Raw genomic sequence first — 140,228 nt, forward strand, 5'->3', positions numbered from 1 at the left:
GAAGTCTGTGATAGTTCAACGCTGGATCCGAAGCCGTGGATTTGACTCCAACAACAAAACTAGACTCTGTTAAAAACTACATTTTAAACTATAAACTCTTTATCTAACTCTTTTTCTACAGCAACTATCTCAAAAGATCAGCAGGTAAAATCATAAAATGAGTTTAAAATAAGAAGCAATGATTCCACATCCTACAGAGAAAAAGAGCCGGTGTCTTTTACTTTGTATAAAAATTAACTGTGAAAAATGAGGAGATGAAAATGAGCTTTGAAAAATATATAAAGGAATTTATATCAAATCAGCTTAGAGTAGGCTACAGATAAAAATATATAAGTTATAAATATAAAATCAATCAGAGAGAATAGATATAAAGAAATAGATATAAAGTTATATATATATACATAAACTATATAATCAGCACAGAGTATGAATGTAAAGATGTAGATATTAAGTTATATATACCCACGTTTTAAAATCAGTAGAGAGATAAAGATAAAAAGTTATATATGCACAAGCTATAAAGTCACTATAGAGTATGGATATACAGATGTATATATATATGAAGTTATATATACACACGTTATAAAACCAGTACAGAGTAAATATAAATAAATATAAAGATTTAGATATGAAGTTATATAAACACACGTTATAAAATCAGCATAGATATAAAGTTATAGATATAAAGTTGTGTATACACAAGTTATAAAACCACTAGAGTATAGATATAAAGATATAGATGCAAAGTTACAAACTTAGAAAAGATCAACTGGTGCAGCGGAGTAAAAAAAAGGTCAGAAGATGCACGTAGAATTTTACGCACGCTTCCCCACACGCAAGAACGTACGCGCACAGACGCACGTACGCACACACACACACACCACACACACACACACACACACACACACACACACTCGCTTCCCCCGGTCTCAACGTGCAAAGGCGGCGGCGGCAGCGGCGCGCGCCCCGCGCTCCTACAGCTCCTCTCACCGGCCAACAGCTCCCCGCGAGCTGCGACACTCGCGCGCAATCACACACACAAACACACACACACACACACACACACACACACACACACACACACACACACACACACACACACACACACACACACACACACACACACACACACACACACACACACGCGCATCTTCCAGCAGAAATATTAAACTCCACAGTCTGTGTCCGTGCGCGCGCTCTCACTCCCTCTCTCTCTCTCTCCTCCTCCACGCACGCTCCCCTCCTTCTTTCTCTCTCTTTTTTTTTTTTATATATGAAATACATCTCGGGAGAAGCGCCATTTTCTCTCTCCAACCCTCAAAAAAAAAAAAAAAAAAAACCCCATGTGCGATGGAAATTACGCACGAGAAAAAAAGTTCCGCGCGACGGCCCGAGCGGAGTCTCGGGGGAAGTTGGAGCCGGAGTCCGGCAGCGGAGCGAGTCCGAGCCCCGGAGCAGCGAACACAGGGAAACACATGGAAACACAGAGAGAGAGAGAAGCGGCGCAGCGGCAGAGTCACGGAGCCGCCGCGGCGGGACGAGCGTTTACCTGTGTCAGGCAGTACGGGGAGTACATGGCGACTTAAAGAGGAGGCTGCTGGCGGAGCGTATTCAAGTTGGATGGAAGCTCGGTATCGTGCTGCATTGCAATCGCTCGCCGTCCTGTTTCTCTCAGTCCATGCTGCTGCAGCTTACTGTAACCCCGCCTAGAAAGTGAAAGCTTGCACAAACTTTCAGGGAAAAAACTTTGTCTCCCTCCCCTTCTCTCCTCTCAGGCGCTTCTACCGCGCTCCTCTCTGCAGCGAAGGCATTTGGGAGGATTTTAAAAAAAAAAAGAAAAGAAGAAGAAGAAACGCACATTCATGGAGGTGTTGCATGAAACAAATTTGTCTTTTGCAATGAGATAAATCTTTTATAATTATTGTTTTTGGGGGGGAGGGGGATGAAATCTCTGCAGAGGGTTTATTTATCCGCGCTTTCTCTGCATCTCCTAATGTTGCCCCCCAGTTGCGTTCACTGACCCGATCTAGAAAACCCCAGTAATTATCAGTGAAGTCGGTCAGTGCGCGTTTTTCCTGCATTTGCAGATCTGAGGAAACACGTAAACGCATCAGCAGAGAACAGCGTCACATTCTCGCCTGTTCTGAACCCTGACACATTTCCTCTGCAGCTTATCTTGACGTGAACAGTCTCTGATCTGACCGACTAAATACTTCATTAATAATGTGCATGTATAAAACCCCCAGAGGTATGTGTGCAGCTGCAGGAGAACTTCCTGCAGCGTGCGAGGATGTGCAGCTCTCCCGTGCACTAAAAGCTTCAAGTACACTCTCAACCCGAGTTTGCAGGCATTTGAATGGCTGCATTATCTCATGGTGGCTCTGGAGCTAAGTCTATTTATTTGCTGAACCATATTTGACCCAGTCTGGAGCCCACAACTGTAGTTGAGAAACCAGTGAAGTGAGTCCAAGCCAAACAGTTTCTGCAGCACTCTCACTATGAAGTAGAAAACTAGCAAACAGTGGAGACAAACGTATAATCACAGCCTCGGAGCAGGATCAGAACACGACAGCACTGGGGGGAACAGAAACGCTCCTTCTTCCTCTCTCTCTCTCTCTCTCACACACGCAAACAGTCGAGAGCGATAAACATATCACATAAATGTCATAAAGACGAAGCCGCTCGGACCAGGTCCTGTGGTACCGGGGGAATTCGGGTGGGAGTGGAGTCATTGTGAAGAAGCATGGGCTGAAGTTTGGGGCCTGACACTGGCGTCCCACAGATTTATGGGGCCTACTGCTTGTGCACTTCCACCACAAAGCCTCCGCAGGCGAAGCACAGAGATCTGGGCTCCGTGTGGCCAATTACTGCACACGGCCGGACGCCCGAGCCAGGGAGGAGAGGGAGAAAGTGTGCGGTCAGGAGTGCACGAGCACCACAAAACCCTAAACCAGTCCTCGCCACCGCACCGGGCTCCAGCGCCAGCATTCCTTTCACTGGATGCGATACATGACTAATGTGAAACACACAGGCACACCCTTGCATTTAGACAGGTGTCCTGACATCATAACCATCGCCCGGCACATTTCAGGGAGTCTCACGTTGGCCTCAGAGTCTTTAAAAGCACCACAAATGCAAAAGGTTACAGGGAGTCGGTTAGCCGGGGAACAAAACCTCCCTCCTTTATGGAGTCGACTTGCAGGCAACACACGCAAGCGCCCCTCTGCCGTGGCTCCTTAAACGAGCCACACATTTAGTGGTCTGTGTGAGTAAATCTCTCATTAAGTAACACATGGTGGAGCCATATGCTTCGGTTGGTGGGTCTGCTGCGGCGCTGCTTTTTCACACGCTTAAAAATATACATATTTACCAAGTCGCTGCAGTGACGGGTGTCGTGGCCACCCGTCACTGCAGCACGGAGACGTACTGTGGCATTAAAGACCGATAGAGGATCGGAGAAGTCCTGTTTGTCTCTGGCTTATCGAGGTCTGCAGAACAGGTTGCTCAAGGAAAGGAACCGCAAATGTGCCCGAGACGCGCACACACATGCACACACGCACACACACACACACGGTATCATACCACAAGCAGTGATGACACCACACCTGACTTTGTGTGGAGAGGTTGGTCAAAGCAGCACAAGGGGAGGCAAGTGAAAGTGTGTTTGTGTCGTCACCTCCAGCGACTCACAGTTCATTGAATCCTTCAGTTTGGCCAAAAACCTGTTTGGTGAGGTCACCGTGACCTTTGACCTTCGCCCACCAAATTCTAATCGGCTCAACTTGTGTCCGAGGGAACGTTCGGACCACGTTCGATCCCCTCGAGGCGTTTCTGAGATATCGTGTTCGTGAGAAAGGGACAAAGAGAGAAAATCTGCCACCACTGAGAATATCTCTGCTTTTTTTTTACGAATATAAATTATACAATAAAATACAGTTTGAAGTAAAATTGCTCCACCAAGGTCCAACAGTCACTTTCAATTAAATCAAGCTTCACCAAATTTCACACACTTTTTTTTTTTTTTTAAATCAAGATCCCTGAATTATTCTTTGGGAAATTCCTGAAATCATCAAACCATCATCTGCCTCACAATTTTAAAGACAATGGAAAAAAAAATCCTGGATTTGCCACAAAATGCAATAAATTCATCTGTGAGCAGAACCACATCCAGAAATCTGTCCAGTAGCTTTTAAATAATCTTAAAAACACAAACACACACAGACGAGTCCTTGTCAGAGGTAAAAAAATATGATCATGATATTTCAGCCAATTGTTTTTCTTTTTCAAGCATAAACACAAACGCATCCAACTCTTTTACATTTGTTATTTAAACATTTGTGAACAAGATAAATAGTGAACGGAACATTTCACAGAATCAACATCAACTTTCTTCATCTGGCTGATGATGAACCGGTTTCTACACGGCCTCAGTCCAAGTTACCATTTTACCAACTGTGATGTTTCTTATCATTTGTTATAAACACAAATAATAATAATAACATATATATAATAATATCATCCTGACTTATTTGTATTTATAGTTTTTATGATTTCATTCTAGATAAAATAAAATCCTTCAAACGAGACGATGTGAGAGGAAACTGCTCAAACTCTAATTCAGGCTCCATTTGAACACATCACCTCAGGCTCCTCATGCGCCCGACGCCCTCAGACTCTGGAGTTTTAGAGCGTTTTATTTTGGACGTAGACGCTCGCAACCACTTGATTGTTTTTTTTTCCATCACGACTTATAGCCTTCATATGATTCGTCAGGCTCCTGTCACATGACCTCCTTCCAGGAGAAAACAACCGACGTCAGCCTCAGCTCCCAGAGCAGAACATCCACCCTGTTGTCTTTAGGTTAAATTCTGTATTTTACAATGATAGTTTACATGTGGAGGAGACGAGTCGTCACGAAATGTGTGTTTTCAGGCGCATTAGTCTGAACAGGGGCTAAAACTACGGAGCCAAAACGCTTGTGTGGTCAGAGATGGTTTTATGTTGATTAAACGTGAAAAGCGTGGTAATATGGACGTAGCCTCACATCCACACTCCATCACAAACTTAACGACTGCACTGACACCACTTCACCAACACTGAGTTCACTTCATGTTTCCATTCCCTCTTCCTCAAAGGGCGGCTGCAGCGTCGTCCTCCTCCGTCAGAGGAGCACTAATGAAGACGGAGGGAGAGGGGAAGCCATGATGCATTTGCCACAACACTAAGCCCCCGGACCTCCTGGGGAGAGGCTGGAGGTGGACTACCCTCCAGTGGATGTTCTTGAACCCGCTGCCCCCGCAATCCAATACAGCTCCAGCGACGCTCCTCCCCACCCGCGCTCTGCGAGAAGCCTCCTCCACCAGCCACGCTGCTCAATTACAGCCATAATGGTTCATTTCTGCACCCCGAGACACACGATACACTGCAGCAACCCAGATTCTCTGCGAGACTTGGCGAAAGTCTTAACTCTGGGAAACAAAGAGCGCAGCCTAGAAAACTGGCTCCCACCTCATTAACAATCACATTTTCAGTCATCCACCGACTCCCACCCCCCCCCCCTCTCTCCCCCGTCCCCACCTCCTGCTTTTTATTACCGTTTTATATCACGTCGATGGCTGTAAATCCACCGTGCGCTCGCTGGGTGGATTCTTTACTTCTTTTAAAAAAGAAAAAGCTGCTCACTTTCTTTAACTTTTTGCTTTATTCCTTTTCATTTTCACACAACTAAGCATGCTGCACATTATCGTTATAATTTTCACTCCCGTGAGGCCACGGCGCTTCGGCGAAGTTGCAAAGGCCCCTTCTTTTTCCTTTTTTTCTTAAAATGTGCCTGTGGAAATAATGATTGTAATGGTTTGCAGCTGAGTAGAGGGAGCTGTGAATGACATTATGATTGTGGTACAATTACCAAGAGCATGAAAACAGACTGTCAGTCACAGTAATGAGTAATGACTCAAATAACACATTTAGGACCAACACATGAAGAAATAAGAAGAAAAATAATAATAATAATAGATGCATACCCTGTATGAATCTGATACTACAAAGCATTCAGGCATCCCAGGACCTCTGGAGGGTTCTTCATTCAAGAGAAAGGTTTCGGTTGCCTGAAATGTAACACAACAGTCATTTATTCATTAGTCCACACTTTCTTTAGGGTTCATGGAATTTAAACACAAACCAAAGAAGATGGCTGCAAAGCTGTAAAAGCAGATTTCTCATGTTAGAATCTCTCTAATCCTGCTTCTTTTCACATTGACCTATATTTAATAATCATCCTCAAGTCCCACCACCAGAGAAACAGTGTTTTTCATTGACATTCTGCACACGAACACACACACACAGACACACACACACACACACACACACACAGTGGATGGTGTGCGCTGCCTGCCGGAGCCCATATGCTGCGCAGGCCTGAGGCCCGGCCCTGCCAGTCACCAGCACTTGAATGGGGAGCGATGCGTTTAGCTGCCGAACCCGAACACAATACTCCGACACAATGGCATTTCCTGTCCCTGCTGTTTCACCTGCATGGTCACTTTTCTGTCAGTGTGCACTGATTCAGCACTAATCATTCACATACTTACACGTGCACGCGCTCGCACATGCAGGGGCCACACGGACAAACGCGGCGGCTCTGCGATGTATTCACTGATAGATGCGGCTAAAGTATTTATTCCAAGTGTTTGTTTCTATTCAGCGCGGTTCATTTGTATGCTGCGGGACGCACCAGCAGAGACTTGGACTCTGAATGAGCATCCATTGCAGTTCAGCTGTCAGTGGAGGCAGCCAGGCCAACATGGACGGGAGGGAACCACAGGCTGTGGATCTGGATCAGGGGCAGTTCAGCCTGACGAGCTCGCCCGTGGCTAACACTCGTTTTAGTACACACTGGTGCAAATTGGTTTTTGCCAGGCTAAATTTGAACGTGTGTTTTGGAAGTCGACTAAACCTGTTAGACGAGGGTTAAAAACCGCCAGATTAATGAAAATAACTCTGAGAGTTAAGGGGGAAGAAAGTTTCACTCACAAAGGGACCAGGAGACTTTTCGACTTTAAGTTGCCGGATAGAGAAGACGAGAGCCAATAATCCTATTTTCCAGAACTTTACGTTCTGATCTCTCAACATAACTTAAGTAGAAACAAACATGGACCCAAAACAGGAACAAACATTGCTCGTCGCCAGCAGCAGAATGTAAAGTTATACTATTTAAACTGGCATGTGAGGTAAACAATTTTTTAGAGGAATTCAAACAGACGTTAAGTTACTTAAGCATTTACATATGCACACAAACACACACACAGACACGCACGCACGGGATTGTACTTGAACAAATACATGCACAGACACATGCATAAACACACAGCTCTATAATAAGGACCAGACTTGGGCTAACCAAGTTGTGGCTGGAGACACAGGCTATTCATATCCTTCAGAATGAGAGGTTGCAGCTCGAGTCGTTTCCCTTCTCCTGTGACACAGGAAGGGCATCACCGAGCCGGGCTTCACCCTCTGCGGCACCGGGTCCCGCCGGCCGGCTGATTAACATAAGATTAACATTGGTTTTGTTGAGCGCCGCCTCTCGTGCTCACAATAAATTTAGCACGGGGCCACATGAAGCGCTCGCTGGGTTAAACAAAGTTAGAACTCAAGTCATCCAAGTGACTAAGAAAACACCACCCGTGGCATTCAGCCCCAGCGTCCAACCTCGGGCCTGTCATCATTAATATGTGGGGAAACACTGGAGGAAAACCATTTCAAACCATTTGTCCCACTAAATGGTGCCCGTGTCAAGCTCCCTGGGCTTCCTGATGAGCCCTTAAACTGCCTGGTACACATGAAGGATATATTTTTCTCCGCTGGTAATCACAGAGCAGCACAGAACGAGGCACGGCGCTCGCTCTAATTACCACTTTCTGACAAGTCGCACTCGTTCATTTACGCTGAGAAATGATTTGCGTCGCTCCGACAGAGGACTTCGGGCTCAGGGCAATAAAACGACGAATAAATGAAAGGATGAAAACACGGGTCAGTTAAAGTTTTGAAGTGTCGCTCTGTCTTCATCTTTCTACCTCGGTAGCTCATCCCCTCCCACCCCTCCTGACTGTTTTTATGGAGCATGGTATCAATTATATATAAATATATATGTATGTATATATATATGTGTGTGTGTGTGTAGTTGCAGAACCTCAAGTAATTAACACTCAGAACGCCGTGGAAAGCGATTGATGTCTGAGGATGTTGACTCTGGGTTGTCAGATTTTATCGACGCAGAGCGGAGGCCGTGTCTTCACGACTGCAAACAATCACAACATGGAGGAGAGGAAGAGAAACTTCTACGGCAGAAGAAAACATCGGTCCTGGTCGATGCCAAGTTTCCAACACAGACATTAGGGGAAAAATCTAAACCCTTCCTTCAGCCATGAGTTACGTCTTCGGTATTTGGAGGTTTTGTGAGGACAGTGAGACATCGATCAAATCCTAGAAAAAGCCTCTGAAGTGTCTATAATCGATACTTTTGGACGAGTTCAAAGACGACGTGGAATGTGGGAGAAGTCACAGACGATTAGTCTCTGATGCATTTCTGCAGTGAGCTAACTGCAGCTCCACATGCAAAGTTAGCAACAAGAGCTAACGCTGGTGAACCTGGTGGAGTAACAGTAAGATAGACAATCCATCAGAAGTCTGTGGAAACCAAACGAGCTAAAGGGTCACAAACAGGCCTCAAATCTGCTGAACGTACAAATCGCTAAAGGTTTAAAAAAATATGTTATAACCCAATAAGCTAAAACTCAATCTCAGAAATGCACTGGAATGTCTCTCAGTTGAGCTCATACGTCCGCCAGGGCCAAACAAATTCAATCAAGCCGCGTACACCTGGTATATTATCATCAAGATCTTTGCATTACTTCTTGAGAAATTCACCAAAATGTTGAAAGACGCCAAATCCCGCATTGTTAAGGAATGTTAAAATAAAATTCCTTGATCCGCCTCTGGATTGTTGAACCCACTGACTGAGGCGCCTACATGTCAGGGGGAAACTTCCACTGGTCCCAGCTCTGAGGGATGACTGTACCGACAACTCCCCCATATACAGTAAAAGTACATGGTGTTAGATGGGATTTCACTTCTGTTAAAGCCCTGTAAATCAAGGTGAAGAGGAAACCAAGACAATCAGTCGGTCAGTAGGTCGGATCCAATGGGGATGCTCAGATCTTTCATGGCACTGGATTAATCAGAGAACTGTATATAGTCCACTGAGCCTTGACTTTCTCTCATTCCTACTCTGCACACAAACCCCCGGGGCCTTGAGGGGCAGGTACTTCCTCCCAATCGCTGCTAAACAACCTTCTGATCCTTCCACGTCCTCGTCGCTCCTCCAGCTCAACACTTTCTGGAGCATCAGAGACTCTTCCTCCCTCTGCTGCGAAAAAACATAAACTGACATCCAACCCAGTCCCACCTCATTCAGCCCTAATTGTATCCTCATTCTTCACCTGGTAACAAGCTAACAAACCTGTGCAGATGTGGGAAGCACATCAAAGAGAGGGAGGGACGGGGGAACTTGTTTGTAGAGGAAAGAAAATGTGTGTGTGAGGGAATATGAATATGAAAGGGGGAATTTACGTTGTGTGAGTCCAAGCCAGAGCCACCTCAGGGAGAAACGCTGGAAAAATGTGATATTTTACACCTGCATCTCAGGAGGTGAGGAATAAGAGACAGGGAGCGGGGGAGGCAGTAATTAGAGCAGCGAGCATGTGTGTGTGTGTGTGTGTGTGTGTGTGTGTGTGTGTGTGTGTGTGTGTGTGTGTGTGTGTGTGTGTGTGTGTGTGTGTGTGTGTGTGTGTGTGTTATAAAGGATTTCTACATGTTTCTGGGGCTTGCCACTGGTTCTTTTTCTGCATTCAATTTGGTGCGATGCATTCCGTGCCAGATTATTAAAAATGCTAAACCTGGTTTACGAATTCTTAAAAAAAAAAAGAGTTGAAAACTTAAACAAATATGCTAATGTTGTTCCAGTGATAAATAGCAGGCGAGCTCTGTTTAATGAATAATGCTATTGGCTCTAATTCCTCATTAAGACCCTAAAGACGAGAGTGAGGAGAGAAAACACATGTATTGTTGTTGGGATTTTTTTCCCCCCCCACCAAATTAAACCGGGAAGGCAGAAGACGAGATACCGACACCTTCCTAAATTAAGTAGATTCCAATGACTCGGTTACACAGCTGCTGTGCTGTCTGGGGCGTCTTGTGAAACCAATTAACGTGAGGGTTAAGTCTCGATAAAGTAACTGCGGCCGGGTTGGAGACGAGATGGAAGAGTTAAGAGTGTTATGTGATCAGTCTGAGCTCCGGGAGACGAGACTTCCTTTACGCTGCAAAAAATACCCGTCCCTGCAAAAGCAAATTAAAGAAACGTGTCAGTGTTGTGTGAGGTGCTTTGTTGTTTCCACAGCAAACTAATCCGACCTGTTCCGGGGTCAAATTGTCCTCATGCACTCGGAGCGGTCGGCTTTAATTCACCACGCGGTCACTTGTTTAAAGAAACTCTGCAGCTGTGCTGGGAACCGGTGGGATGACCTCAGTCCTCTGGTTTTTCATTCACATATTTCGATTGGAGAACTCGACCCCTGCAGCTCTCACCTGCACGATAAGTTGTCTCCCGTCACATGTTCATCACGGAACGTCTGAAATTACTTTCAAAAGTGCACGAAGCAGCCGGGTCTGTTAAAGTGAGGCTGAAAAGAGTCGTTCGGGTTCAAGCTCACAGGCCTGAAGAGTTATTTTGATTCAGGCTCGAGACGCGAAAATATCTGTCAGCGAAGCCTGCGTCACTGTTTAACAGACACGGAGGATTGAATGAGAGATTCTAATGAATCAAATTATGAGGGAAGCAGAATCTGGTGTTTTTAGACTTCCACTCACAGAGAGAACTGAAAGTCAGGATATCTCCGCATCTGCTGCTTCAATTCCGACCACTCTTTCTTTTTTTAAATCTCCCTCTCGTGAGTCTCCCCAACTTTATGGATGTGGAACACTAAATCACTGTCATGCCTCTTTAAGTATTGCTTTTGTGTCTTTAAAATTCCCCTTGGCTTCCTGAAAGAGACAAATACCTCTGCAAACAATTCAAGCCAATTGTCAAAATTGAGGCTCTTTCTAAAACTTTGGATCTTTTGTCACATCCCAGCAGCAGAAGCCATCACACTGGTCCTTCCTCTCGGCCCCGATAGCCTCTGTGCTCACGCTGGAACCGTTACAACAGCTTAAAAACCGATCGACCTGACAAAGCTTATATCTGAGCTCACTATCCTAATATTTACACTGTTTGATTGTGTACCAGAGTTTCCATCTTTGAAACTATACGGCACCAGTCCCGCTGCACATGCACCACACGAGCCATCGCAGCCTGCTCCAAGCCTTATTTATTTTTCCAGGGAAATGTCAAGGCCAGGACAAACATAATAGTATAATATTCTGTATACAGCGAGGGTATGACATCACTGGCAGCTACAGCCAAGAGGCAGATCACACACAAGACTGGAAAACCACTTGTCTGATCGTCATGTGGCAGGCGGCTCAGAAACACACAGGAACACACACAAACACTGTGGGACACACACACACACACTGGATCTGCCTCTCCACACTGTACATGACACATATGGTGACCATGAAGGAGTTACGCTTATTATAGGAATTTGGGAATAAACTTGTCGTCGCTCACATTCCCTCTTCCCCCCCCCGTTTTCAATCAATCATATTAAGAGAAAATCAATAACCCACAGTGCCACAGATATATAGATCATCTCTGGTGTTTGTGTTTCTGAGACGGAGCATAATTCAGCCTCTGGGGGGGCAGCCAACTAAATCCTGACACTGATTGACAGATGCCTCCAGTGTATTCTGACTAAACTAACATGCAACTGAAATATTCTGGCACGAATTCACAATATAGCCTTTCCTTTAAAAAAAAAAAAAAGAGGTGAGTTGCTGCTATAAGTAGGAGAATAACAAGTGGAGATAATCCCATGTGAGGCCTGTCCTGAATTCTGTATCATTTTTACTGATGAGCTTCTTGGGCAGCTGCCATGTCAGCGAGGATGCTCGTAAACAAATAATTATTCATACTAATAATCTTTCATATTCATGTGCAAATAAGTTCCCTTCCCGGTGCCGAGGCAGCTTCAAGGTTGTATGTGGGAGGTTCGCCTAACTATGCCTGACTTGACTCATTTGATGCCAGAAAAAAAGGGAATTTATCTAAAGGTCAAGGACGTGGGAGTTATATATCATAATTCTGTGCAGAGCCGAGCTTTTTATTGCTAATTTTAAAAGCTACGAGCACTGCGATCAAATGCTTGTTCTCACAGGGAACACATGCAGACAAACATCCTATTAAGGGCGAATGTGGATAAAAGTGGAAACAACACATTTTTCTCAGAAGTGCTCAGCCAATTCAATTTCTAAGGAAACTAATGAAATCTCAAATGTTGATGCAATCTTTAAAAAATGCTCAGTGACCATAATAAAAAATAATCACAGACTTGTACTTTGTGATGTCACAGGATTTCCCTAAATTTGAGCAAATCAATAAACTGCGTAATGAGGGAATTGGTCGAAGCCACCGTGCGTAATTACGCACAAATCAAATAGCCACATATCTGAATTTTGGCACAAACAAGACGTTCAGTGCTGTTACAAGCAAAATTGTCCTAAATATAATAAACTAAGTTTGGGTGGGAATCGTTCTCCAGGGGCTCTGACGCATCCAGTAGCTGCTTATAGGCCTATATCGTATCTTACGTGGCTATAAATAGTGCAGAGACAGCACTGAAATGAGAGGAGACGTGTTCTCCACGTGGATAAAACGGCAGAAGGCAGAGGGGGCATCCGGCGGTGACCTGAGAGGGCCGGACACTGATTGGACCAGGAGAGTTGGAGATAAAAACCTGGCAACACGTTAAATATCTATTTAAAAACAAGGAGTTTGTGTTATTCCGACAGCAGCAGCGTTTTAAATGAACATTTATAATTCAACCTTATTGACAAATATCCAGAACATGTGACAGCACAGACACTCAGGTGGGTGGAGGGACTTGGCAAACTCTGTAGTGACTGTTACCCATTAGCTCCCAGTGAATAACTAACACACACACACAGCTCAGCCCACTACACTTTAAAGTTATTTCTGTGTATCATTAAATCTACGTACAACTGCTCGAATGGATCTGAAAGCTGACGGCAGAAATGAGAAAATTATTGGTTTACATAGCACGTACCATTGTGGTGCGGGGAAATGTGCCAACACTCTCAAAGACCCATTTTCCACTCTGAAAAAGTTCGGCTTCCAAAAAAAAAAAGAAAAACAGAAAGTGAGAGTGAGAGAGCGAGCGGCTCGGTGTCTTGTTCTGGGCCTTATACCGGAAGCAGAAGAGCCCTAACACACGGCCTGATGCCCGGGGAACATTTCTCTAGAACCAGGTCTTCTCCGCGCGGAATAATCCAACTCGTCCGCTTCTCGTCTTCTTCATGCAAAGTGTTTATGTTCGCGCTCAACTCGTGACATTTCCATGAAAACCCCGTCGGTGTCAAGGTTGTGCGCTCCTGTCAGTGCGCGCTCTCTCTCTCTCTTTCTCTCCCCCTCTCTCTCTCTCTCTCCCCCCCTCTCTCTCTCTCTCTCCACTCTGTCCCGGTACCGTAAAGTCCGCGGACGCGCCACCGACACAGTCCCCGTCTGAGCCCGAGTGGCAGAGCAGGAGCGCGGCTGCGTGCACCGACAGTAAGTAGCCCTGCGCTCTCCGCTTATTACGCGGTCCCCAGATCAGCTGTTGCTCCTGCAGGAGAGGACGACAACGCGCGCTTTCCCCGCGTGCATGCTCCGGCTCTGCTCGTGTGAAAAGACGCGGAGTTCCTCCTCGGTCCGCGCTGCTCCACCTGCGTAAAGTCACGGAAAAGGGACGTTCGTCTCAGACCAGTGGCAGGGCAGAGCTGGTGCGGGTAAGCGCGGGGGGGACCTCAGTGCCACGCACGCCGGCGGGACTGTTGCAGCCTGTGCGCCTCAGACACAATAACGAGAGGGTGAAACGCACGTCTCCCCCGCTGCGAGCCACCGAGCAGCCGAAACCAAGTAAACACGCGCTGGAGGTGAAAACGCGGCGCGCTCCAGTGAGGACGCGCGGTGTCCTGTGGCCGCGGCCGGAGAAGCGGAGCGCAGGGCTGGTGAATTATTAATAACCAGAGCGGTCCACAGTCTGTCGTGTTCAGTGAGTAACCAGGGCGGCAGCTGGGGGTTTAGAGGAATTAAATACGGGCTCAGAGTAAACCGCGGACGCAGGGGATTAATAGCTCTCACCGGCAACAGTGCAGGGGCAGCTCGGGGCCGGCGAGGAGGGCGGGAGGGAGGTTAGGGAGCCGCGGGGGAGGCGGTGGCGGCGGTGGAGGTAGTTTATGATAAACTCAAACATTTTCTGAGTGTGTGGCATGAAGGGGAGAGAGCAGGCTGTAAAACAGTCATGTCCAAAACACGCAGAGACGCACGGTTGGTCAAATGTGACCTTCAGCTCATGGCTGCAACACAAACTGGATTTACAGGCTAATTACATTCATTGTTTTGTTTTTTTTTTATTAAAAAAAAAATCTAATCGTGTTTTTTCCCCCTCAATGAAAACCGTCACCGAAGTTTTACTGGCCTCCTGCTGCACTCAGATGTGTAAATTCCTCCGAGGAACAGCTCGAGTTAATATATAAATCTCTGACCAGGCTTGATTTTAATTCCAGTAAATCAGAGTGACTGCACAGACCAGTATGTGAAGTCAGGCCTGTGGTGGGAATAAAGTGTGTGATTCATATCTCCCACCTATTCCCCCTGATTTAACGCACCACAGTTTAACCACCGGACAACAGGCCCAATAGTTCACATCCATAAACCACCGAGTCTGTGTTCAGGTGAACTTTGAGTTTGTGGACTCGTGAATAACCAGAACCACCTTCTGGCAGGTGGAGGCTGCTGCAGGAGATTTATCCTCCACAAATATCTAAATTAGCTCCGGAAATTCTGATTCCAGCCCCAAAAAGAAACCGCCTCTGACCTGCTGGTGAATCCAAACCAACTGGTTTCACCTTTTATGGGAAACGCAGGGTGTTACGGAAGTGCGCAGCCGCAGACGTCACAGCAACGAGGATGATGCGCGGTGACAAAGTGGATCCACCTGCGGCCTGTTCCGCGCGCACCGGCTCAACGTCCACGCGTTACAACGAGACCTAATGAGAAGCTGCTGGGGACAGAGACATGCAGAAGACATGTCTCTGTCCCCAGCAGCAGCTTTCATTCGTGTTTCTGCTCCAGAGGTGAAATAATGTCTCATTCTTTTCAGGAGAGACGAGCAGAGACATTATTAAAATCCATTTTCAAAACACTGTTGTATTTATTTAGATTTACTTTGGAATAAAAAGGGAAATATGTCGGAGTCAGGTGATATTTTGTAATTTGAACCGATACAACCAATTAATTGAAATGTGCAAATTTAATATTTTTATTGTGTATCATATTTTATAAAACTCATTTCTTGGCAATAACAGTGATTCAGTTTATCATCTTGACAGGAAGCAGATGAATTTATACCTTATTTTAGCTGTTGTGAATTTATGTGACTTTCATTTTTAATTTATCACATTTAATAACTGAACTCATATTTATTTAAGAACCGAACATTTCAGTTTTTTAAAACGGTTTACACACACACACACACAGTCTACCTGACAAATATAGCTCTTAACAATCAATAGCAATATGATAATCAATATTATAAATTTTATTTGTAATAAAGAAATTGGCTAATATTAAAACAATTCATAATAATGATAATTATAATAATAAAATTGAATGTGAGATCAAATACCAACGTTTAATATGATATATACTATTATAAAATTATAAATAAAATAACATACTTAATTTTAACGTCTGTGTGTGTGTCTGTGTTAGTGAGTGTGTGTGTTTGTGTGTGTGTGTGTGTGTGGCCTGCAGGACAAGGCCTGTGAGTGTGAGCACAATCTTTTCTTACAGTGTTTTATTTCTCATGTCAGTGAAGCTCACATCTTTCCTTCTTCATTTAGTTAAGACTGCAAAAATATTACACACACACACACACACACACACACACACACACACACACACACACACACACACACACACACACACACACACACACACACACACACACACACACACACTCAGTTGACCTGATGTTTGACCTCAACACCTCGGACTCTTCATCTCTGAAACTGTTTTAATAACTAAATGTTTCTTTCAGTTTGTTTGGGACGAACTCTTCCACTTTGTGTGAAAAGGTGAATTAAAGGACGAATCGAATTAAAAACCACTGAACGTGCTGCACGAGGATCAGGCCGTTTAATCAGTGATCACAGAAATAGGCCGCGGAGTCCGACAGCTTCTCCAAAACCTCTCCAGCCGCTTAACTCGCCTCGTTACGCACGAACTCGCGGATCAATCACTGGCTGGTGTCACTGCGCCGGTTGCTCACTGGGATGAATCCACCTTTTCGTTTGAAAAGTCAAAACAGACTCGGGCCTGTTTCCTGTGGAGTTCACACTGGGAATCCCTCTCGGGGCTAAATGTGGCCAGTATCCACACCTTTACGCGCACGTGTGACACCGCACGCACGGATCCATACTCGACCCCCACAGCAGCCCGCGCTCCCGGTCCTTTCTGTGGCCCGTCTCCTCTCTATATACCGTCTCTCCCTGGAGGTTTACACAAACTGGGAAACAAAAGTTCCACTAGGCAACGGCCCGTCGAGGAATGCTGACCTTGGCACGGCCAGTGGAACCGGCCCGATTCTCTGCTTCTCCTTTTTGGTGTAAATTAAGACGCATTTGACCTGCGCCAACTTCCAGGCGGTGCCAGCGCGGATGGATGCGCGCGGGATCTATAGGCTGCGGCGGCGGGTCTGCACCGAGTGACCCGGGGGAGAGAGGAAACACTTCAGCGGGATTCAAACACACATGAGCACCGAGTCGGTTCATATGGAGACACGACACGTGGAGAGGAAGTGGTGATGGAAGACGTGATATTACTCCATCACGACTCAAAGTATTAGCAGCTAAATAAAAGTGTCCTGAATGAACCATGTGCCATAAAGTTATTAATATTAAAATGTCACCCTGTGTGTTTTGTGTGTTTGAGGTGCAGAGATGTTTTACTCTATAAACTGATGTTTAATCTACAATGATGCATTATTTACATATATATCTGCTTATTTGCATATTTTAAAGTCTTTCTCTTCACCTGTCAGATAAATGTAACAGAGCAGAAGAACAGCAGCACAATCTGAAGTGTAAAAGAGTTCAGATATAAATAATTATTCAAGTAAAGCAGTTGAGTAACTGTTCTAAGTGACATTCAACAAGTGAACTCACTAAAAAACCACACAGCTCGAAAGTTAAGAGATGAACTAATTTTGCTGCTTTGCTTTTTTATTCCTGATTTCAAGAGCAAAAGCTTCAGTGAAAGACAAAAGAGAGAAAGAGGCCGAAGCTGGTGAAGTCGGGTTCTGGACTGTGGACGTTACCTCTCACTGGGAAATCCTTCAAAAATGAAACGTGCATATTTATATAGAATCAAATAATAAAGAAGAAAAACATCCTCAGCAGTTGATGGTAAATATTTTCTACATCGATATCAGAAGGATCGTTTGAATCTGAGAAACTGAGGAACTCACCACTGAGAACAATAACACACACACACACACACACACACACACACTTTATTACTGAGTACTATGTGTACTATTCATGTCTTTGCACCATTGTATCTGTCTATCATCTGTATTTATGTATATTATTTGCTGCTATTTATGTTTCCTTTAAATGCACTTCTTGAAAAGCTGCTAAACAGATTTTTGTAGTTTTAAACAAACACAATAAAGATCCATTATATTCTATTCTACTTTGCCGATAAGCACATTAACTATAAACTGTTATTTGAGTCATCTGGTTCTTTTGTCACAGAATTTGATTTATAATATGGATTATTATATATTTATCTCACTTCTTCCAAGTCTAATTTCCAGAACGCCTCAGGGAAAGAGTTGGCTGTCGATATTAAAACGGTTCATTCTATATTTTCCTTTACGGACGCGACTCTTCAAATAAGTTTTGATGTTGAAACAGAGGCGACTGACACTGATTCATCTGGAGGTGAATCCCTGAGGGAACAAGAAACACAGGTGGAGGCTTAATTCAGCCCAAATCACAAACTGGACTTAATTACCTGAAGACTCTGGAGAAAATGCGTCGGCTCTTTGTACATCAAGGTTTAAAAACTGTGTTGAACGGGATTAGACTTGAAGTCACTAACTTCAAATATATAAATGTTTACTGAGCAGAGAACAAAGTCTTTCTTTTCTTCATTGATTAGGTTTTGATTATAGATTTTATAAGCAGGAGAAACGACCTCTTTCTGAATGTGGCCCCGTCTATGATGGACCTTTTTATTTTATTGTTCACCTCTGAACTGTGATCAATTCTCTATCACAGTGCAATTTTCATACGCACCCATGTAGTGTGGTAGCTAACTCACACACACACACACACACAATCCACCTGCAGGCTGAGTGGTGAGATTAACAACACCTGATGGAGAAGGCTGATTGGAGGAGCCTCGGGCCCTGCGAGCTGCTGATTGGCTCAGAGGAGGATCTGGCTAACTGATGCTGAGCAGAGAGTGTGTGTGTGTGTGTGTGTGCATGTGTGTGTATCTCTCAGGGTATCCCACACTCCCCTGCCTTATCAGGCTGCTCCACGGCACTGCTAGAGGAGTGCTGCTCTCAGGAGGGCAGGGCTACCAGCTCACTGCTTATCTTCTACCAGCAAGGAGGGTTTATAGGTCTGATTAACTCTGTGTGTGTGTGTGTGTGTGTGTGTGTGTGTTATGAGGAAAGAAGAGAGAGCGGCAGTGTATTATTGTGTAGTGTACACAAGTGTGTGTGTTTGGGTGTGTGTGTGTTGGCTGGGTAACGGAGATGTGTGTGAAAGAAAGCTGTTCACTCAGTGCAGTGAGTGCTTGGTGAACAACACACACACACACACACACACACACACACACACACACACACACAGACATTGAGCCTAACCTAAACCTAATCTATACTAATTTAACCTTAATCCTAATTTAAATTTAACCCTTAAACTAAAACATGTCTGTATCTTAAGATTTTTATGAATTGCACCAGATTTAGATCCACACAACATGAGTAATACCTGGACCACACACACACACACACACACACACACACACACACACACACACACACACACACACACACACACACACACACACACACACACACACACACACACACACACAGCGTCTCTTCTAAACCACTGAGATGATATTTCAAAAGGTCAAAAACCTGTCAAATCTAAATAAAATTCAATAAACCGTCGGTTGTCATGACGATCGCTCGTCCCAGAGCGGAGCAGCTCAGTGGTACAAGTCGATCGGGTTCGGGTCGAGCCGGCACCACCAGAGAGTGTCATCATCTGAGGGGCTGCAGGAGGGGGAGGGAGGGGAGAAGGAAGAGTGTGGTCGACCCCCAAAACACCCTTCTAACACTGCCCCCCAACCACCAACCCATGGGGGGAGCAGGGCTGCTCTAATCTGTTTTCCTGGCTCTCCATGAAAGAGAGAGGAAGAGCCGCCAGAGCCTCGGTCTGCTTAGATCTGCTGCCCCCCCCACCCCAGCTCTCCCATCTCCTATCTCCTCACTCCTATCTCCTATCTCCTCGCTCCTATCTCCTCTCTTTCGTTTTCTCTGCCTCTCTCTTATTCCTCATCCTTTGCTTTACGTGCTCACCCACAATCCCCCTGTGGTCACACTTCACTGTCGATCTTATTTTACTCGTTGTGGGTCGTCTCTCTCTCTCACTTAGAGGTTCTGCATCCATTGGATTCGTTGATTGACTTTGGCTACATCCACTATGTCGTCCACACAACTCCAGAGTTTTAGAGCCGCTAAAAAACGTAGAAGATTGTAAAGGCTGCTGGTATCGTTTCAGTTTGAAAACTCTGGGGCTGTGTGGACGAGCAGAAACTCAGACGTTTGGACACGATGACATCACAACCTCTTGCTCTTTGGGTATTTTCACAACCTTCGCTGATTCGTCAGACTCCCATCACACGACCCCCTTCCGGAGGAGAACAGCGGGTATTACACTCGGCTCCACGTGTGGGATAATCAACTACAAGTCTTATTAACTCCTCGTCTTTGCCAACAGCTGCTGTTGAATTCCATATTTTACAATGATTGAAGTGTTTACACGTGGAGGAGACAAGATGTTACTTAAGCAAATCCTGTTTACACCGGCAGACGCATGACCTTTGTAAATGTAGAAGTATGAAGCCTGTTTCTCAACATCTTCTGGGTGGATGTGGGAACTGCTCTGATTTTCATTCAGCCCCAACCAGGTTGAGACATTTGCCTTTTATCCCCTGACTTCTTCTCTAGCGCCACCACCAGGTCAAAATGCTCACAATCTAAAACTTGCTTTGCTTTTGGCTGTAATTGCACCACGAGTCTTTTTGATTAATAGATCCATCCTCCTCTTTCTGTCCTCGTCACAGATCCTTGAGGCAGCATGAGATTCTTTAAAGTACAAAATGTTCCGGCCTTTTTTCCCAAATTTTTTCCAATACCCCCTCCTCACTTCCTTCTCTACTTCCTCCCACGCCCTCTTCTTACTGTGCTCCCTCTTTCACACCTCTTGGGGGAGGCAGGGGGAGGGAGGGAGGGGGGGTAATCAATTTATGGATCCCTGCCATTCGGTCTGGTCGCCCTCCCCTGTCTCCGTCTGCCTCCGCTTCCCATACTCTTCCATCAATCTTCCCTTGCTCCCTATCCACCCTCCCTGCTTCCTCTTTCCTTTCCTTTCCTCCTCACCCAGCTGACACCCCCGTTTCAAAGGGGTGGAGCCTGTTCTGTGGTGCCATTTTCTGTTCGGTGGTACATCCAAGAGCACATGAATATTCATGACTAATCCGCTCTGCGCCCTCCACCCCCCAAACCGCCACCACCCTCGCTCGCCCTGCAGTCGGAGGCAACACTTGGTGGTGGCACATGGCGAGACAGCTGTTGCGAACCACGCCAGGCATCTGTGCGGTGGGAGAGTACGAGGAAAAGAGAGAGCGAGGCAGCGAGCGGAGCAAGAGAGAAACAGATGAAAAGGGGACAGAGAGACGTAGAGACAGAGAGGGCGAGAGAGTGAGACACATCCACGGTGCGAGGGGACAGAGGGGACAGAGGGGACAGAGGGGACGCTGAGGGATGGGCAGGGGTTCGAGGGGCATCTGGGTAAAGGAAAAGCCAGACAGACAGAAGGAACGGGGCGGCGGCAGGGTCATCTGGGTGAAAGGAAGGGGGACGAGCCAGACGGAGGGAAATGGGCACTGATGGGAGGGTCTGTCTGGGGACGGGGAGGGAGACAGATTGGAAGAAGATGGGAGAGAGGGAGGGGGAGGCAGGAGCGGACATATGATCATAAGAGAAAACCTGGCAGGAGACAGCGTGAGGGATGTGACACACCTTGACGATAAGGAAACACTCATCTTCTTTTATAGAGCATCGGTTCCCAGCCTGAGGACTGGGACCCAACGTGAGGACCCAACATGAAGCAGAGGGGACACAACGTGAGGGACCCAACATGAAGCAGAGGGGACCCAACGTGAGGGACCCAACATGAAGCAGAGGGGACCCAACGTGAGGGACCCAACATGAGGGACCCAACATGAAGCAGAGGGGACCCAACGTGAGGGACCCAACATGAAGCAGAGGGGACCCAACGTGAGGGACCCAACGTGAAGCAGAGGGGACCCAACGTGAGGGACCCAACGTGAGGGACCCAACGTGAAGCAGAGGGGACCCAGCGTGAGGGACCCAACATGAAGCAGAGGGGACACAACGTGAGGGACCCAACGTGAGGGACCCAACATGAAGCAGAGGGGACACAACGTGAGGGACCCAACGTGAAGCAGAGGGGACACAACATAGAGCTGTAGCCAAGATGTCTCCTGAGGTCATGACCCCAAGTCACAGGATGACCTTTTCACCAGCTATCAATTCAAGTTAATTTGGCTAAAACAGCCCAATATAAACACAGTAAATATCAGAATCAGTGTTAAAAATGTGTAAAAAGTGTTTAATCACATTTATTATCCATCTCTTTATGTCCTTAGATTCACAGAACTATCACCAAGGACATCGGTGCTCCACACTGCAGCTCATAAGATCATTAGAACAATTCATTCTGCCTGATTCTCCTCTGTTCTTTCTCCTTTGTGAAATGTTAAACACTCGCAGCTCATCAGTTCAAATCTCTCAAACGAAACTCGTTGTCTGAAAAACCTGCAACGAGGTGTCGTCAGCTGACGCCTTAATTCTGATCTCATACAGAATCTGTCCACATACACAGACGGACAGACGGACACCTGTCATAGGACTGAACTGTCTCTGAGTTCATTAAAGCTCAAACAGCTCATTGAAAGTGGGTCAAAAACTTTCCCAGAATGTTGTTACTGCACAAGTTTACACACACACACACACACACACACACACACACACACACACACACACACACACACACACACACACACACACACACACACACACACACACACACACACACACACACACACACTACATAGTTCATCTGGTTGCATTATGGGAAATGTAGTATCAGTCAGGATAAAGTTCACCATTTTTAATTAAATCAGTTTCTTGTGAAAAACTACTTCTTATAATAAGCAATACTAATAAATCAGATCATTTTCAGGCCGATGGAAACATTAAGATCTACATCTCAATAACGTGGTTTCACTTCTTCACTTCCAGAACAACAACAACTTGATAAACAAACGAGTTAAATGGAAAAACACTAAACTTCTCTCAGTGATAATCTCAGTGAGTCCTGCCTGACGCCCGCAGGCTTTGAGGCGAATGCTCCTTTCCCAGCCCGAGCCGCTCTCCCTGCCCCCTGCAGCACCCTGCAAACCCCTCAACCCGCCTCCCTGCACCATCTCCAGCATCCCTGCATGGGGCCCCAGTGCTGGCTGCCGTCCCTCCCTCACCCCCGTCCCACTGTCCTCCACCCTCCCCCTTCGCTCCCACCCAGGCGGAGGGTCTCGCTCTGCCCTACATAGCAGCGAGCGCAGCAGGCTGGCGCAGAGAGGAACCCTCGGGTCCACAAACTGTGTCAGGCCTCGAGACGCCTCTGTGATCGACACCGAGCGCCACACGGGGGGGGAGACCGAGGCGACCGCTACCCAGAGATGTGTGTGATTGATGTTGTCAATATGTGAAATCTGGGATAAACGAGCTCTCTGATCCAAACTGTGGATGTTTGAGTCGCAGAGACACACGAAGGTCAAAAGCACAAAAGACAGAAACTGCAGCGACGACAGAGAAAACTTTTCACAACAGCTCCAGTTGAAAACAGTCATTGAAGTGTAACGTTTATAAAACCACTGAATCTGAACCTGAGGCAGAGAGCGGATTAGAAAAAGAAAAGAAATCAGGTGCAGATTAAATGAGAAGTAAAACGTGCTCGTTGCTTGAAAAGTGTAACACGGCCTTAATATGATTCTGACTCTTTCTCTCTGGTGGCACAAACAGGTTTTAATTAAAAACTCTCATCCTTTGGGACGAGTCCCAGATTTCTTTCATGAGTCAATCACTGAAAATCATCTTGTGATTAGTATCTTAAAGAAAATCTCCAACATAAATATTGTGTAATAAATAGATATGTCGCTGTCAGCACTTCACTCAGGTTTACACAAACACAACAAGGTTTTTAGACAAACGCATCGCGATCTCAACAACTTTCAGGTTTGTTGACTCTCCCTTTGGCCTCAGGTACCAAACATCTGGACACCAAACACTTTCTCTCAGACGCACAGTTGCAGAAACATGCAGAAAACCTCGCGTCCCGGCCGCTGTGCAGACGACGTTTCATCCGCGACAAGACACGTTTGTAACTCGAGAGCAAGACAGAGACGAAGGAGACAAGGAGAACAGAAGCAGAGACAGACGAGGGAGGGACAGGGTCTATCCTACCATCCACCATGACCTGGCACAGACGTCATAACACAGCTGCCACCTGAGCCCGGGGTCACTCTGCCTCTCCCACGCCATTCAGCCCTCTGCCACGCCAGAATCCTCTTCTGATGGGAGATATATAATTATATATAAAACACAGTCAGTGAGGGGAGAAACTCGGATGGAGTCACCAATCAGGAGCTGTCGGTTAGCAGGATGCTGCTGCGGTGTGAGTGATGGAGAGAGAGTGTGTGTATGTGTGGGTATATACCGTTTGTGTGCTCCGGTGTGTGCATGTGCATGTGTGTGTGTGTGTGTGTGTGGATGTGTGTGTGTGTGTGGAGGGGACACAGACACAGAAATGCCACGGAGCCCTCTCCAAGCAGCTGTGCCTCTTGCCTCGCCGCTTCCAACTGCTCCTGTTGCCATGAGCCGACTGACTGAGCCACCAGCTCCGCACCAAACACACACACACACACACACACACACACGTGTCGGTGTGCACGTGCGTGGGTCACATCTTTGCAGTATGTATATTCCTAACATTTTTCACGAGTCACATTGTCGGTCAAAAACCATATTTCACACGCGGGCTGTGCTCGGTGCTGATATGAAGGTTCCAGGAGGCCTCGGGCCAAGCTCGGCTGTGGGAGCCAGGGAAGTGAAGGGCTTCCACCGGACGCTCCGCACGCACGGTCACTGCTGGAAACACGTTTTTAATACTTCATCATATATCAGCTCCATTAGTTTGATAACAACGGGAATAAAACACATTAAACTCCAGTGATTTAAAGTAGAAAACACAGCTCTTTGAAATCTGAGCTGTTCTATAAGTGGGTCAAAAACGAATCTGTAGTTTTAATAAATAATTTAGTTCCATGATTTTGGACAAAAAACAATATTGTTGAAGATTTATTTATTATTTGCCATTGTGATCATTTATTGAAAATAAAGAAGGAAAACTTCATGTATCATCATCAGTCTGAAGCCATTTCAGAAACAAATAAAAAGGATGTTTTAAAAACACAATGAATCTTTATTGAATGATAAAAAAACATCAGGATCCGGATCCATACTTAAATTTAACGGGTTCTTCCCTGACGCAGGTTTTGCACTAATCGGCCACAGTAGTATTTATGTGATGCTTCTAACAAACAAGTCTAATTAATACATTTTTACTACATGTATTTCTCAGTGTGTTTCCTGAGGACAAGATCTCCAGCTACATTCACTGTTAGTCGGTCGTCACTTGGACAATGTCTCTGTTCAATGTCTTTATTTCCCTTCTGCCTCTCGGTTGTGTACTTTTTATTCTCTGTCTGGGTTTGTTTGGTTTTTCCTATTTCTGTGTGTGTGTGTGTGTGTGTGTGTGTGTGTGTGTGTGTGTGTGTGTGTGTCTTCCTTTGTTCTTGTGTCTAAAACCCCCCAAAAAATAACTGACATATTTATAAAATGCCTTTTCGGGGCTTAGGGTCTTCACCTTCAACGTTTATTTATAATCTAGCTATTTTAATCAATTTATAATGTTTTATTTCAATTAGTTTTGTCTCTGTTCTCATCTGCTGCAGCTTTACTCTGATATTTCTGCTGTAATGTCTCATTTCTTTTAATTGTTTTCCATTGTTTGGCTTCAATCTTTCATTTGACCTTGTAAAGCATCTTGTTACTGTGTTTTCAGAGGTGTAAATAAAGTTATATATTATCATGAACCATCCAGAAGCTGAGGGACAGGACCCTCCTCGTGCACACCACCGTGCACGCCGCTCCCCGTCTACCCGTCGAGTGCATGCGAACCCGTGAGGGAGGATCTGTTGCTGATGAACAGAATAAAAACAAGCGAAAGTCACTTTCTCCTGTGGTGTAAACAGAGCCGTCATGTTCACATGAGGACGGCATTATTGTGGATTTTATTTAGTCACGCCTGTTATAGAAAATAAAAAGACACGTCTGAGAGTCAGATCGCTTTCGCTCCTTTGTTTGAATTCTGTGCTCAATCCAACGGAACGGCGGATTTTATCTGATGCATTGTATCTATTGGATCAACCCGGCTGCCCGAGCTCTCGCCAACATGTGACGCCGTCTCTTTGCCTTTGTCTCCGTCTCGCTGTGCACGTTGTGTCTGTGTGTGTCCGTGCACGTTGTGTGTGTCCTCGCTGCCTCTGTGAACCTGCCGGCCCACGACTCTCCCTCCTTCAGAGCAGCGATAACATGTGTGTGTATCCCCCAAGTGGAGCTCGGCCTCCTACATGTGTAGATGAGCGTACAGTGGGGGGGTGGAGGAGGAGGAGGAGGTCAGGGATGGGACCAGTGGGAATCACTGGGCCGGTTGTGGTTTGATATCCTGCTCGATGGGCTGCTCTTGGAGTGGATCCCTGTTTTAAAGGGATGTATAAAAAGCACTAGACGTTGCTCTGGTGTCTCCTCCGTCCATCGCTGGCTTCCACTCATGATCCAGGGCCGTCTCAGATCTGGCCGGGGGCCTCAGCGGGGCCTGAGAGCTCCGGGGCCCCCCCGGTGACGTTGAGGTGAAGAGAGCAACTCTTCTCTTCTTCTCAGTCGCTCACTTTACTACACGACAACTTTCCACCGGAGCAGTTTCACCTCAGAACATTTCTGCCAGCAGAGCGGGCTCTCCTCCCCCCCTCCACCTCTGCAGATCGGCCCCTGTTATGTAACTGCACCCGGACCCGCCCGCTCACACCACAGGTCAAGAGCTCACACACTGAATAGCAGCGGATCATTTCCAGTGAAGTGCACTAGAGAAGTGTCAGTGTGGCTGAACATGCACCACACGCCCACATCTGCCGTCTATACATCTACGTATAAATGCATATGTAGATGTTTCTGTACAGACTCGGTGCAAAGTTCTCCTCTGATGAAATTCTCCCAGAGTCTGAGTCGGATTTCTCATCGTCCAGCATCATTTTTCCACTCAGGGCTAAATTTATGCTTCAGAGACAGGATACACTAAAACTCCAGAGTTTACCCTCTCCCCCGCGCTCCCGTCGTAATTTGTCTGCCCACTGGTTTCACTTATTAAGTTTCAAAAGGTTTCTGGGCAACGTGGTTTGAGAGCGAGGGGGGAAAAAAAGGAGCCGTGGCATTTCTTTGGCACGCCGCTCTGCCCGTCCTGCCCAGAACGAGGAGGTTACCATGGCATCAGCGGGCACCTCATAAAGCAGACCATTGTTGGTTTGGTGCTGGTGTGTGTGTGCGAGCTCGTGTGTGTTTGTGTGAGTGTGTGTGTGTTAGTAGCAGGGTTTAGCCATGGCCGTGGGGTCTGAAAACCGGGACACGCTATACTTGTGGGGTCCTGAAGGGGTGTGAGGACCAAAAAAGCTGGACCCCACAAGTGTAATGGATTGTTTGAGGGTTAAGCCTTGAATTGATGGTTAGTTTAGATTAGTTTGGGTTAGTTTGGGTTAGTTTGGGTTAGGATAGGTTAGCGTTAGACATTCAGGTGTGATGGTTAATGTTAAGTTAAGTGGCAACATGCTCATGCACGGGGAATGAAAGCTTCAACACAAACTTTCCTCCGTCTTGACAAACTGTGGATTTCTTCTCAACTTCTAAGTTTCCCATGAGCAACACACACACACAGACACACACACACACACTAAACCAGTACGTCTGTCAACACAGAAAGTGAAACATCTCATAACTTGTGACTTACATCATCATTTCATTTCCCCCCCAAACACCAAAGTTTGATCTTGAGTTTTTCTTTCTGTGCAGTTGTGTGTGAGCAGACTTTCATCAGAGCTCGATCATTACTGAGAAACATGGCAGTTTAAAGAAGACGAAATAATTAGAAAACGAAAAAACACACAATCTCAAACAACCTGAGGGGGACAGAACTGTTTTATATTCTCGTCTTGTCTCATCAGATCCATTAGCGGAGAGAGAGAGAGAGAGAGAGAGGCTCGGCTCTAACGCAGGTTTGTTTGGAAGCGCTTCACTTCCAAATTGCCCCAAAAACACTGAGTTACTATGTGTGAAGATCTGGACACGATTTGTGGTTCTGCTGGAAAAGAAGAGGAACATTAAAAAAAAAAGGAGAAGAAGTGAAAGGAGGGAAGGAAAGGAGCCATTTCCAGTTCCTGAAGGTTTTGGTGCTGACAACAACCTCTGACAGGTGTTTGCTCTCTCGTGCAGCTCAAAGGGAGCAAGGGAATAAAGAGAGGAGACAGCCAGAGGCGACACGTGGCGCACTCTGCTGGTGAGAGGGGAGAACTACACACACACACCAAGGCAGCTCTTCAGTTGATTTGGAGAAAAAGGTGACGAAGAGAATTTTCTTAAAATACGTTATAAACTAATGTCTAATTAATGCATTACTTAGTTAATCATGATTAATTAAAGAAGGAGGTTTCCTGAAATCCTGCTGAATCTTTTTTCAGTTTTTAAATCGTGATATATGGTATTTTTCTGTTTTCTTATTAAGAAATCTGATGTAGAGTCATAATATCTATGAACAGGTCAAATTTGGTGCAAATCCACATAATGATCCAGATTCTGTGAATAAAGAGAAGTATTTTCATTGAGGGTGAACTTACCTGAGTTACTGTGTGGAAGCAAATATTCATTTTAAAATCAGACATTTAGTTTGTTTGATATAAACAGAAAACCTCTGTGAACATTGTTTATGCATCGGATCCTAAAAACATTCAAACTGTCGCTCAGTTACAACAAGATACACATATAAAAATCGGATTATCTGATTCTACTGTTTGTTAGACGCAGGCACCTCAGCTCATTTGTGTAAAATGAATATTCATTCAGACCTGCGCCGCCGTCTGGAAACGTTCTGGAGATCCTCCAGAGGAGCTGAACCCGAGAACTCAGAACATTTTCCAGAACTTTTCCTGCAGCCGCCTTTTGAAATTTCCTGCAAAAGTCACAGAGGGCGAGTTTGTTCCAAAGATCTGCAGGATGAAGAAGAGGAACAAGACGAAGACCTCGACTTTGGAAGTAAACAATATGGTGGTAAAGTCAGTCCAAGGATAAATGAAGTACAAGTGTAAAGTAGCATGAAAATACTCAAGTAGAAGTACTTCTTAATTATATTTAAGTATGAATGTACTACTTTCCACTGTTACTTTTTGTTAAACATGTGTTAAGATCCTGTCCAACACACAGTCATGGATGCAGGAACAACATTGTATTTGATTAGAAAGCTAACAGTGACACTAAAACTTATACACACACACACACACTACAGATCAAATCTCCTTTTTCCTTCAGGTTTTAAAAAAGCTTCTTCATTTCACACAGGTCGAAAATCTTCGACCTGTGTGAATGGAATCGAACATGTGAACCCATCGGTCCGCTCCTCCGAGAGAAGGAGGTTCACACGGATTGTAACTTACACATGCAGCCACCTGGAAGACACTTTCTCACTTGCCAAATACATGCCATGTCTAGCCCGGGCCGGCCTGGCTGTTCTTATAGTGTGTGTGTCTGTGTGTGTGTGTGTGTGTGTGTGTGTGAGACCCTCTGCAGCATGTGGCCCACAGATTAATGCTTTAAATGAGACTCTCCTGTTCTGAATGCCCCCTCTGTTTGCTTACGAGGCGCGGGTGAGACCGAGTGGAAGGATTTGAGAGGGGTTTTGTATCTCCTCCTGTTGGGGGAACGCGACTTGGTCCAAAGGGTTAAAACCGAAGAGTCGTTTTCTGGCATCATAAGCAGAATTGGCTTCTTTTTTTTTTTTTAAAGACATGTGGAAAACAGCTCCAAACAGATTTTTAGTTTAAGACAGGTGCCAGCTCTGCCATCTGGTTTCAGTTTTACCTCCCTCTCTGTCTGCTCTCAGCTGATCCCCTCCTCTCCACACTCCATCCATCCATCCCTCTTTCCACCAATCACACCAGTCCGACTCCCCCCCCCACCAGTACGACTCCCCCCCCCACCACCAGTACGACTCCCTCCCCACCACGAGCTGACACACACCCTTCAGTCACCTGGAGGAAAACTGAAGAGAAATCATATCTAACAGGAATTCACTCACTCACACACGTGTTAGGAACTGTGCAGAAATTAAGACATGATATATAAATGCAATTATTAAAATTATACATTTAAAATTTGAGTTATTGGAATGAGAAAATAAAAACATAAAACAAAATATAAAATTCATTCCAAATGAATACAAATATTATATTTTGTATGGCTCCCCATCAGAGTTACAATAAACAAATGATTAAAGCTTAATGTTATTATTTAATCCCTCTGTTATAAAAGTAGAATAAAACCAATAGAGTCACTTATTAATAATTTGGTCCTGTTTATTTGTTGCATTATATTAAATGGATGGGTTTAAATATTTAGATGGTTTTCTTTGTGTTTTAAATAATACATGCGTGTGTGTGTGTATGTGTGTGTGTGTGTGTGTGTGTGTGTGTCACTGCCCATCAGCAATATGAGGATGGTTGAGGGAATAATAAAAATAAAAAAACACCCTGAGATTCATTAGATTGTCAAACAAAATGCTTTTAATCCTTTAAAATCACTCAGCTACACTCTGTAGATAATATGATCATATTTTATCTTTCCTTTATTTCTGTACCTATTAATTATTTACACTCTCTCTCTCTCTCTCGTGTCTTTTCCTTGATTGATAAAATGGGGAAAGTGATAATGAAGTAAAAACAAAAGACAAACTGCTTCACTGGGTGTAAATATAAGACAGAATTAAAGTTGTGTAGTGTTTTTCACAATCTGGACAAATATGTAACGCTGTGAAATTAGTTCCACGAACACGAGCGCTGCTGTTGTTTAATTCACCAAAAGGCACAAAATGAAAAGTGTGGAAATGGTGCAGAATGTTTGCGGGGAATCGTCCCAGAGGGTCGAGCGGGCTGCAGCTGAACTGTACGTCCACTGATGCCATGGTAAGCTTCTCCTTCTGGAGCGTTCAGATGTCATGGTGCACACAGGCCAGCTGTCCCTGCACACACACACAGACAGACACACACAGACAGACACACACACGACCTCTGCACTGCTGATCCTCGTCCCTTCACCTTTTTAAGTGTCTGTCAGGAAAAGCAGAGAGTTGCCAGATGTGGAAACCTCCTGGACTGTAAAGCGATGTTCCACGGTACGAACCTGCTCCTGCATTAAACGTGAAGCGAGCACGTCGGCTGAACTCGTGTGTGCAGCAGTCGACTGTGCATTAAGGGGGGAGAGGGAATTTAATTTTAGCGCCAGCGTGTTCCTTTCTTGGACAAGATGCAACGTCTTGAGCAAAATATCGTCGATGGAGGCCAAGTAGATGACTTATGAAAATACATAAAAGTGAAAACACATTGTTGGCCACTCCGTCCGCAGCTTCCCCCACGAGACAAAGGGGCCAAGCCTCATTTAAAGCGCGGCGCCGGGGCCGTCGGTTCAGAAATGTGAGGCTCTAACCTGGTGGTTTCTTGCTGGAACGCGGCCGCTGCTAATGAGGCCGTCAGGACAAAGGTGAGCTCCAAACGAGTGGAAAGACAAGTAAACAAGCCAGGTGACAAATTGCACATCAAGCGCACATCAAGTAGCCCGGACGCCGATTCTGTGCACGGCTACAAACTTGCTTCACAAGGAAAACCAGCGAGTGTCGGTGTTGTGAAGAGTTGTTGAGGCCGGAGGGTTTTTGTCTCGGACTCTTATAGCGTGCAGGTGCTCTTTTCAAAGGCAGCGCTCTCCGCCAGGGGCTTGTTGGCCGCGGCTGAATGTTGGGCTCCCAGGGTGTTTGTTTGGGTTCTCTTTTGTCCGCTCAGCGCCGATGCCTGCTTGATACCTCGTCCTCTTCTCCTCGGTTGTTTAAGTGCACATTTCGTAGAGGGCGCTTCTAAAGCTTTACAGAACGTACAGCCTGCTCACAGAGTTCAGGTCAGTTTGTCTATTCACACAAAAGGAAAAGAAACGATGTAAAGAGAAGTTCACAAGCTCCACATATTCAAGTCGAGGTTCAGGACTGTGGATTATTCTGAAACGTGTTCGTGACATCGTAGCTCAACTACTTCTGCTCCACAACCTTGTGGATTCGGATCGTAATTAATTTTTAGTTTCACACAACATTCACTCGGTGTCTGTGGTTCTGGCCTCCGATCGTTCGTCGTGTGTGTGTGAATTCATCAGTGTGTCAGACGGGGCCCGTCGTGCCAGGCAGCCCGGCAGCGGCGGCGGTGCCACTCTGTGTGGTCAGGGCACAGTGTGTCCTCTCAGCTGCTGTTTCCAATTCACAACTAACTTGACAGCAGCAGCATCCTCGCTCATTCACTGCAGCAGATGGCAGCGGGCTTGCTGCTCGCGTGTGCGCGTGTTTGCCCATTTCTTATGGAGAGGCAGCTGTGGGAAGCAAAGCTTTGCCCACTGCTGCGTCCAGCTCCGTGTGCAGGCAACAAAGACGAGGACAATCGGAATAAAAGAATCTCTAACAAACAAAAAAAAAAGAGGATGCTCCCAGCGTGGGCTTGAAAATAATCTCACATATCACTCTGCATCACCGAGGCTGAGGCCAGTTTCATCGGAGAGTAATCCTTGAGATTATATCCCTGCATGGTGGACAATGAGCATATTGTTGTGATCTTGTTGCCGTAATCCAGCTCAGCACCATATGCAATAGACAGCAACTCTCTCCAGAGCTGCAGCTGTGAACAACACACAGTCCCGTCTTAGCACAGGAATCCATCACTAAATATCTCCTCTCGAATCAGAGACGGATTCAGGGAGTTCTCCAGAAACAGAAGCAGAGATATTCCTCAGATTCAGTGAATATTCTCTTGTATCTGCTTCTCCTCACTTTGATTCAGGACGATGCTAAAACGTAGCTGCTGCTGCATGTTGTGCCTTGAAGGGCCACAACATGCAGCAGCAACTCAAACCTCCTGGAGTCTTATATGAACATGATTTCAATTTCGGTCATAACCTCCAGTGCACGGAGCGGAGACAGATTAAAAACGAGGATGGGGTGAAGCCATCTGTTTTGCGGTAGAATCGCAGAGACAGAGGAAGAAATGCGGAGGAGCCGAGGCTCGTAAAGAACCGGCAGGCTCGGGCCAAATCGTCCGTCAGTCAGTAGATGGGATGTCATGCTAGCCAGACATGCGAGACAGCCGGGCGGCGTAGCCCGAGGAGGAATCCTACTATTTAATGTGCCTGTGCGACCCAGCTGATTCACCACTACTCCATCCAGTCTAATGGGCTCGGTTCTGATGAATCACTCCAGGTTTCCTTAATGGAAAAGCCAAACACACGGCTCTAACATTGGGTGACAAGGGCACCTTGGGTTTGCAGATGTTCATGCAGATGACAGATGGCGCCGGCGCAGCTAAGGGAGCGGCGGGAACGATGTCTGCGCCAGGCTGGTGGCACATGTACCCCCCCTTTTAAATTCCCGCTCTGTACTGCAGAGCCCCCGTCCCCAAAAAATCTCCAATATGAGGAGAGTATCTGTGTAAGTGTCACATGTGTGAACGTGGACGTGACCGTGAACAGGCTGTGACTCAGCACCCCCGCAGTCACAGCTCCAGGGACGATCCAGCTGTGACAGGCAGGTGATCCAGGTTCTATCAGGCGGCAGCTGGGACGTCAGTCCGTCACTCCACCGTCTCCATGACGACGCAGACATTATTAATATCATGAGTTACCTGAAATCGACGTCTGCACTTCTTTTCACGTGTTCAGCTGAAAAAGAGTTTGACGGCTTCATGATGTTGGTCTAAAGGACTGAGGGTAGAGCTTCATCTCCCCGGCAACAAACCAGGACCTGCTGCAGCTGATGATTTGATTGGCTGATTTGATGTTTGATCATTTATAATTCAGCCATTGCTGCAACAGTCTGGATATTATCTTATCACAGGATAAACTACAGCAGTGATTTACAACTGGCATCCTGCGGCCAATGATACTGTATCTGTCCCGCCAGATCGTTTTGATTATTTGTATTTCTCCGTATCGGACTCTCAATTTGTCTTCAAAGTAAAACCACAACTTTCAATTCGTTGCTGCAGTGTTTTATATGGAACTGAAAAGTTGTGAGCTTGGGTCTGAAGATTGTGTTGAATAAAATAGCCGACATGCAATAACAGTAGCTCAGTAAATCATTCAAACTTATATAAAAACCAAGCACATGAACATGAATAAAACTAATTCAGTTTGATTTGATGAAAAACATCTTCACTGCAGATAAACCAGGTGGGATGAACACAAAGTTTTCCAACTTCACTGTTTTTAGTAATCTCTGCTCACAAACAATAAAAAGTGACAGAATATCGTAGAAGAGTTTGAGGACGACTCACTAACGACAGAATAATTCTGAAGCTTCAACAGGACAAGAGAACCACGACGTTACAAACGACACTGACTTAGTTTCCAGCAGTTTCCTAAATCACTCAAACTTTAAATGAGCCGCACATGTGAACAATAATAAAGCAAATTCACTTTTTAACTTTGGTCCATGTCCCATGTGCTAACACGGAGGAGGCGGGACCGAGCCTGAGCTCTGATGTTGTTGTTTCTCAGACCTGCCGGCGTTTTTTGGTGAATCTGGAGAATTCCTTAGCGCTGTAGTGGAAAATCTATAATAGTGGTTGTGGAAACTAAATGAAACTCCAGGGCTGTACATGTTTTTGTCATATTGCAGCTCGCCGCCCGATTAGTGGTCACCGCTGCTGTGATTTGGCAGCGAGGAACCAGAGGGTTCCCAGTAACCAACGACATTCTACAACGATCCCAACAGTAACAGCTCTGAAGTGAAGGCAGCGACACTGCTGCTCCGAGTCTGAGGAGAAAGTTGAGATCATTTTGTTCCAACGAGCAAAAATGAGGCGACGGCGAGAGAAACATTCCTGCTGCGTTATTATGATGTGGAATCATCTTTTACTTCAGGTCCATCAATAAAAAAGATTTCATTTAAGCTTCAGCTCTTTGTGCAAACACACGAGGGGACCTGGGAATCCCAGAGAGCCTCAGCGAAGAGGGGGGGGGGAGAGCTGATAATTACCTCCATTCATCTTCTGCTGGACCCCGGCTCTGTTTTACGAAGGCGCATGTGAGTGCACACCCGCGTTTGATGAATCTCCCTTTAAATTAGCAGCCACCGGTGGTTCGAGAGCCTCCATCCCTCCGTATGCTCCCATTCATCATCTCATTAGGACCCTGGACCGGGCCCGAGGACGCCCGAAGAGAACGGAGAAAACTACGGGCTCCGTCACAACCAAACATTTTCGGGGATGTTATCGCGGTTGTTTACAAATCTGTCTAATTGGGCACATACACAGTTTTCATAAGCCGCAATCTGTTCAATTCCCAAGGCTGTGTGATCATTTGTAGGAAAAAAAAAGCCTCTGAATGTATCAGGGGCAGAGAGTGGCACAGTTGTTTACTATCGCGGGAATCCATTGCCATTACCGAGCGGGAACAAATGCCAAGTCCTTATGTAAACCCAGAGCGTGTGTGTGTGTGTTTACAGGACGCGTTTCTCTTCAGGTGTTTACAGGAGGTGTAAAGATTTGTGATGCAAGACAATTTGGTTGGAATGTTACAGCCATTATGTGGCAGGGAAATGCAGTGGGAGTCCGCTCCGCTGCCACTGCACTTTCTGCTGCTCTCTGGTGGCTCCACTCCCCCCCCCCACCCCGTCCCTGCCTCACCCCTCCGCCCAGGTGGATGAATCTCCAGGAGAGGACACAGCCACCCAGGCTTTGAAACGCATCACTAGCTGGGGCCTCCATGTGCTGCATCTATTACCGTAAAATACTCTCGCTATCCTCCTCTGCCCTCACAACACATCAGGCCCTACGACCGCCACCACCACCACCCCCCACCCACCCCCGCTGTAAAACCGCTTACGCTGGCAGTTCTGAATTGGGTTGAGTCCAAGTTTAACATTAGTGGGGGTGGGGGTGGGGGGGGCGGCTGGAGTGTTTAAAAAGCTGCCTGCGGAGAACTGCAAGAGTGATCACAGCCATGACTCAAGCTCCAGTGAAAGGAACTCTGCACCCTCCTTATTACTGTGTTGATGCTCTTTTCTCTTTCAAAACCACAAACTGGAGAAATCACTAATGCAACACAGACGCTGGGAGGAAGCTCAACTTATCTACGGGCCATTTACGTCCACGTAGCCAAGGGCAACATTAGTGACTTTATTAATTTCTATGTTCCTGTAGAAAAGCAGTAATTTATCAGCAGCCTCTGCAGGGACTGGTCTTACCGAGGACCCCCTCTTCTGTTGACCCTCTCCTCTCTCACTTGCTGCAGTGTAGCCTCAGCCTGCTGCAGCGCTGCTGTCATTACCAGGAAATGGAGATATTTTGGGGCTCAGCTCTCTTTTATTTGGATTTCGTCCTCATCCCTTGTTCTGGGGGAAAACGCTGACAAATCTGGTTCTCGGTGCCAGAATCGGAGTAAAACCCCCGTCATTGTTCCCGGCCGACAAAAGACTGGTTCATTTAGACTCAATTTATTATGATTTCTGCTCTGTGTCAACAAATAGTAACACTGGCTCGGCAAATTGCTTCACAGCAAATACAAAACCGTGTGTGTGTGTGTGTGCGTTCTATTATTACAATGGAAACCCCTTGATAATTATAATCCTTTTGATATATGTTAACATGACAAGGAAGTAAAAGTCCCGTGACGTTTCGGTGCGGTCCAGAAAGGGGAAAAGGGGTTAAAGCAGATTTCCACATGGCATCTCCTGCGTAAGAATCCGAGCCACAGCTGCAGGAGGCCGCACTTGTAAAATCATGAAGTGTGATAACAGGATTAAATGGGCGCAGTGAAGCAAAGGTCACTGACATGAGACCGAAGCCGCTGCAATTTGGACATGAATTTTGCATGTGTTTATTAGGATGTGAAGGCCGTTAAAATTTTTATTAGGCGGCCCACACGGACGGCCAGAGGAGACGCTTTCATTTAAAAAGTGAATTTCAAATAGATTATGGGAGGAAATGAACAACTGCATCATGGTTATTATTCCAAATAGTGGAAAAAGAACATCACAGCTCAACCCAGAGCTGAAGGTGAGTTTAGACGTCTTGTTTCACTCAGCGAACAAAGGACAAGACATGATGAAAGCAAATCTTTTCTTCTTGAAAATGTATTTTAACGATTAATAATTGATTATTGAAATGGTCGCTATTAATTTTCTGTCAATACGTTATGAACAGAGGACACAACAATGTCCCATTTCCACTGTCGTCCCCGATGCAGTGAAAGCAAAGAGACGAATGCTCAGCTTCATGTCGAACATCTCCTACGAACATCCAAAAATGAAAATACTAAAAATAAAAATCATGCCGATTGTAGGACAAGAAACTTAAAGATCCCCTCCAGATGTTTTAAGACTCTGTGACTCATCATCTGTGACTAATATGAATTTTCCACAAAAAGAAGTTGAGTTATGAAATTTGAAAAAACTAAAAGCACAAACTTCTTCCCCCTTATTGAAACAATAATAATCTGAAAATATGAAAGTATTATTTATGTGTGTTATTGTAACTGCTGGACGCTTCACTGTGTTTCCACATGTGAAGCATATTTGATCATAACTGAGATTTAACACGGAGAAACTTTCCTCCTTCAGCAGATGTTTGTTTACTCATACTTATGAATAATTATACTGTGTAAACGTGTTACTCTGGTTTTACACTTCTATCGTCTAATGTATGTAGTTTTGATTTTATTTTGAGTTATTTGACTTTATTAAAATGTCTCCCTTCTTCTTGTTTAATATTCTCTCCATCTTAGTGCTGAGCTGACGTTTCCTCGTCCAACACTTTTTATTGCATCATGTGTTAATTAAAATATCAAGAATGTTGAAAACAGCCTCTCGGAGTCACTGTGTCATCCAAGTGAATAAAGAATGAGCAGAACATGGATGTGAATGGACGAGGACGTTAGAAGTGTATTTATTAACACCAGGAAATCCGGAAATCTGTATTTCATATTGTGTATTTCGACGTTTTCACAGATTTATCAGAGATTTATATTCCTGGATCTTGATGGAACCACCACTGACACACGTGTGTGAGGGGACAGTTGGGCCTCGTCGGAGGTCTGCTCTCTACCGAGGGTCATTCTGGTTGTTTCAATGTGCTCAGGTAACGTTTCTCCGGTTCCTCGCAGCACAAAAGGAGCAGCCGCCGGTGTTTGTATTAAACCTCGAGCTGTCATCACGAGTCCCCGCGTCCCTGCGGAGGTGCTCTTTGGTTCAAATTCCACACAACCTTCAAACTACTGCATTTGAATCATCGAGTGCAGATGTGGAGTTACACATCTGACCCACACATGAGGCCAACGTGTCTGAACCACTGCTCCCTACACGCAACACCGGTGGATTTGGATTAACAGTGTATGAACAGAGTCATAATTCAGGTGAGCATGTTCCACACGTATTAGCACAGCACCCATCCCTCCTACTCACTCAGAAATAGACCTGTCACCTTGCCACCATCCCCTTATCGTCTAACTGCTAACAAGCCTATTTGCCTGTGACTGACGTTGATGCGATCCGTAAAGCCCCGGGCTTGGCACCAGATCGCTCCTAAGCCAAATTAAGCCTCTGTCATGCCCACCCCCTCCTCCAGCCCAGTGCTACCCCTGCCATGGGAACCCTAAATCTTTAATGACGATGGAGAGCTCTGCGCGCTCCCACGACACAAAAAAAAAGCGATGACATCTGTCCCTGGAAGTGCGGCACTCCAGAGCAACCCCATTTGTTCTGTGTCCGCGGCTTGAAAAGAAATTAAATATAAAAGTTGAGGGAGGGTGGAGGCTGCTGAAGGAGGAAGGAGGAGGTGGAGCCCAGGAGGTTAAAACAAAGATCCTTTCTTTCTAAAGGTTTATTTCCCTGCACCAGTGGACCCTGAGTGTTCAGAGAAGGTGTTAAAAGAGTCTCGGCTCCGCTGGCGACGACCCACCTGCTCTCAACCGCGTCCAAGTGAACGTCCAGTGAAACACATTGAATCTGAAAATCACCGAAGCTCTGAAAGTGATTCATTTACCAGGAGAAGTTCATTTCTTATGAAGTAACATAAAGTGAAAATGTCTGACACTGACGCACCACAAAGAGAAAGAGCACTTTCATTTAGCCGTATTAGAATATACAGAGTACAATGAGTCGACGAGTAGGAAAGACAAATATAAAGTATTGCAGAATGCAGAATTGAATAATTTAATACATGAATAAATGATTAAAATACATAAAATAATACAGTTTGTAATGTCCTGTGTTCCTCTCAACTTAAAGTGGATTTGATGATGACGCGACTATAACCAATCTGACTATAAACTGATTCAAGACCTAATTAACATATGGACGCGGAAATACCACAAATAAATCAATAACGAATGAGGAAGTGTATAATTAAAGGAATGAATAATTGTGGAAATACATTAATGAATAAATAAACATAGAAATAAATAAGCTAACTTGAAATGTTAAAATAAAATAATGTATTTATATAAAAAGAAATGAATGAATATGTGAAGAAATAAATAAACACAGAAATAAATGTTTGTAGAAATTGCCTTTTTCATCGCAACTGATTGTGTCATTTTTGTTTTTATTAATTTATACTTATGCCATGTTTGTCCTTCATATCCAACCTCTGAGCACCTTTAATCCTGATTATAAATCAATTTAACTATAGTTTAAACTCCATCATGCTGAGGATTCATGTCTCAATCAATCATTAGTCGATGAAATGTCACAAAACGAGTGAAACAACTTTTAAGACACAAGAGAAACGTGTTTAAATGATTTGTCCTTTTGGAGCTAAAATCCAAACACGTGTCTTTTAATTGTGAAAATGAGAGAAAAGTAGAAAATGGACGATGTTTGGTGTTTTGGATTAAAAAAGCAAATATAAATTGATCATTTTATCCGTTAGTTTTTAAACTCGTGGTGTTTTGTGTCATGTCTTTGGAACTTACCATTTAACACTGACACGTGCAGTGGTAATAAAGTTGTTTCCATGGTGATCAAAGAACCAAACTTTTAACTCCAAACATTTCCAGAGCACGCGCAGGACCCGCGGATCTGAGCAGGCGCAGCGGAAGACACCTATCACTTCCTGCTTGGGTCCTTCCTGCGGGTGAACAAAGATGGCGGCCTCCGTGTTGTGCAGGAGGACAGCGGTGTTATGTCGGACTTTCCGGGGGGTTTCACCGCAAGCCGCGGGCTGTCAGTGCGGGACTGTGCTGCAGACCGCGGGCTACAACCCCAAACCGCTGCGGCTGAACCTCCGGGACCCGCACATCCCGGACAAGCGCAGCGACGCGACCCCGGAGTGGCAGAAGACGGCCCGGTACGACGGGAAGCTGTTCGGCCGCTACGGCTCCGCGTCGGGGGTCGACCCCGCGTCGCTGTGGCCGAGCCCCGGGCAGCTGGACGGGATCATCGCGGAGGAGAAGCAGTGGCAGCCTCCGCTGGAGGAGATGCTGCGGAGCATGGAGCTGCAGGAGAAGGAGGAGACCGAGAAGCGACGGGCCAAGTAAGTCAGGGCCATGCGTCAATTATCGGACAGGCTGGTTCACCTGCTCCCTCTAATGTCTGACCCCAGGTCAGTTTGCTCCTCTCAGATTATATCCTCTGTTTGTTTTACAGCAGCAAAGAGGTCAAACTAGACTCATCTGCCGAAGTGTCCTTGTGCAAAGAAACTGAGAGTGCTTTTATAAAATCAAACTTCAACAACTTAACTTAAACACAATGATAGATTCTAATATATAGAAAGTAAACAGATAATACAGTGCAACAGATACAGATTGAAACAGATTATTTCCCTTTAGTTCCTCCTGCATGTCAACACTGTTTAAATCAAAAGTCTAAGATAACAACTCATCTACTGTGAAGTTAAACACGAGGATAAGGTGTGTGTGTGTGTGTGTGTGTGTGTGTGTGTGTGTGTGTGTGTGTGTGTGTGTGTGTGTGTGTGTGTGTGTGTGTGTGTGTGTGTGTGTGTGTGTGTGTGTGTGTGTGTGTGTGTGTGTTACACGATTACACAAGCAGTCTGTATGTCTTTGTACATTATATTTCCATTTCTATCTTATTTTATTTAGGATTCTGGTTCTATTCATTTATTTCTTAGTACATTTTCCTTTTACTGCCACTTTTTTCTCTCACGATAAATGTCAAAAAAGTAGCTGAAGAACTTTGTCCAAATAAACCCAAACATCTAAATTATGTTATTATATTAAAAGCTTTAGACAGATTTTGGCACACGATGAAAAAGTATAAAGTTATTTCAATTCATCCTGAGTGCGGAAAAATCAATCTCTGAACTACAACATGATGATCCATCCAATTGCTGCTGAAACGTTTCACTCAGAAACTAAATCTGTTCTGTTTCCATCGCAGAGAAAGAGTCATCGCAGCGAACATGGCCAAAATGCCCAAGATGATCTCAGACTGGCGTCGGGAAAAGCGTGAAACCAAACAGAGGCTGAAGGAGGACAAGGACCGGCGTGGGAAGTTGCTGAATCAGGCCAGGGAGCGCTTCGGCTACGCGCTGGACCCCCGCAGCCCCAAGTTCGTGGAAATGGTTGCAGAGATCGAAGCGGAAGACAAGAAGAAAAGGAAACTGATGAAACGCAGACAGAAAGAAGAGCAGACGGCGGGAGCTCCGGTCACGTCACCCGCTGCCTCGTCATAGTCTGACGTTAACTGAGCGTGTTTAATGAGAGGAAAAGTACAACACGGCCGAGTGGGACAGTCGTTAAAGTATCTGAAGAACAGTTTGATCCTTATTGATGACATCAGACATCTGACCTGAATCAAACAGAACCTCCTCCATCTTCTTTTCTTCAGTAGAAATGTGTATTTGGATTTGTTTGCCCTGTTCTTTGTGTGGAAACGTTTCTTGACCGATGTATTTAACTGTCACTGAAATAAATTAATCTCTGTGAAGATTGAATTTTGTCTAGAATGTTTTTAAAGGAAAACACATTACAAGATATAGAAAATGCACAACGCTGCTGATTTAGAGGTCAAAGGTCAAGGTCACTGTGACCTCACAAAACATCCTTTCGCCACAACTCAGCAATTAATACATTAAAATATTTAATACATTTTATTAAATTACTTCAGTCTTCTACATATCTTATACATAGTCATGGACTGTTATGTGATGATTTAAGAACAAACAGACTAAATACATTTGAAAGTTGTTGGGACGTGCAGACGCTGATCCAGATGTTTCAGCTGCTGATGTGACTCAACACCGGCTGATGAAATTAATCTTTTAACTAATATCTAAATTAGTTTTCGTGTTGTGAGAAATACCATGAACATCTTACATCTGTTGATGTGACAGAATTATAAGCAGCTCGTGCTAAACAACGTACTTATTACATAATTTATTAGGTCTTGAAATTAAATTACATCTGATATTTAAAGTGACTATCAAATCAATTGTTGATTAAGATTTTAGAGTTCTTAAATTTCTAGTGTAAACAAAAAACATTGACCATAAAATACAAGTGTCAACTTATCAGGGAAGTTCGAGGTCCCTGGTTTTTAAACGTTGATCTCTGACGCCAGAGTGGACCGGACAGCTCCTCCCAAATATTCAGTTTATAAAAGTAGGTGAACCGGCACACGTTAAATACTTCAGTATTCACTTTTTTTGAAAAACGAGGCTGACAACAGTGAGGGACATGGAAGAGCTTGTGTGGGAGGAGCCTCTGCAGTCGTGGAGAAGCGTCGTCTCAGAGGTGAGTGTCGTCGTCTTCCCCTGGATCCGCCTTGAGTTTGGCCAGAGAGGCGTGAATCCTGAACTGGGTGCGAGACTCCATCGAGTAGTCTTTGTAGTTTTGTCTGCAGGGTCAAAGCAGACATGATGAGAAAAGGGTCACAGAGGAGTCTTTACTGTTCGTTAACAGGCAGACAGCGACCTCTAGTGTTCCCTACACGTATGACTAACTAAGTGCACAGCTGAGAATACATCCTGAATGTGTCTCCTGTGATTGGCTGTCACTCCTCCGCTCTATATGCAAAACTTCATGTGTCATTCCTGTTCAACCAAATGATGTTTGGACTATAGATGTGTCAGCGTATGTAAACATGTTAAAAACAGTAGCATCGTACACTAAACTAATTCAGGTTGAGGTTTTAAAACTGGTGGAATAACATCAAACGTACTGGTGAGAGTCAGACTCTGCTCTGTAACATGAAAACAGGAATATGTTTTATGTCTTATTCTGAATAAAGTCAATGGTCAGAAGATTAGTGTTTACTCATCACTAAATAGAAATATCTGTAATATATATTTCAATGTTCTGCTTGGTCCTGCTGCTGGATCTCTGTGGCAGGACGTTTCTGGGAGTGTCTTACTTGGCCTTGTGCAGCAGCTTGATGGCCTCGTCCCTCCTGCCCTGGTCGATGTAGAGCAGACTGAGCTCCACCACAGTGTTGGGCACCAGGTAGTGGTCGAACTTGATCTTCTTCTCACTGGGCGCACACACACAGGAAGTAGGCAGATCACATGACTGTTGTTTAGTTTGACCCACGAGTTGTTGTGTGGTTTACGTTTGGGATAGTGTTTGTTCGATGGAGCTCACCTAGAACACACTTTCTTAAAGCTCTCCTCAGCAGCAGTCAGTTGACCCTGGTTCTTCCAACACAGACCTTTCAGCAGGTGGATCAGACAGCGGTCGTCCACTGAATACTCATTTTCTGCAGAGGAGAGAAAGCGTCGGTTAAAGGAAGCAGAGAGAGGGGGCAGGGGTGTTCCTAGGTTGTGGTTCAGGATACGTTGCATTACCAGGAGACTCCAGCAGGCTGCGCTCTGCCTCTATCAAAGTCTGCATCAGGCCCTCCGTCAGCTCCGGCCGTTTGCTGATCATACTGAAACCATTCCACATGTACATCATCTCCTGTAACGAAGCAGAAAGTGATGTCGCAAGGCTTTGTGTGTCAGACACAGATCCCATTGTGTGTGTGTGTGTGTGTGTGTGTGTCTTTACCAGCACTGGCACCGGTAGCCTGACTGGGCACGACGCCTTGTAGCGTCTGGCTTTACGAATCGCAAACTTCTCAGTCGGGGGAGACTTTCCTGCGATCTTCTGCTTGAAGGTGGGAACTTGTCTGAAGACAGAGGAAAGAAATAAAGACAAATGTGGACAGACATTATTTATTAATGAGAGTAGAATGTTCCAGGTACAGATACAGATCTTCCTGTCTCTGGTGTTGTGGCCTCCTGGCATCCTCCCATGATGTATGTTAAGTTATAAGTGTCAAAATGAACATGTGACCCGGTTCTGGACCAATCAATGGACGGGAAAGGGTGTGTGATCAGAATAATAAATATGTCATCTTTGTTCCATATATTGCACATGATATATTTGACTTGTGTGCGTACTTGTGTTTAGATTTACTGAGAAGTTCAGATCCGTTTCCCGCTCGTGTCTCTTTCAGATACAAAGTGAAGAGTGTCACTTGCGTCTCAGCTGCTTTTACACGTTGGTAAAAAGTAACAGCATTTACCTGAAGAGTTCTACTTCGTCTTCTCCGAACGGCCTGGACTCGTCCTTCGGCAGCATGCTGAGGTACGCAGCCTTCATGTACACGTACATGGCCTGACAGAGGAAAGCACAGGGACAGGAGTCACTCATTGTGCTTCTCCAGACGTTCCACAGGAGTCACAGAAGAACCTCAGCTCTGCACCTTGGACCAGCGGCTCTCCTTGCTCAGCAGGTCGGCGTAGAAGTACGCAATCTTCCACCCTCGTTTGTAGGTGAAGCACCACATCAGCTCCCAGTAGCACATGTGGTGGAACTGCTTCCACGTCTGCTGGGCCTTGCAGCCATCTTCGAAGAGCACCACCGCCTGGCAGCAGCGTGAAACAACACCATGGAGCAGAATAATAGCGTAATGAATAATAGAATAATGTCAGAGCGACACTGGATTAGAGACATGTTGTGTAATATTAACATTGGAGCTGGTACTTTGGAACTCATGCTTCATTTACTCCAAACAAGGTGCTTTTACTTGCTATGAGGTAACACTAGTCCCCATTTAAATCCATGTTATTGACACATTTACTGAAACACACCTCATCAATGTTCCCTTTGATTTCTTCAGTCCTTCCTGCAAAGAAGAGGAATATTGCTCCCTGGACAGAAGAGAGGAAAGAGCACAATGCGTACAATTCAATTTCAGTCTTAAATGTGGACTAACTGTGTTAAATTCTTATCTAATGCAAGAGACCTGCTGCTCAACAATTACACGCAAGTTGTGTTTAACCAAGACACAGTTTGCTCTCAGGGAGGGGCTGGTGTGTGGGCAGAAGGTGGAGTGGAAACAGGGATTGCGAATTCACAAGCGCCTGAGTCAAGCGGAGTGGCCGGAGAGATAGCGCCGAGACGTGCGGCTAAATTTGAAGGAAAGACGGTTCGAGGATTGATGGTGCAGGAGGGACCGTGTGAGCGGAAGGTGGAGTGAGTTTCACAAAGAAGGCAGAGAAACAGAGATACAGGGTGCGTGTGAGGAGGGAGCTGTGTGACAGGGCCGACGATGAAGTGAGAAGAAAGAGAAAAAGAGCGAGAAGAGGTTTAAGTGTCAGAGAAAAAGAGAACAGAGGTTTGAATGAGGAACTACGAACAACACCAACCCACAAAAAGAACAACATGTGGTTCTGGGTCATAACAACGTGCATCTTGTTCCTGTAGTTTTGTTTCTATCAGTTATGATCACATTCGACTACCAGGGGGTCGGTTTGATGAGAGAGTTTCTCCAGAATGATCTGATATTCAGAACAATGTGACTTCATGGAGACGAGATACTAGTGAGAGATGCATTTAAATGATAATCACAACTCACCTGCGGGTAGAGATGCAGAAAAGGTTTCAGCAGCCGTTCAGCTTCAGCCACTTCTCCTTCACCCGTCCCTGAGAGGATCAGAACATATGATATAATACGATTCACTATGATTTATGCTGAATAGTGTGTTGAATGTGGTGAATAATCAGTGACAGTTTGTGAACGTCACATGCACAGAAGGTATGGAGGCGGTACAGAACTACCTAGTATGAACGTGAGAAAGGTGTAGTAGCAGAGCAGGAGCAGAGCACACAGCATGGAGCGCAGGTTCATCCCTGTGGCTCCATCATGCAGCAGGGACAGACCATATTCCTACAACAGCACCACACATGTAGAGAACATGCACACGTGTATATCATGGACATGACATGTTCCTTTAATGAGCAAGTACACGATGAGGAAAGTGACTCTCCATCATACCTTGTCTCCTGAGAAGCCTGCGAACTTCAGGAGCCTGAGTATCCGCGGAGGAAACAGAGAGAGCGTCTGTGAATGAAGGAAACCAGATGAACAGTGGTGCACCAACACGGGATCGTACGAGACGTGCGGTCGACTGGTCGTGTTTAGAGGTTTAAAGTGTTTCGTTACCAGGTTAAAAGCCCCGACTCCAAACGATATCCCCCCCGCTAAGTGCAGGTGGCTGGGTCCTTTGAGGCAGTTGTTGGATTGAATGGAGGCGTGTAGTTCTCTGGATGGTGACAGACAACACGGGTCAGCATCATGAACTAATCCTGTGTGTCTCCTGGATGCTCACACAGCCTGTGATCTCAGTCACGACATTTCACTCTTTTTACAGCATCAACTAAGTGATTAAAACCAAAATGAACACTTGAACAAACATCAGTGTGTTAAAATAACGGAAAACCATCTTTAAGAAAAATGTATTTGACGGGAACTTTTAGTTTGCTCCATGCACTAACATGGAGGAGGCAGGATTTATGATTTTTACTGCAGCCAGCAGCTTTGGCTTCACAGGCTCAGTTTTCTCTTTACTTACTTGTAAATCAAGTAGCTGTTTCGTACTTTCATCCCTCCTTTGATAAAACTCACCATGTCCTCATCCTGCCGAGACATAGAGTGAAACAAAAATAGAATAGTGATGATCTGATAAAAAAACCACATGTAGTCATTTGAAGTGAACATCTGGACGGTGGAGCGCGGTGAGCTGGTGTTGTACCTGCAGGAAGGTGAGAGCAGCTCTTTGGAGTTGACACTCTGCATAACACACTTCTGCGTGAAGCTGCACTGACACACACACACACACACACACACACACATACATACAGACACACACACACACACACACACACACAAACAGATAATTAACAATCATAGTCAACAAGCAATAAATCCTAAAATACAGTTGTTGCAATAACCAGACTTGATCTCCTTCTCTTTTCCTTCGTCTTCTACCTGATAGCGTCACATTTGATTCAGAAGAAAATAATGAAGCTTTATCTTCCAAACCACATCTGAAGCAGAAGTCATCCCATCAATCATCTAAAAAATAAATCTGTCATCTGCTCAAACAGGCATCAAGTGAGGAAATGGTTCATCTGTGAACCTCAACGGAAAAAAGGACGAGAAGAAGTCCACCAACCAATCAATCAATCAATCAATCAATCAACTAATCAATCAATCAATCAATCAATCAATCAATCAATCAATTAATCTTCTTCATTTGCCTTTTTTAGCTTTTCCCACCATCGTCCTGCTTAAATTTAGCCCACTAGCGCCATCTAGGGACGGTCGTGTTTATATCTGTGCAGAATGTTACATTGACCTTTTGAGATACTGTAGATTATATTTTTAAGAATAGAAATATCCCCTCAGTCGTCTGGAGCCTACATATTATTCTCGTGTTTATCTTTTTATTGAATGGATTTTCTGCAGGAGTGAGACATCCGAGCCTTTTACCTTCCGTGAGCGATTCTCCGTCCGACTTGTTCGTCAAACCTGAGGATTTCCGTCGAAACCTGAAACGTCAAACGACATTTCAGCATCAGCCAACTCTCGTCACAGGACGAGACACAGGACGAGACACAGGACGAGACACAGGACGAGACACAGGACGAGACACAGCAGCCAGTGTCCAGTGTCTCTATCATCAGCTGCTTCTCTTGTGACGACTCAGTCAAATGGGTCGTGTGATTAGAGCCGAGCATGTAAATTCAGGAGTTATATAAAAGATGCACGTTTTGAATTCTAATTTGTCAAGTGAGTAATAATCTGAGCTTCTGCTCCAGCGTGTGCATGCGTTGACCTCCTGACCTCTGACAGACCTCCTGGGCACTCTTCATGGTGTGGCCGGCGTTGGTGATGTCATCGTGCTCGAACGTCATCATGGCCTGCATTTCCAGCACCGTGGCGTAGATAAGAGCGTGGTACATGCTGTCGTTCACTCTGCACAGGAGACACGGAGTCGCAGGATCAACACCATGCACATCACGCTGGGAGCAAACACACAGATACTGGGCTACCAACACATTTTCCTGCTGGGAGAAGATAAGAGAAAACACCTTGCTGGTATTATCCTCCTCGGTCTTGTGCACATTGTTTATTCTGCAGAGCTGTCAGTCCTTGGGCGTCAGCTTCAGCAAACACTTAATATCCTGGAGGACCGAAGCTTGACTCTATGCGAGTGCACACTTCCACCCTCAGCTGACAGGAAACACACCACTGCACGGAGGCCAAATACTGATGACATCATGCTACACAGACGCCACAGTGACTGGGCTGAATTCAGTGACACAGCAGGGGAGGCAGACCCTGGGGAGACTAACTGTTACCTTGGCCGCAGCATCTCCAGGCTCTCGTTGAAGTGGTTGTTGAGGAAGAGGTCCAGGGCCTCCATGCACTCGTCCAGGGACTCCTTCAGGGTCATGTGTGAGGATCTGGAGCAGAGACATAAAGAATAAGAGGTGTTAAACTGATACACACACACACACACATGTACAACAACTATTCACACACACTCCCTACTGTTAAAGTTGTTACTTAATTTGCAACGAATGTCTCACTGCACCTTGGAAAGTATTTAGTTTTGTATTTGACTTTTTTTCTAGATCTTTCTACCTTTTATTTGAATGTAACTACCTTCCCTTGTACTGTTGATCCTTTTGTTAACTTGCACATGAGAAATACAAACTTGAAACTGGAACTAAACTGCAGGATTATTGTGTCTCTGGGTTTTAAATGAGAGTCACAGCGGATTTAATGAAATTAGAGCAAATCAAATGAAGTGTCCTCAGTGGAGTTGTGTTCCTCCTGTGTGTTGTTGTGAGGAAGAAAGTCTCCACATCACTGGAAACATGCAACACAACTGGCAACCAGCAGAAAACCAGTTCCCACCGTTTCCTGCTCCTTTGGGGAAGTTGTGTGTTTACTCACTTTCCTGCAGCACTTGCGCCTTTCTCCCTGGACATGATCACTGCCCGGACACCTGTTCACAGCTCAGCGGCGCGCGGAGACGAACCAGGACTCATCCAGGAGCAACACTACAGAAAGAGGAACTTCACAACCGGACCCGAGACTCAGGAGCTGACATCCAGTCACACGAAGTTCCGTGCGCGGCTCGAAGTCCCGTCGAGGTGCCGAGACGCATCCGAGGCTGAAGCTGCTGCTGCTGCTGCGAGTGTGAGCGCAATGGAGTCCGACTCCTCCTCTGGGACACCACTGCCACGCACACACACACACACACACACACACACACACACACACACACACACACATCACACACAGCACACACATCAGTCACAGTACACACATAGCACACACACACGTTACACACATTGCACAAGACGCACACATTACATACATTAACACACATTACACAGGATACACAAAATACAAACATTACACACATCTCACACATTAACACACATTACACTTCCTACTCTGAAGAATGGGATCAGGGGCGAAGTTTTATTAAAGTGTGAAGTGCAGAAGTAGAAGCAATAATAATCATGAATTCATAATTGTATTAATTATTAATACAAATTAATATAGACAATGTAAATTCATTCAAACTAATACTACTAATAACAATAATAACCCGGAACAGCTGTTATCTGTCAGCGATACATGAATGTTGTAGATGAATATTACTTTTAATATAATATAATATAACTTTTGTCTATATCAACAGCTACTATCTATGAGAAAATGTTATTTTATATATATATATTATATTCTCTAAACTCAATATCTGTGAATCAACACGTCTCTCACTTCACGTGTGTTTTCACAACAAAGACACTTGGTGGCGCTGTTGTTGTTTTTGTACTTTAGGCCTTGTTTGACAAAGTTGTTTTGAATTTAATTATATTAAATTAATTGCCAAGACGTTGTGATATAAAATCAGTTTTTTGTTTTATATAAAGACTTCCAATAATATTCATAATAATAATAATAATAACAGTTTCTGTGCTACTGTCCATCAGAAGACTGGAACCGGCCATATTTCCTCTGCTGATGCATTGTGGGTATGTACTGAATAACAAATGACTCAATGTTTATTCACAGTATTAATTATAATCTGTTACATGCATCAGCTCTTTTCCTTTAAATTTAAATTTGAGGTCTCGAATTTTAACTAAAACTTCCAATGGGAGTAATAAAATAATAATAGTAATAATAATAAAAATACATACACTACCGTTCAAAAGTTTGGGGTCACTTAGAAATGTCCTTATTTTTCAAAGAAAAGCACTGTTTTTTTCAATGAAGATAACATTAAATTAATCAGAAATACACTCTACACATTGTTAATGTGGTAAATGACTATTCTAGGTGGAAACGTCTGGTTTTTAATGAAATATCTACATAAGTGTATAGAGGCCCATTTCCAGCAACTATCACTCCAGTGTTCTAATGGTACATTGTGTTTGCTAATCGCCTTAGAAGACTAATGGATGATTAGAAACCCTTGAAAACCCTTGAAAACCCTTGTGCAATGATGTTAGCACAGCTGAAAACTGTTTTGCTGGTGAGAGAAGCTATAGAACTGGCCTTCCTTTGAGCTAGTTGAGTATCTGGAGCATCACATGTGTGGGTTCGATTATACTCTCAAAATGGCCAGAAGAAGAGAACTTTCATGTGAAACTTCCCAGTCTATTCTTGTTCTTAGAAATGAAGGCTATTCCAATGCGAGGAATTGCGAAGAAACTGAAAATTTCCTCCAACGGTGTGTACTACTCCTTCAGAGAACAGCACAAACGGGCTCTAACCAGAGTAGAGAGAGAAGTGGGAGGCCCGGTGCACAACTCAGCAAGAAGACAAGTATATTAGAGTCTCTAGTTTGAGAAATAGACGCCTCACAGGTCCTCAACTGGCAGCTTCTTTAAATGGTACCCGCAAAACGCCAGTGTCAACGTCTACAGTGAAGACGGGAAACTCAGGAAGCGTGGGGTGAAATTTCTACAGATTACCTCAACAAATGAACAGCTAGAATGCCAAAGGTCTGCAATGCTGTAACTGCTGCAAATGGAGCATTCTTTGACGAAAGCAAAGTTTGAAGAACAAAATTAATATTTCAAATAAAAATCATTATTTCTAACCTTGTCAATGTCTTGACTATATTTTCTATTCATTTTACAACTCATTTGATAAATAAAAGTGTGAGTTTTCATGGAAAACACGAAATTGTCTGGGTGACCCCAAACTTTTGAACGGTAGTGTATATGTACATACAGTTGCCCCTTTATGTCCTACTGCCTAAAAGTCTTATCTAATATTCTCCAAGTTACAACAAATAATTTTTTATCAAATTAAATAAACGGTAACAATCAGCTTGATCCTTCTTCAGATAAACAGTTTATGTTTCCTCGTTGACGCTAATCATCAAAAACTCTTGGTGGGAAATTATTTCACGTCCACGAGCTTTTAGAAAAAAAGTGCTTGTTTGCTTAAAGTACAATTTAAAAAAAAAAAGGAAGTAACACAATGTTTTTTTTTCACCTTCTCACTCAAACCGGCACAGAGACTCACACCAGCTTCTACAAATCATCTGCACTTTATTCCAAAATTAATAACCACACAACATACACACAAATAATGTGTCACTTTTGTCGCTTTTTTTTACAAGCGGCACTGCGGCGACACCGTTCAACAGCAGTGGTTCCTGTGTCGGACACAGTGAATATAGTTATAATTTAATTAACCGGCCGTGTGTTACAGGTTGTAGCAGCACTGGGCTTTATAAAGTGTAGTGTAGAAATAGATTTGTTATATACAGCAGCTGTTAGATTCATATGGGGTAAAAAAAAATTGACGGATGGATGGATGATGGAGAGATGATGGATGGATGATGGATGGATGATGGAGAGATGATGGATGTTGTCATTCACTAATCTGATTGCACGTGATCTGACTGAACTGATACGTTTTTGCAGGATAGGGGCGGAGCTCTTCACTCCTCTGGAGGCGGTGCAGGAAGTGGAAAAGGCTCCGGAGATTCAAATATACAAAGATCCCTCTCAGGCGTCTTCCATCGGGCCGTTAGGCGCTCAGGGATTTGATTCTGCAGTAGAGGATCATGGAGACGACCATGGCACATATCTGAGGAGAAAACACACAGACGTTGGAGTCAATGTGCACAGACAGAAGAGATACGGCTTCATTTACAGTCGTGTCGTCGTGTTTCTGCTGCACGAGGGTGAGATGGAGAAGCTCAAACCTCCAGAGCTGCAATCCCCAGGGCCACTCCCACGATAACCAGCGCGTTGATCTCAATCAGATCCTTGATCTTTTGGAAGCAGCCGGGGCTTTTCTGAGGACAATGAAGCACAGAGGTAGAAGAGCGAGTTAGTCTTTCACTTGGGGTTTTGTGTGTGTGTGGACGTTTCTGTTGTTTCTGGTTCGTACCATGCCACTGTCGGCCATCGTCTGGTTACAGGAGGACTTCAGGTCGGGACAACACTGGGGGGGGAATTGCTTGTTGTGCTCCACATAATACGGAGAACCCACAAAGTTGGAGGAGTTGTCAAATCCACAACACTGCAACTAACGTGGAGACACAGAGAGAGTCACAGTTACACAAAGTGAGAGGAGAGTTGTTCAGCAGAAGAGCTGATACGTACCCCGGTCATCGTCGTGTTCCACAGTCCTGTGACGTCCTCGTTCTTCCCGTAGTCTTTCCTGATGTTCTGTACGGCTGCTGTGCGGAGCTTCTGAAGCAGCTCATCTGTCTGAAACACAAACACACATCAATACAGACATGTTCAGGTCCACAGCTATCAAGATACTCTCACACTCACATCCAGAATGCAACCTACCAAGGGTCTGAACACCAAGATCACCACTGCTCCTGCAACCTCCGCGATGAAGACCAGCAGCACGATGATAAAGAACTGTGGAAAAGACCAGAAAGTTGTCCAGTTTATTGGAACGAGATAAAACCCAACATCAAATCAATCGAATCAAATCAAATATACTTTATAGTTCCCACGGAGAGAACGTGTTTACTGTACAGCGAATAAAAGTGACCTTCCCTAAAAACACTTAAAAAGACAAAACACCAAAAGGATAAAACTCATAAAACACGTGCATGCACCAACGTTTTAAAGGAACAGTTAGACGTTTTGAAACTTCTTCTCTTTGACTCCTCTCATGTCCTCAGACCTTTTCCTAACTCGGTTTCTGCAGCGACCTACCAGCAGCAGCATGCACTTGCTCTCTTTCATGGCGCCACAGCAGCCCAGGAAGCCAATGATGAGCAGCACCAACCCGATGGCGATCAGCAGGTAGCCCACGTCCAGCACCTGCTTGAGCTCTGGCGGCGCGTTTTCAATCTTCCCCAGGAAGCCGAGGACGGAGCCGCTGTCCACCTTCACCCAGATCCCGACGCCCAGGATGGCAGCGCCCGCCAGCTGATGGAGGTCGAGGGGGTTTTACATGTGAAGGTCACGGGAGCAGGACTTGTAAAAACTAATGTGGACATGCAGGTGACACGTTTTCATGTTTACTGCATTTTGATACTTCGCCAAGGAGGTTATGTTCTCATCTGTTTGTTAGCAGGATTATGGATTAACTACTGGACAGATTATCACTAAACTTGGTGGAAGGATGCAGAATGGATTAATAAAGAATTCATAACATTTCGGTGCGGATCCGGATCATTGGGGAGATACAGGAGTTTTGTTCCACTGTCTTTAACATCGTGAGATAAGACGTTAACAAACATTCAGTTATTTACTTTGTTAATTAGCTTCTTGTGAAAGAGGAGGCAGATTATATAAATTTCTTCTTTCTGCTCCTTTTCATTCAAGATTTGAGATTTTGTGTTGAGATATTAAATTGTTTTGTTTGGTCGATAAATGGAATAAACGTGTATATATATATATATAAACATTTTCATTGATTTGCTTGATGCATATTTAGGGGACTGATATTCATGAGTGTGGGCAATTTGGTGCAGAACCAAATAAAAATGGGGATCAGGTGAATTTAAAGAGGTTTCACGAGGACACTGTGGAACTCTGCAGTCTGAGCTCCAGTTCTTCTGTGTCACAGTTATTTTTCCCGTGGCCCCTTTTCTTTGCACTTGCTTGTGACAATATTTGAACTATTTCTCGTCAAACATCGGAACTTACAAAGATGATGCCGTTGAACACGAACATTGTGTATTTGAGGAATTCGAAACATCCCATTTTCACTTCTTATTCTTGGACCTGCAGCAGGAGACAAAACGTAGAAAGCACACGATCAGTCAAATTCCCTGTTTGTTTAACGACGCTTTGATCACGTTCAGTCGTTTGCGTACGACGTGAATCATCTGGCTTCTCACTCCGTCAGTCAGGTGACAGTCTAACAGTGGGATTGTCCCTCGCCTGTTCACTGTGACCGGGGGAAACACCTGCCTCTTTCCCAGCTCTTCACCTTTTGCCCTTTGAAAGCTTAATAACTTATCTCCCTCAAACACTCCGCGGACACAGCAGCTTTAATATCCACGTTAACTCCACACGTATGACCTCACAGGGGCCGAGGCTAATGGCTTTGTTTAGTTTGTCATTGACAGGAGCGGAGAAGCAAACAACTACGATAAAGCAGCAAACGAGCAGAGGAACAAAACAAGACGGATGTGGAAATGTTGCTAAATCCAAAGTTTCAGGTTCCTAGAGTAGGAAACTGTCCTGATGGAAGGATTGTGGAGTTAACGTGCAGTATATTAGAGCGACAAAGATACAGTTTGTGTATTTGCATAGGAAACTCTGTGGTCAGCCAACTTCTCCATCACAAACATTACTCTGGTGGAGCAGTCGTTCTGTCACGCACAGGTTCAGTGAAAGGTTTCTAGATTCATCCATTTCAATAAATAAGAGAAAGTTAAGCGTTAAATCAGATGAGCAGATGCTATAAATACAACTCATGTAACACAGTTAGAAAGTTAAAAACAAAGGTTAAAATCTTATAGATAAGAAGTTACAGTATGTGGAAGATTAATGAGAATGTTTTCTGCGTTGTCATTTAAACTTTGGGAGGACGTGAAGTGGCAGAAACTTTAAAGTGATTGTGATATATGACACATTTAAATATTTAAGAACATATCTAGGACATTCCTCTTGTCTTGTTCTTTCACGTATATAAGTAGGACTGTAAAACAAATGGTTTATGTTTGATTATTCCAAAGAACCTGTGGAATATGTTTCCTGGCTGAGAAGAAATTGAGAACCTCCGGGGTAAAGATTCGGCTTTGAGGGCCGACAGAGGAACATTACAACACAACCCAGGAGCTGAAGCGTGTTCACACAGATCCACGACATTTCTCTTCATCGTCTTGACTCATCAAACACAGGCGCAGAAATAACAGCGTCCTGTCTCTGACTCCTCTCCTCCCACCTCCTCCTTTTACAGCCTCACTGTTCCACAGTCACTTCAAGGTTGTCACTTCCAAATGTGTGTGTGTGTGTGTGTGTGTGTGTCTGTGTGTGTGTCTGCCTCCCAGGAGGGGAACAGTGCTCTTTGTGTGCTGTGACAAAACAGACAAATTGTCCTCCCAAACCACAAAGACAGAGCAGGTTCCCATTGTCCGCAGCAACAGGCTGATCTATACATCACAGCATATGTGGTTTTTCAAATTCACCAACATCCTCCTCACACATGTCTCATTGACCATGACAACAGGAAGTGACTCGTCAGTTTATTTTTGGCCGGCCTGCGCTGACACAGTGAAGCTGCTTGTCATCAAGTTAATCATATATTTAGGAGCCCGGACGCCTTGAGAAACGAGCGAGCGAGCGAGCGGTCGCCTTGACTCCCTCAAACTCCCTCTACCCCTTCACTCCTCCGAGCTTCTCCCACCTCCTCATGGTCAATGATTGCACCCGGGCTCTGAGGAGAGAGTCTGGTGATGTATTAACGAGCCCGACTCACATGCAAATCTCAAAAAGCACCCGGCGATGACTGACAGCACCGAGATCTTGTCTTTTTAATCCTGTCCTGCAGCACACGTGAAGAAAAAGGAACAGCTCTTGCTGCAAGGCGACAAACTCAACGCTGAGCACGTGTGAAATGTGCCAGCGGATACGTGGTTTGTATTCGTGGGTGTTAGATCGACGCTGATCTCTCCGTCTCAAAACACAGGCAAAGGCAAATCTCAAAGGACGCCATTCAGCGGAATAATTGCAGGCAGGTCTCAGGAGACAAAGGATCATTGTTGGAAGGATCCTGCCTGCGTTGGAACGGCTCTTAGAAAATAACCAGACATCTCACAGGAAGAAGAAGAAGAAGAAGAAGCAACAGTATGAGTTAAAAACCCAGTGAGATGTTGTTGAGCTCACCTTCCACAGGAGAAATGTCAGGTTCCAGAGTCTGAACCTTCACTGTGGTGATGGACGGTGAGAGAACAGGAGCACAGGAGTGTGTTGTTCTTCTGTCCTCGGAATATGACCCACAATATGCTCTGTGTGTGTCTGTGTGACACTTCCTGTGCCTCTATCACTCCAACGAGCCTCTGAGTGACTTTTCTTTCTGCTTTCTGATGTTATGTTAAGAGTCCTGACTGGTTATAAGTACTGGGGGAGGGAGGAGGAGGAGGGAGCAGGTGGGCGTCTCCGAAGCGGCTGAGTAATAACACACATCACCATGGAGTCAGGCTGCTCGCCTCCTGAGGGAGGGAGGGAGGGAGGGAGGGAGGAGAGAGGGAGAGAGAGAGCTCACCTGTAAGCCTTTGAGTTGCTAATTTGAATTATGAAAAAACAATCAATCAGTATTTACAGCAAAATCTCAAAGCTGCAGGTTATTTTTCCTCCTCAGCATAATTTAAAACGCTGTGTATAAATATGAGAAACACAACATTGGCCAAGTTGGAGAAGAAGCAGTGAACATGACTAAAACAAAAATAAAAACACATGTATAAATAAAAGCAAATGCAATATCCCTGGATGCTCTATCTCTATTGGTACTTCATTTACTCATTGATAAATGCTCCCAATAAAGTTGCATAAAATCATGTTTTTTAACATCAGTAATGGATGACATCACATTCCATCCCTCCCTTCATCCATCCATCATCTTTACCACTTCTCCTTTGAGGGTGGAGAGGTGTGGTTCACCAGCGTATCACACACACGTCATTCCTAACTCCACACAGAAAGGCCAAACCAGGATTCAAACCAAGAACCTTCTTCTTTTATTAATTGCTATTATCCAAAATAATATAAATCTGCAAGTGAATCAAAATTCACCTGCCGCGGACGATAAGAAATACAGAATATAGAAAAAAAGAAAATCGTCAGGAGCCTCAGGATTAATTTGGACTCTGACCCCGAGCTTTGAAAAAAATGAATGACACAACTGCGGCGGTTTCTGTCGCTTGAAAAACAAACACATTAGTGATTCTGTGACTGAACCAAGAGGAACCACTGGAGCATTACTGGTACAGTGCGTTTCTCTCCAGGAAACACAGCGAGACAAAAGAACGTGTTTGCCTTGCTGATGTGCAGGTGCTGGTTTGCACAAACCACAGCCCAGTATAGACTCTGATCATTACCATAACAAATCAGGTTCCAGCTCATTTCAAGTGTGTCCATGCAAATTTGCACACGTTACTCCAAAAGTCAAAGTGCTCTGTTTGACCTCTTTACCTTTTTTATTCTATTCTTTTTAACTTTTATAGTCGTTGGAAATTGTTTTTAACTTTCTGATTATGAATGGATTTTTCATTTTTGTCTCAGTTCAACACCTTGAATCTACCAAATGAAATGTGCTTTATAAATAAAACCACCTTTCAAGGTTCCTTAAAAAATTTAGATGTTGCTCCCTTCATGTCAGACATTTACTTTTGTATAAATACTTCATTGATACACATCTTCATTTATGTTTGACAGTCTTTTCTCATCAATAGTGTAAATATTGCAATTCTGTTGATGTTCTCTGAGGTTTCTTCGGTTACATTTTCCCTTTACTAAGTTTTACTCGGAAGCTTTTCCTCACTCTAGTCGACCTCGTTAAGCCCAATGAGGCAAATTGTGATTTGTGAATACTGGTTTACTCTGAGTTTCACAATCCTGAGAGTGAATCGAATGATCACTCACGACGTGACAATAGAGATGTGACATTTTGAAGAAGCTGATAAGAACAGGTGTGGAATGGGTGTGTGTGAGGAAAACGAATAAATAATGCATCCTCGCAAATTCTATCAAATACCAAACTCAGCTCTTTATCAGGACTTCGCTCAGTTCTCTGGTGAAACTGTTCCAATCACGTTCAAACAAACTAAACTTAACTATTGACACAAACATCCAGAAAGCAGCACTCAGCAGAGTGGGAGAGGGGTCTATGAAGTCATTCAATGACGAGGTGTCAGGACGCTGCTTCTCAGGCCTTTTCTTACTTTCTACACCCCCGCCCGCACTTCATCACCAGCTCTCACAAACACAGAGGAGTGCATTACGTAAGAGACTTTGCATATTACTCCCCGCTTTTGTCACACAAACAGAATTCAAAAGGAAGAATGACAGAATGCAAATGACTCATTTTCATATATTTTAGTGAATCATAAGGGTGAGTGCGTTTAGTCAGGAACTGAAATACAGACAGGAGACAAGATGGCTGAGGTGAATTTTCCTGAGAGACTGTCACATGAAAGTTACAGGATTTATCTCCTGCTCCTGTGAGTCAGGACCAAGATGGAAGATGGAGAAACATGTCCCACACAACAGATGCTCACATTTGAATCACTGAAATGAAAGAGCCGACACTTGTGTCACTACATGCACTGTAAGTAGTAATATCTTCATCCACCACACTGCTCGTCATCAATAATCCGTCTTGGTTGTGTATTAAAGGGTCGAGCAATCATATTCAAATCACGCTTTATCGCTAAAGGACCATTATACTGGTTTTCAAGGCCTACGATTGTTTTTTCCTTAAACGGAAAAAATATTCGCTGTCAAACGTTCAATCGTCTTGGAAACAGTCGATGTTGATTTCAGACAGAGGTAGAAAAGAGCAGGTTTCTCCTCCAAGCTGCTGAGGTGTTCACGGTCCTGTCAAGATTTCAACAGTCCGTCCTTCTGTCTGTCAATTTAGAGTCTCAACCGAACATGTCTTTTGACTGTGGGAGGAAGCTGGAGAAAAGCCACGCAAACACAGGAAGAACATGCCAGCTACCAGCCAACCAGTTAAGCCAAGTCATATCAGCTCCACACGCTCATGTGAGCTCCACACGCAGCTGAGAACACCGTCCTCGGTCAACTGTTTTACCAAAAGGCCACAAAAAGGGTAAAGCAGCAAGTCCCCGGCAAAAAGCCTCATGTGTAAATCGTGGGAATAAAGAAACTGTCTAAATAATCCTGTATCGCAGTTGAGAGCTTCTAGTGTTTAAAGTCTGATAAGGAAATATGCAAGATTAGACTGTTGCTTTGTTCCAACGTGACTTTGCTCAACGTTAGCTGCTCAGCTTACACAGGTGACATTTATATTTTTAGGGTCATGGACAGAAAATGGCTTCATAAGGAGGATTTTAACCCTCAACCATTGGGTTTAAAGAACGTAATGCTACCTCCGATAGGATCAGGCTTTGTCGTGGGACTCTGTCAGACCCAGGAAGGAGCAGGGCAGAGTAGCTAATGATGCCAAACAGTAACTAACTTTTAAATGGTGGATGTGTTGGTAAACCCATGTTGTGTTTGTGACCCCACAACAACGTAGTAAATGCCACCGCCCTGAAACTGGTGAGCCAGCCATGCTAACGTCTGTAGCTTACGTCGGAGCAGACAAACACCCGATGGAATTCTTTCCTTCAATCTTTAGATCTTTTGTGATTTTTTGGTTTTGGAAAAGCTGCAAAAAAAAAAAAAGAGCCCAAAATGTTTCTACCTGGAACAGCATGCGTGTGCCAATGTGCACAGAAAGCATTCGGTTGTTAGGGTCAGTTCGCTCAAAATATACATGTTAGCAGTTGTATCATTGTAGATAAACACAACAGGGTCAGTAACACTTGATTCTCCATGTTGTGTTGTCCTCTGGTCACCGGTTGTTTTCATTCAGAAGGGGGTCATGTGACGGGAGCCTGACGAATCAGCAAAGGCTAAGTTCTGACCATTAAGACCCAATCAGCAAGAGGCTGTGAGCGTCTACGTCAGCGTTTCCAAACTGTCTCTGCCCGTCCGGACTGTTTAAATCAAAACGGGACCAGCAGCGTCTCCACTCCACAGTCGTGTGGACGCCGGGCGTATCTGCAGCAGAGTTAATGTCTTTTCAAATGAAAATCTGTGGCTGTAGCCTCAACACAGTTGTTCCCGTCAAGATGAAGCCAAACCCAACGCTTGACCGAGCTGCCAAGCCTAGTTATGCAACTTGGATTGGATGATCATTTGGTCAGTTATCAACAGTGGATTAAGATTTTCTTTCTTGCCGTTTCCTGCACAGCAGTCAGAGCGGCTCGTCCACCATTTGTGTGTCCACAGGCGATCCTTGACCTCTTGGACGAGAGAAGCAACACAACCACAGCGGAGGAACGTCTCTCTCCTCGCTGGAAGTCGTCCTTTCGGTTCGTGAGGGTTGAACCTGTTCCTGTTCAGCTCCTTGTCAGCGGCGCTCGCTCCAGCGTCTCAGGTCGCCTGCTTGTCGGGGTGGCTCTTTAGCTTGTGGAATTTAACACTGTCCAGCTTCTCGAACCTCTTGTCACAGAACTCACAGGTGAAGTTGTAGTGAGCCTCTGGAGTGTGTTTCTTCATGTGCCAGTTCAGGGATGCACGCTGGCGACACTGGTAGCCGCAGATTTCACATCTGACAGGTGACACGTGGGCGAGGAGACGAGATGGAAGGAACAGGGAAGATAAGAGAGGAGTGATCATGAGCAATGTATTTATAGATGTTTCACATTTGTCCTGGTTCTGATCTGGTCAGTGCAAAACTGTGCATCAATATAAATGTTGTACTTACTGAAGCGGCGTTTCTCCCGTGTGCGTCCGCCTGTGAACCTCCAGGTGATTCTTTCGCTTAAACGATTTTCCACACGTCTCACAGATAAAGTCTCTCACCCCTGTACAAAAAGATCCAGTTACACTTGGAAGGTTTGTAAAGAAAGAGTTTCAGATTCTGAGATTCCAACTGTCGGCCAGCCCACCTGAGTGGATGATCATGTGGCGATGCAGGTGGTTTGACAGGTAGAACTTCTTCCCGCAGCCTGGATGGGGGCAAACCTTGGTTCTCCCTTTCCTGTGCACCAGGTTCACGTGATTCTAAAGCAAATGAAACAAAAAGGCTGATTTTAATCTTCAGCTAAACAAACTGACGCATGAGGCAGGAACGGGAGCTGGTGTTGTACCTGGAAGCTGCTGATCGCTACGTAGACTTGACTGCAGCCCTCGTATGGGCAGTGGAACATCTTGAGCATCCCGTCAGCCTCGATGACCGGGCCTCGTCTGTTTCTCTTTGACCGGACACTGCAAAGAAAAGACACTGTGAAGTTCGCTGGGACAAGAAGACAACAACTGCAGGCGTCCTCGTCCTCAAATCCTGAATCTACCAGAGTCAACCTGCTCTGGATTTCACCCTGTAGAGTAAATACATCACAAACCTGCTCAGATTCCTTTGCAGTTCTCTGTCACCACTGAGTTCCAGAGCATCCGCAGGCTGCAGCAGCTGTTTGTCACTCAGACCTGCAGAAGAACAGTGAGACAATATGACATTACAATATGCAGATATCGTCTGGATCTAAAATGTCCCCTGACATATGGACTGAGGGCTTTTTACTGTAATTTAACATCATCACATTAAGTCAAAGGGAGCCAGGCCAAGAGGGGATATTAAGTGATTCAGGAGATTATCTATGTAAACATGATTCTTACAAAGTGTGGAAGGCAAAGTAGACCTGTGTACTTTCATCTGAAGACATTACATTAGAAGGTAGACATGATATTCACAGCCGAGCGCCCTGCACCCAGGTGTAGCGAACCTGTCATGGAGTCTTCATCCTCTGCTGTTGTAATTTTTGAGTCACAGGAGCACACCTGGTTGTAAGTGACGCCCCCGATGACAGTGCAGGTGACCTCCTCCACGGTTCCTCCGCCCATGTTGAGCTGGATGCCCTCTGACGCCAGGGCCTCGTAGCTGGGGCCAGTGATTATAATTAACTGGGGGGGGGGAGGTGAGAAATAAAAAATGGAACAACCATTATAACTTTTTGAAGGAAGTAGAAGCACATTCCTGAGCGTACACTGCGCACTTCTCTGCTAAACCCTGATTCACCAACCTGCGAGCCCTCCAGAGCCGTTCTCTGGTCAGGGATCTCACAGCTGGTCACCACCGTCTGCAGAGTCTGGGGGGGAAACAGATCACTCTGCTCCTGGACCTGCATGGGAGGACCTGATGGGACTGACAGTTCAACGGGGCTGCTCAAGCTCTGCGACAGCACTGACTCCTCGTCCGTCTTCTCCAGTTTATCAGCCACGGGTGTTGTCATGGCAACACAATCATAATTATGTGGTAGAGTCCTGATGTCTTCTTCTATGAGTTTCTCTCCTTCCTCTCCGTCTCTGCTTTGCCTCAGATCCTCGGCCTCCTCTTCTGAGGAGATGGAGACAAATGCTGCAGGGGGGGACCCCTGCTGTTCCTCCATCTCCATCTCCCACACAGGCTGCCCCATCAGGGGAACCTCCTTGGAGGAAGCCTCGAGACTGGGCTGGTGGTTCAGAGAATCAGCCTCTTTGATCGGGCTCATGGTTGTTTGTTGTTCCTCAGAAACATCCTCATTTTCTCCCACATCTACAGAAAACAGTGAAAATAACGTGTTGATCATGAATTCAGGATTAGGCTGCAGACGACAACAACAAAACCTGAAATGAGACAAAGAATAAAGTTTTCATTCTGCACCTTTGAATAGTTTGAGAGTCTCTTTTCTTCTCCTCCTGCTCACTGCGCTTTTAGCCGAGAGCGAATCTGCTCTGGTCGTGTTCTCCTCCTCCTCATTCATCTCCTCCTCGCGTTCAGAGTCACTTGCCTCCCTCGGTGGTGAGAAGAGGTACTGCACAAAGGAGTGGTTGGCGTCACATTGCCAGACGGCAGAAGTGGAGAAGTTGGGCTGCAGCTCCAGAGTCTTGAGCTGGGGCTCGTGAGGGCAGGAGCGGGAGTGCTCCTGGTACCAGCACACCAGGCTCTGCAGGCTCGACACACAGTGCTTTCTGCCTGGGGAACAGGAAGAGGTCACACATGAGGGAAGGACGTTAGAGTAATAGAGACAAAGAAAAGAAAAGGATGAGAAGTTAGGGCAGAACAAATATAAATACAGATTGTAAATCAGAATTATGAGATATGGAGTCAATTAATGCGAGGAATGTTTTCTTATCCCAACATTTTCATTTTAAAAGTGACTTTAATAAATTCAGCTGTGACACATGTTTAACACCTCTGTGATTGATTTGGGGATATATACCCCCCCCCCACATCTATTAGTGGCACCACTCACCTTTTTTCTGTTTCACTGAGACTTCTGGAACAATCTTCTTCCTGAAAAGTCAGAATCACGTTGTTTAAAAAGAGTCGAAGTAGAAGAAGAGACGCCTGATAAACCACAAAGCTGAAAACATGGTGACAGTGATTGACAGGGAGGAGAGGACGTCCAACAATATGATGAAGACATGCTGTTCCACGTTTACTATCCTATAACTCTGACTCTCACCATAAACAGGTGGATATAAATCCAGCACCTCATATTTGCTTGGACCCTCATTCTCTCCGCCCCTCTCTCTCTTTACATCCTCTCTCTCTCTCTCTCTCTCTCTCTCTCTACATCCTCTCTCTCTCTCTCTCTCTCTCTTACATCCTCTCTCTCTCTCTCTCCCCTCTCTCTTTCCATCTCTCTCTCTCTCTCTCTCTCTCTCTCTCTCTCTCTCTCTCTCTCTCTCTCTCTCTCTCTCTCTCCCCTCCCTCTCCCTCACCCTGTCGTGCTGTGTGAACGCGGCTCGTACCCGCAGTGTGTCTCCTGGTACTTGTCTCCATACGTGGAGTCGAGCAGGATCAGATACTCCGCCAGTCCCGCGTCACTGAGCCGGGTCCGTCTGCGGAGCTCGCTCCACAGCTTGTGGGACTCCCCCAGGTAAACCCTCCGGACGTCGTACTTCTTCCGGGACTCGAGGCGCCTCTGGGCCCGGTCCGTGTCCGTGAGCCTGGGCCTCCCCCTGCAGCGCCGCAGGGCACACTCCCCCGGGTCCCCGGCTCGGTCGGTGTCCAGAGGAACCTCCGGCTCCGTCAGCTTGAGCGCCATCTTGGCCACAACAGCTGATGTTGTGATCGAGCCGGAAGTTGTACGAGACCTAACCGGAAGTAGCGGTAAAGGCGAGTTTCTTCCCACAGCAGGGACCCGTCCACTTTATATACTTTATATATATTTATACATAAACTACTATATATATCTAATGTATAATACTATACTATATATACTTTGCGCGCTGACAACCATGGCGGAACCTTTAATAGACACATCTTTTCCACCCGGACCGCAGCAGGCCGAACACCAGCGTGCCACATGTAAACAACAGCGGGGAAGTTGAAACCATCTTTATCAGAGATGTAGTTAATTAACACGTGTTGTTGACATGACGGACATTTTAAACCTGGTGTTCAGGACCTTTGCTTCCCACGCGGAGCTCAGGGACTCTCCTCCTCCGCCGGTTCCCCGCAGCAGCGCCCTCCTGCTCGGGGAGAACAGCGTCAGCCGCTCGGTGCTGCTGCTGGCGGCCGTGACCGCCGCCTCGCACCCGGGGCTGCGGGTCGTGTTCTTCACCCGGACCCTGATCCGGAGCCTCCCGGCGTCTCTGCAGAAACTGGTCCCGAGTCCGGAGAGTCTGAAGGTACGAGACCAGACCTCCACCATCATAACAAGCAACAACAGCACTGTAAACTATGCACAATGCGTAAAAGTCCAGTGAATAGGAGGCTGTCATCAGTGGTGACCTTGTTGTGTTGAGCTATAAATGACTCAGGTTATAAATAATGTTTTTATTAATTCTTAACAAATCATTTAGCAGCGTTTATGCCATTGACAGCTCCTGGAAACTGAACCCTCCTGCCCAGCAGAGCTAAAACAATCTGTTGGTCTATTTTGATAATCGATATTTTGATTATTTAGTTATTTTCTCTGCAAAACTACAAAAATATTTGAGGTTCGCAGCTTCTGAAATGTGATAATTCATTTACTTTCATTCATGTTCCTTAGCTCAGAGATGTCGATCATTTCTTGACCGTTTTATGACATTTAATAGACTAACAATCGTTTAATAATATAAATACACTTGCTCCAGTTTGGATTGTGTAGTTTTTCTAGCTTCACTCAAATTCTGTCTGTCAATGCACTTTCTATTTTTTTACTTTTTAAAGAAAATCCAGTTCTGCTACCCCAGGACGGTGGAGGAGCTCCTGCAGCAGGTGGCCGCCCTTCACGAGTCCCCCAGCACGTCTCCGCCCTCCCTGATCATCGTGGACGGGCTGGAGGGCTTCCTGTTTGGCTCCAGAGGTGGCAGCCACAGAGAACTTCACCCGGGGGGGCAGTCGTGTGCCGCCCACCTGTCTGCGCTGCTGTGTGACACTGCTGCCTTTCTCACACGCGTCCTGGAGCAGCGGTCCTCCAGCTCCGGCCCCTGTCGCATCATCGCCTCTTTCCAGTCGGAAGTCGACGCCGGACAAGCCAGCAGGGAGCCCTCGGCTTCAGATCCCATCCTCGACATCCTCGATCGCTATTTCCAGGTACGCTGCACTCTGGACCCGGACGGAGGATATGAAGCGGCAGCAGCTGGACTGCAGCAGGTGTGGCACGTTTACCTTTCAGGCAGAGGCGTCACAGAGGCATCCCGTTCTAAAGACGGTGGGGACGGGCCCGCTGTGGCCCGGGAGTGGAAGCTGTGGATTTTCCCCAATGGTTTGATGGAGTTTAAGGTGGTTTGAAACGTCTGTGTCAAGAACTTGAGCAGTTGAGTGATATTAGACATTTGTATTTGTTGACTCAGGGATTGATTCTGCTCAGAGCAAAGGCTAATTTTCAGCATTATTTGGCCTTGGTCACTGTTACACTTCATCTTTAAGTGTTTTTTATTAATTTCATGGAGCATTTCTTGACTGTTATTGCTCATCGGGTTCAATGTAATGTAATATCATATATTATATGTGCTGTTCAACCTTTTTGCATATAATTTAAATGGACCACAATGGTTTGTAGATGTAAAATGTTTAATGAGTTGAAATTTGAAATCATACACAGAAGTAAAAGGTCAAAAATACACTGTATATTCAAATAAACATATATTTTGTATAGTATATCAATGTTTGTTCCCTTAATCAACGCTACTCAAGTCCAGTCTGGTTGGAAACCATTGATTTACAAATTGAGAGGAATTAACAAGAATGAACCACTGAACTAAACTGGGTGATATCACAGTAGAAGTAGTTTACACAGAAGAAAAATACTTATTTAGAAAAATAAACAATGTCACGGCCGAGAGAGAAAAATATTTGAAATGTTTGAGGATTGAAAACATTGAAGGAAGTGGTAGTTAGGAAATTAAGGTTTAAGATTCTAAAATTTCAATTTAAAACCATTAAAATATGAATTTAAAAAAACGAACTATTCTCCATTTGAGAGTGAAAATATACTGGCTGTTGCATATTAGTAAGATTTCAAATAGTAAAGCAAATTAAAAGATAATTATTTTATCATATTTAATAAATCTTGATTTTCTGCATTTCAACTAAAGATATGCATTAACCGGAGACTCTAAATTGACTTTATGAGTGAGCGGTTTGTTTCTCTGTCGACACTGTGATAAACTGAAGAACTGTCCAAGGTGCGAGAACGAAGAAAGATGGAGGAACTGCTGCTGTCAAGGACTTTAACAACTTGGAAGAAAGTGGGTTCACATCTTTAGTTGTCAGTCAGTTGTTAGTCACACTGCTTTTTATTTTTTTACAACATATTAGTCAGAAATGTGTAGAAATATATTCATATACTTTAAGAGCAGTTACAATTTCAGCAACAAAATATTCTCCAAAGCCACAAAAGCAAAGAAGCATAAAAAAAGAAACACGGAAATTATTCAGTTTGATTAAAAAACTTTAAATCTGAATGTTTAGAAACGTCACGTGTGCTTTACTCGTTAGATGGCAGTGTTGACTTAAATTAGGTTTAAATACCATCTGCAGTTACCTGAGAATGAATATTAAAACTTTCCTGCACAGCCTACAGTAGAAGTTGTATTTTATTTGCTCAGGAATATTTTTTTTATAGAGAATAACAACAACTTAAGATTTTGATCACTCTCTGATACAACTGTGATAAAATATAAAAACAAAACATAATGTTATTTACAAATACAGTTTTATCAGGTTTGGAAATGACACTGACTTTGTAGCTGCCGGGTTCAAGTGAAAGCGATTTAGATCTGAGGCTGAAAGTTATTGTCAACAAATCTCACGAATAAAGAAAAACTAACTAGTTCGTCTTTCTGTATTTTCCAAGTTTTTATGAACTGAAACTTAACTTAACTCTTAGGAACCACAGGATGGATTTTAATTTAAATCCTCATTCATGTTCTCCTCTAGACGAGCGTCACCACATCGCACCTATTTGTGCTTAAAGCTAATAACCAAACATGAGCTAATTCATGTGCTAAACTAAGGTGGTAAACATGATAAATAAAACTAGTTTAAACTTATTGTATTTTTATGTTCATACTAATTTCTGTTTCATATTAAGTTATATTTAACCCAATATTAAATATAATTGTTATATATATTATTTATCATGTGTAAATATATTATTATATAAATTTTATACTTATTTAGATCAAATTGGAGGAGAGTGGAACAAAGGAACGAGCTAATGTACGTTCGACTTTGTGGATGAGGATCAGCTGATTTTTGTCTTTTCATGGGATTTGTTGACAAAAATAAAAATAAAACTGAGAAGGGGCAGAAAATGCTTCCATTTCCATTTCCATACGTCTACTCGTAAAAAGCTGTTTGGTTATTTAAGCTTAAAAATAATACGAAACTTATCTCAAACATGAATATTTCCTTGCAGAAGCCACAGCTGCCATTTCCATGTAATGGTGTTGTCCTCTACAGATCGGGGATGACTTGGCAGAAGCAGAAATGTACATCCAGTGGACATGGAGTCCTTCAGCTGGCACTGCGCTGTGAGTCCGCTCCGTGTTTCAGCCAGAGACAGAATCCTGGATTCGCCTTTTAACAGTTGTCGTGAGGCCACGTGGTTTTAGTCTCTGTGCGTTCAGCCGTCATCGAGCACACGGTGATGCCGCGGCAGGAACGGCCTCCTGTGCGAGGGGATCTCGTTATTATACTCGTTGGCGTAGATAACCACTTTCCCAATATCGTCCGCTTTGCTCATGGGGCTGTAATCCATAGAGACCCCGGAATCTGCCACTGCCATGTAGGTGTACCCCAGGCCCTTCAGGGCCCAGGGGTGGTTTGGGTACTCGAAGCTGGACTGGGACGAAAGACCGCCGGAGCTCTGCTGCACTGACCCCAGGTCCGAGTGGGATTCACACAGCGCAGTCTTCCTGGAGGCAAAAAGCACCTCGAGGGGTAAGGTCTCCTCTAGAATATCGTCCAGGTGCTCGCCCTCGCTGTGGTTGTGGTTACTGAGAGTGACGTACGTGTCCTGAGACTCCAGCAGAGAGGACTGGGAGCAGGGCATCGGCTGCTGGTGGAGGGCCCGTAAGCGGTCCATCAGCCAGTGGTCGCATGGCGTTGCTCTCCACCCGTCTGTCGGAGCAGGATTGCCCCTCTCTAATGTCTCTCTCTCATCCGGCCATTTCACGTCCACGTCCTCCTTCCTGTCTGCGGCTGGAGCTCTGGAGACTTTGGGTGGCAGCGGCGGCGAGGGGCAAAAACTGAGCTCCGACAACACCTCCAGAGAAGAGGGGCGTTCCTCTGAGCAGAGGAAAGCTGGAGCCAACCTCAAGCCTCCGTTGGCGTGGCCTAACCACTCCTGTTCACAAACATGAGGATCAAGTTAAACTGAGAGGACACTGAGACGATGCAGCATGCTCACGTTAGCACTTAGCTCAGAGGAACGCCCCTCTCATGTGCCTGAAGTCTCATTCTCACCTGGAAGTCTCCACCGTAAACTGTGAACAGATCCTGGAACTTGCTCTCAGGACTTGGGATAGTCGGCCAAATCTTCTTTGTAAGAAACCTACAAAACACAATCCTCAGATGAAGCAATGTGTTCAAGTGGTGAGAAAATCTGAAATGTGAATGTGTCCGTCTGTGACCGACCTGCGATGGGACCGGAGGACGGTGAGCGACAGCACAACGAGGATGAAGGAGATGATGAGAGTCAGGGACATGATGAGCGGGTCAAATTCTGCAGGAGGCCCAGAATGAAACACGGAAAAAACACGGAACAAAGTGAGAAAAACAAACTAAACCAACGTGAAGTCACCTCCACAGCAGAGAACGTGTGACACGTCTTTGTTTTGCTTGAACAGATGAATTCTCACCTCCCGGCAGTGTTTCTATGAACACCGGTTCACTCCAGGAACTCCAATAGCCGTTGTAACTGAGCTCATCCAGCTTCACACGGACTCGCACCTTGTACTTTGTCCCCGGCTGCAGGTTCCTCAGGATCAGCTCGGACTTCGCTTTCGCCTCCTCGACCTACAAGAGAGTCCTCAACTTATCAAAGGAGTCCAGGATTCAACCTCTAACGTACCAGGCGATTGGATGAACCCTACCTGCCCCGGGTGGCTGTCCGCTGGGGTATAGCTGACCTCGTACATCATGCCGTCGGGCATGTACTTGAAGGGAACAGGCAGCCAGGTGACCCTCAGCTGACCCTGTTTCCCCGTGTTGTTCACCGTCACGTTAGCAGGAGGGTCGAAGAGATCTGCAGAGAGACGTGTTCCTTCATCTCAGACATGTTGGGCACGTGTGTGTGTTGATTACAACATTGTTTAAATCTACAACGACTCAACTTGTGGCCCCACGAGGCAGCAGAAACAAGCTGGAGGTCTTCACTGTAGGCTGCTGCTTCAACTGTTGTGTGTCAGACAAGCAGCTGCTATAGTAGTCATGTGATTTATTGTCAATGTGAAAATATTGAGCATAGCAGCTTTAAATAAACTTTCTCTGAATGTAACTTTGTGGAATACGTCGGCAGCGGCTCCAGAAAACCAACTTACAGACAAGCTCGATGCAGAGGCTGCGGTTGTGGATCCGTTTCGTCTCCCGGTGAACTTGAATGTCCATGAGGACAAACATCTGGGTTTGATTCAGGTGGCAGACGAACAGCAGCTTCCCATCTGCTGCAGGGACGGCTGTCAACGGGCACCGGTTGCTCTTTTCATTTCTGTTCAGGAGAGACACAAACACTATGGCTTCAAATTTGAGAAATCACTAAGAAACCCAACCTGACACTATTCTGGGTGGATCTAGTTCTTCTGTATCTTGACTGATGTGTTTTTTTTATTTGTTACAGAAACATAGAGTAAGAACTGTGGGATATTGTTGTCCACAATGTTGTGACTCACTGGTACGTGTACGTGAAGGAGTACTGATCCACAGAACCGGCCCTTTCCTCATCTTCCTCCCAGAAACACGTGAAGTCGTTCCTGCTCTCAGTAAAGCACTTGGGGTTCAGTGGTTCTTCCTTCAGCATCATAGCCACTAAGAGGGGCACAGTTGGGGGGGAACCGACATTTGTAAGAGCCCATGAGAGCCGGCAGATCAACCAGAAGCTTTTCTAATGACACGAAATACAGTCACCAACTCCGACAACACGATGGAAACAGCTGTTTCTTTTTCTTTTTTAAACGGTTCATCACAATTTACACAATAGATCCACTTGTTTTTACCTAAAATCGACTCTAATCTATTGTATAGAACTGTTACTGTACCTTTCTTGTGGAAATCCCGTGCGCCCTGGGAGAAGGAAGCTGTTCGCACTGCGCAGAGAACAACGCAAAGTGCCAACACTCGGCTCAGGTGCTCACATGTCATCCTTTTGTCTTCTCTGTGGACATAAACACTTTGTCCCTCTGTTGTCCGCCTGCATCACTGAAGAATGACTTCCACAGACGCGTCTGTCGCAGCTCTCGCCGGGGGCTTGTTTTGGTTGAGATACCATGGATAGCGCAGCGCGGTTACGCGCCTGTTGTGGAGCGATAAGACGCGTCGAGCTGAGCTGTTTACTTTCTCCCAAAGTCAGAGGGGGGCAGCTTGCAAAACTTTTCAATGTCCGGATGATGGGCGGGAATCACGTGCTCATTGATGTTTACTACTTGTAGTGACTGAGGAATGTGAGCCAAACGGACCTGTGCCGTGCGTAAAAGCGCACGAAAGTTAATATCGATCACGTAAGTCTTGGCGTTTATGGATCGGAGGAAGTAAAAAACATGTTATTTATTTGTTTTAAAGGAAACGTCTGTGAAGCTGAACCGCTGCATGATGACTCCTCCGCTCCTCGTTGGCTCCGGGCCATTTTAATCCCTGCATGTGTCGAAGTATCGGTGGCCGCAGAGTTTCACACACCTAGACACAGGCCTAAACGGTTTCTTATCTCCTCACTGCACCCACTTGTTTTTCTTCGTTCAGCAGCATTATCAGAGCTGCAGACACCCCTGTCTCTTCACCCATGATAAGTGGCCTGAGGGGGTGTAGCTGCCCATCCCCTCCAATTCAGGGCTTCTTTACATCACTCGAAGGAGAAGAAGACGCTGTGATCCCAGTGAAGAGATGCAAAGACAAGATGTTCTGCATTCACGTGAGGACAATGGCATCTCAGAAGCAGCTGTGTGATGTTCACCCCCCTTTAGACGCAAGTGAAAAACACATCTTCAGAGGGTTTGAGCAGAGGCCCAGCGCAGGAGAGGTATCGGTCTTTCACTCTGTGGTAACAGGAAGAAGAGGATGAGGAAATCTGCATTGTTGTGGAGGACAATGGCAGAGTGTGGTTTCTCTGGTTCTTCAGATAAAAGCTGAAAAATGCCCCGGCCTGAAGCTTTGGGGTTAGGAGGTTGGATTCCAGGTCATAAATTACACTTCAGAGGCTGTGGGACCAACAAAGAGTCGCTCCACAGAGAAGAAGCTTCTGAAAACAGTTCCTCTCCCTTTTGTAATGAATATACTCTTTATTTTCATACACACATTTCAACATGTTCAATTTCATTTTGTTTATTTTCACAAGGCTTCCATCCAACGCATTCAGAACTCACAGATACAGGAATCAAAGATCTCCTCTCCCGTCGTTTAGAAAGCTACCACTCACATGAAAATACCATAAACTTCAGGGAGGAAGCAAAACAGACGGAAAGGAAACACACTGTGAGCAGCTCTGATGCTACAGACCTGTCTGTACAACAGCAGAGTCGTATTCCAGACATGAGCCCAGTGGTGCAACTTCAGCACATTCAATATGTTTTCAAACATGTTGGGAAACTGTCCCAGACCTTGTTCACCCTCTGATTCCATTGAAACACATAACAGCACAGTGCTTCTGCAACAAATGTAGTGTCAGCCGGTGGAGACCTCTGCACCGGAGCTCCCCTCGGTGCAGAGGAGACGATGGAACCAGCGTTCTGAGATCTGTAAAATCTATAAAGTCCTCCGCAGCACACACAGACGGGACAGACACGTGACCACAGGCTAACACAATAGCAGGGAGGGGGCTGACCACCAGTTGTGGCCCAGCCCCCCAGATGTGCGGAGCGACAACGGGCTTTGGCATGGCAACGTGAGGCTGCTATCACGGCGAGAGGTTGTGGTTGATACCAACTGACAGTTAATGGTCAGCAACGTGGCCAGCGATGGTCAAACGGCACCAAACAGGAGAATTAAGGGTCAGAATTAAAACGTTGTGCAGGTTGGTAGGTTTTTCCCATCTTTCCTGATTTGTGTTGCAATTCAAATTTCAATTTGCATGAATCTGGAGACAGGTTTCAACAAAATGTGAAAAACTGGGGAATGCACATTGGTCACTTTAATGAAAAGATTGATTTTACAGTAATTGGATATAATAAGACAATAATAAAAATGGAATAACTTGTGAATCCTCAAGTGATTGAGCATTGTGTGTTTGCCATGTCAACTGTTTTTTCCGTGCAGCAGCAAGGGGAACTATGTGTGTGTGTTTGTGTGTGTGTGTGTGTGTGCAAGACAAAGTGGCACAAGGCGAGAACGTGCCAATCAGCCCACGCGACCGATACCTCCTGCGTCTCCAGTATTAAACGACTTCCTCACGCAAACGTTCACCAATAAAATCCCCCAGCGGCTGAGCCAGTGTCCCTGCGTGAGAAAAGGAGGCAGAGAGCAGCACGTGCCCGATACCGAGATTCAAAATGCTTCGATAAGGTTCATGATGACATCCTGTCGAGCTCCTTTATCACCGTGAGCTCCATCTAGCATCTTTGAAATGATCGACTATGAGATGACTACTCAGAATCTCACACCACACAAATTATCAAGCGGAGGAAGAGGCGACATGAATTCACGTACTTAAATTTCATTTGAGTCACGATTTTTTTTACAGAGCAGGAAACCCGATTGTATCTTTGACATTTACTGGAATCTGATTTCTTTTAAAATAAGTAATTCTACATTTAGGGGATTATTCGCTTTCTTGCAAAGAGTCCAACAGGAATAGTGAGCAGTCGATTAGCTTAGCTTAGCACAAAGACTGGAGACAGGTGTAAACTGTTAGCATGGCTCTTTAAGTTATGTCTCAATTGTTTATCTGAACGAAGCCTTTGTGCTAAGATAAGATAAGCACGTTTACGTTTAACTTTTAATACAAGTGCAGACAAGAAGGTGAAAAAGTGTTTTTCCTAAAAAGTAAAAGATGTTTTTTAAGAACTTAAGGTTGAGACATCAGCTGCTTTCTGCGGACTTTCTCCATCGGGGTCGCCTCGTGTAAAGTCTGCAGAAACTTGGGAGGAGTTGATGCAGGATTCACAGAGAGCGAGTGTGTGTGTGTGTGTGTGTGTGTGTGTGTGTGTGTGTGGGGGGGTGATGATGCAATAGACTCAAAAAACAAAAAGAAAACAAATATCTCAGGATGAGAAAGTGGAGCCGAACACGTAGAAGACGAAGACGTCGAGAGAGCCAGAGAGTGACAAGTCGTTCCAGGGCTGGAAGTTACAAGTTACATTTACTCTAGTTACCGTAACAAAGTTGTTATTGTTTACTTTCACTATAGCTCCAACTCAAGTAGGATTTGAGAGTGTGTGTGTGTGTGTGTGTGTGTGTGTGTGTGCTGATGATTGATTGTGTGATTAAAAGTCAACTGTCCTTTGGTCTGTGCTGCGATGTGCGGGCAAAGCAGAGAGAAGAGACAGGAAGAGGTGCGGCACGTTCCATGGTTGAGGCACAGAGAAGGAGTTGATCTTCATGTAGGAGCATCAGTGTGTGTGTGTGTGTGTGTGTGTGTGTGTGTGTGTGTGTGTGTGTGTGTGTGTGTGTGTGTGTGTGTGTGTGTGTGTGTGTGTGTGTGCGTGTGTGTTTAGCAGGCACAGCCCCCACTGCTCTCTGAAGGCAAGTCTTTGAGGCCCTGGTTCCTGTGGTTGGACACGAGGCTGGCGTCTCCGTCCATGCTCTCGTTCATCTTCTCGCAGATGACGTCCACCAGTCGCTCGAACACCTGCTTCACGTTGATGTTGTCCTTGGCGCTGGCCTCGAAGAACTGGAAGCCTGAAGTCCAGCAGCGGAGAAGAAGTGGTTCAGTCGTTAGATTCACTGCTAACAGGTGGAAAATAACCACAGATGAAACAGTGGGGGGGGGGGGGTTCTTACCCAGCTCCTCTGCTAGTCGCTGGCTGTCCTCTGTGGGAACCAGCCTGTTGTCCTCCAGGTCACACTTGTTACCCACGAGAATCACCTGGGCGTTGTCCCAAGAGTAGGTTTTGATCTGTGTCGCCCTGCAGGTCACAGACACACACACACACACACACAGACACACACACAGATACAGACACACAGGTGTATGGTCTCCATTATTAAAAAGCAGTAAAAACATGATCTGTGAAGCTGATTCTTAGAACCAACAAATAAGATACGATCCTAGATATTCAGTAATTAAACATTTTAATTTACAAATCATCCTGATGTGTTATGTCATACATGTGGTGCAGGTTGGGAGAGATCTGTGGAAATTAACGTTTTGCTCAAGTCAAATTCATAAATTACAAATTGTGGGAAGAAAAAATAGGTTAAAGAATCAACTAATGAGCAATAAATAACCGGCCACACGATGGCGCAATCCAAACAAAAGAGCGTTGACTTCCCCCTGGGTCCTGGTGTTGATGTGAAACGGTTGAAACACGACCGACTCACCAATCCTGCACCGCGTTGAAGGAGTCCTGGTTGGAGACGTCATACATGAGCAGGAAGCCCATGGCTCCTCTGTAGTAAGCTGTGGTGATGGTGCGGTACCGCTCCTGGCCCGCTGTGTCCTGCATTTACACACACACACAGACACACACACACACACAGAGCAGTTGTTGTGTTATGTTGTTGTCTCCATTTGTTTGTTCGTCTGTAAATTAGCAGGATTATGCAAAACCTACTGCACACATGTGAAAGGATGTGATATGAAAATGCTCAAAATGCTCAACATGTTCAGGGGACTGATTTTCATAAGTGTAATTTGGTGCAGATCCTGATTAAAATCCAGATCTGGTGAATTTAAACGTGGCTTCATAAGAGGGATGTTGGGCCTTTCTAGTTCAATGTACAGTTTTAAACCACAAGGTGGCAACATTGTTCAAACCGTGGCCTCTTGGTGCAATATTGAGCCGTCATCTTTTAAATTGAAGGATTTTATATGAGTGTAAAATCTGACAGTAAAATGTTACCACACATTTTAAAGATGAGACATTTCAAACAGTGAACCATAAAAGCAAAATAGCAAATAACACCAAGACTGAGTTGAGAGAATATATCAAATCTCTACAACTTAGAGACACTAGAAAATGTCCAAATGTACTGTGAGACTTTCTGTGTCCCCTTTTTCTTTTCTTGTCTCTCCTGTATATTCATGTTCTCTACAATTCTTTGACAAATTAACTGTTTTCTTTCCTACAGATCATATCCATTACTTCAATATTTGTTTATCCACATGACTCTTTATTTAACTGTACTGTCACTTGAGGTGGATATGGTCGGCGTTGAGCACATATTTGCACAAAGTTTAAATACACTAGACTCCAGTGCCACTGTCTACTGCAGAGACAACTTGCAGAATGCAGACGGACTCTCAGACAGAACTTGTTGTGTAAGATGCGACTGGACTGTGCGAAGCCTTCGTGTGTTTCTGTCCCTTCGCAGCCCTCGGCTCCAAACTGCCACTTGCTCCCGTCAACACCATCCACCAGCAGATGACATTTAGATATGAGCTCCTGCCACAATCGCTCCTCATCAGCCAGGACCTCTGGCTTCCATCAATAACCAGGCGGGCGAGGAGAATCACGCAGATAACAGACGTGCGAGCGTGACGCAGGCGGAGGACGCTGCGGCGCTGGAACCCGCAGCCTCAGCCAGGGACCTGTTTATCGGAAGCAATCTTCTAATTAAACGGAGGCTGTGTTTGATTTCACAGTCGAGGTGGACGCTGGAAACACAAAGATCAAGGCAGTCAGGGTCCTTCATTTGCATCGTGTGTGTGTGTGTGTGTGGTGTGTGTGTGTGTGTGTGTGTGTGTGTGTGTGTGTGTGTGTGTGTGTGTGTGTGTGTGTGTGTTTATCTGATGTTTTCCTCTCAGGGAAAAGGAGGGGGGGGGAGTGGGTTGTCCAGGTAACCAGAGGCCATTGAAGGTTATGAATGTTCCATTACAGCCTGGACCGCTCTGGGTGATCGGCCTAAATGATCCGTCTCACTTTACAGCACAGACACAGAGTCAGGGGGTGGGGTGGGGGGCTGCACACTTTATCATCTGATTCTCCCACAATGCAACAGTCAGCATCTGCTTCCTGTCTCGGCTGCTTTTGTTTAAGCAAAGTGTGAAATATTCCAGGTCCGTCTTCATCTCATCCAGGCAGAGAGGATCAAATATTTGACATTCAACCAGATAGAGAATTCTCTGGAATCAACCTGGCCAGTAAACAGGAGCTGCCCCCCCTCATGTGTTTATGTATGATGATGGTTTAAATCAGACGTGTGCACGGACACAGACTCTGACGTCGCCGGGACGATGATCTTTAAACGTGCGTCACCTGTGTTTACATTAGCTGCCGACACAAAGCAGGAGATTCACAACAACACAGAAACCTCTGGAGTGTTGAGGATGTGACGTTTTTGTTTTCAGCACATGGACACAGGCGTCGCCTCGTATCACTAAAAGATCTCCTGTGCACGGTCCTGAGATATGTCTCATGTCAGAAATGTGAGTGATGGTTAAGGTTTTATTGAAGTTGTCCACAATGAATGGAAGTCAATGCAAAGTCCACATAAGGATCCCTGTGTAAACCTGCGTGTGTGTGTGTTTGCACAAAGATTAAAAAAGATATTTCCATGGCACAAGAGCAGGGATGTAAACAGTGGGTAAACAACACGGTGAGAACACACGGAGTTCTGTGTAATCACCGAGCCGGGGCCATGTGGCGTCTTATCAGGCTCGTCTGCTCCAGTGAAACACAAAGGGAGGCGACAGCAGCTGGAACAGGATCGTCCACAAGAACCTCCGACAAATGTCTAACGGGAGCGAACGTGAATTCTACAGGTTGATTATTAACGCCACGCACACCGAGACATGCCCCTCTGCTCCCACACCCAGTAAACACACTGCTCCACCAGCTCCACCAGCTCCACCAGCTCCACCAGCTCCACCAGCTCCACCAGCTCCACAGCCCGTCGTCATCACGGCTCTGTGAGATGGCGATAGGGAACTTCCTCTGCTTCCTGACCCGAGGAAACAACACGTCTCCTGGTCATTCAACGACGCCATCAGCAGTCGAGTCGAGAGGTCGGCACAAACACGTCCAGCCGACACACATTTTACAGCCACTACACCACCAACATGTCATCCATCAGAGACACGTTGGCGGAGGTAGGAGAGAGAGAGTGTGTGTTTTGGTGTGTGCTGCTCTGCTGCTGCTGCTGATTCACCTCAGCCGACGTTTGTGGATCACACAGTCACTCGCACGTTGTTGGTTCAAATGAATCATCTGTTTGAACAGCCTTAACAATATCAATAGGATTTGTAGCGGGGGATGTGAGGTGTGGGTGTGACTGCCTGTTTGTTTCTGTGTGCTGGTCCTGCGATGAGCCGGCGACCTGTCCAGGATGGAACCCCGATCAAAACCCTTTCCTCCACTCACCCAGATCTGGAGCTTGATCCTCTTGTCGTTGCGGAAGACGGTCTTGACCTTGAAGTCGATGCCCACGGTGCTGACGAAGGCCGACGTGAAGGAGTCGTCAGCGTAGCGGAACAGGAAGGAGGTTTTTCCCACGCTGCTGTTGCCGATGATCAGCAGCTTGAACATGTAGTCGAAGTTCTGGTCGGCCGCGTCCTTCTGAGCGGGCGGCAGCTGCATCCGCGACTCATTCGACGCCATCTGGAGAGAGAGAGGAAATAAAATCAAGATCTAAATATCAGTCATACCTGGGATTACTCTGGTTTAGACTCTGTTCTGGTCTCATGGCTCTGAAGCTGCTGAAGGAACCAAAAGAATCAGGTTATGTAGGTGGAAAACAAAACAACGAGCTGATGGACACGTTAGAGCCGAGAGGTTCAACAGACGTTTTCTGTTTCCTGTGGATTTGTAGAAATAATGATTAATTTATAACTGTGGAGGATTTTGTTCCTTAACTTATCATTTCAGCTTCAATCAGCCAAACTCAGATAAGAATATTACACAAGTCACAACGTGTGGAACCGATGTATCTGCCGTTGAATCAAAGAAATGTCAGAGATAGATCTGTGATCGCTGGAAATCCTGTCACAACACTTTTAATAGGTTTTTTTATTAAAGTGAAAACGACGACATAAAGTTTAGAGCAGCTAACGAGGCTGTTAAATTAAAAGGAGGCTCCACCATCTGCTTCACTGGGACCAGTCGTGTCAGGGAAATCTCTCCTGGGGGCAGGTATGAGATCACCTGTCATTAAGCCTTTTAGTGTCACTCATCCACACAGTGGGAGGAGGGAGGGTGAATGGTAGAGAGCAGCGAGCTCGCCAAGTCTATACGTCTAAACGTGCACACACACACCACACACACACACACACACACACAAACACACACACACACACACAAACACACACAGTCTAGATCCACTGTCCTCGGGGGGGATACAGCTCCGCTCAGCCCTGCCCCTTTCTGGAGTATCTCATCTCCGTGGAGACGAGACTTGGCCTCAGCTGCCAGAAAGAACCATTAGTGGCCAGAGCGGTAAGTTCACTCAGCTTTTAACTGGCCAGATGGAGGATAGAGATATCAAGAGGAGGGGATAGGAGAGGAGGAGAGGAGGAGGAGAGGAGGAGAGGAGGAGGAGAGGGGAGGAGAGGAGGAGAGGAGAGGGGGAAGAATGGAGCCAAATCTCTCATGTGGACAGAGATGGTTTTCATGTCAAAACACCATTTTCCAACAAAAAAACAGTGGATTCAGCCTAACAAAGACTTTTCAAAGGCCATCAAGTAGATTCAGAGTCTTCACTTATGGACACAACTGACCAGAGGATTTAGTTATTTGTGTCTTTCTCTGTAAGAATAAATCGAAAAGACATTCAGTCCTTTCCATCTAATCACGTTTGGCTGCTTTCAGATGTCAGTGAACCTCAGATAATCTCCTGACCTTCTCCAGAGGGGCTGTGTGAGTCAGGGGCTCCAGACTTTCTCTGGACTTCTCCCAGTAAAATCTCTGTATAGAGCCAACGTGAGAAAACAGCTTACGTTACGTCCTCTGCGCCACCTTCACCTAAACGCTCCAGAGAAGCTCCACAGAGAGTCAGGACCGGAGTGTGCAGACATTCTCTGGAGTTCACGTCTAAAAATGACCTAACGGAGGTGATGGGGTCATGAAAAGTCTGTGATGGCAATAACTCAACGTTTATCTCTCACTCCCCTATAGAATGAAACAGGTTTTCTACGTGTCGGTCGATGTTGCAATGAAACGGCTGCTTTAAGACACTTCTCTCTTATAGAACTGTACGTCACTGTTGAGTCTGTAGGTTCACAAACTATTAACACAATCTGTTCTCCGGCCGTTACACAACTTCTCTAATCTCTCGAGACATTGCCAGTGAAATCACATGATGCCCGTGCTGTGTCGGGGTCTCCCTGGTACATTTGTGTGTATTTAAAGGACGCACCCCCAGTAAAATGATATTATTCTCTCACTCATCAGCCTTTAATCCTGAGGTAAACCCAGTCACATGCTGGTCATGTTTACTGTGCAGCTCAGGACGTTTCAGGGCAAAGAAAAATGGCTCGAGACTTTTCTTAAACAGTCATCTTCCCTTTTTATGAAGTAAATGAGAAGATTTACATCGTGTTTGTTGTGTTGCTCAACTCTGTGGCGTCAAGTTCCCTCTTGAGTACAAACTGAGGTGAAATATAAAGCAACACAACAACAACCGACTGCACTTATTGAACCCATTTCCCTCACGTGCTGAAGAAGAGAGAACGTCTTCATCACCCTGAGCAGCTGTGGTGACCGTGATGTCCCTCATCAGCAGCCTGAGTCACCTCAGGACGTCCTCCATGTCGAGTGGAAGATGAGCTGAGACTGGCAGCTCCTTTATGGCACACGGGATTATTATCTCCGGTAAAACAAACAGGGGCCATTGAGGTGAATATGGGCCTGACGACGGCCCCCCAGCTGCCACTGTTTACTGAAGCCAGGATCCTGCAGGCGGCCTGACCCGCGGCAGATAACCTCTATTGATCCACCGGCAGCTGCCACATCTGTTGTCTCATTAGAGGAGGAGGTGAGACACAAACATTGACAACCAGTGGTAGCCTGGAAACGGGGGGTTGTCATACCACATTTACAGGTTAAACCCACTAGAAAAAGGCAATAAACTCTTTTTCCTTTGCTGTTTTAATGAATTACAATGTTCTCCTGGATGTCACGTTTCCATCACTGCTGATTAAAACCTGTCATTTCGCTGAGGAGTGAATAACGATTGTTTCTATTCCCATTGCAGACAAGAGCCAGATGTTAGTGGGTTTAAACAAATTAGCGAGTAAACACGGGTTGTTGTTTTTTAACGCAGGTGAATCGCCACTAAGGGAGTTAGCGTTTCTGATTTCCTCCCCCCCCCCAACGTCACGTTAGACGTCACACATGCGCTGACAACTGCGGCGCTCTGTCACCTCGCCGCGAGTCATGTTTCCTTCATTGTCGACCGGCGCCGTCTGTTGGTGGAGACGGGACGTCAGCAACTTTACGAACAATAAATACAACAACTTGTTAAGAACTTTTACTTTTTCTAAGCTTTTTGAAAGACACAAAGTACTCGATGAAGCAACGATTTCCCAAACATATTCAATGATGTGCTCACAGCTGAAAGAGCCAACAGTAAACTATAGGACTGACATGGGCGCCTTACTGAGTCAGAGATTTGTACTTTGTAAATTGTGGCACCTCCCTGGCCCCCCAGGTTCAGCTAAAATCCTAGATCCGCCCCTGCTTGGACATGAGTTTTACATCACGTTCTTTACAAAACGCAGAAATGTGGAGAGAATAAAACCAAACACCAGCTGAGAGGAGGATGAACCTGGAACATCCGCAGCAGCAGCTCGTGTTGATCCAGAGACGTGAAGTGAGAAGTGAGAGGCAGAAAACAGACGAAGCTCAAACTTACAGCAACTCAGCTTCTGGAGGAGGAAACAGAAACAGCTCGACTCCTGAAAGACTCTTCAGATCCTCCTCGATGCTTCAGGTCTTCAGATCCTCCTCGATGCTTCAGGTCTTCAGATCCTCCTCGATGCTTCAGGTCTTCAGATCCTCCTCGATGCTTCAGGTCTTCAGATCCTCCTCGATGCTTCAGGTCTTCAGAAACGGATCAATCCTGAAATATCCAGAACAATGTGAACAACCTGCAGCTCCAGCAGCAGTCGACGCTCCTTCCTCCCTCGACTAGTGCCCACTTTTTCCTTTTCCTCCCCCGGCGTGTGTGTGTGTGTGTGTGTCGTGCGTGTGTTTGTGTGTGTGTGTTGGACTGGAGCAGCTCCCGGATCTCTCCTGTGTGTATTAGTGTATGTGTGTATGTGTGTGTGTGTGTGTGCCTCACACTGCAGAGGCTGGAGAAGGGGCGTGCACTGTGCGCTGCGTGTGCACGTGAGCGCGCGGGCACCACACTGACGCACACACCCTGAGGAAACAACACACATTTTTCAACAAATACTTTAAGCGTGCTCCAGCTGTTAGGTCATTTATAATAATAATGATATACACACATTTTACAATATTATTTTTAAGATTGGGCCAAAATTTACATCAAGATAAAATAGTTCACATCAGTTGATTTAGTTAAATATCACAATAGATGTCAATCTATTAATATTTCTAAGTTTAAAGCCGAATTTTATTGAGGAAATAAAAATACAGGGATCAACACATTCATTAAAAATTATAAATAAACAAAAAAAACTATTCTGATGTGAACACTAATTTATCTTTATACATTTGTATAATAAAACATTTTCATGTGCTCAGAAAACTTTGGAGATGTTTAACAACTTCTCCCCATATTTTTTGTAACATTTTGTGAAACAGGGAGCAGTGGAATCAGTGTGTGTGTGTGTGTGGTTACTGTATGAATCAATCCGAGCAGCCTCTGTCTCTTTGATCGATTGCACTTCCTGTCAGGATCTGGTGTTTCCCCGCTGAATCCATCACTGAGATCAGACACTCGCATCTTAGGTCCACGTGAGACGTGATGGAGTAAAGCTGCTGGAGCCTCATGAATAATGTAACAAGTCATATCACTGCTCTGCACGATCCCTGCAGCTCCTAACAACTGGGCCCTGCTCCACTGACGTGCTCGTTCTTTGTGTGTGTGGCTCAGGAACGAGGGAGGAAGCTGGAACTTACCAAATCCCAGACACTTCCTTTTCTCTCCTTACTTCCTCGTGTTGTCCTCTTGAGGAACTTTTAAAAACCCGTGCAGCTTTTCTCCCTGGTCGGTGACTGATTTACTCGTCGCCACATGCAGATGTTTGATATTTTTTTTTACAAGCTGTGTAATGGATTTTAATAATTAATATGGAATCACTTTCTCCTGCCGCGAGGAGATGGGTGGATAAACCTGTTCTGTGGTTAAACAAGCTTTGTTTCCTGGCTCCACTGCAACAGGCGAGGAAACAGTCCCCGGAAGTCACAGAATGTGGAGTCGGTCTCTCAAACTAACTTCTGACGACACTGAGACAATATCAGCAGGCGACATGTTGCAGATCTTTTATCCCCAAATAACCCTGCTCGCACTTTGAGATCCTCTGGCCTCGGCCTTGTAACTCTTCTAGACTCTGGGCAGAAGACTGAGGTCTAGAAATAAAACTCTAGTTTTGATTATTGTAATGGGGGGGGGGTCACTTTTTATGTCTTTTTATTTGTGATATTCAAATACAGATATTATTTTTACAACCTCATCCCAGCTGAGGAGGCAGCATGAGTTGCATCCCTTCTCTTTCAGTCCCTGCACTTTATATTGAGACGAGTCCATTAGGATCCATCAGTGCAGAGACTGAAGCTGTGCCTCGCTCATCCTGCAGCCGGCCAGCAGACACACTGCTCTCTGCATACAAGGCTGATTCTCCGGTGCATCACTGGTAATTAAATCAAAAAATGTTCCTATTCCAAATCCAGGCACAGTGTCTGCTGGGTCTGGGTTCGCTCATCGTCGTGGTTCTGTCCAGACCGATCTGTCCGAGGGAACCAGGGTTTGGTTTCAGGGCATTAAAGACCAAACAGGAAACCAAACAGGAAGGAGATTATCAGTGGGTGCAGAATAAAACAGAGCATGTGTTTAATCTCACAATCACAGTGACAAATTTACAAAAACACATTTCCACTGCAGCGTCATGAAACACAGGATTTAACAAGTGACATGAAGTTAGTAAAGTTCCTGAGTGTAAACACCACCCCCTGGTGGGGATGCAAGAACACTCCCCATCCTGCACGAGAGGTGTTGATTAGAAGTTAGATCTCGAGTCATAGAGTCAAACATTAAAAAGAAAAATTATATATGAATGCAGAAGTACATCCTATTTTATGAGACAGGATTAATTAGATACTGACGAACAGAAGTAAATTGTAATTAAAAAGGCCTCCTCACTCATGAGGTCACTTGGGGCAAATGCTGGGGTTTCGACAGTTGTGCACAATTCAAGATAATTAAGGTAAAGAAATGTTACAAGTTTATTTGTGGGCCACATTTTGTCATTTTGTCTTTACAATACTTTCCTTCCTGATTCCTCACACATCATGTTTGCTTTATCATATGAAAAATACTCTGATGACTGCAGAAAAAAGATAATTTTCACATGCTGAAATCTGCTTTTTCCTCTAAATGGTGGATAACTCCAGAGCTGTGTAGATCAAATTAACTGTGGTGCAGAGGAACCCTATCAGGGCGCAGAGGCCGGACAACCCGTGGTAGCGGCGGAACGTGCTCCTGTACGCTCTGTACTTGGGGTCCTGCTCTTCGAGTTTGGCGTACGCTGCTCTCAGGCTGCCCCGGCCGATCTGGTTCCCCAGGCCGTGCTCCGTCTCCACCTGCCTCAGCTGGAACATGCTCTCTGTGACCTTCGGACCGAACCAGCGGGCGTTCAGACCCGCCGTGATAGGCACCACAAAGAACAGAACCATCTGCGAGACCACAAAGGATGAAGAAGTTAACTGCAAGGTAACGTAATGATGACAACTTCTGTGTGTGCAATGTCTACGGCTCCGGAGATATTTGTATCTGTGTTCTCACATCGTTCTGACAATATCTAGAGTTTTAGTAGGAGGCTGGCGGGAGAAACTCTGGAGCCTCTCACTCGGACATTTGTGTTCTCTCCTGCAGCCGCTCCGGAGAACATCTAGAGTTCGGCGCATGTCTGAAAGTAGCTACAGAGGTCTGACATTCACCGTGTGTGCGTATCATAGGTGTGGCGTACTACCTGCAGAGTGTCGTGCCAGTCCAGCAGCTCTCTGGGGTGGTACACGGCGTACACAGCCAGGCTGAGGAAGCTGCTCCCCAGCAGGAAGTGGAAGTACACAGGGAACAGTTTGCTCTGCACCAGGCCGAAGGTGTGCAGCGTTACCTGCCGCACCAACGTAAAACCTGCAGCGTCAAGATCAAGAGACGGGTCAGAAACCGGATGATGAAATGACAACGTGCTCAGTGAGTGGTTGTCTTCGTACCTGCGATGAAGGTGACCCACACCTGCATGCCCCAGGAGAAGGAGAGCAGGAGGAGGTGCAGCACTTTGATCAGGTCGCTTGGCTCGCCCTCTGTTGCCATGGTGTCACTAGGTAAACAATATACACAGTTTATCAACATTCATTCTCTGCTTCCTTATGTGTCAGAATAATATTTGAAAATTAGAAGCATCCATCCAGCTGAGACACCCTTTTCTCTCTCGCATTTTCAGTATAAGTACATATTATATTTGTACATATTTGTAAAGAAAAGTCATTCACAGCTAAAAAGCATGATATTTTTCATATAATATATATATATATGTGAGTATCGATACTAATAAAATGAGGTATAGTAAAGTTTTTAACGGCTGGGTTTACAGATACAGTTCTAGTATCGATACACTGTGCAACACTATGTTGTTGTTGTTGTTGTCTAAGCTGAAACACACAAACAACATTAGTGGTAAATAAGTAGGCTGTTGTGTATCACTGGAGCCTGAAGCTGAGCTGATAAAGTGCAGCAGGAGGAGATAAGGAGCAGCAGAAAGCACACACACCCACACACACACACACACACACACACACACACACACACACACACACACACACACACCACACACACACACACACACACACACACACACACCCACACACACACACACACACACCCACACACACACACACACACACACACACACCCCACACACACACACACACCACACACACACACACACACGCACACGCACACAGACCCACACGTTTCATGTCTGACAATTATAACAGATATGAGTGTCCCTGAAGGGAACAACGTATCAACATGGATCTGCTACAAAGTTTCAATACGGATATGAAACAACAACATGAACAACAACTGTAAACAGCTGTTGTTCAGTAACAGCTGCATGTTTTTACATTTCGACTATTTTACTGGCTGACCTATCAAGGTGTGTCCTCACCTGTGTGTCCTCACCTGTGTCCTTGTCTGTGTCCTCACCTGTCTCCTCACCTGTGTGTCCCTTAACTGAGACTTACTGTAAAACGTTAGAAATGAACCGAAGTTCAACCACTGGGTCACTTCCTCTACCGCATCAACAAGCCCCGCCCCCGTGGAGCAGGTCGACCAATGACATTCCTCCATGAGGCTCTTGTGACTTATAACTTGATATGCTCTCATTTATCACGTGTGTTTCTAACTGAAGACTTTTTATTCTAACAACCAGACGAAGCTTCGTTTTTTGTTATATATTATCATCGACTTTATTGGATAACTACACACAGAGTGACATTATACATCAAGTGTCTCAGTTCAGTTCATTTCTTACTCAGACAGAAACAACCTGAGAAACACTGACTCCTGAACCTCAGCAGCAGAAGTTCATGCTGCAGCAACAACATCATCTCTATTTGAGGAGGTTTCACACACACACACACACACACACACACACACACACACACACACACACACACACACACACACACACACACGCACACTTATTTTCCTCACCACGCTTTAACCTTGAGTTGTGGCTCAGACTTTTCATCAGTGCTCTTCTCAGCATGTTGCTGTCTAACTATGAGAACTTATCAGTGTGTCTCACTTATTTACAGATGCCAAAAAAGTGTTCTTTTCATATACATTTATTTTTCAGTAGCAAAGTAGCACATTTCTAACTTTTGGTTGGTTTCTGAATTCGTTATAGACACCGAACATTATATAAACTGTGTATTATCTAGAATGGAGTAGAATGAAATAAGAAACCCTTTAATTAGTCTGACTATATGTGGGTGTTTGATGTGTTACAGCAGCAAAGGGGATAATACAAGTAGAAATTACAGTAAAAGTAATAAGTAAACACAATATAAACACAAGAAAATATAAAAGAATTGAATTATATACAATGTAAACATACTATAAACAGTGTATGATTATACATAAGACAGTGCATTATACAGATTGAAAACGAGTATTGCAGTTTATTAAATAAGGTTTAACAGAAAAACATTAAAAACACATCATCACACATTTAAAGCAGCTCTGTTTCCCTTGAGATCAATAATCAATCTAGATATTTCAATAATAATAATAACATTTTATTTTATAGTACGTTTCAAGGAACTCAGAGACATTAGGTTTAAAAGAGACATGAAATATAAAAAGATATTATGCATTCAAACTAGTTCAGTGTTTCCCTTTGGATCAATAATCTATATATCTATGATCTAAAAAATATTTTTTTTATCAATTACTTCTCCATCTATTTATCTCTCCATGCAATTATCTATCTCTCCATCTCTCCATCTCTCTCTCTCCATCATCCGTCCATCATTGGTATCATCACTGGAGGAGGAGGAGGGCGTTAACTTAGAAGACGAGAGCAGCCATTGGACACGCGCGGGCTGTCAGTCTCGGCGTCTGAGCCAATCACCACCCGGACAAATTCTCCAACGAACCAATCAGACGCGGTTCTGCGGAGACGCTGCATCCGGAGCCCGTTGAACCCACAGAGCATCTTCATCACCATCCTCCTCCTCCTCTTCCTCCTCTTCTTCTGAACACCATCCCGCAGGTGAGACCTCGTCCTCACGTCAGTGTCGCTCATTAAAACCACCGACACGAAACACAACGTGTTACACGTGAACTGGAACCGGGTTCGAGTCCGGGTGCTAGCAGCTGTTAGCGTTAGCTCGCTAGCACGTAGCTGTTGTTATTCCTGAGTGTGTTTCTCCTCCTGGGAGCTGAGGTGATGTCTGAACCTCACAGGAGGAGACACTGTCCACTCAGGTGATTCCTCCTGTTAGATCACAGCTCCACGTGTCACTCAACCTGCTTCCAGGAGTTTAGTCAGAGGGAATAACCTGGATTTATTGATTTATGGACACATGGGTCAGTTGTGCAGCTTCCTGTTGGTCAGTAAAGGTAAAGTCCAGTCAGGTGTGTTGACAATAGCAGAGCTTAACCAATCAGGGCAAAGGAGGAGCAACATAAACATGGATAAAAGATGCAGGAGGTCAGATTTGTGGAAAAGAGAAATGCAGTGAAAGGTGATGGAGATTAATTTAAAAAGCTGAATGTAGGGTGAGGCACAGGAGATGTGTGTGAAATAGACACGTGCAGGAGAAGATGAGGTACAAGACAAATGCAGTGAAAACACAAGACAAGTCGAAACAAACACGATCTGTGTGTTGTTGTTTCTTTCCTGCGTAGACACAGGCGTGCAAATGGGGCGCAGGAAGTCCAAGAGGAAGCCGCCTCCCAAGAAGAAGATGACGGGCAACCTGGACACCCAGTTCACCTGCCCGTTCTGCAACCACGAGAAATCCTGCGACGTCAAGATGTAAGTTGATCTCGGCTGCAACGTCACGACACAAAGTTTAAAAACAAACATGCATCATGAAAACCTCTTTTCCAGGGAACGAACCCGGAACACAGGGATTATATCGTGCAGCGTCTGCTTGGAGGAGTTCCAGACGCCGATCACCTGTATCCTTCAGTGTTTGGATGATTCCAGTTACTTCCAGCTGCAGGAGACATTTATCTGTGGTCCTGTCTTCTTGGGAAATTAAATAATGTCGAGGGGACAAACTTACTGCAGATCTTTTATATTGTGGGATGAGGAAGTTTGGATTATTTTCACTTATTTAAATGCAGTTTTGTATGTGCAGCTACATACTGTAAAGGTGGATGGTTGGAGGGATTGATGGAGGTTTTTTCTGGATGATAAACAAGATAAATTAAATCATTACCAATGTGTAACATGACGAAAATAAATATACATAAGGTTACTGACAATATGCATCTGTAAAGTCAACAGAATCATCTGAATTCTTCATCAGGAAGTAACACTTCTCTCAGATATATCACCAGCAAACGTTGGGGCTTGTAGTAAACATCAGAAACATCCAGGGAGTTAGAGTTCATAACAGAAGGAACTTATTAAAAGGATATGAAATTAATTCTCAATCATTTGACACAATAACCTCCCCTTTCAAAGCTCCTCCCCTCAGCACAGACAGGCGAGTCCAGGTGTTCGTCCTGAATGTTCGTCCTGAATGTTCGTCCTGAATGATCCTTAACCCCCTCGTCAGATCTGTCCGAGCCCGTGGACGTTTACAGCGACTGGATCGACGCGTGTGAAGCAGCCAATCAGTAGTCCTGTCTCCCTGTGACTCACCTTCTCTCTAACCTCACGTTTCACCTCTGGTTTGGTGAATCAGCTCCTGTTTGTCTCGCACCGTGTAGGAACAAGCCCACCGTCCTTTCCCGTCAGAGACACGCAGGGTTTCTTTGTGCTCGCTGAGCGTGACACGCCCCCCCCTCTGGCTGGGCCGGAGGCCGGACACCGTCGTTTTGACGGTAACGTGTCTGCGTCAGGCTACAGGATGAAAAGTGTTGTTTTCTTTCACAGAAGATGAAGATGCTCTGACATTCTCCGTATTAACCTGTCATATTATTAAGTTTATAGTATAACCTGACTGATATTTCTACTAAACATTCCACGTCCTTTTTTAGTATTTCTGTTATAGATAAAGAATCATTCTTTTCTTTAGGTCGTATGCAGAATATACTGACATACACACGTGTTAGTGGAAGTCGTGTTTCAGTTTTCATCCCCGTTACAAATGCACTTAATCATTATGTTGGTTTCTCCTTTTTTTTTTTAGACTTGTGTATTTATACTGCTAGATTTTCATTTTCCTTTTGAAAACCACCAACATGTATTGTCTTTTACACTCGTGTGTATTTCACCTGTACTGTGAAATTTGATGTAACGACAATGATGAGAAAATTAACCAGAAAAACGTATTTTTCAAGTGTTTTTATTGCACAAATGTGGCGTATAGAAGAAAAAAGAGGTTAGCGCAGATGTGTAGTTTGAACAGATGTTGAAACACAAGAGGATGAAGTCGTTTCTGCCATTTTGAATATCATGGTGGGATAATGATGATTCGTTCTCACATTTGATTGATTTAAAAAAGACATTTGGTCGTTTGATGGATTAAAAAGAAATACAGAAAATGTAAATGTCTGTATGTATGTGTGCTTTGTTCCCCACTAGATGGCGCTCTGCTACATGTCCAGAATCATAGCTTTGGTGTTTTTTTCCTGAAACACAAACATCAGCAGCTCAGACACGTTGGTCCGTTTCACCTCTGAGGTTCTGATGTGAAACAGCGTCTAAGCCCCGGTTGTTTCCAGCGTCACAATATGACGGCGACTTCTAACCTCACGACAACGTTACATTCAAGACATTCGGTGGTTTTACAGCATGATGACGTTTCTATAAGGGAGAATCTCATCTGTGTTTGGCAAACATCACATCCACAATCATCAGCAAGCACCAGGGTCTGTGGTCATATTGCTGTTTGCTACCAGTGGTGGACAAAGTACTCAGACACTTTGCATTAGTACACATGAAAATACTCCTGTTGCACTTTTAAATGTACCTAAAGTATGCCGAGAGATGTTTTTTCTTTTACTTTTAAATAAAATGAGTTGTGAATGTAAAAATCGTATTTATTAAACTAACTACAACAGAAGAAAGTGGAGAATAATCGTAAAGTGGCACCAAATGGAAAACTGGGGCCAAGTTCAAGTACCTCAAAATGTATAACTAAGTACAGAATCTGAGTAACTGTACTTAGTTACATCCGTCCACTGTCTTACTGCAAAGTGAAGCCGGGTAAAGTGCAAATGAAGAAGTTCACTGAGGCGGAAGGCAACGAGGAAAGTTTCCAAGACGACAGGTTCACTTGCAGTACAAAAAACTACCGGTGACTAAGTTCAACCAAACGTCACGACACCTACATTTACTCGTGTGTTTCATAAATGCATCGTGTGACGGACCAGGCTACTTCTACTGAAAACCACAAGGACTCACACAAGCCATGTAAATCAGCCCCTGGAAAAAAGGCACTGTGGGTAATTTGTCAGGCTGGTGAACATGACGATTTGTCAGGTGCTCACAACACAAAGCGATGAAGCCACAAGTCCTCCTGCATCGCCGGCCCCGGCCCGTCGGTGGAGCCGGAGCGTCTGCGTCATCCCGAGCGGTCGGATCCTGGAGCGCCGACATTTTGTTTCCACAACTGGGTCAAAGTTCAATAGCACCAACGTGGTCACTTGCTTCCTTTGGAGGAATCTTAAAAAAAACAAACTCAGCTTAGTCAGTGCTCGAGGTCGTAGGGAGGTGAGCGGGAGGGGGGCACAAACATTTAAAAATCTCTAATTACAAAACACAAAAAGCAGTAGAATAAAAAAATCTATAAATAGAAAAGGTCATTAAATCTCATCTTCTGAGTGTTTTGGTTATTTAGCAGTTATTAAATTCAGGTCAGTGTGAACACTTTATCGTTTTACTTCCTAAGAGTAAAAAAATCTGTTAAGGAGCGAATGGGCGGAGGGGGGAACGACGGCACGAGTCAGTGATGAAGAAAAATCTGCTCGTCACAGTCGTGGTCGTTTGTCGGGAGTCAAAGCAAAATGGAGGGCGGGGGTGGGGTCAGTGTGGCTGTCCGTGAGTCATCTCTTTATTTCTTATTCATCCGAGTACTGGTTGTAGCCGTCGAACTCGGCCTCGCTGCCGTTGTCGCAGCCCTCGGTGGGGTTGGCGCAGTACTTGTTGTCGTAGACCTGGCGGGGCAGGCCGTAGGAGGTCATGCCCTGCTGGGACGCCACTTTGTTGGTGCCCATCTGCAGGGAGATGGTGGTGCTGTCACAGTTCTCCAGGTCCAGCTTCTTGTCAAAGATGTGCCTCCTGGTTCCCGGAGCCGTCATCCCGGCCTGAAGGGGACAGAAGAACCGGGTGAAGGGTTTAGATTCTGAGTCAAGTCAACATCGCTGCAGCTTGATTGAATTTAAGGCGACTGACAGGGCTTTGCTTTTCTATATTTAGTTTTCCCAGTGGATTTTAAAGAGAAAGCCACTGATTGAGAAGAATTATAGAAGCTTTGATGATCTCATTTAAAAGGTTTTAAGATTTTATTGATTGAATAAAATGGAAGACAAAGAGCTTTAATTTAGAAAGTCCTGAGGCTCTGCCCTCACCTGGCTGGCTCCCTTGTTGGTGCCCATCTGTAGGCTGATGGTCGATTGGTCCAGCGGGTTCTCCATGCCGATCTTGGAATCATACAGGTGGCGTCGCGTGCCGTACGAGGTCATGCCCTTTTGGCTGGCGAGCTTGTTGGTGCCCATCTAGACACGAAAAACAAAAAGCAGCGAGTTAAAACAGCTGAGAACACCGTTAGCCCGGGGACGCGGTCAGTTGGACTCGGCTCGGACCTGCAGGCCGATGACGTTGCGTCCCTCCCTCAGCTTCTCCGGGGCGAAGCGGCGCTGCTGCTTCTCGGCGTACTTCACTCCCATGTCGTACTTGGACTGGAAACCTTTAGACCTGGCCTGAGGGAGCGAGGCGGCACAGACAGAAAGGAAACATGGCCGGTGATGGAGTGCACTTTCCATACTTGTATTGTTTGTATTATACAACCACTGTGGCAAGACGCAACACTAAGCACTCATACAGGTAAATGAACGTCTGCAACAGTGTGTGTGTGTGTGTGTGTGTGTGTGTGTGTGTGTGTGTGTGTGTGTGTGTGTGTGTGTGCGCGCTGCCCTCACCATGCCAGTCAGAGCGAGGAGTGTGCTCTGGACCTGAGTGTGGTTGACATTCTCGAACAGATCGTTGGCCTCGAAGAGGTCATGTGGCTTCAGGCCGTACTCTGTGATCGCACGCACAAAGTTCCCGATGTTTTCCAGCTGAGGAGGGAAAACGGAGATAATGAGAGAAGGGCGTCTGTTCGGCCTCCGACGTACACGTGAAGCCTGAAGAAGATTGATACCAGTCGTATATATTCATAAGGTAAATTCAGGGTGAGCCCATCGACTGTAAATAAAGACGACGTGTGTCTTGTTCCTCCCACTATCGGGAAATTAAGACCTGGTCCTGCTGAGACACGTTATCGACCAATCAGGAGTCAATCAGCTGTCAATTGTGATGTTTCAAAAATGACTAATTAAAACCAAACTAATTTGACGTGTACTTTTTAATTTGGTCCGTGTCCCATCTGCTAACATGGAGGAGGCAGACCTATACCGGAGGGCAATAGAGATGCATTGGCTTTACTTTATGGGGATCATAACCATAACCCCCATCTTTATTTACAGTCTATGGATGAGCAGTTTTTAGTTTATGAATAAATGTGCTTTAGAGTTGTTTCCTTCCATTTTATTCTTTATGCTAAGCTAAGCTAACCGGCTGCTGGGAGTTATATATTAATATAGATAACGGAATTTATCTTCTCAGTTTAATGTGGACACCATAAAGTAAAAATGCTGAGACACTTTAAACAACTGGAGCTAAATATGAAAGCGTCTCGAGGCTTTTTCCCTCATAAGGTCCGACTCCGTCTGAGCAGCAGCGTTAACATCACAGGGAGAATTATTTCTAAAGAGCATCAATCAACCCTGAAAGGAAACATTTGTTTTTTATTCAGTTAGGACCTAATAAATGTCGCTGGCTCCGTTTGATATGGCAGCGACTTTATGGAATGTAAATAAGCTCTGGGTCTCCGGGGCCAACGGTTCCACGCGCTCTCTGGAAAACGTCCACCTCAGCAGGACAAATAATGCTGTTTCTCCTCTGTCCACGTACCTGAGGCCAGTTCTGAGTGGAGTTGTTGATCTTTCTCACGGAACCCGGCTGCAGAACGTTAATGAGCCTATAAAGAGACAGGAAACAGTGAGTGATCACAGACATCATCAAAGCATCATGGACGTTTCTGTGTCGTCCTCCCAGCGTCCGTCCACTCACTCGCACAACAGCGCCCCGTCCTTCAGACTCTCCATGAAGTTGTCTCCCATCCTCTTGCCGGTCACGTCCTGAATCCACAGCCGGAGCTCTTCCTCCTTCTGGTGGTCGTACTTCCCGGCGAGCTGACGAGGCGGGGGACACAGAGGTCAGAGGTCAAACAGAAGAACCTTCTATTGATTTATATTCGGTTTTGTGCCCAAACCTGCCGAGTGCAGAGCGGTACATGTTCTGTGGTTATGGAATGAAATCAACATGATAAACCATAACTGCTCCGTAACTGGAGTCTCACCGTAAAATAAAAAGTGAGTGATGAGCGAGAGAGAGAGAGATGAAAAGAAAACAAGAGGAAAAGTGAAAATAGCTTGTGGACATTCCTACTCGGAGAAACACGCTGGCTTCTCTCTCCTCTTTCCATGTATTTCCTTATTGGCACAATCACGTTGGCCTAATACTTTGAATTCTGGTGTGGGGTTTAAGGCTGCTCCCCCCTTACACACACACACACACACAGACACACACAGACACACACACACACACAGAGACACACACAGAGACACACACATGCAAACCCTCGTCCCCTCTTCCTGAACGTTCTGCAGATAAGTCCTCACAGTCTGGGATCGGCAGCCAACACAAACAAGTCTTTCAAAGCAGCAGGGATAGCAGAGCTTCCAGTCCATCACACCAAACTTGGGAGAAACAGCTTTCCCCAAACACTCCCTCTCCCCCCGTCTGCACTCGTCTCCGTCTCCCATTGGCCCAGCTCACATTTCTCTCTCTCTCTCGCTCTCTCTCTCGTCCCCTCTGGGTTTTCCAGAATCTGCCCTTTTACAGCGAGTCGACTATTCAGACAAACCAGGTCCGATAAAGACAGGCCAGCAGCGACAGGTCCCGCTTGCACTCGAGGTGCTTCAGCTCAGAGCTTTGATTCGGCTGCTGTAGGTAGTGGAGCTGCAGAACATTTCTTTAAATCACAGACGAGGAGGATGAAGCACGAACACATCAGAATATCCCTTTAAAAACCTCAGACCATTTCTGTTATCTTCTGTAAAAACATGTTTAAAACATGTCCGGTGCACGTCCACTCAGTTCCTCCATATAAACCAACACTGTGGACGTTTTGCTGAAAGGTCGACCTGCAAAAACAAACTGTGCACGAGAAGAGACGAGTGATAAAGTCTCTAAACCGAGCAGTGAACGGCCACCAGCCACAACAAGAGTCCGCTCATACCAGACCAAGTAAGGCTGCAGCGACAAACCTGCCCAACTGAAATGAGCCGAAGTTCACTGTAACGCTTATAAAGTATCGTAGGGAAATGTTAAATACTCTCAGCTTAGTTTGACACATGTACCTGTGGGACAATTAAAAAAAAGACTTCACAACAAGTCTTCCATTTACTTGAATCAAAGTACATATGTTTATTCAGCTAAAAGTACTGAAAGTATCTAAAAGTACTCATTCTGACAGTAACTGGTTGAGGTAACACTAGTTACACAACTACACTTAGTGCAGTGTTTCCTGCCTGTAGTGGTCACAAGATAAATCTGAGGGGGTGTGAGATGATTCAAAGTCCTGCTTCACACATTTTGGATCTAATTTGACAGATAATAATAATTACTAAAATTAACTGTTTAAATCTCTTTGGCAAACCTGGTTTAATCTGTGTAAATAAAATGTATTGTAAAGGCTTATCAAATGTTTTCATAGTTGTATATATAAATGTAAATAAGGCAAAGGGACTTTATGTAGAAAAACATCTGCAATGCAGTGAAGTATAAAGTAGCATCCAATGAAAACACAAGTTCAAGTACCTGAAAGTTGGTTAAAGTACTGTACTTAAGAAAAAGTGTCAGCAGCCGACTGACTGTCTTTATTTATTGTTTAAGTCAAGTTGGTGCCAACTCAAATTAAACCTTTGAGAATCGTAGATGTATTTTATTCAGATAAAATCCTCATAGTGCTGCTTGTTTCCAGAGATTTTACATGTGAGAGGTTTGGATTATTTTTTTAATTAATTAAAATAAGTGAGGAGCTGAGAAAAGCTATGGTTGTGAAACTCGACATTTTGAACGACATCTTCCTTTAGAAGCAGAATGTGTGACTTCAGTTGAAATGAAGACACAAGCAGCAGCTGCAGGAAACATGAAGTCAATGAACAGACTCTAAAGTCAAGTTGTGTCTGATATGGATCAGTCTCATCATTCAAAACCAACATTAGCCACTGTTAGCTACTGTTAGCTTCTCATCAGCCGGCACGAGCAGCAGAACCCTGCCTGTACTGAACTTGTTTGTGTAACATGAACGCAGCTTTAAATCTGTGAGAACAGAGTCTCACATGTGAATTATGACATTTCAACACGTCGTTTCTTTGCGAGTGGGAATTGGATGCGCTCCATCGATGACTGGTCCATGTGCGCTGTGTCAGGACAGTGTTTTGTCCTTCTTGACTCCAGTGTAAACTGTTTAGACTGAGGACACTTTCTCAAGTTGCAGGTCGGAGCCCGGCCTCTCCTTAAAAGGCCGTCGGATTCTCCCGATGTACCTGCCGGCTCGTCCTGCTTCATCTCTGAGGTCATGCTGCTGGAACTCCTCATCGCTGCCTGAACCCACGAAGCCTCAACACACGTAAAAAGTTATTTCTCTCTGGCGTCTAACGTCGTTTCTGATCCACGGCAAATAAAGAGCGCAGGGCTCCACCCGGCCCTCGTGCACATAATCGACTTGGAAACAGAGATGGCAGCGAAATAACAACCAGAGTCTGAGGGCTTCATTCCTGACTGGGAGCCTGCTGGCTGCTGAGTGGCAGTAATGAAAGGAATGTGGGTTTCATAGAGTGCACTGCACCTCAGCGTGAGATTAAAGCTCTGATGAGCGACGGCACTATTCAGGGAGGAGGCCACATCCCCTGCAGGAGAACAACGGTGATGAAGATGATGATGATGATGATGAGCGTTGGAGCAGCCGCAGGTCGACGGTTCTGTCGGCAGCTCTGACTCATCACTGCTGTCATGAACCTGCAGAGCCGACACTGATTCTACTGTCACTTCATCACCAGCTTCACCGGGAGGCTCAGAGCTTCAGCTGCATGTTCACGCTGAGTACAACCACATTCAGAGTACATTTACTCTGGGGCTGTAGTTTGAGGTACTTGTACTCTATTTCTGTCACTGCCGCTTGTATCCTGAACTTCACAACACTTCAGAGAGAAGTATTGTACTTTTACTCCACTGAATACTTCAAAAACAACAAAACACAGTATGTGAGGAAGTTAAAATTTGCTTCAACCAAAAATTATAATATATAAAACTACTCTGCTGCCACGATGAGTACTTTTACTTTTAGCTCTTTTATACTTTAAGTATATTTACCTTTGCCACGCAGGTTGTGTTTATTAAGTTTGGTGCAAATCCAGGGATTTATTTTTCTCTTTCTTTAAACTGTCAGATCTGATGTTTTATGATATTTTAATCTTCATCAGCCTCATTCAGGGGCCTGTTGTTTCTCAGTGTGTGACATGTGGTGCAGCTTGATTACATTAAGGAGACTGTTGGGCCTTGGTGGAAATATGAGCTCTACTATCATACTAGTTTACTTTTACATAAATAAGACAGTGAATAGAGGACTTGTTGTACTTTTACTCTGTGGTATGAAGTGGAGCCAAACACCCACTCGTCAATTCTTTGGAAATATTCATCATTAGGCTGCTTCATATCACGAATACCTTCACACGTTGTTATTCAACTCCTTTTTAAGCTCGTTTTTTACAGTCGTACAACAATTATTTTATCATCTTTGGATCAGTTGGATCTCACAGAACCATAAACAGTAATATTAATAATAATAACTCAGTCAGACCTGATCTGTCACTCTCTCTCAGACCAACTGCCCCCCCCCGACACTTCACAACAGCACAAATAACTCGGCCACTGATTCAGCCCCAGAACCGTCAACTCGCTCACTGCGTCGTCCCACAGGACATCCCATCATAGTGAGGACTCCTTCTATATGATGATCATGAGCCAAACTCAACATGCTTTATAGATAAAATATGTTTAATATGGTCTTTTGTAGGGAATCATTTCAATAAGATCAGAAAAGATAAAGATAAAGTAAAGATAATCTCGTATTAGTCCCACGATGGGGACATTTGCTGTGTTGCAGCAGTGATGAAGACAGTCAAAAAAAGACATTGGTAAAAGTAATAAATAAGTATTCTACATAAATATATCTGCTTTATATTTAAATGTTTCTGTTTGAGGATGAAACATAAGAATTAATCCTACAACCTGCAGGTTTTATACCATTAGTTCATAGAACATATGTCAAACTATATATACTATATAAGAAATATCTTATAATTAGAAAATAGATTCACACAGGACCAGAGTTCATTCATCCTAAAGCTGAGAATAAACCTCCACTGACTCCACTGGTTTATCTCCAGCTCCACTGGTTTATCTCCAGCTCCACTGGTTTATCTCCAGCTCCACTGGTTTATCTCCAGCTCCACTGGTTTAACACATGACTCAACGTGTGAACTCACTTTACTCTTGACCTCGGCAGAAAGTCCGAAGGCAGGTCCGCTCCTGAAATGTGTTGTCATCCTGCAGCTGAGGAGGAAGAGGAGGAGGAGGAGGAGGAGGAGGGTTTTTAAAAATGGAGGAGCCGCTGTGTGTCCAACACTGAGAATAAAACAGTCCCAACAAATCCCTGCGTGTCCTCCTGTCCTTCTCTGTCCTCTCTGTCCTTCTCTGTCCTTCTGCCCTGTCTGTCCTGCTGTCCTGTCCTCCTCCTCTTTGTGTCGCAGCTGCTCCAGATGTTGAACAACTTCTCTCAGCTGGATCCTTTTTTAAACGCGTCCCATGTGCGTGCCCTCCGATTGGCCGGAGCCGCCGTCCAATCGGGACGCAGCCTCCTGGTCGTGGGGGGAACAGTGGGCGAGTGATGTCACCGCTGCGGTATTGGATTCGAACGGTGTCACTTTTTCCACCTTCAGGCCAGAGAGGGATGCTGCTGTTATCAGATTCAAACAACACATCATAGAATCATCACTCATTTATCTCTTTGATGACTCTTCATGTTCTGGGAGAAAAGGTCTAATGTCACTGTGATATCAATATTTGATATAAGTTTATGTATTTAAATTTACTGCATTAGATCCTCACTCACACATAATAATAATTATTTTAAAAAGTACTAATTATGTATATTTTCTCACAATGTTCATTTTCTGTCTGTTAAAGTTCAGTATATTTTAAGTCCAATCCTACTTTCATACAGTCCTACTATATACTCTGTTTACTTTGTATAACGTATTATAATATTTATATAATATTTGCAGTTATTTAATTATTTATGGCTTTTTTTCACATTATTACTGATGTTTGTATTTTTTACTTTCCCCTTCACTGCTCTGTACGTAGTGGGGATAATAACGTTGCATCGTATCGTATCTTATCTTATCAGATCATATTGTTGTTGAACAAGATGTAATATCACAATACTACTACTACTACTACTACTACTAATAATAATAATCATAAGAATACTACTATTACTACTAAAGGAAAGTTTAGCTGAGATTAAGTAACAGTGTCTTAAAGTTAAATTCTTACACACTCACAATAAAAGAGCAGGTAAGATTTCCCTGGTTTATCATCACAGCTTCGTTAACTTGCCTGTTAACATTTGTATAAAACTGTAAATGTATTTTGTCTTCAATTTTACAGTTTAAACTGGAGCTATATTAATAAATTTACAGTACGTTTTATATAGATTGTGAAACTAATACGGAGTGGGACAGACGGACAGGACGAGGTTCATTCAGCTGGGGATTGTGGATCTGGACAGAATCAAACTTTTCTTTCAGTTTGAGATTTCAACGCCGACATTTACAAGAAGTCCTCACCAGATCCAAATATATGTGTGTTTATAGCGTCACATCGCTGTGGAGCTGACAGCAGCGTGTCTGTCGTGTGTGTGTCTGTGTGTGTGTCTGTGTGTGTGTCTGTGTGTGTGGAAGCTTCTGAGCGCCTGACGTCACTCGGAGAGCAGTGAGGTGGTTTTCCTCTTTTACTCCAGTGTGTTACTCCTCTCTCCCCCGATGGGCCGGCGGGCGACAGGGAGAAGGAATGCACCAGATCCAGGGACTGTGGAGTCAGAGGGGGACAGAGGAGGAGGCTCCGTGATTCACCCTCTGCTGTGTGTGTGTGTCTGTGTGTGTCTCTGTGTGTCTCTGTGTGTCTCTGTGTGTCACTACTGGACACATGGCCGGCCGATGGAGCTGGAGAGGAAATTTCTGGAAAGGGAGAGAGAGGGACACAGACAGCTGAGGTACAATAGAAAGATTACTGGACACACACTGTTACACAGCAACACACACACACACACACACACACACACACACCACACACACACACACAGACACACAGGTGAAATAATTACTGCAGAGCGATGGTCTGCATGAGCGACTTCAACCGACCACAACACTGTTGGACTCGTTCACATCCAACTCACTGCAGCTGCTACGTTTCACCCTCAGAATAAATCACATGAGCTTTTGTCTGAAAAAGTTCAGATCCAGTTTTAATCAGGGCTCCAGCACCTGATTAATATGGATCCTGCAGCATCACAGAATCAGAATCAGGGTTTATTGCCAAGTAGGTTTACAGATAACAAGGAATTTGCTGTGGTGTGTTTGGTGCAAATACAAAAATATAAAAATATAAATAAAACATTATAAACACTAGAGAAGAGATTGTGCCATTTGGACGAAGAGTCAGTAAAAGTTTGTAAATGTAGTTTCAGGTTGATCAGTTTGTATGTGAAGACAGAAAGAAACAATAAATACACTTGACGTGTCCCCTGAGGGCCACAGGTAGTTGAAGTGCCGGCTGGTATGTAAACAACAACATGTTTAATTTAATTAAATAAACTTGAAAGACGAGTTTAAAACACTGAAAGTTTCAGATGAAGGTGAAACGTGTTGAACTCATGACACATATTTAATAAAATCCTGTTTATGGCCCTGATGAGATCACAAATAATCAACCGAGCCCAATAAATAAAATGAGTTTATTAAATAAGTGGGTAACTTTCTACATTCTGCTTTTACAACACAGCAGACGTTTCATTTGTTGTAATATAAAATGTTTCTGAGGTGATTAAATCATCAGCAAACACAGATTAAATTAAACTTAATCTATTAAATAGAATTCTGCTTTCTGCACAGACGCTATTCACAGTTACACACACGCACACACGCACAAACACGCACACGCACACACACACACGCACACTAAGTGAGGGTTTTATAAACATTTCACAGGGAGAAGAAGAAGTGTACACATGGAATTCAGACACTTTATTTGGGCATGATGGGAGAAGGGAAGGGCCTGAGCAGACGTGGAGAGAGAGACAGAGGTATAGAGATGTAACATGGAGGAGGAGGAGGAGGAGGAGGAGGAAGAGGAGGAGGAGGAATCCCTCACAATATAAATAACAGACACATATATTTACATCCTGCTGGGACTCATGTTGTCTGTATGTTTGGGTTAATCGGCGTCATGTGATGTGATGAGTAAAAAGACCAAAGACAGTAAAAGTGCCACAGTTTTATCGACCTGAGGCAGAAGTCCTGTGATAATAAACTTTGTGTTTACAGTATATTTACATTGAATCGACAAGGGAAGGTTTTTAAGAGTTTAACTCAGCGATCCAAGAAAAAAACTACTTTAACTGGTGATTTACAATTTCTAATTCCTACCGGGACTCAAACATTCACGTGTGGAACATGTGTCAGAGAAAGTTAAGAGACACATGAACAGTGAACTCATCTGGGACGGGGGGGCTCCAGGCTCTAGGTGTATTTACGATGGAGGTGTTAGGTCGAAGTCGGGAGTCATGAAATTCAACAGGCTGCAGACGGAGCATTCCATGGACCAAGACTGGAGGAAGGATGCAGGGACCCAGTGAGGGAGGGAGAGGAAGGGCGAGGGAGGGAGGGAGGGAGAGGAAGAGTTAGGGAGGGAGATTAGTGCAGAAACTCAGAAGGGCATTTCTACACCCCTCTCCCCCTCTCCCCCTCTCCTCACTCCGCTCCGTCGGGCTATTTATGGAGAAGGCCCTCGAGATCCTGCTCAGCTCAGGAGTTCTGAAAGCTGAGTTCATGGCAGCGTGATTCTAATCTGCCGCTACCGTCGGACAGGAGGCTTCAAACAAACCTGGATTTGGTCAATGAGACCACCAGCGTCCACCGGGACGTCTTCGAACACGAGTCGTCACCTTCAGCCGCTCACCGTCATATATGTTTGTTCATCTTCATCTGAATTTCACTTCTTAGCCCAACAGTTCTCAAACGTTTGCACTTCAAGGACAAATCAAGTGACACAAACTCGACCACTGGACTCCCAGTTGACCAGACTTCTGCTTTTCTATGTTTTATTAGAGGAAGTGTATGAAATCCAGGATCAAAATGGTCAAACATTCGGTCGGTATGTGACCAGGGACCCCTGGAACCCCTCAAAGACTCCAACCAGTGTATTAGCTTCACTTTGACCTTTCAGACACAGAACTACTCTCTGTGTGTGTTAACTTCATCTGAATCTTCTACTCTCATTTCCACAGTTAAAACTAAAATCACAACTTCCTTTTACTTAGTTTAAAAGTTAATTCAACTCAATTTCAGTTTCTTCTGTGAATTTCCAGCTGTTTTATGTTTTTATGGATGTTTTTACGTTTGTTTTCTGGTCATAAATATCTGAAGAATTGGTCCCTCGTCCTTCTAATGCTCCTCCTGAGGACACGTAGGTGAACATCGTGTTTTCAGTGGTTTTCTCACGTCCTGATCGAGGCTGAGACTCGAGACGTCTCGGGCTGAGGTCGGCAGCGACACTTTGCTGCTGCTTGTTAACGAGCTGCTTCACAAGTCATTTCAATCACCTCTGGGCAGCACCTTGGGAAAGCAGCTCCGTTTACAGCCTCTCCGGTGGAATGTAAAAATGGTTTTAATGTGTTTTGTTTTCCCAAGTCTGGGAAAGGTCTTCACCATAAATTCCTCCTGAAATAGGCATATCCCTATAATCTTATTTTTACATAATTATAACTTGCTGGGAATCGTCACTGGCCTGCGCTGCTCACAGGGAACGAGCTCACCACACAGATATCAGACCTGGTGAAGGGGGGGGACTTCACATTTATAGACAGGAAGTCAAAATGTCCAACAAACACAGCTGACAGGAGGTAAACACTCCTGAGAGGCCGGAGAGAACTGAGGGAGCTGCACCGAGCCGGGAGAAATCCTGTTGAATCAGAGTGACGACAGACGGTGGACCTCTGAGTCACGCAGGTGTGTTTCTGTGTGTACACAACACGCAGGTGATGATATCCACCCTGTGTGAGTCTGTGTGAGAGAGTGTGTGTGTGTGAGTCTGTGTGTGAGTGTGAGTCCACACTGTGAATGTGAGTCGTAGTAGCAGGAGGAAATTTTCATTGAGCCTCTGTTATGTGACCATGTTTGGTAAAGCTGCTCGAGCACAGTCTCTGACCAAGCCCCTTGACCGATTGGTACGTACGAGTACACACACACACACACACACACACACACACACACACACACACACACACAAGGAGGTGGATCAGACCCCCCCCACCTTTCTTTCACTCCTACTTGAGTCAAACCTCTTGTTTGACTCCTTCATCTCATTTTGAATGTCTCACTCCGTCTTGGTCTTTTCATCTCTTGCACATACACAACTCACAGAGAAAAGAGAAGCACGCAGCTTGATGCCAGCTCCCAGTAGCAGGTCTTGGCGAGCTGGTGCAGAACTGTCACACAACCAGCCGGCCGCTGACGAGCCACTGGAGCGGTTCAGTTTGCTGCCGTGTGGACACGTCACCCTGAAGTCAACAGGTCATTCCCCTGCTGACATCATCGCTCAGAGGACAATGAATGTGCACAAAACATAAACAGAGGCTCGGATATAATAATTATAAGAATAAAAAAAAAACACGTCACCAACTTTTCTCTCGTCTTCAACTTTATTGAAGATTAACACTTTCAAGTAAGTCTCAGCTGTCATCACTACAATTACATGATCATTAGTAGTGGTGATTGCAGACGACAACAATCTGAGCCACGACGCGACGCTCAGACGAGGCCCCCAAGGCCAGTGTGGAGGTGTCGGCTGTTTCACATTAAAACCTCCAGGAGGAAAAAAAAAAAAACACAAACGTAATCACAGGAAGAAATTGCATCGCATTAGGAGACAAAATTAAAAAGGAGGGAACATAAGCCACACTGGCAAGTCATTCAACAGGAGAAACAAAAACTGGCAAGTCACTTGATTGAAGGTTTTCCAGTCGTTTTTGAACCATCACGCGACAGCTGTCGTCCTCGGAGATCCAGTCAGTCACATTTCATTGTTCGTACAGGATCAAATTTGAAAACAAGATTTGAGAAGCACTAATAGTTGCTGTGTTAAATACCGTGTGTAACCTTGAGATGAGCAGCTCAATAAACTGTATTAGTACCAATTTGAATGCAGCTTTGTTATAATGTACTCGATCTCAGAACAGGATACTGAGCTGGTTCCTTATACCTTTCTGATATATATATATTTTTAAAATATATTCATTATATAATATAATGAACGTTGGCCTCCCCCAAAAGAAACAAAGGCAATCGGGTTGTTCTAACCTGACACAATATTAAGTTCAGGTTACAGCAGCCTCATCACTTCATTCTGTCGACTTCCCAGCAGCTCCAGGTTTTGAGATACAGCACAAATATCAGGGCTTGAAATATAATTCTGTAGAAAATCCTGACAAGTATAAAAGTTCAGTTCAACGTTCAAACTAAAAAGACATTCCAGAACACGTCGTCAAACCTCCCCCCCCCCCGATCACTTTAGTATCTAGACTGAACAGTTACAGCTATATTCTAATCTATTCACAGTTTTGAGTGGAGAAGGCCGGAGAAACGAGATGTTAGCCTTTCCCGTGAACCACGTGTCCGTCTTCGAAGAGCTCATGTCAAAAATATATAGTTTGATTTTCAGTTTTCATCACGCCGGACGCCGTGAGCTCATCGTAATGCCACTGAACGACCCATCACAACATTCACAGACAGACACACACATCCCTGTAACCAGGAGAGCACAACAACAACAACAAAAAATCTACACACAACAGGCTCCTGACGACGGATCAACTTTGGATTATAATACTTGGCCGGATTAATCATTGTGCAGGCAGATTATAAAAATATACACAGAGTATACATACGGAATAGAGGGGAAATAATCACTGGGTATTTATTACACTAGAAAGATCATGCTAATCCAAATCTGCCCGAATCACATCCACCGTTTGTGTAAAGGCACAAGTTACTGTAGCCCCCTCTGTGGTGACAGACAGAAAGACAGGAGATCACTGAGTCATGGCTCCGCAGGGAGTGTGCTTCATGGTTCCAGTGAAAACACCAACACACATTCTTAGACCAACTCTGCAACGACGGATATACTTAAATGGGAAATCCAACAATTTAATAACTTGTTCACAGATGTTGGGATGTACTGGTCGAATAAAGCCTCGTGTGGCTCCAAGAGGAGCTGTGCAAAGTTCGATAAAAGAAATGCCTCAAGTGACTGGAGTCAGCGTCGGTGGAGGATGGAAACAAGACGTTAGAAATAAAGAGTGACGCGGACCTGCTCCTCATCTCGGCTCCAGCTACGTTAGAAGGTGCTCAGACTTCCTGAATCACTAACGACCGACCTGAAGCATGGGACTGAACCATTAGCTCCATTAAAGAGATTAAATTTAGTGCCAACTACCATCTGATGTGTGTGGAGCAGAGGAGACAGTTCATACATTTAAAAAAAACATGATAATTAGTTATTGTTTTCCAGTGTTTCTTCTTAAAGTCTCTGTCTCATTGCATCTGGCTGCAGAATTAGAACTACTCGATGTACACGTGTACTTTCGTTAGTGTTCTCCTACAGACATCTCTAGGAATTTTGTTAAAACGTGCGCTGCAGCTGAATGGAAACCTGACGATAACCTCTGGTTCTACTGCATCGATTCTTTTCCCCCTTTAAAAAACAAACAAACAAACAACTGACATCGTGAGTGTGAAAACGTCACAGGAGCCCGATGCTGAACTGGTGGAGGACTCGTTAAAGCAAACACAAAAACAGGGAGTCAAAACGGGAGCAGAGGACAAATGCATCTGTATCTTCAACCTCTTGTGTTTCTGTCTGTCGTGACGTCGCCTGTGTTAGTGCTTGTGAAACCGAATTGAACCGTTCTGCAGAGAACGAGGCCAGGATTAGTGCGTTAGCCATACAGTAGGAAAACGGTACCTGCAGAGTTACTGTATGTGAGTATATGTACAGACATGCAGGGACAGCAGAGAGGAATCACACGTACATGCAGTCAGTTTCCTCCCAGAGGCAAAAACATCACCTGCTTTTGGAAGACAAACCCTTCTCCGCATTAGATCAATGCAATTAATGTTTAGATGTTATTCATCTATGGTAACTATTCACTAAGGCATCACAGAAATATGTCAATCTTACCATGCGTTAGAGACATGATTTATACATTTATACAGAAAGAAAAAACAAACATGCAGATTGCCACGTTGCTTTCAACAGCATTTTGTTGTCACAGATCGGTACATCCATATAAATTTGAGTATTAGATAGAAAAGAATTTGAAAAATGTCATATTGCTAACATTCAGCAAACGGGGGAGCACCACGTCAGTGTTGGAGAAGGGCAGCAAATACAGTGTGTGGTTAGCATGCTATTCTCTGTGTGTGTGTGTGTGTGAGAACCCCCTGTCCTCCATTAGGTCCTCAGGGTCACTGAGAATAAATGGAAGTATAAAAGCCTCGGGGGTGCCGCTCGACACTGACTGGACGTTTTTTTTAGTGAGAAAAGTGATGCCACTGCGTTTCCCTGCACTGACCAGACGGCCCCTCTGCACCGGTGACACCACAACACACACCACACTTAGAAGGCTACGTACAGAAGAGTAGAAAGAAAAGAGGGAGAGTTGATCGGATCACGAGGAAAGGGATTGACAGAGTGTCTGTAAGGCCGGGGGAGAGGTAGAACAAAATCAAATGTTCGAGCTGGATAGTGGAGCTCTATCCAGTGAGGCAGAGGGTTGCGATGGATGGACGGTGATATTAGATTGAGACGCGTTACTGTGACGGCTAAAGAGACTGAAGAGACTGACGTGATGAATACTGAAAAGGCATAATTCGTCCTGCGAGAGGTTAAGGGTGTTAGAGAGCGTGTCTTTCCCTTTCCTGCATGCTCAGTGCTCTACTATATATTTATTCCAAATCATAAGGAAGGTTGGAGGGCTGGTGATATCGGCAGGCGCCACTTGTCACAAGGAGGCCACAGCAGGTGAAACTGTAGAAGAGGCATTATGGTGTTTTTCCTGTCTCTTTTTGTGAGGTCAGATGAGTTCCAGACGAGAGCCCTGTAGATTCACAAACACTGCACGGGTCTGATGATGGGAGAGCTCCTCACTCTGAACGTCACGTCTCCTCGAGTGTGGACGCGGTATTAAAAACAGAAGAGGTCGTTCTTCAGGAGCAGATGGAGGTCGTCTAAAGGGGATAAACGGCGTTGAGCTTCGCGATCTTGTTCCTCCGGGATTATTGCTTTCCTGTCGTTCACAGGCACTTCAGAGGGTTGGGCTTTGGCTGAAGTTGAGTGTGACAGGAGACTGTGGGGGGGGTGATGAGAGGGAGGAATGGCGGCGGCGACGAAACAGGCGAGTGGAGTTAAAAGTGTGCTTGTGAGCTCTGTCTGCGACCGAAAGCCGTCACCCAGCAGGATACGAATCTGTCAGTGAAAAACAAGGCTGGTGCTTGAGTTAGTCAAAGAGCCGTCTCCTTGTCCGGGGACGGGGTCAGAGCCTGAGGAGTCTCAGCCCGGTCCAGTAGCCGACTGCAACGAGATCAGGGGCTAACCGTAGGGATTGGAGCAGTGGGGGGGGTGAAGGATGCTGAGTCCAGCCTGCCTCCCTGCTTCTGTCTGCGTCTACACATCCTGTACTCTACGTCTCTTTAGTCCTTGTGGTTGTTGACGCACTTCCCGTCAGGGGGGGAAGACGACTCCTCTGCTCCTTCCTTCACCTTCCGTCCTCCTCTGACTCTCCCGATCAGGACTTTGTAGCAGCCCCGGGTGATCTTGTACATCCAGATAGTGTTCAAGATGTCCAGGGCGATGCAGGACGTGATCCAGGCCACCTGGGCGCCCAAACCCAGCCGGTCAAACTCTTCGGTGCCAAAGGTGGCGAATACACTGAACCAGTAAGACGGCATGACGGCAATGCGTACCAGGAAGAACACCACCGCCATGGCGACGCCGTTCGACACCACCATCCAGTGTCCGCGGGGGAACTTTAATGCCTCGAAGAACCACCTGATGGAGACGAAGATAAAGAAACGTCAGGACGGAACACGTTTCAGTCAGAGGAGCCGACGACAAAGAGTGACTCACAAACAGGAGAGACTCACCTTTGGTTCACAAACGGTGTTGACAACTCTGAGAGAAGCCGAAAGTTTGCAAAGTAAGGAAGCACGCCACGAGTCTGCACACACACACAAACACACATTATAAATACACATCACGATAACACAAGCAAAAGACCTGAATCAGCCAGTTTGTTAAATTACTATTTTGGTTTCTACTCCCTGGATCCAGAGGAGTGACTCACCAGCACATATCCATATGCGTAGAGCGCCGCCAAGTGGTGACAGACAAAAAACCTGTCCCCCATAGTGCGCCAGTTACAGGCGAGCAGCACGAGGTCTAGAGAGCAGGGGAGAGGTTTGTCAGATAGGAAAAAGATGTTTTAGGCTGAAAATGTCACATTGAATCTTCAGTTTTCTAAAAGTGAGTCAAATATAGAGCAGATAAAAAAAAAGAAAAGGGCTCATATCGTTTCCTTTGACATATTAAACAATGTTGGTTTAATGAGTCTCACATTTCAAAGTGCAGGTTGACTTTTCCCAATCACAAACTCACCGTAAAGGAGGTAACCACATGTTATGGCTACGTTGAGTTTGACGAGCCCGGGTTCGCCCCTGTGAAGCAGAACAGAGTTTAAAAAGGTGTTTTCCACTTTGACTCAACCACCCTGAAGGTAAACACAGGAGGAGGAAGCTTGTTCATATTCAAGAAAAAAAACTAAACCACCAAGAGTGATTTGTATTCTTCTGATCAATGACCTACTTCTGTACAGATAGAGTTTCATTGCGTGTTTGGCCAAAGGCGTTTTTTTAGCTCAAGGCGTTTTTTTTGAATTTCTAGAGAAAGACACCTTGGCTTAGAGGAGAAGTCAAACCTGAATAAAAACATGTTAACACCCTCATCACGAATCACTCGGGTCATTGAAGGTGGATTGTCTAATGATTGTCTGCTGCTGATGAGCTTTACCCTCGGACATGGATTAAAAAGAACAGGACGCTGACGAAGACCAGAGACGAAGTTGAGCTGGTCTGTTCTGAATGAACGACATATTCACGTTGTTGACTCTTCGTTGGCCTCCTTTGGCAAAGCGCCTGGATAAATAGTAGCTGGTTGAGTCCACGGACTCGTGCACAGTGACCGTTTGGTGTCCTTGCAAACAACAACTGTTCAAAAACAACAATGAAGGTGTCTGCTTCAATAGTCATCGGATCCTGGTATCACTCACAGGTATCGTATAGCCAGTGACCGGCTGACTGCTTGTGTAACACAACGCACACACACACTATACGATGGGTCATTATCTGCATTTGCAATTCACACACATGCATTGACGTTTCAGATGTGTATCTGGATCTTGTCAGGCTTCACCAGAGAAGATATGGATTATTTTAGGTCACCATCTGAAGTAGAAGTAGACAGATAACTGTACCGGAGTCCAGCCATGAAACAGAGGAACCTCGTCTCCTCCATTCAACAGCTGGAAATCAAAACAACATTCTAGAAATGGAAAGTATAACCTCAAGAAGTGGAATATTTGAAACGATTGAATAAATGGAGTAAAAATGTATTTTCCATCCCCCTACAAGTCGCCTGCAGGATATATGGAATAAAACGTCATAATCTCAACTCTACACAACCCTGAAATGAGCTCCTCCATTCTCCTCCGACGACGCCGCACATGTTAACTCCACATCCAGATAAGACAATCTTGAACCGCAGGCGAGGCCCGGTGGTCGGACTCGCTGCCTGTTTGTTACCTGAATGGTTTATGATAAGAGCGAAGGCCACGCTGCCGGCCCGACTGACACTGAAGGAGATCTGAGCAGCGGCTGGAAACAAAGCAGGTTTCCAACGCGTCTGGCTGTGGCCACAGCAGCCATATTGAGAGCAGCGGGCAGAACAATGCGTCTGTGTGACGGGTGTTAGCGGCGCTGTAATACAATCAGATTGACCGGAGAATTAATGCTTGCACCACTCCGCTGTTGCAACGGGATGAGCTGTAAGGCATTAGGAGACTGCCGGGGATCGGGTAGAGGTGCCGCTGGGCGACGGGGGTGATTCAACATAGAGAAGTGAAGAAACAAAGCTGCCCAGTGGAGGAGTGACACAGAAACTGTTCCCACAAAGATATAAATGCTGAAACGCTCAAATTATGAGGAAGAAACAAAATGCTCAGAATCCAGTCCACGTGGTGAGAAGGACACAAACAGTCTTGAAGAGGAGGGGTAGGACACTAAGCACCTGACTACTCAGCAGATGAAGATTGGTAGCAGGAGGGGGGGGGGGGAGAGAGGGTGTCCCTCTTGACCCCCCACCCCCACTTTCTTTTTGCTCCATCAGCGACGCAGGCCGGGTGTAGACACAGAGACAATGAGAGCGAGGGAGGTGCGCTGCATTGATTCGACAGCCTGATGCTGCTACATCAGATGGCGAGAGGTGCTGGTGGTGGGGGGGGAGGATAGGGAGGGGGCAGAAGACTGGGCTGCTGTTGTTGTCTATGAAAAGGAGCCTTGTTGGTGGGTTTCGAGTCTGTCTGCCCGCAAGCCAGAGAGGAAGCGAAACAAAGGGGAGAGGAAAGGAGAGAAAGAGGGAAGGAGAGGTGGGAGACAGAGAGAAAGAGAGAGAGCTGGTATTTAAATCAAGGACTGATTTAAATACTGGAAGGGAGGGAGATTTCTCATTTTCGGGATTCAACGATGAAAATAACAGCAGCAGCAGCGGAGTGAGGGGAAGACGGAGACGGAGAGACGACTGGAAAGACAATAATCAAAGACTGAATCCACTGAAACTACAACTCGCTGGAGACTCAGATCCATTCTCTCCCCCTCCCGCTTTCCCTCTGATGAGAGGAACGCCGTCTCCATCTCACCAAAGGGAATCAAACCACCAGCCCCGACGTTCCCAAACTGCTCCGCACCCCCCGTCTTCACCCCCTCATCGGTTACCTCCCCCCCTCGTGAGCGAGTAGTCGCTGCTGATCGTAAAGAGCAGCTGTGAGAGGACAGGTTTCCCCTGAAGGCATCTCAAGCATTCAAATTCCCTCCCTTCTTTTGAAGCCTGCTACAATGACAAGACGTAATCTGTGACTATCTTTGCCTTATCGGCCGTACAGGATCATTTCTGTTTGGTTTATGAGGCTATTTATTGTATTTAAAAAAGGTCACATGTTGGATTATTTCGTAACACAACAATGTTGTTGGGTATTTAAACTGTGAGTTAGTTCCTGTTTTCTTACCAGACGGGGTTGGCGTTGACATCGTCATCGAACCACAAGATGTACAAACAGAGCAAGCCCACAACGAGAGCGTGCACGGTCGACACCAACCTGAGGACGGACACACACATGAAATCAATTAAATAAACACGATGGCAGAGTAATACAGGTTTTGAAACGGGTAAACATTAGAGTAGGGATGGGTAAACGTCCCTGCTGTCCATCATTTGCATACAGTATGAAATTACATCTACGTTATCCCCCGTGTGGATCTTCCTTTTCATCAGCCCCGATACGGCATCGCCCCTGAACTTTGGATCAGTTATCTGGGCCACTGAAGAGATACTGCAGCGGTCCAGTGGCTCTTATCGCCGCTCCACCAGGAGCACATTTCCTTCACTGACACAGCCTCTGGAGGACAGTGACCCCCCCCCGGCTACAGGCAACAGCTGCTGGGCCTGAGCCCCGGCCGAGTGTGAGAGTGAGAGAGCCCACTGTTACTGTTGTGACAGAGTCAAGTGTCCGAGAGCGGAACAGACATGGAGGAACTTGGCTGAGGGAAGTTTGTAGAACCACGTGTCCTTAAAGTTGTGTGACTGTGTTGTGAATCTTATACAACATGCCTGAAAATACATATTACGTGACCACTCATGTGCACTGGGCATTCCCATGTCGGTGAGAACAGTAAAAACTTTGTAAAATGCCAAATTTAACTCCACAACAGCTGTTAGCTAAGACGACTGGTTCCAGTAAGGGAGCCTCATAATCGAATCATCATGTCCAAACATCTCCGTTTCTGCTCGTCAGACCCGGAGTTATCAAACTCAAACGGTTTTCAGCAGCGTTTCCAAACTTCTACGTTTTAGCAGCTTGAAAACTCTGTGGACACCAGACGTGTGATTTGTCCTCAAAAGAATACGAGTGCAGCCTCAGAGCCGTTCTGCTTCTTATCTTGAGTTCCTAATTATATCTGTAAACATTAAAAAGGAATGGTTTCTGTCAAGTAGAGGGAATATATTACCAAGCTTCTACTCCGTGAAGCTGTGTTCGACACTGACCCTGTTCTTTCTTTGGAAAAGCTTTCCCCCTCTTCCACTTGCTCTTAAGTTGTGGTTACATAAACAACACGCTGACACAGAGCGCAGGCTGTTACGCAACAGCAGGCCACTCTAAAGGCCGGGCTTGTTTTCAATGCTCCGGTCAATACTCCCTGCACTTTCACTTACTGACAGGCTAATGTAAACTATGGTTGTGTGAACCAGGGATTATCTGCAAGCACTTGCGGACGACTGAGATATGAAGGAGAAGAAACAGCCTGTAACCGTCAGTGAAAGATGTTATGCAACTACAAATTATTACCCCTGAACTTCCCCCTGGCGTTAGTGAGGGGGGGGGGGGGCTGTGTGGAATGATGATGAGCTGGACTGAGGGGCTTCAGGGTCCAGCTCCACACGTAGAACACTGGTGGGGGGTCAGTGTTACATAACAACAGTATCTTGAAGAAGTTCCTCGGTGGTAAGGTTTCATATCAGTTTCAAACTTCACGTACTTTTCACTCACGTTTGTTTACACAAGTCGAAACCATAGCGACTACAAACGTTGGTTGAAGAGGTGAATGGAACCCGGCTCCTGCCGCTAGTATTTGCAAACGTACATGAAGCTGTGGTCAAGCCTCCAATAGGAGAGAGGCCCAGTGCATTCTGGGTGTTTAAGTATTTCTACCTTTTGGGCAAGAGGGAATACCACAGTCCCTTTCTATTGCAGAGATACACACGTTTTATTGGAGATCCATCCTCCCAGCCATGAATTATTCCCTTGGGGATTTAAGCGAGATTAAACTTTAAACACGTGTTACCATTTTGTGAAAAACACGGAGCCAGGCTTGTCGTTTCCCTCCGTTTCCAGGCTTCTCATCTGACGCTCAGCGGGAAAGAAAATAAATATCTCCCAGTTTAAACTTCACTGGTTGCCCTCTCGTTGGCTGACTAAGGTTCACTTGATAATGAGGGGCTGTATCTGCAGTCATACACGACCACATGATAACCTTTTGCATGGAGCTGCGGTGGAACTCTGATCAGGTGCTGAGCTGGCAAACTGTCAGGCTCTGGCCTCCACGTGGTTGGCAAGATCAAACTAGTGTGTCTGCCTGCAGGAGAGACGGCGGTGTGTTCCTGTGACATACCTGGAGTTCCACTCTGTCAGTTTGGTGTGAGGCAGCCGTCCATAACCCGGGGCGATGGCGTAGGAGAGCAGCGGGCTGGCCACTGAGAAGAGTAGCTGGAAACCCACGAAGCTGCCAGCTACAACGGTCAACTCCCTCGTCTCCATCACTCACCTAAACAAAACAGGGAGGGAGACGGGACGGGTGGGGTGGGGTGGGAGGACACAGAGAGGGTGAGGTGATACACATGGACAGGTTCAATCGATGACTGCCAGTCATCCTGGGCAGGGGCAGAGGAGAAACGGAGGCGGCGGCGGCAGTGGCGAGAGGAGGAACTGGCGCCCTGTGTGGTTCCTCCAGTCCAGAGAGTAGAAGAGAGACAGATGGAGAAGGAATAAGGCGAAGACACGGGCTGTCGAATACAAGTAACATGAGAGCTTAAGACAAGCAGGGCTGTCCACAGAGGGGGAGAGGAGCAGCAGAGGCCGGGGAGAGGCACTAGAGTTAAGGGCAATAGAGGGGAGAGAAAACATGAACAAAAGTTAGTGGGTGCAGTGAATACAGCAGAAAACACTGCCTTTAGGCTGCATGGGAATAAAAGGTCGCTATTATTATGTATATTTTGCAAGAGGATTAGAGCGGGTTAGTTTGGACACAGCAAAAATCCGTGAGAAGAAAACAAAGGCTGAGCGAGGGGAGAAAAGAGGATTGTCAAGATGAAGCAACGGGCTCAGCTCGTGAGACAGAGGCTGTTGAAGTGCGCAACAGGTTTTCTGCCTGAATTCTGCTTCAACAATGCTTTTTATTAATGTTACAATCATCTGAGCTTTATTCTATCACTCAGCTATGAGATTAAAGTAAAAGACGGAGGAGTTTAAAGCTGCTTTCAGACGTGCACTGAAGTCCGGACAGTTTCCTGAGGGGCTGTACGTGAGAATATCAACGTCCGAGAACAAGAACTTTTCCTGCCAGGTCCCTATAGTAAACTGTCCGGAAAATATCAGAGCGAGCCCACGTGAGAACGAATCCAGAAAATTCACAGCGAGGTGAAGGACACAAAACTGTAAGAATACAAATATCTCAGGGTAAAAAACAGGAACCATAAAAAAAACAAAAACTTTCCAGACATTTTCCAGAGTTGATGTCTAAAAAGAGATAAAGTGTTGGAACAATAGAAATGACGGTTGTAGAGTAGAGTTGTAAATGTAGAGTTTATTCTCTCTGAGGTCAAACCTGACCTGAAACTCATCTCCTCTGATGACAGACAATCAGACCGGATGAACTGAAATAGCACATGCAAAATCAGCAACAGTCATTTTGTTCAAGTCTCTTTTAGGAGAAATGTAATCTTGCAATGCTCGGGTAGTTTCCCCCCCCCATTCTCTGTAGATTGATGCGACTATTCAGACTGTATCATTACTGCTGTTCCAGAGTTTCTTACATTCAAGTAGAAATCCTGACTTCACCATCAGCTTCAGGCCTCGTTTCTCAGATTCTTTAATCTCAACAGATTTTTTACACCCGTTCAGCAAAACTGTCCATATCAATATCAAAATAACTCCAATTATGAATCTGCCGGAATCGGAAAGTTAAAAAAAGATCACACGTTCCAGAGGAAATGATGACATCTCATATGTTCTTGAGCAACATTAGCTATTGCGACATACTGTATCTGTGCTGGTCCGGACTCTGCCCCGACAGAGTCACAGAATTCTGATTTAAACCACATACTGTAAGTTATGCAAGTGATTTAAAACCACTTATTTCCACAGAGCTGCCGATTAGCCTTGTGAAAGGTGAAGATTACTTACACACACACACACACACACACACACAACGTGGTCTCACACAAAGCACCACAATGCAGTCATGTATTTTGTGGAGGCATTGCGAGCGCAGAGCAACCTAAGTAGTTGCCCTCTGGACAACCCGTGACACGGGAGGCATGCAGCCTACATGAAGTTCTATTTTTAATCTAAAATGTCCAGTGTCTGGACACTGCACGGCGGAACACAAAGAACGAGAACAAGCTCTTACAGAAAGCAGAGCACCTCCAGACAGTACTTTGAGTGCTGCTGAGGATTACTGCCCTGCTCAGGGGCACTCTTCGCAAGGACTTTCCAGCTCGAGAAACATTTGAAAAGATGTGCAGAGTGAAATTAGTATTACACGTGTGGCACAAGCTCACAGGGAAGTGCAGGTCTGCTTTTTAAAATCAATGCCGAATGCTTTCCTGATTGCCTCTGCAAATAATTGTTCATTTCTTACACTGTTCAGTTGCTTTCACTTCGCATATTCATTTCATTCGCAGCTAAAGAGCATGCGGCTCATCTTCGTGATTCTGTTTGGGGTTAATTTGACCTCAGTGTACGTTGTTCTCTCATTCACAGATAACAAATCAACCAGTAACAGAAACACAAATAACCTCATTTGGGAATCGGGCCCGTGTAAACAACACAGATATGGTTTACAAGTGGATTCTCCAAGCAAGATTTACTGTGTAATGTATCTGCCCTCAACGGATCCAAATCACGTTACACTAAACTACTCGGCTCTACAAATAAACCTGCCTTCCCTCGTGTTACTTCAAAACGGATAGGACGCTCAGGCAGGTCAGTTGCTACCGGACATTCTCCAGGAACCTCCCAGAAAATGAGTGAGGCCATGTGAGAAAACAGCCGGGAATAAATCCAGAAAGTTCACAGCGACCATGTGGGCGCGTTGACGACGTTTCTAACACGCGACTGACATAAAAATGGAAAAATACAACTATCTCAGGATGAAACAGAGGAGGCGTACGCGTAGAAGATGCAGACGCCGATCTCAACTTGGAGAGATGACGAGATAAGGCCCGACGCCAATGTGCCTCACCCCTCACCTGAATCTTCCGTTAATGATCCTGTTGAACACGTCTGACATCTCTTGCTGCTTCTTCATATGTCAAAAGTTAAACTGAAAGTGTTGGCCCGATAACAATTTGCAGAGGAGACTGGACTTGTACCTAAAAGTACACGTTTCCTGACACTCCCACTAACCACTGACCTTTCCAGTGCCTCGTTCTCTAAACGACCAAGTTCAACAGGGAGGCTGAGGCTGCACTTTCCCCTTGGAGGAGCCTGAACCAGCCATGAGAGCCTGTCATTGTCCCCCAGAGCAGCCGCTATATGTGCACATTCTCCCGGTTGATCATATGCAGCATGTGCCTGAATAATTCATTGGCATTCTTCACCTGGCAGCCTGGTTCACTACACTGCCCCATGGGAGGAGGAGGAGGAGGAGGAGGCAGCAGCACATGGAGCCTCCTCACTGCGGTTGACAGCCCGGACAGGAGAGCAGATCTGCCGTCCAGGGTTTGACCTTGTCCCGCTGCACTGTCAGCAAACCGTGACCCTGTGACATATCGACCAAACATAAATAAGAGCGGTTCAATTTCCCACTCCGGCTCCTGTGGAAATCCAAAACCCCCCCAGTCTACCGCATTGCTGCACCTCCCCACACCGGGGCACAGACCCAGGATCGGTGCAGCTGCTGCTGCTGCACCGATCCTGGGTCTGTGCAGGCTAAATGTGCACGTTTCTTCCAGCTATAGATTCCGGTTATTTATCAGTGTTCACGCCCTGACCCCAGGCCAGCCCGTAGCATTCCGGACCACACGCGAAACCAGCTCCCCGGTAACGTGCATGCTGTGCAGGGGCAACTGGTTCGAGCAGAAGGTGCATCATCATCATCATCATCATCACCATCCGGACTGATTCTCCCTGTTGTTCCACAGCGAACCCACACAGTGCACAACAAAGCATGGCGGAGAGACGGGCTCATTGACTGTGATCCACACCGGACCAGGCGGGACGCGTCGGAACCAGCAGCCGGGGAATCACAGTTACCGCCGGGCTAACGCTGCCACGAGCACCGCTGCTCACCGCTGGAGCCCCCGACGCTGCTACCGGCGCAACGAACCTCGGGTCTTAGGGCGGAAAAAAACACGACATGCCGCGGGTGTAGGAGGCGGAGGGAGGCGGCCCCGGTTACCTGCTCCCCGTCGCACAGCTCTGTGTCGGGCGGACGAGCCCGGATCAGCCGCCGTCTGGCTCCACGGTCCTCCGCTGGTCGACGCTAGCTAGCAGCGCTCGGCTACGCGGCTCCAGCCCCGCAGCCTCCCTGCGAGCGTCCCCGGCAGAGGCGAGGGGGAAACACGGGCTCCTGGGCGGCGTCGTGTCCGGACTACGACCATCACAGCCCCCCGGGAACAACGCGGCGGCCTCGCGGCTTCTCCTCCGGGTGATTTATCACAGACGAGCTCGGTGGGAAAGTTTCTCCTGCTTTTTTATTTTGGCGTTGACTGACAGGAGCGAGCGGGTGACGTCAGCACGCACTCGCTTTCACTCCCGTCCGTCTGTCCGTGCGCGCGCCCGCTCGCCTCCCACCCCCAACGCACACGCCACGCCCATTGAGGAACAAAGGCCACGCTGCTTTTATCGTCAGGGGCGGATCTGAGGGGGGGGCAACACAGGGGGCCACGATTTAAAGGGATAGTTCACCGAAAAATGAAAATTCACTCATCACTATTCCGATGGGGGGGGAGTGTTTGAGTTTCAGGGGTAAACATGTTGCAGCCAAATCCAATACAGCTGCTCCTGTGGTGTCATCCAAGTGCCCGTAAGCCCCGGCATTCAAATTGGACTCGAACCGGCGTCATTTACACCAAGTCTTTAGCACAAATGTTCGCTGTCGTCCTCGTGCCTGGAGCCACGTTCATGTTCGCACACAACGCACACGCTCGCGGGGCACGTGACGATACTTAGCGATATACTCAGCAGTAGCTGCAGCTAATGCTACCGGAGCTAGCAAGGCTACAGCGCGAACGTGAACGTGGCTCCAGGCAGGAGGATCACAGCGGACATTTGGGCTAAAAACATGGTGATGACACCGTTTCAAGTCGAATTTGAATGTCGCGGCTCGCCGACTACACAGGTGTCAGCGAAACACCTTTAGCCACAATATACTCTGGAATGTGGGAGGAAATGTAACCTTCACACAGTCTGAGCTAATGAGCCAGATCCTGAAGCTGGAGTGGAGGTCATATTTGGGGGATGTTTTATTCTTCGTTATGTCATGAGGCCTGAGTCATTCTGCACAATGACATGTTGAGTTAAGGTTGTTTGTCTGGTTCCACCGCCATCACACACACACACACACACACACACACACACACACACACACACACACACACACACACACAGCCCCACAGACAGACACACACAGAGACACACAGGCTATGGGCTTACATTGTGTGCCACTAAAAACCCAATAGACAAGATATGAATTCTATCACAGAAGGTGAGATTGAATGGATCCTTCTCTCTATTTATGTAAATTGTGTATTTCTACATCACTTTTACCCACATGGGTAGAAAATAGTATGTATTCACTACAGAACACCTGCCATTCATTTCTCACAGCTGCTTTGGCACATCTGATGCATGTAAATCTTATTTTACAATCCATTACTAGTGAGAAAGACAAATATGTACAATACCAACTAGCTGTTAGCTTGCTAGCTTCTTTTCTGGCTAGCTAGCCATGGCTAGATCAACAAAATAAAACTCGGAATAGAACGATATATACTTAATAGACTCATTGATATGCATTTGAAAATGTACGGCTGGTCCCAATCATTTCAGACTTACCGTTGTTGACATGGTCATCAAGACGCTGCATGAAGACCAGGATGAGGAAGATGAGCAGCCAAGTCTTGGTCTTGATTCCGAGTCGGGAATCTGGAAACCTAGACTTTGATCTACAGGATCAAACTGGAGTTGTGGGTGAGTCTTGGATTCCAGCTCCACTACGTGAAGAAGGCTCCTTTGATGACAGTGAAGACTAAGGCTATATCAAAGTTTGTCCTTTGAGGCAGGACACTGGTGAATGAAAGTCAAATCAGTGTTGGGAGCACTGGCCACTGTCATAGACTGAGTGTTGTTGTCTGATTTGAGAATTGAAAACCTTATTTAGTGAATTACGGCACAATTGTCATAACAGTGACAGTCGATAATATTTCATGTTTGTCTGACTGATTGTATTATAGATGAAAAAGCAGCCATGTGCAGTAACACAGAAAACTGTGGATGTGATACATTGAAATGCATCGTTGTGAATCGACTGCTGAGTCGTAATCGAATCGTAGTCCCCCCCTCAAACTAAGGTAAAGTGACTTATCTTTTAGTTTTAATAGCAGTTGGTCTATTTAAAGCACAACTTCCTGCATCGACTTTTCTTTTCATGACCTTTGCTGTGTTGCTTGTCAGCGATGATACACAAGAGTCGTACGGATGTGACAATCCTGAAGGACACGTTAGTCGACTGTATTTGCATCATGCATCTCCGAGCTGTTTGTTCTTGTATTTATGAAACGTCTCCCGGGTTGAATTCTGTCCCAGAGGCCACAACTTCCACTCTCCTGCTTAAAGGAGGAGTTTGAGCTGAATTTGAAATTTTTTTTTAAAAACTTGTAAAGATTCAAAGATGAAAAGATCTGAATCCTTTTCATATCACATGAAGTTGTGAACTAAGCTACGACTGGAACCTCAGTATTTACCCACAGTGCACATCCAGTGAATCAGACGACAGTGTAGTGCAGCCTGTATTTTCAGTGTGTTGCTAAAATGTCTGTGTCTCCGAGTTAGTGCTGATAATGTGATCTGTTTGAAATACGATTTGAAGGCACGAGGCTCGACTCCTGTCCAGACATTTGCTGTTAGAGACGTCAAACTTGGGAACAGTCGACCTGTCGAGATCAGACAGCCGACATCTTTTGTGACTTTTAAAACCTTTCTCTCATCAATTTTTTATTATTGGAATACTTTTCTGAATGTTTCACATTTGTTGTGTTTCACATGAACATTACATTTTCATGTGCGTCCAGTTATTTGTATTTTGAAACATAGAAACTGCATTTTGGTGTCAAACTAAAATGAATAAAATAAGATGCTTTTAGACATAAACTGAACTCCTGATAATCTCCTGACATTATCCAGAGGGGCTGTAGGTGAGAACTCAAATGACCGAGTTAGAGGCTGTGGACATTCTCCGTAACTTTTTCTGCCGGCCCCCAAAGTAAAAACACTGGATAATAAACTCCACCCAAACTCTGGAGATTTTCCGTTCATTGTGAACTTGTCTGACCACGACAATCTCCTGCTGTGTTCTCTCAGTAAATGCAAAAGAGTTCATGTCTGAATACGGCTATAAAAACGCTTTAACCGGTTCCATAAAGAAAAAATACATCTTCTTAAAGCTTCTGTTATCAGATTGAATGAATTAACTTTGTCAGCCTCACTAAAGAAATCCGTTAATTTACATTTTCAAGCGTGGAAAATCTCATGTCCCTGACGACTTGTAATTAACCTGTAATGATGATGATAAAGAGATCAACAACAACGGCCCCGTTTATCATATCAGGAGAACATTTTAATACAGCGGGCGACTTCACCTCACCACAGGCCAACAGGCGGTTCTCCTCCAGGTCTGAGACTGGATGAAGGGCACAACTCTGCAGGCCGCCCGGGTCTCTGGGTCAGTGCCATCCATGTTGCTTCTGTTCAGATGAAGCATAAATACTGTGTGAAGTGCGTTTCTTACTTTTTTTTCAACCTTGACAAGGTTTGCTGGAAGCACAGAGGTGATTGGCTTGTAGCCCAGAACAAAGACTTAATTGGTTTTACAGTTGCCCCGCAGTGGAGGTCCATATGCCGAGCAGAGAAGTTTATATATATATAGTTATGGTTTAGACCTTTGCTCATGGTGAGCTGGTAAAACACATGGAGGAGAAGATGCAGTGAAGTGAACTAACTCCCGGCTGAGTCGTGTCCATCTCCACCGAAACAAAAATAAATCGAGCGTTAGGGGCGTCGCCAAAGTGCTCATGTCACGAAGGTCAGCAGGTCGGGTGGAAGGACCTGATACCTTTATTTCTGGGAGGTGACAGAATCTTTACACCGTGAAATAACAGATGTGAAATCATTTCGATGCTACACAAACTTATAATAAGCTAAACGGCACGTCTGATGCCAAATGTGGAATATTACGACCTGCTTTACGTCACATGTCACACACAAACAACCAGAGTTAGCACCTGCAGCTATCAGAGACAACTACATCACCATTCACAGGCTACAACCACGTTACTACATTTCTGTTTGAAAACAGCATATTGAAATGAAAACGATTTCTGTCCACATGTGCATTTTGGCTCCGTATCACTTTTAATCCCTGGTTGACTTTCTACCAACACTAGTAACACAAACACAAAACATCAGTTCCAAGGCAAATAACATATTATTGAATGAACAAAACAGTTATGCTGCATTTACCAAACACTACCTAAATAATGACAATAAAAAACTAATGCATTTTTAACAGTATATTTGTTTTTCGTCCAAATATTATGGCCAATCACAGCTCTTTCTGTAAACGACCATTTACTCTGCACTTAAAAAATCTCCAACTCAGGATTCATGTGATTTCTTTCCTCTGATGGAAACAGAGTTAAATAATCAAAGTCTCTACTCGTTTGCTTCAGTAGAAATTAGACAGGAGCAGAAGCAGAGCATCGGTCGCTGTCTCCTCTCCAGCGGAATAGATGCAGTCATGAGACAGAGCTCCAGTCGCACAGGAAATGTCAGCGGCTCTGCCCCGAGGTCAGAGGCGTTCGGAGCCTTGATTGGATCTTTTCTCAGATAACCTATAAAACACAGTCAGACATGGGGGAAAGGCCACAGAGGATAATGACATTACTTGGATAGCACACATGAAACACACAAGGAAACAGAAGCGATGAAGGTTTTCTCTGAAAACTACAATTGAAATGGTTGAATATACTGAAGAGAAGTCTGTGCAGGACAAAAACAGAGATATGGAAAATCTCGTATTTCTGCAGCATTAACAAACCAATATTTCACTATTAATTAATGTACTAATCCAGTGTTTTTCTCTGCTCTCCATTATATGAGGAGGGTTTTGAACAGTGCACGTTCAATACAATAACATTAGCTGTAATCCCAAGAAAACACTTGGCAGAATAAATCATTATGCTGCCGTCTTAAGTCAATTACAGTAATTATTACCCTCCCCCGGGCCCTCTGAGCAATGTTTGAACTTAGCAAGGCTTAAAATATTTGATTGTCTCAGGAGGAGACTAATTAGCGCCGTAGTGCAGGTAGTGGGTGAAAAACATCCATTATTCAAACAAATAAACAATTTAAATGTGTCTTAAGTTTAATTGTTGCGTTTCAGCGGTGGGAGGGAGGTCGAGATGCAGTGACTGTGCTGCAGCCAGAGGGGGCTGCTGGGAAAAGCTCTCGTGATCCTTCAAACACCAAATATGAGGAGAAATCTTACATTTTCTGAATAATAAGTCTGCTGTAAGACACACATTAGTGGCCTATGATCTGCAGGAATAAAGTGCAGTCTGGAGAAAAGTATTACAGCTGCAGCCTCCTCAGCTCCTCACAGATGTTTTCCTTCAAGTGTCCTGGTGGCAGGTGGGTGAAGTGTAGAAGACAAAAAGTTCAAATCGCCCTCTGATTGAAAACGTGCTCGCAGGACAGATTATAAGTAACGTGACAGGAACAGGAATTGTTGCAGATTGCTTGAATAATATATTTTGTGTCCTGTGCATGGAAACAGTTGTGTCATTGTAAAACCCAGAATTTAACGGCACAACAGCTGTTAGCAGAGACAACAGGGTCAGTAACACTTGTAATGATTATTCATGCTGCTTGTTTTCTTCCAGTAGGGAGCCTGACGAATCAGCCAAGGCTATGTCGTGACTGAAAATACCCAATTAGCAAGTTACTACGCTCTCTCTGCTTCTACCCGTCCAGATCAAAATGCAGCCCTGGAGTTTTCAAACTAAAATGGAGCCAGCGGCGTTTCCAATGTTGTCAGTTTTTAGGGGTTTTGAGGACGTAGTGGTGCAGACACAGAAGAAACCAAAGAGGACGTTGTTGGAGGAAATGAAGAAGAAGAAAAGAGAAAGTGACGAAGCGATAGAGTCGTTATTTTTTCTTGTAGCTTTTTTTAAACGTAAGCTGGAAACATCAAAATGCTGCGTTAATTAACTTGCTCCCAAAACTAGAAGCTTAACACAACATTAATTCGAAGACTACTTCACGTTTTACATTCCATCAACATCATACAGCCTCACATGTATAATATATCATGCCTGGTTAAATCTGCCGCCTCCTCAGCTCCTCACAGACATGATACCTGAAGAGTTCTGGTCACAGGTGAACTGTAGAAGACAAAATGTTAAAATCCTGCACCTATTGACACGTGCATGTAGGACTGAAGAAATGTCAAACAAATGAAATACAAATATTTGCAACTTCACGCAATAAATCTCACACATGAAACAAATGAATCTCACACTACTTTCCCCTTGGTTTCCTAATCAGTCCCGGCTAATAGATCTTGTACAGCCCCAAGGAACAAAAGTCTGTACGTGCTTCATCACCATCACTTCATCTACAGTGGTTGTTATTCTGAAAATGCACACAAGATGGCAGACATGATACCGTCTCCCGAAGAGAGGCAGCTGCTCGGAGACTTTCACTCAGCGGCTGTTCCATCAGTTCAGCGCTGTGTTTATTAGAGAGAGCAGAGGAAGCAGAGAGAGAAACTCCTCTTCGAACTTACAGATCCCACCTGACAGGCTCCTGCAGGGAGGAATCGGAACGAGTGCAGCTTCGTGCTACGTTACATAACATGGTGCTGAAGTGAAGCAGTGGGTCTGGGATGGGAGGCAGAGCAGCCGGTGGCAGGTCCCAGTAAGTAAGTGAGCGTTGGTGTGAGTGGAGGCGTCAGAAAGGGGGGGGGGGGTATCCATAAGTTTGTGCACAATCTATTCTACGCCCACACAAACACACAACTAAACTCACTACAACAACTAACACAATGCTGAAGCAGAGGTTTTGGGAGAGAATACATGTGCACACACACGCAAACAAACACACACACTCACACACACTCTCTCTCTCTCTCTCACACACACACACACACACACACACACACACACACACACACACACACACACACACACACACACAAAACAGTTGTGTCTCTATGACTTTGAAATTACATTGACTTACTCTAACCTTCACCTACTACTCTACTGCTTACCTTGGCCTAACTCTTAGCCTGAACCTAAACCTAAACCTAATCCTGAATGTTTACCTCAACCTAACCTAACCTAACCTTAGCCTAAACTAAAACCTAAACCTAAACCTTAGCCTTTACGTCAACATAAACCTAACCTTGACCTCAACCTAACCTAACTCAACCATAACCCTAATCGTAAAGCTAAATTAATCCTAACCCTTAACCTGACCCTAAATCTTGATTTACTTTATGGAGTCCCCATAATGTGACATACGTGGACCACACACACACACACACACACACACACACACACACACACACACACACACACACACACACACACACACACACACACACACACACACACACACACACACACTCGTCATTCTTTACGCCGACAGGTAGCCATTGTCAGAATGATTTAACCCCAGTTGTCCTCCATCCCAGGACATTTGACGAGCACCACCAGACAAGGGGGGAGCTGGTCCTCCTTCCTCTTGACACATGAACAGCTGGGGCCTTCTGTGTTATGACTCCCGCTGCCACATCTGGTGTGTGTGTGTGTGTGTGTGTGTGTGTTTACGCTGTGTGTGTGTGTTTGATGAATCCTGCCACATCTGGGAGCCAGTCCAGCTGTGCCGCTCCTGGGCAGCGTCCTGCAGACACCTAGCTGTCACTCCGGGTTACCTGGAGCCCACCTCACTGTCCGAGGCGAGACACAGGCTACATGTGTGACAGTGTGTGTGTGTGTGTGTGTGTGCCTATCAGAGTGTGTGTGTGTGTGTGTGTGTGTGTGTGTGTGTGTTTGTGTGTGACACAGGGTACATGTATAACCTCCGGGCTGAAGCTCCAGTCTTCACACCTCTCTCCAAAGACACACCAGCCTCATGGTGTGTGTGTGTGTGTGTGTGTGTGTGTGTGTGTGTGTGTGTGTGTGTGTGTGTGTGTGTGTGCGCGTGCGTGTGCGCGTGTGTGTGTGGGAATCAGACGAGATGTTACCTTTGCAAAATTATAAATACATACAACACTGACCAGTTAAAAAAGCTCCAATCAAAGTATACGAGGCGTTTTATAGCACCAACGATAATCTGAGATCTATTTGGACACGTTTCCCAATTTTTCCCCCGAGAAAGTGAATTTTAAAGTTTATATTTTTTTATCCTCCCCGAGAATCAGAAAGTCAGATACTCGCAGATTCTGGATCTCCATGTTCCAAACAATATTTCACACAAAGTAAAATATTCACAGTTTCAAACCCAAGGCATCACTGTTTTATGGCGGCTCCGCGACTTCAAACAGAAAAGTGCAGACGTCTTGAGCATCATTTTAAACACGTTTCTACGGTTTATGGCATCTATATTTAACCTGGGAGGCTCAACTGGAATTTCAAATATCTACACTGAAGAAGTTTGAGTTTGAGAGAGGTCATTAATGTGTGTGTGTGTGTGTGTGTTGTGTGTGTGTGTCTGTGTGTGTGTGTCTGTGTGTGTCTTTATTCAAGAGCTGAAGCTGTAGCGCCGACCAGCTCACGGATCGAGCACAAGCTACGTGAGTGCGAGCGCAGGGTTTTGAGTGAAAGCATTAAAAAAAATCTGAATGTGAAATCAAAAAAGTCTTGTGCTCTTGAATAGAGATAGAAAACAACCCATAAGTTGTGTGTGTGTGTGTGTGTGTGTGTGTGTGTGTGTCTGTGTGTGTGTGTGTGTGTGTGTGTGTGTGTGTGTGTGTGTGTGTGTGTGTCAGGAACGGTTTTGGGAGAGCAGGGAATTGCTTTTTTTTCCTCATTTTAGATTTATTTCTTATTTATATTTCATATTTCTAATCAATAATTTAAGCTGTGATAATTACACGGTGTTAAACCAGACCAGGATCTTTCGCCCCTGACCTGTAACTGTATAAAGTTTGACGAGGCTTTATCACCACGAGTGGATATTAAATTAGAATATCAGATATTTCAGCAGAAAAGGAATTAATTATGTGGCCAATTAACATTTTGCTGATACGCTCAGTATCGACAGTTCAGCGACTTTCTATCCTACATTAGTTGTGGAGAAGATTTTCATTATGTTAATAGAAAAGAGATGAATGTGATTTCTAGAAGACGACTTTGTGAGCAGACAAAAAGAACAAAATACTATTACACACATTAGCGACTACATTTTAAACTTTTAGGAGACGATCAGTTTTCTTTGATGAATATTTTGATTGTTGATTTATTGGTAAAGTCAGTTTTAAGGCAAAGATACTTAAGAATTCACTGGTTCCAGCTTCTCAAAGGAGAATATTTACTGGTTCTTTAAGTCGTCTGTGATATTACACTTGATATCTTTTTACTGGAAAATGTGATGTGAGTTTTTTGCTATTTCAGAAATGGATCAATTAAAAACATAATTGAGAGATGACTCAATAATAAAAGGTTGTTTGTGGTAACCCTAGTTCCTTGTTCGGATGTCAAGGTGCATTAACAACATCTACTGTATCATTACTCTTGATATTTGATAGCTTCTCCATCTTCTTCGTTCAGTCTAATGTCAACCGACTGTGTTGGAGTATGAATCATTGAGTTATCGAGACCATATTAAATCATTTTGTCCAATCCTGTCTCTCAGATAATGGACCATACTCTCGTTTCCGATGGAAAACCAAACCCCAGTGTGGTTTGAGTTGAAGTTATCGCCACAACGAAGCAAATCCTCTAATGAATTCATCAAAATTAAGGAAAATGACCGTAGAGTTGTTTCCTAAATCTCTGCTCCAGCTCTTCACTCAGTTGTGTGAATGACTGTGTGTAGAATGAACCTCGGAGAGAGAGAGAGCTGCTCAGCGCCGCCGTGTCTGCGAGTGCGTCTCTCCTCCGTCTACGTGGAGTTCTGCCAGTACTGTACCTTCCAGATCCGTGCAACATGCATCCTTCCCTGAGCACTCCACCACTGAAGAATCTCCACTCTAATTAACTGAGATTACAGCAATTAGCAGACCATTAATCACACCCTTATTAGTTTAGCCAGGCAGCGAGAGGGGACGAGTGAGCAGAGGGATGGAAAGACACAAAGTGCAATCGGATGGGAAATAGAGGAGGAGGAGGAGGAGGAGGAGGAGGAGGAGGAGGAGGAGGAGAGAGAGAGGTTCCTCCTGGAGCTGCTGTGATTTCACGCCGCCGTCTGTTTCACATCCAATCGCTTCAGGAGCAAACAATGGCTTCCTGATTAATTCACTGTACAACACAGTGCAGGTTACATCTGAAGTGTGTGTGTGTGTGGTTGTGGTGAGCAAGCGCCATGAAAGCAACACACACACACACACACACACACACACACACACACACACACACACACACACAGACACACACACACACAGCTGAATGCAGACACACCTTTTGTGCAGTTTCAAACACACCCTGTGCGGATATTGCATGTTATGGGAGATGTGTTGGGCCTGGAAGTGTGTGTGTGTGTGTGTGTGTGTGTGTGTGTGTGTGTGTGTGTCTGTGTGTGTGTGTGTGTGTGTGTGTGTGTGTGTGTGTGTGTGTGCTTTGGTGGTGGGCGGCAGAGTGTGAGTTTTAGCTGGCATGTTAAAGCATCGAGCGTGTGCGAGTCTGAATGCATGGTGTTACAGCATCAGTGAGAGTGTGTGTGTGTGTGTGTGTGTGTGTGTGTGTGTGTGTGTGTGTGTGTGTGTGTGTGTGTGTGTGTGTGTGGTCCAGGGGGGGGAGAGGTTGTGTGTGTTAAGGAAGGACTGAGCGAGCGAAGCGGCTTCAGAGGATGAATTTCTAAACGCGCTTGTATCTGCCACCATCTTCTTCTCTATCTCTCTTTTTCCTCCCCTCTGCCTGCCCCCCCTCCCCGCTCGTCCGCCCCCCGACTCACCTCCCCTCGTCAGCAAGCGGGGTCAAATGTTATTCCCTCCGCGTTGTCACGGTTGCCAATCACCTCACATTCTGTAGCAACTGTTTCCAAGGCAACGGAGAGATCCGGTTGCCAGGCACCGAGAGCAATGCATGTGATTGTTACTTATTTATTTAATTCTATCTTTATCTATTTGTTCATTCTAACAGTGTCCGCGGCTGCATTCACGTGTGCCCCCTCCTTGCACCAGAAACGCACACACACACACACACACACACACACACACACACACACACACACACACACACACACTGTAATTACCGCTCCTCTCACTCTGCTTTTTTTTCTTTCTGTTTTGCACATACACATGAACTGTTATCTTTGTTTCTTTCACAAACACACACATGCATATACACACACGTTTTCATGCAGAAACGCCCCACACACACACACACACACAGACACACACACACACACACCACATGATGTGACCCGGCGCTACCTAACCAACCCATCTGCATTTACCACAGGTGTGAGATGTGCAGCGTGGATGACAAACAGTGATAATCATAGCAATAAGGATCCTAATCTGAGCCCCGCTCTCCTCCCGGCCTTCTGCTCCCTCCTCTCATCTGCCACATCTCATAGGAGCAGCACAGTGATAAAGACAGGCCCTAATGAGAGGGCTCTTATTGTGCTGTGATCTCCCCCACTTCTCCATACACACCCCTTCTATACCTGCTGCCACCCCCCCTTCTCTCCATCCATCCATTTATCCATCACATCCCCTGCAGCCACGCCGCCATGCATCAGGCCTTTTGTTTGTCTGGATAAATATCACAGGGTAATTGTAATGGAGTGACTCATTGAGGGGGAAATTACCACTTTCGCCGTGTGGCCAAAACCAAGACGCACTTATTCATTCACAGTCTCCTGTCTGTGTTTGCTCTAGAGCCGTGTTTATTACAGATAGAGGTGTATGGGAGGGGGGTGGGAGGAGACGGAGGGAGGAGGGCTGAAGAAGAAGAGGGAGGAGAGGCATCAGCTGACCAGGTTGATTCTGACAGTTTGATGACCACTCACTCAGATGTGACACGCTGTTGATTGGCAGCTGATTGTAGAGCAAACAACAGATTAATCATCAGCATCACAGGATGTGACGAGTGAAGACATACAGGGAATTAAGTGTTTGTTACTGTACGTGTATTGTTTTTAGCCGTGTTAGCTTTAGGAATGGCCGATTGAAATATCTCAACCACGAGAGAACAGATTATTTTTCATGTAACTCATGTTCACTGGATAATTCAGACTTCTGCTGAATCCACACGACTACGTTTCTGTTTGAGAACTCATCCACTCTGCTGCAGATACGTCCGACGTCCACATGACTCCCGAGTTTGGAAACTCTGCTGTTCCTGTTTTAGTTAGAAACTTCTGGGGCTGCGTTTAGGTCGTGACGGGTGGAAACTGAGATGTTAGGAAACGGTGACGCGGACGCTGACGACCACTTGCTGATCGATTCAGTCGTGACGTCGCCTGCGCTGATTCATCAGGCTCCTGACACATCATCCTCTTCAGAAACAAAACAAGCCTCGGCTGCCAGAGTAGAACACAACACGGAGAATCAGCCACAAGTGTTACTGACCCTGTCGTCTTTGCTAACAGCTGCTGTGCAAATCCCACAATATTGCTCAGTAAAATTCCTTCGCTGAGAGAACTTGCATTGACTGGATACAGGTTTGAAATGTGTTTTTAGAATGCAAATGTATCGTACGAGACAAAAACGCGTATAGTCTGCAGCAGCGTTTGGTCGTATTACAAGTTTGTAGAGAAAGGTGTATGTACAGGGAGTAGACACAGGTTTAATATCTGCAGGATAAATGTATTAATCTGCAAAAAACTATATTTCTGTCAGTAACTCTTTTGAATATTATTGGGTGATTATTTATTTCTATATAATGCGAAAGAAATTCTGTTATTGTCCCTGAGCCACAGATGAAATGTAGTTTTTTCTTCAGCTATAAAAAAGGTCGTTTTTTAAGTATTATAGTTTATATATTATTATAGTTCATGTAATTGTGTTACCTTGCTGTATATAGTTCCAGGATTAATCCGATATCGTAGAAAAACCAAACTAGTGAAGCAGGTAATCAGTGTAGGCAGGGAAATCAATTGGATCTTTAATTGCTGTGTGGAAGAAGAGACAGGAAAATTGTGTAGACACACACACACACACAGACACACACACACACTCACACACACGTGCATGGGGATAGAGAGACAGTGGCTGATGTGCGCGGAGTCTCGAGGGGACGGCGTGGAGAATCCTCTTGGCTGGGAATTTCCAGGGTTTAGCACAGAGACACAGTTTCTGTCAAAGGGTCTTTTACACGGACGAGACTCGGCATCGCACTGTGAAACGAGGGATTTGAATAATCTTATTACAGCCCATTACAAAAGCACTAATATGATCCCATTGCCTGGAAACCGGAGAACAGTGGAGGCACTGAGGAAATGGACCATTTTGACCAGGGTCTGACTCATGAGGTGAATAAAATCACAGAAATAACAATTAATACAAAGAGTGTTATTATAGTAAAGTAGTATTCCAGCTTTGAAACATAGGATCGATTGAAAAGTAACAGAAACTTTGTAAAAATACAAATAAAAGTCCTTAATTTAGATTTGTTCATCAACACAATCAGCACAAGTATCACGTAAATATATTTGTGCAGTAAATTAATCCCTCTATTGTTAATTATAATATAATTTGGATTTATTGCTCTTTTACTGTTTAGTCGGTTGAGTTTCAGCATCAAACCTGTCGCTCTCATGTTTACGACTTTTCCGTCTATAATCTGCATAAAACTTTACATCGGCTGCAACACATTTATGGAACGTGCTCATTGAAATCCTGTGTTTGCTCTATGACACAGAGCTCGTTGGTATTTGATGTATTTATCCAGCTACAGTCTCACAAACTGCAGTGAATGTGCATTATGTTCACTTTTAAACGTGCAAATATGGCAAATATGCTGCTTATGTCTTTAAAACCACTTGATATCTCCTGCTTCAGGCCATCTGCCGGCTCCTGGTGAGTTCCTCTCCGTGCATTATGAGCAGGGGCTGCTTTATCTATTCATCGTTTATATCTTCATATATAAATAGGGATTTCATGCAAACAAGTGCTTTATGACTCATAATCTTTTCTCTATATGGTTTTTCTATACGTGTTTGTGCTTTTATCACAGTTATATACTGTTTAGAAAGGTTATTATATTATAAGGTTGATTTATTGGGTTGTTGATATGATGTGATGGTTAAAAATGTTTCTGAATATTCAAAAATCCTCTGATTTGCTTTTGTAATAAAGATATTGAAATGAAACCAGATTTAAAAGTCGCGGTTCTGGTTTCTTACAGAAAATAAAACTTCAATGACTCAATCACAGACTGAAAAGACTTACATCAGGTTTTAGAAGCTTTTTATATGTTTCTATGTAAAATATGAATCTGGACAGAAACTTTACAAATAGCAGGAAATGAAATGACTCAGATACACTACCTCAGAAACCATTTGGCAACAACACACAATTGTAGAAAACACCATCAAATCTAATCTTCTCTCCGACAGCAAAGATTTCTATGGCAGTTATTTACAATTCAGATCATCAAAAAATGTCTTTAATTAAAATAAATTGCTTCTTTTTCTTTATAAATGTGATTAGAAGTTGTAAATATATTTATTTTCCATTTTTCCCTTGAAAGAATTTTGCCTGATTATTGAACACTTAGTAGATTTGGAGCCGTCGGACTGAGACGTCTCCGTTTCACACTGAAGAAGCAAACAGGAGTTTTACATGTGCTGGGATTTGTTCAAACAAAATAAAAGACCAAACAGTAAAAACATGCATTCATTGATGAGATCATGCAGCACTAGGCATCGCAGTACTCGAGTAAATGTACTCAGTTACTCTCACAGAGGCTGCTCCTCATGCATATTGAATCTGAATGTGCTGCTACCTGTTTGTCTCGTTTATTGTCCCCTGTCTCAGTGTCTCCTGCCGCCCCTCCTCCAGGCAGCCGGCAGAGCAGCTGAGAGGAGACGTAGATTTATCTCTTACTTTCTAAATGTGTTCCCGCCCGTGCCCCTACCTGCCCGCCGGCCTGTTCGCCCGCCTGTCTGCCCGCCGGCCTGTCTGGATATTGGATTTGCTCTTTGACTGTGACCTTATACACGGCGAGCCACAGGAGCGAGTGTGACTGCTGGACCCTCTGTCCTGTCGTGCAGAGTCGTGTCTTCCTGCCGTCGGGGGCCCGGGCCCGGCCTGGCCCCCCCCACCAAACACCCCCCCACCTCCCGCACCCCTCCACCATGTGCACTTATTGGATTCCCCTCTTCACCATGCACTCTGATAAGGGCATCTGTCAAGCGGATGAACAATCAGAGTTAAAAAGGTGTGTGATGCACGCTTGGAAGGATCTTACTTCCTGCAGAGGCCGAGCGGACGCTGGGTGGAGGAGCGGGGGCGAGTCTGACGACCACAGGACTTTAGCGGCGGATTAGCATCGCCGCGGCCGCTCTGCACATCAGGAGGGGAAACGCTTGTTGCTGTCGATGGTGATGGCTTCCGCTCAGCTACGCGTATTCTCAAGCAATAACATCGACATCTGTATTATCAACCCAAGAATACCCGTGGTCGAGACGGGAGCAAACAGTCACGCCACCTCACCCCCCTCCACCGTCTCTCTCTCTCCTGTCTTTCTCGTTTTTCGTCCCTCCACCCCCTCCCTTGTTTCTGTGCTCGACGGCGTACGGCAGGAGAGAGCTGGAGGGAAGGGTGGCGATTTCACGAGCAGCGGAAACTGTCTGGTTCCTGCAAGAAAAGAGGAAAGAGGGAAAAGGAGAAGGTGGATCAATAATCAGGGCTGCAGCTGATCATTTATTTCACTATTGATTCATCTGCTAATTGTTTTTTCCATTAATCGATGAATCGTCTAAAAATATGAAACAATTACAGAGATTTCCTGAAGTCTGATGTCTTTTAATTTCTTGTTTTGTTTGAGCCCAGTTCAGCCAAAGAGAATCTGTTTCCAGAGACACATGACAAAGAAAACTGGAACCAGGGAATGTTTCTTTGTTTGGAAAACGACACATCGATTACCAAAAGTCTGTCAATCGATTATTTGACCAACCCACACCTCCACAAATAAACTGAAGTCGTATTTGCAATCGTTAAAACACCGTAAATCATTTGCGAGTTGGCTTCATGCGTCCGAACCGAGGCCGAGTGCTTTGTTCAAGATGCTCATCCTCCATTGTCTGGAAATCCTCACTAATTGGTGTAAATATCTCTTTTAATGGCATCAAACACAATGCGACAAGGAGGCTGCTGTTGTTTCCAGTGTCGTAAATATTCTCCACTCACTATTTCCTCTGCCACACCGACTGTATCCGCAGTCAGCAGCAGCAGGCGAGCGAGGAGAGCGAGGAGAGAGAGGAGAGAGAGGGAGGGAGGGAATGTGATGGACTGCCGCGCTTACATGAATAGTCATTTTGTCACTGCGCGCTGGGGTGCAATAAAGTTTTGGCTTCTCTTTTTTTCCCCCCTTAATGCTTGGAACCCCTGACTGAGTGTGAGTAAGGAAGTGGGAGATGTGAGCTTTGCCATCCCTGTCCCTGTGTTTATCAGCGAGTGCCACAGTCGCACGCATACATCTGAGGGGGTGAGGGCTGCCCCCGCAGAGCTGCGAGCTCCAGCCCCCATGCTGCAACACATGAGAGGAATCAGGAGGAAGGGAAGGAGGCAAAAAGACACAGAGGTGGAGGCTTGAAGGAGAGAGGGAGCAGGGAGGAGAAGGTGGCGCAGGCAACTGTGTTTTTTTATGGGTCTGAGGGAGATGGAGAAGGACGGGGGAAGGAGAAACGACGAGTGAGGGAGGATGTAGTGTAATTTCAGGAGATGAGAGAGGAGAAATGGATGGATTGTTTGTGTGAGAGAGAGAGAGAGGAGAGGAGAGGAGGAAGGGAGGAGGAGGAGGGGTATCAGCTGGGTTCGGACTGTCATTCCACGACGTGATTGGCTGTGTCAGGAAGAGATAAGCAGTCTTCACATCCCTCATGCCCTCGCATCTTCAAGGCCCCGGAATCAAACGGCGGAGAACACCGCCGCGCGCTCCTCTGCACTGAAAAGAGACTACATGAAAGCAGTGATTCCTGCTATTATTCTAAACACCTCTGCATGTGAAATACCACACTCCTTTCAACGCGTGGGGAGGAGGGGCGGAGAGGAGGATGAAGCAAAAGGCGGAAAGACAGAAAAAGGCCTCGGTTTGAAAAACGCTCGGCTTCCTCACAGGAGGCTGGAGGCTGATAGGACCCTCGTGGTCCTCGCCAGACCCCCGAGATCTCAAATCCCTGCGTCTTTACAACTCTTTCTTCCTCCTCTGCTCAGCATAAGCCCTCACATTAGACAGCATTAGGCCGGGAGATGGAGCGAGGAAGAGCAATTCCCCCAACGCCTCGGCTCCTGAGGGACTTAACATCTTAGCTCTTAACTGTCCTGGAGGTCCGGCCGGCCGCTCTCCTCTGACTCAGTCACTTCCCGTGTGCCATCCGGCAGAAATCGCCAAATTAATCCTTCAACCATTACTATAAGCTCTGACACTCTTGTATAGATCTGCAGGATTATAGAATAGGTGCGTATTATAAAGTATTACGAGGAATTATGTTTTTTTTTTTCCTAAGTAGCAGCTTAAACCATGTCTGACGATGGAAAGGTTCAGTGGAAGGAGTTTGAAACATTTATTCTATTGACACAAGTGCAGGGAAGAGACTTGGGAGGACGGTGTAAAAATTCAGATCACAAACGCTCTCTAAACCCACAGCTTGGACGCACACACTGAGGATTGATCGTGCAGATCTGAGCGCACGTCGGGATGAGAGTAAGTGTTGTAATGTTTAGACCCGGTGAGGATAGAACACACACACACACACACACACTCACACACACACACACACACACACCCAGCAGCTCGTCTAAAACAGACAGACTGTCTGCGAGGCTGCACAGGCATCACCGCCAATCTCTGGTGTGCTCCCAAACAGCTCCCCACTATGCGCCGCATTAATTATTCAACATATTTATCTATGCAATTTGACGGCCTCTCCCCTCTAAAGCTCTGAACAAATTGCAGAAGCAGCTAATATTGCTTCTGGGTCCGGGGCTCAAATCAGCACACTGGCAAACCCCCGAGCACAAGAGGCTGTAAACAATCACCTGACACTTTGCTCTTATATCTATATTTTCTTAATCTGTCGGGCTGAACGCAGCCTGTGGACGCACCTCCGCTCGGAGTCTTGCATTCTGAAGGTGGGACTTTCTTTTATGAGAGAGACAATGGTGGTAAATGTGCATGTGAGACCTGTGGAGCTTTTACAATACCAACAAATCTCAGCATCCCTTCCCCCCGCTGGTACTGAAGTACACAAATGCACAAATACATGTGCACGCTCACATGCACCACAGCTCCCTCCCCTCCTCATTTCTTTCTTTCTCTTCCTTTCCACCAAACCGGCATTTAGCATGACACACGCCGAGGAGCAGGGGTAGCCAATTATCAAACAGATGTCAATGTATGCGTTACAATACTAAGGGGAGCCCAATTACCACACAGATGTTTTGTTTTCCTCCTCTCACTCCTTTTTTTTACCCAGCATCCTCTCTGCTCAAGACCCTCTGAGGACGGTCCAGTCCCTCCCCCGCTCCACCCGAAACAACACCCTCTGCCAGTCACACTAACTGAGGTGCACACACGTGCACGCAAACGCACACACGGACACACACACAGCCTTTAGCGAGCCAAACGGAGAGAGCATGTGGATGTCAATCAACAGGGTGGAAGAGGAGGGCAGGGGGGGAGGGGGGCAGGAAGGGAGTGATTGGGAAGGGAGTGGGGTGGTGTGTGTGTGTGTGTGTGTGTGTGTGTGTGTTGGGGGTGGGTAGTGTATAGCAGGAGGAGTATAGGGCCACGGATCAGAACCAAGGACAGTTCCCAGTGGAGGGATATGTGTTGCTTTGCTTCGTTACTAACAGCCCCCATACACACACACACACACACACACACACACACACACACACACACACACACACACACACACACACACACAAAGGTTCATTGTACATATCACTAAGTACAATTTAGTAATCAACTGTTCATTTCCCCTCTTCATCCATCTCCTCTAATGGATTCCCAAGGCTTCAACCATCTTTTCTTCCTCCTCCTCCTCCTCCTCCTCCTCCTCCTCCTCCCTTCTTTGACTCTCTTTTCCTCCCCTCTCCTCCCTTACGGGGGAGAGAGCCTAAAAGACAGAGAGCTCGCTCAGGGCTGAGCCCACATGAAACCGAGGAGATGGAACTTTATGTCTCTCTCTGCTGCTTGATCAATAGGAATTTAATGGACAAGGATTGAGTTCAGGGAGTTCATGCTTGCCAACGTGCCTGAGGGGCTGAGCACATGCACACTGAGAGGCAGGCGGGGGCCTACGTACACACACACACACACACACACACACACACACACACACACACACACACACACACACACACACACTCTCAAATTGATGTTTTTTCTCTGTGACACACACACACACATGCACTCTCTCTCACACGCAAGCAGCCAATTGAATTGCAAATGCTATAAATCCAATTGATTATAGGCTATGGGCAATATTTGCTTTGATACAGATTGAAATATTCACAGATTATTGAATTACACAACTCACAGGAGGGCTGCCGGCGGATCTATAGGAGAAAGCTTGAATATTTCATTGAAGTGAGCTGAAACCAATCAATTGGAGAGGACATCACATTATGGCTGCACCTTGTGTGAGAGCGGCTCCTGCATATGTGGAGTTTGAAAGTGCAGTGTTTGAGCCGCACAGAGATACTGACACACAGCAGACTGCCGAGGAACATGAAAGAGAATGTCAAACGAAGGCCCGAGAGCCTGGAGAACATGTTCATCCACGAATACATCTCACGTAAGTGTGGCAACATCCAGCAGGAGCCCGGGCTCCACCGACACACAACTGTGCTGAGATGCCACGAAGGTGCAAATACTCCAAATACACAAATACCAGCAGCAGACACATCCGCCTCCTCTACTTCTGAAGTGTTTCTCATCTCCATCGAAAAAGCCACATTCTGCAGCAGAGCACAGTTTCACTTTGAACAAAGTCTCTGTGAAATGTAAAGCAACAAGCGAAGTCACGTCCAACTCTCTCATCTCATAAGTGCTGCGGTGAGAAATGAAGGAACAAAGAGGGAAAGACAGAAAGAAAGAGACAAAGCTGCAGAGCAAAGTGGGAAATAAGACGGCGAGGACAGGAGAGGAGGACGAAACGATGAAGACAGGAGAGAGAATAAAGAAGAGAAAGAGGAATAAAGGTGTGATGAGGTTGTGCCACTGTTGGCTTTGTGATGCGCTCCTCTCCTCCGCCCCGTCATCGCTCCTCTTCCTCTTTCTCTTTCTTTTCTCGCTTGGTTTTTTCTTTGACACAAAACATCTGAATGACAGAACTGACATCTTCTCCTTTTCTCTCCACACAGCTCTGAAGCCATATTGAGCTCAGATTTCTGCGCGACTTAACGCTGCTGCATTAATTCTATTACACAGCATTTAAGTCAGACGGATTAGGAGGAGAATGGAGCGGCAGCGGCAGCGGCAGCGGCAGCAGCAGCATCACTGGAGGATTTATTCCAATACTCACCCCATTGTTGGAAGTCTGTCAATTCCTCCTCAAGTCGACGACAGTGTATTTGGCAATATCTGGAAATCACACTGAGGTGGTGGTGGTGGTGGGGGGGGGAAACGCCCCCTCTCTAACTCCTCTCTCTCTCTCTCTCATTCTCTCTCTCTTTTTCCTCTTTCTCCCTCCACCAGCAGAAAGCCTCTCCCATGTAGAGGGAAAAATGAAGGTAGAGAAAAAAGAGGAGGGGAAAAAAGATCCGAGAGGCAGACACTCTGCAGCCTTTATCCTCCCCTCAGATCCTGGAATCTGTGGCTCTGCTTCTGCCCTGCACTCTCTCTCTCTCTCTCTCTCTCTCTCTCTCTCTCTCTCTCTCTCTCTCTCTCTCTCTCTCTCTCTCTCTCTCTCTCCCACACACTCTCTCTCTCTCTCTCTCTCTCTGCTGTCCTCCCATTGTTGCGAATCAAGCGTGGTCAAAGGGGCGCGGCGGAGGCGACTCAATGATTCAGGATTCAAGCGAGAAGAGAAGAAGCAGCTCTAGCTCTCTCTCTCTCTCTCTCTCTCTCTCTCTCTCTCTCTCTCACACACACACACGAACACAACCCTGCGCTTGCACTCAAATACACTCTGCTTGGGTTCAAACTGTGCACTGGACAGATTCTCCTGCATGCGCTCCAGCTTCAGCTCTTCTCCTCACACTTCCGATTGCGAGGGACTCATTAGGTGCAAGTCAAATTAATAAATCAAGATAAATAAGGGAGGGAATCTACGTCTAAAATATTTTTTTTGGGGTGAATGGACTCTTCGTGTGGCCTCGGCTTTCTCCTCTGGCTCAGTGTCTTAATTCCATTAGGCCATAATAAGCACATTAAACAATAGTCTCTAACTAAGGCTTGGAAATTATTCAAATGTAACCTTCACCAAAGTCTTCAAATGATAAACCTGCACACCAGGAGACACTCATTAGGCCTTGGCAGGCTGCCTGGAGAGCTCCACTTTGGAGCCGTTTGCCCTGAACACGGCCGCGTTGCACGTTGTGCTAATTAACTTTTCAAAATTACAGATGGTCCTGCATTT

At 45.3% G+C, this 140,228-nt stretch overlaps 12 protein-coding genes across 23 annotated transcripts in view; 3 read left to right on the plus strand and 9 right to left on the minus strand.

Annotated features, from left to right (window-relative positions):
• Positions 1 to 14,340, minus strand: part of nfixb (nuclear factor I/Xb) — a 115,222-nt gene extending 100,882 nt beyond the window's left edge. For 2 of the 7 annotated variants that reach the window (XM_035180032.2, XM_035180029.2), the window contains exons 1-2: positions 13,287 to 14,340; positions 6,024 to 6,107 (exon numbers count right to left, since the gene is read on the minus strand). In XM_035180032.2, the coding sequence (XP_035035923.1) occupies positions 6,024 to 6,107; positions 13,287 to 13,289 (87 nt within the window). In that variant the 5' untranslated portion in view covers positions 13,290 to 14,340. Of the gene's footprint in view, positions 1 to 1,549; positions 1,912 to 6,023; positions 6,108 to 13,286 lie in introns of those variants that run through there. The other 5 variants (XM_035180038.2, XM_035180034.2, XM_035180036.2 and 2 more) reach the window with 4 other exon arrangements.
• Positions 14,341 to 40,163: 25,823 nt separating this feature from the next.
• Positions 40,164 to 42,019, plus strand: gadd45gip1 (growth arrest and DNA-damage-inducible, gamma interacting protein 1). Its single transcript, XM_035181381.2, has 2 exons — positions 40,164 to 40,600; positions 41,464 to 42,019. Exons 1-2 carry the CDS (start codon positions 40,212 to 40,214, stop codon positions 41,756 to 41,758), a joined length of 684 nt encoding a protein of 227 aa, XP_035037272.2. The 5' UTR covers positions 40,164 to 40,211; the 3' UTR covers positions 41,759 to 42,019.
• On the minus strand, positions 42,020 to 49,587 carry zgc:158403 (tetratricopeptide repeat protein 39A). Of its 3 annotated transcripts, none has more exons than XM_035181379.2 (18): positions 49,315 to 49,587; positions 48,714 to 48,818; positions 48,196 to 48,327; positions 47,842 to 47,900; positions 47,102 to 47,169; positions 46,922 to 46,986; positions 46,513 to 46,612; positions 46,345 to 46,410; positions 46,128 to 46,236; positions 45,925 to 45,992; positions 45,158 to 45,217; positions 44,770 to 44,931; positions 44,590 to 44,681; positions 44,070 to 44,190; positions 43,868 to 43,979; positions 43,665 to 43,779; positions 43,438 to 43,554; positions 42,020 to 42,921 (listed from the first exon to the last, which is right to left on the minus strand). In XM_035181379.2, the coding sequence occupies exons 1-18, from the start codon at positions 49,347 to 49,349 to the stop codon at positions 42,813 to 42,815; spliced, it is 1,695 nt and encodes a 564-aa protein (XP_035037270.1). In that variant the 5' UTR covers positions 49,350 to 49,587; the 3' UTR covers positions 42,020 to 42,812. The 3 variants fall into 3 exon arrangements, with proteins under 3 accessions (XP_035037270.1, XP_035037269.1, XP_035037271.1); XM_035181378.2 differs by having other exon boundaries at positions 46,125 to 46,236; XM_035181380.2 differs by lacking the exons at positions 46,128 to 46,236; positions 46,513 to 46,612; positions 46,922 to 46,986; ... (3 more) ...; positions 48,714 to 48,818; positions 49,315 to 49,587 and having other exon boundaries at positions 46,345 to 46,363.
• A 2,334-nt stretch (positions 49,588 to 51,921) lies between these two features.
• On the minus strand, positions 51,922 to 56,904 carry tspan35 (tetraspanin 35). Its single transcript, XM_035180988.2, has 8 exons — positions 56,703 to 56,904; positions 54,516 to 54,593; positions 53,577 to 53,792; positions 53,199 to 53,273; positions 53,004 to 53,111; positions 52,789 to 52,926; positions 52,601 to 52,693; positions 51,922 to 52,482 (listed from the first exon to the last, which is right to left on the minus strand). Exons 2-8 carry the CDS (start codon positions 54,570 to 54,572, stop codon positions 52,423 to 52,425), a joined length of 747 nt encoding a protein of 248 aa, XP_035036879.2. The 5' UTR covers positions 54,573 to 54,593; positions 56,703 to 56,904; the 3' UTR covers positions 51,922 to 52,422.
• Positions 56,905 to 58,895: 1,991 nt separating this feature from the next.
• znf653 (zinc finger protein 653) lies at positions 58,896 to 64,667 on the minus strand. Its single transcript, XM_035180867.2, has 10 exons — positions 64,338 to 64,667; positions 63,836 to 63,876; positions 63,244 to 63,555; positions 62,624 to 63,135; positions 62,327 to 62,504; positions 61,949 to 62,030; positions 61,697 to 61,814; positions 61,496 to 61,610; positions 61,312 to 61,411; positions 58,896 to 61,155 (listed from the first exon to the last, which is right to left on the minus strand). Exons 1-10 carry the CDS (start codon positions 64,631 to 64,633, stop codon positions 60,978 to 60,980), a joined length of 1,932 nt encoding a protein of 643 aa, XP_035036758.1. The 5' UTR covers positions 64,634 to 64,667; the 3' UTR covers positions 58,896 to 60,977.
• Positions 64,636 to 66,678, plus strand: swsap1 (SWIM-type zinc finger 7 associated protein 1). Its single transcript, XM_035180870.2, has 2 exons — positions 64,636 to 65,219; positions 65,746 to 66,678. Exons 1-2 carry the CDS (start codon positions 64,965 to 64,967, stop codon positions 66,307 to 66,309), a joined length of 819 nt encoding a protein of 272 aa, XP_035036761.1. The 5' UTR covers positions 64,636 to 64,964; the 3' UTR covers positions 66,310 to 66,678.
• Positions 66,679 to 67,281: 603 nt separating this feature from the next.
• Positions 67,282 to 71,476, minus strand: epor (erythropoietin receptor). The gene is made up of 8 exons (XM_035180868.2): positions 71,280 to 71,476; positions 70,914 to 71,049; positions 70,566 to 70,732; positions 70,119 to 70,270; positions 69,885 to 70,041; positions 69,661 to 69,748; positions 69,490 to 69,577; positions 67,282 to 69,370 (listed from the first exon to the last, which is right to left on the minus strand). The coding sequence occupies exons 1-8, from the start codon at positions 71,380 to 71,382 to the stop codon at positions 68,648 to 68,650; spliced, it is 1,614 nt and encodes a 537-aa protein (XP_035036759.1). The 5' UTR covers positions 71,383 to 71,476; the 3' UTR covers positions 67,282 to 68,647.
• A 1,012-nt stretch (positions 71,477 to 72,488) lies between these two features.
• rab3db (RAB3D, member RAS oncogene family, b) lies at positions 72,489 to 82,582 on the minus strand. The gene is made up of 5 exons (XM_035181478.2): positions 82,177 to 82,582; positions 78,690 to 78,926; positions 75,709 to 75,827; positions 75,169 to 75,293; positions 72,489 to 75,066 (listed from the first exon to the last, which is right to left on the minus strand). Exons 2-5 carry the CDS (start codon positions 78,924 to 78,926, stop codon positions 74,879 to 74,881), a joined length of 669 nt encoding a protein of 222 aa, XP_035037369.1. The 5' UTR covers positions 82,177 to 82,582; the 3' UTR covers positions 72,489 to 74,878.
• A 1,733-nt stretch (positions 82,583 to 84,315) lies between these two features.
• tmem205 (transmembrane protein 205) lies at positions 84,316 to 86,814 on the minus strand. 3 transcript variants are annotated; one of them, XM_035179632.2, is made up of 4 exons: positions 86,678 to 86,814; positions 85,722 to 85,828; positions 85,478 to 85,641; positions 84,316 to 85,181 (listed from the first exon to the last, which is right to left on the minus strand). In XM_035179632.2, the coding sequence occupies exons 2-4, from the start codon at positions 85,819 to 85,821 to the stop codon at positions 84,879 to 84,881; spliced, it is 567 nt and encodes a 188-aa protein (XP_035035523.2). In that variant the 5' UTR covers positions 85,822 to 85,828; positions 86,678 to 86,814; the 3' UTR covers positions 84,316 to 84,878. The 3 variants fall into 3 exon arrangements, with proteins under 3 accessions (XP_035035523.2, XP_047199675.1, XP_047199676.1); XM_047343719.1 differs by having other exon boundaries at positions 85,722 to 85,830; positions 86,666 to 86,802; XM_047343720.1 differs by having other exon boundaries at positions 86,692 to 86,799.
• A 1,324-nt stretch (positions 86,815 to 88,138) lies between these two features.
• elof1 (elongation factor 1) lies at positions 88,139 to 91,230 on the plus strand. The gene is made up of 4 exons (XM_035181536.2): positions 88,139 to 88,288; positions 88,927 to 89,056; positions 89,132 to 89,202; positions 89,808 to 91,230. The coding sequence occupies exons 2-4, from the start codon at positions 88,941 to 88,943 to the stop codon at positions 89,870 to 89,872; spliced, it is 252 nt and encodes an 83-aa protein (XP_035037427.1). The 5' UTR covers positions 88,139 to 88,288; positions 88,927 to 88,940; the 3' UTR covers positions 89,873 to 91,230.
• Positions 91,231 to 92,120: 890 nt separating this feature from the next.
• On the minus strand, positions 92,121 to 99,402 carry cnn1b (calponin 1, basic, smooth muscle, b). Its single transcript, XM_035181535.2, has 7 exons — positions 99,073 to 99,402; positions 94,529 to 94,650; positions 94,370 to 94,436; positions 93,337 to 93,474; positions 93,001 to 93,117; positions 92,767 to 92,913; positions 92,121 to 92,502 (listed from the first exon to the last, which is right to left on the minus strand). The coding sequence occupies exons 1-7, from the start codon at positions 99,130 to 99,132 to the stop codon at positions 92,257 to 92,259; spliced, it is 897 nt and encodes a 298-aa protein (XP_035037426.1). The 5' UTR covers positions 99,133 to 99,402; the 3' UTR covers positions 92,121 to 92,256.
• A 5,146-nt stretch (positions 99,403 to 104,548) lies between these two features.
• On the minus strand, positions 104,549 to 118,786 carry tlcd4b (TLC domain containing 4b). 2 transcript variants are annotated; one of them, XM_035180083.2, is made up of 8 exons: positions 118,429 to 118,786; positions 117,629 to 117,789; positions 114,421 to 114,573; positions 112,260 to 112,349; positions 109,580 to 109,638; positions 109,269 to 109,363; positions 109,069 to 109,142; positions 104,549 to 108,973 (listed from the first exon to the last, which is right to left on the minus strand). In XM_035180083.2, exons 3-8 carry the CDS (start codon positions 114,564 to 114,566, stop codon positions 108,616 to 108,618), a joined length of 822 nt encoding a protein of 273 aa, XP_035035974.1. In that variant the 5' UTR covers positions 114,567 to 114,573; positions 117,629 to 117,789; positions 118,429 to 118,786; the 3' UTR covers positions 104,549 to 108,615. The 2 variants fall into 2 exon arrangements, with proteins under 2 accessions (XP_035035974.1, XP_035035973.1); XM_035180082.2 differs by lacking the exon at positions 117,629 to 117,789 and having other exon boundaries at positions 118,429 to 118,784.
• Between the last annotated feature and the right edge of the window lie 21,442 nt (positions 118,787 to 140,228).

The sequence above is a fragment of the Hippoglossus stenolepis genome, chromosome 16 (genome assembly GCF_022539355.2).
Source record: "Hippoglossus stenolepis isolate QCI-W04-F060 chromosome 16, HSTE1.2, whole genome shotgun sequence".
Classification (NCBI taxonomy): Eukaryota; Metazoa; Chordata; class Actinopteri; order Pleuronectiformes; family Pleuronectidae; genus Hippoglossus; species Hippoglossus stenolepis.

Excerpts from the sequence above, each read along its gene's own strand:
- gadd45gip1 (XM_035181381.2), top strand. The coding sequence starts at position 40,212 with ATGGCGGCCTCCGTGTTGTGCAGGAGGACAGCGGTGTTATGTCGGACT. Across the intron at positions 40,601-41,463 it reads ACCGAGAAGCGACGGGCCAA|AGAAAGAGTCATCGCAGCGA; the intron begins GTAAGTCAGGGC and ends TTTCCATCGCAG.
- zgc:158403 (XM_035181378.2), bottom strand. The coding sequence starts at position 49,349 with ATGTCCAGGGAGAAAGGCGCAAGTGCTGCAGGAAA. Across the intron at positions 46,237-46,344 it reads CAGGCTTCTCAGGAGACAAG|GAATATGGTCTGTCCCTGCT; the intron begins GTATGATGGAGA and ends GTGCTGTTGTAG. Across the intron at positions 42,922-43,437 it reads AAGCTGCTGCACAAGGCCAA|ACAAAACTACAAAGACTACT; the intron begins GTAAGACACTCC and ends TTGACCCTGCAG.
- tspan35 (XM_035180988.2), bottom strand. The coding sequence starts at position 54,572 with ATGGGATGTTTCGAATTCCTCAAATACACAATGTTCGTGTTCAACGGC. Across the intron at positions 53,793-54,515 it reads TGTTCAACGGCATCATCTTT|CTGGCGGGCGCTGCCATCCT; the intron begins GTAAGTTCCGAT and ends GACCTCCATCAG. Across the intron at positions 52,483-52,600 it reads TGGGGATTGCAGCTCTGGAG|ATATGTGCCATGGTCGTCTC; the intron begins GTTTGAGCTTCT and ends TTTTCTCCTCAG.
- znf653 (XM_035180867.2), bottom strand. The coding sequence starts at position 64,633 with ATGGCGCTCAAGCTGACGGAGCCGGAGGTTCCTCTGGACACCGACCGA. Across the intron at positions 62,031-62,326 it reads GGATGAAGACTCCATGACAG|GTCTGAGTGACAAACAGCTG; the intron begins GTTCGCTACACC and ends GTTCTTCTGCAG. Across the intron at positions 61,156-61,311 it reads ACGGGAGAAACGCCGCTTCA|ATGTGAAATCTGCGGCTACC; the intron begins GTAAGTACAACA and ends GTCACCTGTCAG.
- swsap1 (XM_035180870.2), top strand. The coding sequence starts at position 64,965 with ATGACGGACATTTTAAACCTGGTGTTCAGGACCTTTGCTTCCCACGCG. Across the intron at positions 65,220-65,745 it reads CGAGTCCGGAGAGTCTGAAG|AAAATCCAGTTCTGCTACCC; the intron begins GTACGAGACCAG and ends TACTTTTTAAAG.
- epor (XM_035180868.2), bottom strand. The coding sequence starts at position 71,382 with ATGACATGTGAGCACCTGAGCCGAGTGTTGGCACTTTGCGTTGTTCTC. Across the intron at positions 70,733-70,913 it reads TCCTTCACGTACACGTACCA|AAATGAAAAGAGCAACCGGT; the intron begins GTGAGTCACAAC and ends TCTCCTGAACAG. Across the intron at positions 69,578-69,660 it reads GTCCTCCGGTCCCATCGCAG|GTTTCTTACAAAGAAGATTT; the intron begins GTCGGTCACAGA and ends TGTGTTTTGTAG.
- rab3db (XM_035181478.2), bottom strand. The coding sequence starts at position 78,926 with ATGGCGTCGAATGAGTCGCGGATGCAGCTGCCGCCCGCTCAGAAGGAC. Across the intron at positions 75,294-75,708 it reads TTCAACGCGGTGCAGGATTG|GGCGACACAGATCAAAACCT; the intron begins GTGAGTCGGTCG and ends TGTGACCTGCAG. Across the intron at positions 75,067-75,168 it reads GCGACTAGCAGAGGAGCTGG|GCTTCCAGTTCTTCGAGGCC; the intron begins GTAAGAACCCCC and ends GCTGGACTTCAG.
- tmem205 (XM_035179632.2), bottom strand. The coding sequence starts at position 85,821 with ATGGCAACAGAGGGCGAGCCAAGCGACCTGATCAAAGTGCTGCACCTC. Across the intron at positions 85,642-85,721 it reads GTGGGTCACCTTCATCGCAG|GTTTTACGTTGGTGCGGCAG; the intron begins GTACGAAGACAA and ends TTGACGCTGCAG. Across the intron at positions 85,182-85,477 it reads ACTGGCACGACACTCTGCAG|ATGGTTCTGTTCTTTGTGGT; the intron begins GTAGTACGCCAC and ends GTGGTCTCGCAG.
- elof1 (XM_035181536.2), top strand. The coding sequence starts at position 88,941 with ATGGGGCGCAGGAAGTCCAAGAGGAAGCCGCCTCCCAAGAAGAAGATG. Across the intron at positions 89,057-89,131 it reads AAATCCTGCGACGTCAAGAT|GGAACGAACCCGGAACACAG; the intron begins GTAAGTTGATCT and ends CCTCTTTTCCAG. Across the intron at positions 89,203-89,807 it reads GTTCCAGACGCCGATCACCT|ATCTGTCCGAGCCCGTGGAC; the intron begins GTATCCTTCAGT and ends CCCCCTCGTCAG.
- cnn1b (XM_035181535.2), bottom strand. The coding sequence starts at position 99,132 with ATGACAACACATTTCAGGAGCGGACCTGCCTTCGGACTTTCTGCCGAG. Across the intron at positions 94,651-99,072 it reads CTGCCGAGGTCAAGAGTAAA|CTCGCCGGGAAGTACGACCA; the intron begins GTGAGTTCACAC and ends CCGCCTCGTCAG. Across the intron at positions 93,118-93,336 it reads TCCTCGCTCTGACTGGCATG|GCCAGGTCTAAAGGTTTCCA; the intron begins GTGAGGGCAGCG and ends TCGCTCCCTCAG.
- tlcd4b (XM_035180083.2), bottom strand. The coding sequence starts at position 114,566 with ATGGAGACGAGGGAGTTGACCGTTGTAGCTGGCAGCTTCGTGGGTTTC. Across the intron at positions 112,350-114,420 it reads CTGACAGAGTGGAACTCCAG|GTTGGTGTCGACCGTGCACG; the intron begins GTATGTCACAGG and ends GTCCGTCCTCAG. Across the intron at positions 109,143-109,268 it reads ACGCATATGGATATGTGCTG|ACTCGTGGCGTGCTTCCTTA; the intron begins GTGAGTCACTCC and ends GTGTGTGTGCAG.